Source organism: Vipera berus (assembly GCF_964194415.1).
Source record: "Vipera berus genome assembly, chromosome: 2".
Lineage (NCBI taxonomy): Eukaryota > Metazoa > Chordata > Lepidosauria > Squamata > Viperidae > Vipera > Vipera berus.
In genome coordinates this window covers 58,979,556-59,123,734 of record NC_138203.1, presented here as the reverse complement: position 1 = coordinate 59,123,734, position 144,179 = coordinate 58,979,556, and the positions used below count along the sequence as shown (strand labels likewise).

The 144,179-nt window shown below is 39.8% G+C and overlaps 1 protein-coding gene across 1 annotated transcript; it reads right to left on the bottom strand.

Annotated features, from left to right (window-relative positions):
• Window positions 1-67,747: 67,747 nt before the first annotated feature.
• Window positions 67,748-117,682, bottom strand: ROR2 (receptor tyrosine kinase like orphan receptor 2). The gene is made up of 9 exons (XM_081317848.1): window positions 117,553-117,682; window positions 109,917-109,994; window positions 96,963-97,250; window positions 94,984-95,014; window positions 84,937-85,064; window positions 78,189-78,503; window positions 76,869-77,114; window positions 71,921-72,123; window positions 67,748-71,575 (listed from the first exon to the last, which is right to left on the bottom strand). Exons 2-9 carry the CDS (start codon window positions 109,951-109,953, stop codon window positions 70,133-70,135), a joined length of 2,691 nt encoding a protein of 896 aa, XP_081173974.1. The 5' UTR covers window positions 109,954-109,994; window positions 117,553-117,682; the 3' UTR covers window positions 67,748-70,132.
• Between the last annotated feature and the right edge of the window lie 26,497 nt (window positions 117,683-144,179).

Genomic DNA, 144,179 nt, shown 5'->3' with positions numbered 1-144,179 from the left:
AGGAGAACGGAACATTATGTATGATTTCTGCCTTGTGTTACTTATACATTTTAAAAAATAAAGTAATAAAGGTGGGATAATAATCGAATAAATAAAATCAATCAATAAATTGGGCATCAAAGAAAGTTTCTATAAACAGATTGTTATAAACAGTTGCATAGTTGGGGACCCCAACTTTAACTATTGCTTTATAACACTTTTCCATCACTATTCTACTGAACCAGAACGTATCTTCCATATGAAAGAGCTAGAGGTAAGGTCAAGAATGTTTCTAAATAACTGAAGCTTTTACAAAGAATATTCCAAATATAAGGGAGATAACAGTGTTACATCAAACATTTACAAATTCCACAATGGAAGACGTATCCAAGGAACAGTTACTATTGCCACTTCAACAAATTATATTTTTATGAAAGTCATGGTTTAGTTATGAACCCACAAACCAACCATTCCTATTGGTGTCCTCCAACTTCAAAGTGAGACCAGAAAAAGAATGATGATCCTCTCTTACTCCATAAAATTATTGTTTTCACTTTGTGGTATTGTACAGTGGAATGCAACTATTTGGTTGCAAACTGCATGATGGAAAACCTCCCTTATCAGAAGGAGCCAGAAGCCTTCTCTTTTCAACATGAATCCTCAACAACTTTGCCACAGACTATGAGAGGCAGAAATAGAATCTTCTGGGATCTGTGCATACCCAGCTCCAAATTCTTTTGCTTCCTTCTCTTTTTCCTTCCATGGAAAAAAATATAAGTTAGCATACATGTCAGTTGGGAAGCCTCCCATATTTTTGGTGCAGTATGTTGGAGAGTAGCAAGAAATATGGCAGACTGGAGGCATTATTAGTGCCATAATCTTTTTATTGTATGGATCATTAACCCCATATCATATACACTCATAAACTGCATTTGTCTGCAATGAAAATAATCAAGGGATTAACCAAAATTATTAATTCTGGGAGTGTCATTGATGGGGTTGACACCCTTTCGCCAGCCCCATGCAATGTTACATGCAATGTGCATGTATGTCTTTAGCTAGCTAGCTAGCTACTTAGGGCTGCAAGCTGGGATAAAAATGATTATTTAGTTGTTGTTGTTGTCATCATTTGAAGAAATGTATTTATTTCATAAGCTTAGTAGTCTATCCCAGTCACTGACTATAGGAAGCACAGACCAATCCAATATAAACACAAATAATAAAAACATAAAACTTCAAGATGAAACCATGGAAGAGAAACTGTCTCGAAACGCTAAATATAGCAGCCACCATAATCAACCAATCACACTCCAAAACTCTGGCAGAAGAGGTTGTCCTTCACCTCTTTCCCAAAAAATAACTGGGAGTTGAGGTCAGAAAATGATTCACGAGCTGGGACAGCCATCAAAAGCCTAGTTTATGCATTCCCATCCCTCTCATCTCCTGGGGAGACGATCAGAAGCATCCCATCCCTCCAGATCATGTTTTTCAAACTTGGCAGCTTTAAGAAGTGTGCACTTCAACTCCCAGAATTCCTGAGCCAGCATGGGAGCTGAAATCCACACATCTTAAAATTGCCAAGTATGAAATGCACTGCTTCAGATGGTTACACGTTATAGACATATTAAGTCTCATGGAGATTCAGGGCGTCTCTTTTAAACTTTAAATGGCCAAAAAACAAACAATCATAGTGCTGTAAATGAACACTTTTGCTTCGGATTTTTTGCAGTGCAATTTGAGATCCATTAGCAGGTGTGGAGATGGAACTGAAGATGTCTGGATTCTGAGTTGCCCATCTTGAATTTGAACCACTACAGTACAGTACAGGTAATCTCTGCAAATATGGTTTAAAAGCAGGAGAGGACATTGGTCAGTTATTTTATCTGCTCACAAATGTTTGTTCTGGAGAAATAAACATGGCAAAATAATTGCACACCGAGCCACAACAGGTCTATTATTTACTGCAGTGGTGGAGAACATATGATCCTTTGGGTGATGATGAGTTGGACTCTAACAGGTCAGCTTTCCAGCAGAGAGGGAAGCTATGAGCCTCTTGGTCATGTTAATACAGTCCTTGAATCATCAAAGAAATAAACCAATCTAAACTATACTGCCTTGTTGGCCATGACTTGTCTTGTGTCTCAGTGATAGACCTGGAATTCTGTTGTATTTAAAGTGCTAGTGCAGAAAAAAAATAAGGGAGATGATCAGTGCTTTGTTTCCTCCCATACCAGTGGGAGGAAAGTAGTCCTATGCCAGTGGGATCCATTCATCACTCCTTAACAGGTGATGTGGTGGGTTTGGTCTAGTGAAGTGGATACTTGGAAAGTATGGATTAGATAGTTCTCAACTAGGACAAGTCACTGATTGTCAAGGAAGTGGTGCTGTGTGTCACTTGGCCAATTTTGTTGATGTGGACATAGTGCTCTGTTAAATGAGCACCAAAGTTGCCCTGACTGATAGGTCACAAGTGTGGGAGAGAAGAGGAGAGATTGCGAGAAGTGATACGGATCTCCTCTATGCTTGACCTGTCTGACTGGCTGTGTTTGACTGAATATGTAACTGAAAGTCTCTGCTTATTCTGTGGTTTCCTGTGAGTGGCAGGGAACAATGAGTAACCAAGGGATCCAGTTCTTATGTGCCAGTGGCACATAAGAGAAGTCCACAGAATATGTAAAATGGCAGGCAAGGATACAAAGTGACACTTTGTCTCCTCCCATACTGTTAAAAAAACTGTAAAAGGTGTAGCTGTGTGAACTCCCATTTTAGCAGAAGCAAGATAAAGCTTGTAATGTACTCATTTGGGACAGAACCAGCTGGCAACCACCTGGCAGAATCCCTCTTTCTTTCCAAGTTTAAATTGTTCTCTAGTCCTAAATCTGTGTGTATCAAAAGTTCGTGTAATGCATTACCAGTCAGTCCTCCAGTGCTACTCTCAGGCATTACAGCAACTGTTCAGGAGAAGCTGCACCTGTAGGAGCCAAAAGTGGCTAATAGGAGCTGGGAAAATCTCAATCTATGGCAATGTCATCAACTACATTGTTGAGGGTAGGTTTTAAAATTGTGTCCATGACAACAATTGCATCAGGCGAGAGGAAAAGCAATATTTTAAAAATGGAGCAAGTAACAATGAACTTGAGCTGCCTCTGCTATGAATTGGGGAGGGTATAAAAACCAAGCCTTAAGAAGATATCTTGAAAGACAGCAGGGCATCTTCATACTATAGTCAGAGGAATGTTAAGATGAAACTTATGTCAAGCTCAATCCTGGTCATAGCATCCATATAGTGCTCTTGGTAGGATGTACAGATGTTGTTTGTAAATTGCTTTCTCCATGATTTTTTTTCTTTTCAGGCTAGCTCCCTAAAACTTGCACATGATCCCTGTCCAAGTGTTAATCAGGCCAATCCTCTTTCGTTTTTAAGTTCAACCAAGGACAGTCAGATATTTCCACTTGCTGAAGCTTCTATGAATTTTAGTTTAGCAGGATCACAAAGGATGACGCCATTCTCCAACCCCTACATTTTTATCCAAACCTGAGAACAAAGCCTTCCATGTCCATTAATTAAATGTTTGCAAAGCATTGTCATTTTATTTTGCTCTCCAAAAACTAAATAGAATGGCAAAAACAAACATACAGGAGTCTGAGTAACTCAGGTATAACAGCTTTTGCTTTTTAGAAAGAAAGAATTCTGCATAATATTTTTAATAAACTAAATTTCCCAAGAGAAAATAAACAAAGGCAGAAATATGCTTTGGCTTTTCTTTACCGGGAACACAAAGGAAATGAGGATTTCACCCTTTTGACCTGTTTCAGCAAAAATATGCCCACCCCACGCAGCTATATTTTAATTTGCTCCTAGCCTGACCTCAGCAGAACAGCAAAATCATGAAAGCTGCACCCTTCAGTTTTCCATTCCTTCCCCGCTAGCTCTGATTTTGATTCAAAGGAGTCGGAGAATACATTAAAGTTCTTCAAATACTGTACAAGATGAAGCTATTTTTCAGTTTTTGATCTCCTTCCATCTTAGAGTGCTGCGAACACAACAGTCTATTTAACATTCCTGGCAGGGTTTCTCATGCTAAGCAAACACATATGTCATGCACTGCATTTCTAAAAGTAATGTGATGGAATTTGAATTCACTCGCTACTTATGTAGTATCAGCCTACTCTTAAGATTCAAGGCAAAAAGAAAAGAGAAAAGAAAAGGATTGTACATAGTCCATTACCTACAGTAATACTGGGAGCTTTCATTATCAACATTACTACAGTTATCAACTAATTACTACAGTTGTCCTTCTTTCCTCTCCAAACCATATTTTTCACCCCATTATAAGAAATAAGGAAATAAAATAATTGGGTTCTTGGTGTTCTTTCAGCATGATTCCATAATGCATAAAATTATCAAGTCTTGAGGAAATATTTTTACTATCATACAGTACTATAAGTAGCTACCCTATGTTGAACACACAGAAACTGAAGTACCTGAAAGTGCCATGCAAGAGGTCTATTTCTTTCTTCCCTATTTATCCCAAGGCTCCTCAGAGATCAACGAGTTCAAACCTCTGCTCGGTGAAGAATCTGGTTATCCAGCCTCTGTTTCAGATCTGCCAGTAAAGGAGGGTGGGCGGGGGGAATCACTTAGTGTCCCAAGCCATTTCACTGAATGACTGCTCTTGTAGATTCCTCCAAATACCTAATTTGAATCTATTTGACTGCAGATGTAGTCCACTAGTTCTGGGCTTGTTCTCTGGGACAATACCGTAAAGAGCAAGTCCATCCCTCCAATATTTAGATATCTAATCTCCCCACATGTTATCTTCTGAGGCAGAAGGTTTTCAGCACCTTTAACTCTTCTTCATAGGGCTTATTTCCACATCTTGGTAGACCTTCTCTGAACTTAATCCAATTTATTGATGCCCTTTTTAGGCAACAGTGCCCAGAACAGGTCACACTATTTCAAGCAGGGTTCAATTAAAACAGAGTTGAGAAGGACATTCTCTCCTGAGATCTGAACTCAGTGCTCCGGTTAATGCATTCCAAGGTAGTATTTGTCTTTTGAGTAGCTACATCACATACAATTCATGTTGGCTCCCTGTCATATATCTTAGTGTCAATCGATATATCCCCCATCCTATATTTGTGCTTTATGTTTTTTCTTATCTGATGAAGAACTTTACATTTGTCCTTGTTAAATTCCATCCTACTCATTTCAAGTCTTTCTAGTTCTTTCTGGATGCTTTCTTTCATCTAATGATTCAGCTAACCCACCTGCAGTTCTGTGTTCTCTATAAAACATACAGATGTCCCTTCAACTGCTTCCTCCAAATTATTGATAAAAGTGTTGAACTGAACCAAACCCTGTGTCATTCCACACTTTATTTCCCTCTATGCTGAAGTTGAGCCATTTTCATATCCTTTTTAGGTGCACTCGTTCAAGCTGCTGTAAGCCCATCTAACAGTATTACCATGTTGCTCATATTTTGTTAAGTATTGAAGGAGAACATCATGAGCCACTTGGTCAAAGGCTTTGTTGAAGTTCAGTTTTAGTATGCCTGTACTACTACCCTGGTCTGCCAAACTAGTAATTCTATCAAAGATGGATAGAAAATAAGTTTGGCATACCGTAATTTGTTTGGGACAAATTCTCATTCCTATTAATGTTAGCATACCTGTCCAAGTGCTCAGAAACATACTGCTAATCCGTTCCAACATCTTGCACGACAAGGCCGGTGTGTGGTGTAGTTGGTTCACATAGTGTGGTGGGATGGAGGGTTTGTTGTCACTGTGTGTTGGGGGGAGAGAGCACAGGGGGAGGCTCAGCTAATCTCGATGTACACATGTTGTACTTTGACAATAAAGGTTTTTTTTTTATTATTATTATTATTATTATTATTATTATTATTATTATTATTATTATTATTATTATTATTATTATTATTATTATTATTATTATTATTATTATTATTATTGCCAAGCTGTCAGGTCTGAGTTTCCAAAAGTCCAGTTTTCTATGTCCTGCATTCTAAAGTGATACAGAACATGTCCCAACTTTCTTCTGTGGGACCATTTCAGATAACTGAAGTATGCTATGGCTTCACACCCTTCTCTTTTCAAGAGTAAAGATTTCACCATTTCTTCCATTTCTGTCATTAAGATCCTGTTTTTAGTTCCCTTATTATCTTCATTGTCCTTCTTTACATCTGCTTCAGTTTCTCTGAAATCTTAAATGCCATACACAGTATTGAAGTATAGCCAACATGCAATTGAAAAAGTATTCTCACATTCTAAACATCATACTCTTGATGCAGCCTAACAGTTCTTTCCTCCTTTGGCTTTTTTGAAGTATACTACAATGCTGATTCATATTCAGCTTGCAATTAACTATTACCCCATCTTTTTTCACAGATGTCACTCCTAGACATATTTGTTTATCTGATTTGTTTCCTATTCTCCCTGTTACTTTTAATTATGTCATTATTAGTCCATTATGTTATCATTTGCTTTATTTGTGTGTGTGTGTGTGTATCTATCTATCTATCTATCTCTGTGTGTGTGTGTGTGTTTAAAGCTTTACAAAGAGTGTAAAAACTAACACAAACTAATAAAGAGTCAGAGCAGCAAGGAAAAAAGGAAGAAATAAAAAAAAGAAAAATGCAAAAAGAAAGCAAAACAATTACTAGAAAGTAGCTTCAATTTCCTCTGCAGGAAATATAAGCACAATTACAAAATTGTCCCTTAAACTATGATCACAAAAGAAAGTCTCTCTTTTGTATTATTCAGTCTTTTTAATAATCAAAACCAGAAATCATAAGTGCATTTTTTATGTTTTAATGTAAAGTATATAAGAGATTTCCAATCAGCCATAAATGAGGATATTGGGGGGAACATATGAATTTTGTTGCTAATCAAAGAAGTTAATTTAGGCAACTTTGCAAATTTCATCATCTTTATCAACCATTTCTCGATTGTTGGTAGTGTCAAACCTTTTTTCCAGTTGCTTGTCCATTAGTCCCATTAGTCCATTAGTCTCCAGTTTCAATTCTACTGTAACCTTTAAAATCTTCTGAATGAATGTATGTATCTGTATCCTGAAGCTGAAGCCACCAGCCTGAGGATGACAGATGAGATTTCGTCGAAACGTCGCCCTGATACCTCCAATTGCTAGGCCCCAAACATGGGACAAATCTTTATTTCCTGTTTCAGCCTAACCGAAGGCCATCGACAGGCAGTAGTGACAACAGTGACAGCTCATGTTTGTGTAATTTTTTTTTAAGATTGCTAACAAAGAATTAAAGGGAGACTGATATGCATTTCAAACTTATTTGTTTTCATCAGTCAGCCATACCCTTCTGAGATTTGAACCTGGGCTGATTGCACATTAGGCAGTTGTTTTTACCTCTAGGCCACAAGCTCTATCTCACTTTGTTAGCTGAGAAGCAAGGGAGATATGTGTTAAATGCTTGTTAACTATTTAGATTACCTTGCTAGGCCCCAAACATGGGACAAATCTTTATTTCCTGTTTCAGCCTATAGTCAATTATGACAGCTCATTATTTGTGCAAATTATTCAAATTGCTAATAAAGAATTTTGGGAGGCTGATATGGCCATTTTGAACTCTTTATGTTCTCATCAGTCAGTCATAATCTCGAATCTCAGATAAAGGGTATGACTGACTGATGAGAACATAAAGAGTTAGAAATGGCCATATCAGCCTCCCAAAATTCTTTATTAGCAATTTGAATAATTTGCATATATATATATATATATATCCTTCTGCCACTGAATAGATTATTTTTGTTACCAGATTTAATTAAACTTTTTTGTGCAGCCATATTACTTTCTTCTGTTGTTTTGTGTAACACTTTTTTCAATCACTGGATTGTTTTGTAATTGTTCCATCTACTTTTAAGAACTCTTAGCCACCTCCTTTTTCTATTAGCAACTCCTTTCATGCAATCCTTCTCTTCTTTGCTCTGAGTTATATTAAAATCAACTTTCTTGAAACCAAATATGCATTTGATTACATTCAGTTTCAGTTTCCTTTAAAATCAAGAATTCTATTATTATGCGGTCAACTTCCCCAAATGTACATGCTTCACTAAATCTTCCCTATTGGTTAGTAACAACTCAAGGATTCTTCTCCTTCTTCTCCAAGGGAAAAAAAATCAAGCAAGAGAGATGAAGAATTTCCTGGTTAATAGAGGTTGTTTGCAATAGAGGTTGGAGCAATTAAACCCCCGTCACTACGGTTCATGTTTCTTTTAAAGATCTGCAATTTATTTTTGGAAAGCATAATCCACATCTTTTTTCTTGGTTGGCTGGTAAACAACAGCCTAGCAGGCATCGACAATGGTATTCATTCCACCACTTATTTTAACCCTGATGCTTTCTATATCATTTGCCAAGTTCATTTATTTGAATTTCTAAGCAGGAGTGGATATATTTTTTAACATACTGTGCTACTTTTTCTCCCTTTCAATTTCTTCTGTTCCTTCTAAACAAAAGACATGCTTTAACTGCTATATTCAGTTATAGATGATTTTCTACCAGGTCTTTGTTATAAGTACTAAAGTGCATTTGCTTTTCTGTTTTAAGAGTTCAATCTCATCTTATTTATTGCACATACTCCGAACATGAAGTTACAGACAGCAAACTATATTCTTCCTGCTTTTATTGAGTGTTAAAATAGGTCCAACATAGCATTCCTCCATCTCCCTCTACAATTTGCATTTTTAATCTGTAATACTTTCTCAAATAAAGGACAGAAATGCAATGTAGCATTTTGGAAGGTTTAATAGTTGTACTGAATATTTTTTTAAAAGAAAGACCAATTTTTTGTGCACTATTAATTTCCTTAGAAAGTGCAAAAGTAAATGAAACAATATACTATAATGATTGTATTTCACCTCTCCTTTAAAGTTTGTTTACAGTAACTTTCCATTCACATCAGTGTATTCATTTGTTTCTCTTTTAAGTGAATAATTAAGGCTTAAGATTCAAAGATAGAGATCAGTGAGGCCACTGAGATAGCTTTTTTAAAAAAAAATATCTGCAGAAAGAACTCTAATAAAAATTATATCAAAGTATTACAGACTGAACTGTTTTAAAGATTAATACATTAGATTATTAGTTTAAGACAGGATTTGCTTAAAATAAATGTCTCCCATTTAGAAGCATTATACTGGGGGGGACAGAGATAAGACAGAGCAAATTACACTGGAATATCATCCCCTTTCTGTTATGTATATGAAAAAAGTGATGCCAAATTAACTTCTTTTGAAAGAGCTCGAGGCAATTCCATTGTCATAATGTATCTTAACCATAGGAAAGTACCCATAGCCCTCAACTTACAACTACAATTGGAACCAGGATTTCTATCACTAAGCAATGCAGTTGTTTTATGACTTGCACCAAATTTTACATTTTTTTTTGCCATAGTCATTAAGGAAATTACCAGGGTCATTAAGTGATTCACATGGCCATTAAGCAAATCCGGATTCTTCCTTTGACTTTGCTCCTCAGAAAGTCATAAATGCCAATCACGTGGCTTCAGAATGCTGCAGCCATCTTAAATACATCCTGGGTTGTCAAGCATGCTGAAATTTTGATCAAGTAATTAATCATAAGAGTGAAGACCAGTCATAAGTCATTTTTTTCTCATTCATAAGTCACTGCAGTGAGGGAAGGAGGATTTTTGCCCCCCCCTCCAGAAAGAGCAGCGACTAAATACCCAGGGGCATTTTAAACGTTGAAAAAGAAACTGAATCCCAATTGGAACTTTATTTCTCAAAGCATGTGAACTGAAAGATTTTTTTATTCCCTATTTTTCATTGTCTACTTCTGTTGGAAATCTGGATTCTTTCTTACGAAAAGAAAAAAGAAAAACTGAAAAGATTAAGACAGCTTTGCGACTCAAAGAGAAACTTTAAAAGGGGCCTGGCTGACTGCCCAGGGAAATAGATAAGATACATAACCAGAACTTTGGAACAACAGCTGTGAAAGGCTTTGTGTTCCCTACCTAGAAAAAAAATTCTCTCTTTTGGATTTTCTAAGTGTAAAGCCTTTAGCTTAAAATACCAATATGGAAGAAGACCAGAAACAAAATTTATTTATGGATGAAGATCAACAAACTCGCTATGTTGAAAACACTAATCCAATTTTTTACCACAACCAATGAAATACTAAGAGGCTATGTGAAGGAACAAGAAGACAGCCCCGATATAAAAGCCCAAACTTTGACCACAACAAAAGAATCATCTATACAAAATACAATAGAAAAAATGAAACATTCAAGTACGATGACAGAAGAATCTACTATTAAACAAATATTGATATTTGAAAATCCAGAAAAAACATTGACAACTTGGAAAAAAGAAAAGGTTTCTTATACAACTCAGAAGGAACTAGAGGATCTAGAAAAAGAACAATTGGATGAGAAGACAAACAATTCAGAACAACTACGTTGATATGGAAGAATAAAGAGACGACCGACTAGACCTACAAGTCCTCTCAAAAAAATGGTGATCGGATGGTTTTGCCAATATCAATTAATATACATGATATTACAAGGAGATTGGTTTGATGATCCAAAAATAAGGACATGGAAGATGATTTGACAAAGGAAAAAAGCCAGAATAAGACTCAAGAAGAATGGAGTTTCGACCATCTTATTGAAATCTGAAAGAGAATGTACTTAAATAGATAAGAGGTGTATGTTGAACACAAGACATTGTTATGAACTGAGATAAAGAAAAAAATTTGGTCATTAAAATTTAGCAGTATAAATATTAATAGCTAATTTGAATATTGATTTGCACATAAAGGTCATGTAAAGGTGAATAATGTAGACAAGCTAAAAACCTATTATTGAAAGTAATAAATAGGTCTATATGGAATGTTAAAAATGAAAATTATCAGTTTAAGCAAGAGATAGCAGATACAAAGAGGAAGTGAGGAAGTATTAAATATTGAAATAAAAAGAAATTTTGATTACTACATAAAAAAAACAACTGTATTATACAGTTAGCAAAAAGGAAGGATATCATATTGTGTCCTTAATTTGTTCGCATGGAGGGTGAGAAGTTAAGTAAATGGGATGTGTATTTAGAATATTTGATTTTTTGAGGGATGCTGATAGATGAATGGGGAGTATATTAAAAATCTTGGGAATGATAAATATCAAATGTTAAATCTAAATGTTGTTGTTGTTGTTGTTGTTAGCTGCGAAGTCGTGTCCGACCCATCGCGACCCTATGGACAATGTTCCTCCAGGCCTTCCTGTCCTCTACCATCTTCTGGAGTCCATTTAAGCTCACGCCTACAGCTTCAGTGACTCCATCCAGCCACCTCATTCTCTGTCGTCCCCTTCTTCTATTGCCCTCGATCTTTCCCAGCATTAGGCTCTTCTCCAGTGAGTCCTTCCTTCTCATTAGGTGGCCAAAGTATTTGAGTTTTAGCTTCAGGATCTGGCCTTCTAAAGAGCAGTCAGGGTTGATCTCCTCTAGGACTGACCGGTTTGATCGCCTTGCAGTCCAAGGGACTCGCAGGAGTCTTCTCCAGCACCATAGTTCAAAGGCCTCAATTCTTTGGCGCTCAGCCTTTCTTATGGTCCAACTTTCACTGCCATACATTGCAACTGGGAAGACCATAGCCTTGACTATACGCACTTTTGTTGACAGGGTGATGTCTCTGCTTTTTAGTGTGCTGTCTAGATTTGCCATGGCTTTCCTCCCCAGGAGCAAGCGTCTTTTAATTTCTTGGCTACAGTCCCCATCTGCAGTGATCTTGGAGCCCAGGAAAATAAAATCTGTCACTACCTCCATTTCTTCCCCATCTATTTGCCAGGAATTGAGAGGGCCAGATGCCATGATCTTGGTTTTCTTAATGTTAAGTTTCAACCCAAGTTTTGCACTCTCCTTCTTCACCCGCAACAAGAGGCTCTTTAGTTCTTCTTCACTTTCTGCCATTAGAGTGGTATCATCTGCGTATCTTAGGTTGTTGATATTTCTTCCGGCAATCTTAATTCCAACTTTTGATTCATCTAGCCCTGCCTTTCTCATGATGTGCTCTGCATATAAGTTAAATAGGCAGGGTGACAGTATACAGCCTTGCCGGACTCCTTTCCCAATTTTGAACCAATCAGTGGTTCCGTGTCCAGTTCTCACTGTTGCTTCTTGACCCGCATATAGATTTCTCAAGAGACAAATAAGATGGTCTGGTACTCCCATCTCTTTAAGAACTTGCCACAGTTTGTTATGATCCACACAATCAAAGGCTTTAGCATAGTCAATGAAGCAGAAGTAGATGTTTTTCTGGAACTCTCTAGCTTTCTCCATGATCCAGCGTATGTTGGCAATTTGATCTCTAGTTCCTCTGCCTCTTCGAAATCCTGCCTGTACTTCTGGTAGTTCTCGATCCACATACTGCTGAAGTCTAGCTTGTAGGATTTTAAGCATGACTTTACTAGCATGAGAAATGAGTGCAATGGTGCGATAGTTTGAACATTCTTTGGCACTGCCTTTCTTTGGAATTGGAATGTAAACTGATCTTTTCCAATCCTGTGGCCACTGTTGAGTTTTCCAAATTTGCTGGCAAATTGAGTGTAGCACTTTTACTGCACTGTCTTTTAAGATTTTGAATAGCTCAGCTGGAATACTGTCACCTCCACTAGCTTTGTTGTTGCTCAGCTTTTCTAAGGCCCACTTCACTTCACATTCTAGGATGTCTGGCTCGAGGTCAGTGACCAACTCATTGTGATTATCTGGGACATTAAGCTCATTCTTGTATAGTTCTTCTGTGTAATTTTGCCACCTCTTCTTAATCTCTTCTGCCTCTGTTAGGTCCCTGCCATTTTGGTCCTTTATCATGCCCATTTTTGCATTAAACGTTCCCTTCATCTCTCCAATTTTCTTGAAAAGATCTCTGGTCCTCCCTATTCTATTGTTTTCTTCTATTTCTTTGCACTGTTCATTTAAGAAGGCATTCTTATCTCTTCTAGCTATTCTCTGGAATTCTGCATTCAATTGGGCGTATCTATGTTTTTCTCCCTTGCCTTTTGCTTCCCTCCTTTCCTCAGCTATTTGCAAAGCTTCCTCAGACAGCCATTTTGCTTTCTTGCATTTCTTTTTCTTTGGGATGGTTTTGGTTGCTACCTGTTGTACAATGTCGCGAACCTCTGTCCATAGTTCTTCAGGCACTCTGTCTATCAGATCTAATTCCTTAAATCTATTTGTCACCTCTACTGTATATTCAACAGGGATATGATTTAATTCATACCTGACTGGCCTAGCTCTTTTCCCTACTTTCTTCAGTTTAAGCTTAAACTTTGCAAGGAGAAGCTCATGATCTGAGCCACAGTCAGCTCCTGGTCTTGTTTTTACTGACTGTATAGAGCTTCTCCATCTTTGGCTGCAGAGCAAATAGTCAATCTGATTTCTGTGTTGACCATCTGGTGATGTCCATGTGTAGAGCCGTCTCTTGGGTTGTTGGAAAAGAGTGTTTGCTATGACCATCGTATTCTCTTGACAAAATTCTATCAGCCTGTGCCCTGCTTCATTTTGTACTCCAAGGCCAAACTTGCCTGTTATTCCGGTTATCTTTTGGCTTCCTACTTTAGCATTCCAATCCCCCATGATGATAAGGACATCATTTTTTGGTGTTAGTTCTATAAGGTGCTGTAGGGCTTCATAGAACTGGTCAATTTCATCCTCTTCAGCACTGGTGGTTGAGGCATAGACTTGGACTACTGTGATATTGAATGGTTTGCCTTGGATTCGAACTGAGATCATTCTGTCATTTTGAGGATTGTATCCCAGTATTGCTTTTCCTACTCTTTTATTGACTATGAAGGCTACTCCATTTCTTCTGAGGGATTCTTGCCCGCAGTAGTATACCTGATGGTCATCTGAATTAAATTCACCCATTCCTGTCCATTTTAGTTCGCTGATACCTAAGATGTCGATGTTCAGTCTTGTCATCTCTTGTTTGACCACGTCCAGCTTTCCTTGATTCATGGATCTTACATTCCAGGTTCCTATGGAGAAAAAATCTTTACAGCATCGGACTTTCCTTTCACCACCAGACACATCCACAGCTGAGCGTACTTTCGGCTTTGGCCCAGTCGCTTCATTCTTTCTGGCGCTACTAGTACTAGCCCTCTGCTCTTCCCCAGTAGCATATTGGACGCCTTCCGACCTGAGGGGCTCATCTTCCAGCGTCATATCGTTTTGCCTTTTGGTACTGTCCATAGGGTTTTCATGGCAAAGATACTGGAGTGGGTTGCCATTTCCTTCTCCAGTGGATCACGTTTTGTCAGAACTCTCTGCTATGACCTGTCCGTCTTGGGTGGCCCTGCACGGCATAGCTCATAGCTTCATTGAATTACGCAAGCCCCTTCGCCATGACAAGGCAGTAATCCATGAAGGGGATCTAAATGTTAGTGGAAGTTAAAATTGAAAAATCTATTAAGGGTTGATTGTCTAAAAGATTGTATGTTAAAAAAATTAGAATATGTGTAAACTAAAAACTATGGATATATGTAAGAAAGTTATTTTCTATGTGATTGATAGGATAAAACTTGTCTTTAAATCTACAAATAGACAGTATATATGAAGGGAAAAAGAGAAGAAATGTTTATGGTAGCAATTTGAAATCTGTACTAATGATATCTGTATGTAATTGAATTACTACTACCCAGCCACCACGTTGCTTTTCAAATATGTGAATGTAATATAAGAAAATCAATAAAATTTGTAAAAATGTCACTTTTTAATGATTGTTAAACAAATGGTCATAATACAGGATTACCTGTATTCAGCAAAGTCTGAAATGATATTCTCATTAATAAAATGGTACTGTGGCAGAGACATTTGCTGTAGTGGTTAAGGCATCAGGCTAAAAGCCAGGAGACTGTGGATTCTAATTCAGCCTTAGCTGAAGCTGGCGACTTTGAGCCAGTCACTCTATTTAGCCCTAAGAAGGAGACAAAAGGAAACCATTTCTTAAAAATCTTGACAAGAAAACTGCAGGGACTAATCCAAGCAGTCACAATGCTGACTGAATGGCACAAAAACAAACAAAACCATGTATAGTAAATAACACAGCAATTTAAGTGAATTAACAACAGGCTGAATGACTGTATCAGGTGAGAAATAGTGTGTCCAGTTCTGGCATCATTATCCCCAAAACATCAGCAATCTGGAATAAATTCAGAGAAAGCTTATCAAGATGTTGAAAGAATAGAAGTCCTGAATACATTTAGCTCCAGAAGAGAACATGCTTCTTTTTTTGAGATAGCCATCTTCTGAAACAAATTAGCAAATACTGTGCTGGGCAGGAAGTTGGACTAGATGACCTCTGAGATAACTATCAACTCTATGACTCTGTGAATAAACATCACATACCCACATACCAGTTTTTCTGGTCAGACCCCACTTAATTATTTAAGTGTTATTACAGATATTATTGATGATGCCCCACAGATTAGAATTCATCCTCAAATTGTTTTATTATTGCTTGACAAACATCAATCATATTCAAAGCAAAGTGATTGACAGAAAATAAACTATTATCCTGTTTAATTTTTTCCCTAGGCCAGGGGTAGGCAACCTCGGCTCTTTTATGACTCATGGACTTCAACTCCCAGAATTCCTGGCTCAGGAATTCTGGGAGTTGAAGTCCATGAGTCATAAAAGAGCCGAGGTTGCCTACCCCTGCCCTAGGCCATAGAATACAACTATGTTTTGCTCTGTACTAATTCCATCTTTTTATTCCAGTTTCCAACCACAAGAAGTACAGCATATTTACCTTGCATATTTTGTTAATTTCAGATTGAACTTGACCATAAAATGTGTCCACCTCCTCTTCTCCTGCATCAGTGGTTTGAACATAAACTTGGATAAATAGTTGCCAGTGAAGTTAAAATGTGTTATTTAGTCACTGAACTGCATTTGCTATATCCTTCATGACCACAAAAGCAATGCCAGTCCTTTTTTTTGCATCCATAATAATATCAATCTGAATCTTTGATCTAAATATATGAAGAGTGGTTGTAAAATTGGATATGTCTAATCTAGTGAAAAGGACTAGGGGTGGCATGGTAGAAGTGTTTCAATATTTGGGGAGCTACCACAAAGAAGAGGGGGTCAACCTATTTTCCAAAGCACTGGAAAGCAAGACAAGAAACAACGAATGGAAACTAGCCAAGGAGAGAAGCAATCTAGAACTAAGGAGAAATTTCCTGACAGAACAATCAACCAGTGGAATGGCCTGCCTTCAGGGGTTGTGGGTGCTCCATCACCAGAGGCTTTTAAGAAGAGACTGGACATCCATTTGTCTGAAATGGTATAGGTAAGGGGTAGGCAACTTCAGCTCTTTTATGACTCATGGATTTCATCTCCCAGAATTCCTGAGTCAGCTATGCTATGCTGACTCAGGAATTCTGGGAGTTGAAGTCCATGAATCATAAAAGAGCTGAGGTTGCCTACTCCTCGTATAGGTTTTCCTGCTTGAGTGGGGGGTTGGACTAGAGGATCAAGTTCCCTTCAAACTCGATGATGATGATGGTGATGACGACGACAATGATGATGACACTGTATTGAGTTTTCCCATGTTTATGCTTCTTACATTTTATGTTTCCACTGTAATTCTGTCTTTGCAGCTGTAGATTGTCTTTTTCTCCATGGCAATACCAGCAACTAGATGCCCTAAGAGCTAAAGTCTAGCCACATCATAAGCACTATTAATATCTGAAAGAATCTCAACTCTTTTTCAGTAGTATGTGGAGTGCCATCCAACTCAAAGGTGGTCATCATTAAGCACTATATTATCAATCATTTTATTTTGTCTATCCATGTGATTTTTACTGGCAAAATACAGAAGTAGTTTGCCACTGCTTTCTCAATGATGCATTTGCTTTTGTCACTAAAGTGATGACTGGCCTCCAGAATCTTCCTATGTCACTGCTGCTCAATATAGGTTCTTGTTTGCTTCAGTTGCACAGCTGCGGTGACCTTTATACTCTGTGTGAGTTTGCTGGGAGAACATCATTGGCATTTTTAACTCATCCATTCCTCCACACACACACACCCCCGCCCAGATGATGCAGCCTAGCAGGACTTTGAGGAGGCAGGTCCAAATAATTTACTACTATGTAAAAAGAGTAACAAATTCTGAATTAGATAAATGGTTTTAAAGTGATAGAGGTAACCATAGCAGTTCAAGTTAGAGAAGTTCTATTGGAATCAATGGTATTTATTATTGAATAGATATACTCATATGCAGGAGGGCACTTATTAGATTGTTTTTACAAAAGTTGAGATCTATACATACATTTACTTTCACCATGAAATATTATGTCACTTGCACAGAGATTATAGAGGCACCATTATATGAAACTCCTAATTATGCAAATTCACCCCACCTCTTATTTAGCTCAATGTCACCTTTTGTAAGCAATTTCATTCTATGAATACCTGATTACTGAAATTCTTTGGATATCTTCCAGACCAAATGAAACACTGCCACACGCCCTCACAACTAACTAAAACTCTTGGCACAGTTTAAATCTGGGCAGCCAAAACAAACTACATACAGAACAAAATATTTCTGTCAGCTTTAAAGCATGGAAAATCAAACTCTTTCCACAAGCCTCTATGCTTGCTTTTAAATAGTTTGGCAAATGAATTGGAAAGATGTATAATGAATCTCTCAAATAGCAAAGCATCAAACAGATTCTTGCTTTAAAATCCATGTAAGAGGAAACATAAAACAGGGCACAGATGCAATTTATATGTTCTCTCTCTCTCTCTCTCTCTCTCTCTCTCTCTCTCTCTCTTTCGCACACTGTCATGCACACACACACACACACACAGAGAAGCAAATATATTTGCATCTATAAATAGGATAAGAACTTCATTTTAAGATCACCCAGTATAGTGTAGTATATTAAAACATAAAAGGATGTTATAAATTATTTTTATAACTGGATTTGTGCTATATATAGTAGTAAAACTATGTTATCTTTTTAATATGGGTACAATATTAAATTCTCTCCTTCCCCGCAATTTTGGAGGAAAAATATAATAAAAACAGAATTAAGGAGTTTTGTGTCAGAAAAGACAAATATGTGGCACGATCAGAAATCTTACGCCTCCAAACAGGGAGCATATGCTATTGGAAGGGGGGGGGGAAAACCAAAACATTTTTAAGCCCGTTGTGAATTTCATGAAGCATCTCACCCACTCACCAACTGATTGGAATACTCCCATTCTCAAACAAGTTCTACATTTATTTTAAAAAATCATTGGAGAGGGGTAAGAAAGTAGGTGAAAAATGAAATCCTTCGGTGGGTATGGCCATCTTCATGGAATGGTACTTCAGTAAAATCTTCCAGACCAGGAAACATTAGGCAACTTCTGGAATCAAATCAGGATGACCACAATGGTCTTGATCCCAGACTGAATCATGTGAAAATTCATGGCACTCTTCTTTTTATTTATTTGTTTAGTTATAAAATTTATTGGCCACCCATCTTACCACAGGGTAACTCTGGGCAACAAAAGGCGATCATATGCAACAGGGATGCTGCAACCATCACAAATACACACCAGTTGCCAAACATCTGAATTTTGATCACATGCCTGTGAGGATGCTGCAATGGTTGTATGTGTGAAAAATGCTCATAATCACCTTTTTCAGACCACAACTTCAAATGGTCCCTAGATGAACAATTGCAAATCAAGGACTACCCGTATACCTTAATCAATCAGTCTATCTTTGTTATAGTCACAGAGCAGCAAATAAAAGCATTAAAACAATAATAATGGTACAAAATAAAAATAAAAAATAGACAGAATAATATATAGCAATTGGTGGTGGATTAACAGTGAGAAGTTAAAGTTTGCCTAATTTTACATACCGCATAGCAGAATTGATCACATTCAGAGAAGCTACTTCATACTGATCTGATAACAGTAACTGCACATAAAAAGATCAATATTTCCTGGATATTTTGTTAGGTAAGGTGTTATAAATTGAGCCTGTGAGTCTTAATAGAAGATGTACTAAAGCAGGATGTGATCTATAGCTTCAATGGCCTCTTGTCCTGTACTTGTACCCATAACACTTTGATAACATTCTCACTCTACATATGTCAGTGAAGAATAAAAAGGGGGAAAAGTATTTGTTGGCATGAGTAAAAGGTTTTGGTATTTTTTTCTTTTTAAAATTCCCATTTACTATTCAGAGAAGAGGATAAGACCCCACCCAATATGATGGTTTTTATTCAGTTCATCTCAGGCCACACTATGCCTACTCGAAGATAATGACAAACTCAACTGAATTTTTTTATGTATTTAATATGGTGTTTTGATACTTTTATCCTGTAATTGTAGTGCCAGAATTTTGCAATTGGTCCAGAGAACTGGCAATTCCTTCTATTTTTCCCTCTCCTCCGCCCAAAATTATTTTTGTTTCAAAATTCACTTATAACCAGTGATGACATAACATTAATGTTGGAGGGGAAGATACTAAATATACAAGGAACAGTTTGTATGGGCACAAGCCAGCCCCTGAAGACCCTACCTTGTAATAACATACAAATTTAACTCTAATTAAAATATGGATTAATGAAATCTAAATTGTAAATGATAGCAAAGATCAGAACTTGAATTAGAGAACATGGAAAGTGAAATGACACTTTCTATAAAAACCTATTGCTCCACATCTAACATCAACCTGCACAACTTCTGACTGTATGAGCAAACGAAGCCCACCAGCCATTGTACTGACTAGGCCACCACAAGACACTTTGTCCTTGAGACAGCAAAGAAAATGGTTCATTTTACAAAAGTTGAATGGACTGGCAATTGAGCAAAAATGGGATCAGGGAAAAGTCCTCCACTGTCTCTGTCAGTGTTAGACTAGTTTATGTAAATGTGTCTTTTAGGAGAGAGGAAGTTTTGGAAATCCTGACCATCTGCCACCAAATATATCATTCTTCTGAATATTAGGGCTGGTTCTATACATCATGATCTGCCCAAAGCTTCTGTTTTCTTTGATCTCAAGGCAGATTTAAGTCCTGCTGTGATAGGTCATCATATATAGCTGAAAGGGAGGTTAGCAGGGCTGTAGCTTGTGGAACACATTATTATTAACAGAATAACAGAGTTGGAAGGTACCTTGGGGGTCTAGTCCAACCCCCTGCTCAAGCAGGAAACCATTTCAGACAAATGGCTGTCCAGTCTCTTCTTAAAAACTTCCAGGGTTGGAGCATTCACAGCTTTTGGAGACAAGTCGTTCCACTGATTAATTGTTCTCACAGTCAGGAAATTTCTGCTTAGTTCTGGGTTGGTTGTCTCCTTGATTAGTTTCTATCCATTGCTTCTTGTCCTGCTATCATGTCACCCCTAGCACTGCTATCACATCACCCCTGATAATAAACACATATTATTATTAGTGTATATTTATTTATTTTAAAAAATGCCTGTCCCAATCAAAAGACTCTCTGCAGGTTACAGTGGTAACAATAAATGGTCCATAGTACAATTACAACTGCATAAAAAGAAACAATAAGTAGTCTGCCCAAATTAAACTACAGATAAAACCCGATACCATCCAGTTTCAAAATCCTTGAGGACTGGAAGCCTGTCATTTCTACTACAGGTATATTGGTAAAAGTATTTTTTTGAAAGTTTGTACACCTTCAGTGGAAATGTCCCCAGACTTCAGTATGAACATTATTAGAATAAATTCAACATCAGTGAAAAACATGAGAACATTCTACTTCCAAAGTGGAAAAAAGAGTAAAAAATTGTAGCCCCATGATGTCATTTTTCCATCTTCCTATCATAGCCCTAAGGCTTCCCAGTTCCACATGAAATGTTTACTTCCAGAAGGAGCTTTTATCTTCAATTTGTGCCCGTCATTTATTCTAAACCAAATGAAAATGTGTTTTACTGCTGAACTTCTAAGAACTGCTTCATACACAACAATTTTCCTGCTTGGAATAAATGTTGTACAGGAAAATAACCACATGTGAATCTGCAGGAAAAAAATGTTCCCCTTAACATTTTATGTCTAGTCATTTTAGATGAAGGAAGTTGTTCTTTTCTTCTTTTTTCTTTGAAAGTTTTTAAAAAATGTGTTTGGAAAACATAATGCATCCCCATGCTTTGATTTGTTCAATAAAATTATTTCATGTTTGAAGACAATCCAGTTTCATCTTTTCCTGCCAATTTGTGACATGAGTACCTTCATGTAGCAAAAGCTTCATCTCAGGAGGTTATACAGATGTTTTTTATATGCTGAATTAGCTCTGTCCACTTCATACTTCCTTGCTTGGAATCAAAGAGTTTCTACTTTCTGCCTGCCTAAGATATTCAAATATGCAGCAGGAGATGGGGGGTGGGGAACAGAATTTCAATAAGTGAATTATTCAGTCAAACAATTTTGGCATGCATTCTGTTTGGGAACAATATGTTTCTGGAGGGAGGGTTTAAAAAGCTAACAAATTAGAGGTAAATGTTCCTATTAGGCTCAGATTTAGGATCTTGGCTTGTTCTGCTCTATTTTCAAGCTGTCTGTTGAATAGTGTGCTATGAGGAATAGCTTCCATTCGAATAAATAGCTTCCATTGAATAGGTCAGCTGGAAGACTGAGGCATACAGAAATCTGAGATTTATTTATTTATTTGATCATTTAATTCAGACATGTCAAACTTGTGATGTCACGTGACGTCGTGTGACGTATCAGCACTGTTTTGCCATTGCTGGCAATGGGGTGGGCACGGCTTCCATGTCATGCATCCGGCCCACAGGCCAGCAGTTTGACACCCCTGATTTAATTCATTTAAACAATGTATAAAGCTGTCCAGTTCAACCTGGTGACTCTAAGTGGAGAATAAGATATATATTTATCTATCTATCTATATATAGCGTGCCTGGCTGAAGAATTCTGGGAGTTGAAGTCCACAAGTCATAAAAGGGCCAAGTTTGAAGACCCCTGATATATAGTATACAGATTTAATAGAACAACAGAAGAACAGTATAACAGAATAACAGAGTTGGAAGGGATCTTGGAAGTCTTCTTAGTCCAACCCCCTGCTCTGGCAGGAAACTCTATATCATTTCAGACAAATAATGTCCATTCTCTTCTTAAAAACTTCCAATGTTAGAACATTCACACCTTCTGGAGCTAAGTCACTCCACTGATTAATTGTTCTCATGTTAGGACATTTTTCCCTAGTTCTGGGTTGCTTCTCTCCTTGATTAGTTTCCATCCATTGCTTCTTATTCTGCCTTCAGATACTTTGGAGAATAGGTTGATGCCCTCTTCTTTATGGTAACCCATTAGATATTGGAACACTGTTATCATGTCACTCCTATGCCTTTTCATTAAACTAGACATGAACAAAATAAAGTTGCAAACAAAAACATGCACACACCTCAAAAATTCCAGTTTCAATTTTAAAAAGTAGTTCATATTATATATAATTAAAATTATAATGCATAACGTGGTCCACACACACTATATGTCCATTTTCAAAATCCACTAGGATTAGAACCCTGCTATTTCTATTACAGGTATATGCCAAACCGAAAGTCTGTATGAAGATGAACACAATTTGCTGTAGAAATACAGAAAACCAGTAGCCTTACTTACATTCAACTTTATACATTAAGAAAGCCGAGTTTATGACTGAATCAAAGGGAAAGACCCCCCCTACATGAGAATTTTCCAAAACAAGTTTAAAAGTAACACATTTGATAAGCAGCCCATTCGATTAGGGTGGTGGTGGTAATGGAGTGGGCAGTTGAGAAAGGCTGTTTCTCAGAACAAATAATGAGTCACTATATTATAGAAAGAATTAGTCATCCTCCAATGAAGCTACAAGAAAAATCCTTTCATAAGCTCCAAAAGAAGGCATGTGGTGTAGTTCAAGGCCAGCATAAGACCGTTTCCTGCCTGAAAGAAAAAAAATTGTCTGCCCTGCCCTTCCCATGCATCAGAAATGAGCAAGGTAGTTTGAAGGGTGCAGCATGCAGAATGTATTCAGAATTTTAGTTCTTGTTTCCATCTCTTAGGACTTTCTCCATGAAGCTGGCATGTCATTCTATCTGACAGTAAAACTGGGCATCTGCAGAGGGAATGATTTTGTGCAAGGAATACTTTTCTGCAAGGGAAATTGCTCCAGTTAACTTCCTGTACATGAGAGCATTAAACCAACCAGAGAAGGGGAGAGATACCTTCAAATGTCAATTGGCAATCTAAACCTAAAGGGTGTGTGGGTATCTAGGACCTGGAGCTTCCTGAATCTCAAACTTTACTTAGAAAAAGCATCTGTACAAAACAATGAAACTAAAGTCACTTGTGTGTATGAGAATGAAAAACAAATTGTTTTGCTACTGATGCTGCGTGGCTTGTGATTCTGGCATAAGCTTCTTAGCAGAAAATGAATAGCAGGAACTAGGTACAGTTGTTAGGAAAAACAATCCTAACAACTGTGGTATGGAAACTAGAACAGAAAAAGACATGTGCCTTTGAAGTAAAGGGGAAGGAGTTACATATGTCTCCAGAACAGAGATCAGTAGAAACATGTAACAAGTGTATTAGCACAGGTTGGAGTGTGCAAATTACACAATCACAACAATTAGCCCCTTTTTGTATATTTCAGTCTCTGACAACCTTGCAACCCCTAAATATATTGGATTTCTACTTCCATAATTTCTACCTACCGTCAGTCAGTTTGGTATCTACATGCCTGATTTCCCATAAATGACAATGACAGTTGGCTTTTTCCCAAGGGGGAAAAAAACAGTGGTACTGTACCTGCCTTTGTTTTGTTTTAGCCTTCTGCGTTTGTGATCATGGTGCAAAACTCCATGAAGTCATCAGGGTTAAGTTTGACTAAAAGGACGTTTTACTTTTACGCAATTTCAGTCTGTGTGAGTTTATAAGAATGAGATCAGGGCTTTGATCACGTTTAACCAGCTGTGAAATAAACATGACATCCTGTACTGCAAGCTCAGTGATCAGAGTAAAGAAACAAGAAGAAAATAAACAGTGAGAACATATGTTACTTAATAACAATTACACATCCATCAGATCCCATGAGGAATCTTCTCCTATATTGCCTTAGTCTTGTGAATACTTCAGGTAGGAACTTTATAGTAGAGCATTTATATACCTAATTTATCTTTTATACCAGTGGTGAACAATAAACCCACTCCATAATTTAGCATTAATCTAAATAACACAGGTATACATCTTTGCACAATCATCCATGTGTTCATATGTGTTTGCTTTTTATTTACTCAGTTGGGGAACAGGACGGAAGAACTACAACCAATAATCCTAGTCAGAACTCTGGATTTGTCTCTTGCTTTGCAGTTAAAGATTATACATCTTCATACATTCACAGTGGCATCAATGCAATTATTTATTATAGTGGAAAGTTTTTAAGTGGGAGGAGAGAAATGACTAAAACAAAGCCATAATGACACATTTTTTAAAGGAGAGAACAGAAGGTCCCAAATGACTGAAGCCATAGAAGATATCAAATATGTCTAAAAAAGCCTCAGCACATAGTTCATCTCAAAAAAGGAAGCAAGGGTGGGTTTGGTTATTTTGGGGATGGAAGTCTTTCAGAAAAAGTCTAGAGTTGCAGTGAGACAATATGTCCAAGGCATTGGATTAAAACCCGACACTTCCAGATTCAGGTTGAATTTCAGCTTTGAAAGTTTACTGGTTGATTTGGGCCAATTCTCTCTCAGTCTGTCTGTCTCTCTGTCCCTCTCTCAATTCACAACTTATTTTTGTGGGGAGAAATTTATAGAGGGAATGCTATGTATATTTATTTATTTATTTAATTAGTTTTATATACCGCCCTATTCCCGAAGGACTCAGGGTGGTTTACAGGGCAAAGTTAAAAGACAAAATAAGAGTTAAAATAGAATTAAAATAAGATTAAATAACAATTAGTAGCCCAAAGTTTAAAAATTTAAAAATTAAAACCCCTCAGTCCAGGCCAGATAAATCAAATAACCAAGTTGTTAGGTCCCGGCGAAACGAAAGAAGGTCGGGGGCGGTCTGGAGTTCCACAGGCAGATCGTTCCACAGGGCAGGTGTGCCCACAGAGAACGCCCTTCCCCTGGGGATCATCCGGCACTCACTGACCGGCGGTACCCTAAGGAGGGCACAGTACGATGGGAAATTGATGCTGGCAGCAGGTGCTCCCTAAGATAATCTGGACCCATGCCATTTAGGGCTTTATAAGTCATCACCAGCACCTTGAATCTCACCCGGAGGGCAACCGGAAGCCAATGCAGTTCGCGGAAGAGAGGTGTTACATGGGAGTATCGGGAGACTCCCATCACAACTCGCGCGGCCGCATTCTGCACCAGCTGAAGCCTCTGAGGGCAGCCCCATGTAGAGAGCATTGCAGTAGTCTAACCGGGAGGTCACGAGCGCATGAGTGACTGTGCATAGGGCATCTCGGTCCAGATAGGGCCGCAACTGGTGCACCAAGCGGACCTTGGCAAAAGCCCCCCTGGTCACGGCTCCTATATGATCTTCCAAAGTGAACCGTGAGTCCAGGAGGATGCCCAACTTGCGAGCCTTATCAACGGGGGGGGGAGTAACACCTTACGCCCCATAGTTAAAGATGGACAAAACTGGTTCATCCGAGATGCCGGTATGCACAGCCACTCAGTCTTGGTGGGATTGAGTCGAAGCCTGTTTCTCCCCATCCAAACCCGGACCGCCTCTAGGCAATGGGACATCACGTCGAGGGCATCACTGGGTTGGTTTGGGGTGGAAAGAAAAAGCTGGGTATCATCAGCATACTGATGATACCTCACCCCGAAACCACAAATGAGCTCGCCCAGCGGCTTCATGTAGATGTTGAACAAGAGGGGAGAGAGAACCGACCCCTGAGGAACTCCACAAACGGGAGACCTCGGGGCGGACCTCTGCCCTCCCGTCAACACCGACTGCGAGTGGCCCAGGAGGTAGGAGAAGAACCACTGTAAAACAGTGCCCCCCACTCCCAACCCCCTGAGACACTGCAGTAGGATACCATGGTCGATGGTATCAAAAGCCGCTGAGAGATCTAACAGGTGATCTAATATCACCTTGAGCTCTTAGAGAAAAGGTGGGATATAAATCTAAGAAAAAAACAAATAGCCTGGAAATTTTTTAAAAATATCTCAGAGAAAGGCACTAGCAAATCACTTCCGTATTACTGACATAAAAGCAACACGGATGTATCTACCAAGCCACTGAATGTTGAGCTCAATTTAAATAAGATTGTTATTCTGTAAATGAGACTATACAGTTCCACCATTCTTCATCCCATAATTATACACACAAAAAGGGCAAATTGCTGCCCACAGCCTGCAACCTTTTTTATCATTAGATGTTTCATGTTGTTTCTGTTTCTTCAGCCATGGACTGTTTCCTCACTACGGTAGTGATTTATGGTATCTTCGTAGCAACACCCACTCAATGTTGAAGCAATATGAAGCCGGTCCTAATGCTCCTTGCATTTATCTGTACTTCATTTAAAATGTTCTACATGTCATGCAATTCACCTTTAGGCAGGGCACAGAATTAAACATTCATTTTACTACAATAAAATGCAATACTTAAAAATGTATGTAATTGCGTAATATGCAACAAGTATAATAGAAAACATAATCACAGCCAGTGCTTGGCAGCAGCAGCTCTTAAATGCCAAGCAGATAAGAATGTTTTAGCTTTCACTTCAACTGTAACAAGATCAGAGCAGGCTTTCTTTCAACAAGGAGGATATTTGTGTATTCCAGAAAATGGCATTACAATGAAAAAAAAATCTTCCTGGCTGGTGCCAAACGAATATTCACAGGAAGTGATACAATCAGAACAGTTTCTTTTAATGCTCATTGGGGTGACCAAATAAAAGCAGAAGATATTCTCTTAACTGAACACTTCAAATCCCTGATTCATTCCGGATTTATAAGTTAATATTAAAACCTTAACATCCCCCCACTAGTAAGACATTGGAAGCTAGCACAATCCTTCTAATAAATGCATTACGTGGCATTGGCTAAATTCACCATAAAGTATATTGCTGCACAATTTTGTACAAACAGCAGTCTCTGGAACACACACAAAATTAGTTTGCTTAGAACAGCCAAAATGTGAAGCTGTGTGAAATTAGGGACTTGGATTTACTGCTTAGGCTGCCCACCTCCATGCCTGAAATGCACCAATGGGCATTCTCCCGGTTCAATTTTCTTAAAATAACTTCATGGACACATCTTCCTCATAGGCATGCTACTAAAAAACCTAGTTGGGATTTAAAAAAAAAATACTGTAAGTGCAAAGTCAATATTTGACAAGCAGAATAGACTTGTTCTAGCAGAACGTTTCCATGACCTAGTGAGTCAAACTGCAGGAACAGGGCATGGAATATAGCACTGTGAAAGGCTGATTCATTCAAGGGAGAGCCTGTTTAGTTGCAGAAGGCCAAAACTCCCTGGCTCATGCCCAACTGCTGGCCTTTAGATGAATAGCTGGCTTCCTGGGCTATGCAAAAGCTCCAGGAGGCCTCCTTCCTGTAGCAGATGGTAATGGAGACAGACACAGAGAAAGAAAAGGCCACAATTGATATCAGCCCTCAATAAGCATCACTTGAACTGCATCCACCAGTTGCACAATGAGACAATAATTTTCAACAGGGATTCTTTCTTCTGTTGTCATAAGGTTATCTTACGCCTTAAATATTTCAAAACGGAAAGATGCAGTAAAATATTGGTGTTAGAAAATGAATTATTATTATAGTATTATAGTTGGCACAGGGACACGGTGGCTCAGTGGGTTAGGATGCTGAGCTTGTCGATCAGAAGGTCAGCAGTTTGGTGGGTCGAATCCCGAGTGCCGCGTAACAGAGTTGAGCGCCTGTTACTCGTCCCAGCTTCTGCCAACCTAGCAGTTCGAAAGCACGTAAAAATGCAAGTAGAAAAATAGGGACCACTACGGTGGGAAGGTAACAGCGTTCCGTGCGCCTTTGGCGTCTAGTCATGCCGGCCACATGACCACGGAGATGTCCTCAGACAAGTGCTGGCTCTTCGGCTTTGAAACGGAGATGAGCACCGGCCCCTAGAGTCGGAAACGACTAGCACGCATGTGCGGGGGAACCTTTACCTTTTTTATAGTTGGCACACAGTCAGTCAGATGTTTAGACTGAATTTGGCATTTTTATCCACCTATCAAGCCCTTCCCAAAGATTTAGGATGTTGTTGTTTGACAATCTTAAAGGCATCATTGCAAGGTATAAGCTGTTCGAAGTAAAGCTGCCTTCTGCAATTGACTGGTGATGGTTTTGTCAATGCCAATGGTGCTCAAGTGGTGCTCCATGTGTTTTGGAATTACACTCAGTGGACCTATTACTGTATTGGTACTATTTTTGCTTTCTTTTGCCACAGTTCTATTTCTATTCACAGGTCTTTATATTTTGTGATTTCCTCCAGTTCTTTCTATTCCACCGTCTTCCGGTACTGCAGTCATCCACTATCCAGACTTTTTTGTCTTTCTTATTGACTGTTAAATTTGAAGTGTCATGTGGCAATTGCCTATCTGAATTCTAAAGTCCCAGAACACTTTAGCTTCTTCATTTTCTATTACTTTGTGTGTTTTGTGGTCCCACCAGTCTTTGGTTACAGCCAGATGGTATTTCTTATAGACCTTCCAATGAAACATTGTTACTACTTTGTCATGCTGTTGTTCGTAATCGTTCTGTGTGATTTTCTTGCATCAGCTAACTAGGTGGTCTACTGTTCCTTCAGCTTCTTTGCAGAAATGTGATTTTCTGTCTATTGCTGTCTTCTTAATTCTGGATTTGTATACATTTGTTCTTAAGACTTGGTTTTATGCAACCAAAATTAGCCCCCCTGTCTCTTTCTTCCACTTTCTTACTCTTAGCCATTGCCAAGTCTTGTTCTTTTCTTCTTTTTTAAACATATTTTTAATGTACTGGCCATGTAATACTTTGCCTCCCTGTCTCTCTTTTTTATTCTTTATTTGGTCTTTCTTATAGGCCAGTTTGGTCTAGTTGGTATTCATTCACAGTGAGGAAAATCAACCAGTGGAACAGCTTACTCCCAGAAATCGTGGGTGACCCGTCACTGGAGATTTTTTAGAAGAGACTAGACAGTCACCTGTCTGAGATGGTGTAGGTTCTCCTGCTTGAGCAGGGGGTAGACTAGAAGACCTCCAGAGTCCCTTCCAGCTCTATTCTATTCTATTCTATTCTATTCTATTCTATTCTATTCTATTCTATTCTATTCTATTCTATTCTATTCTATTCTATTCTATTCTATTCTATTCTATTCTATTCTATTCTATTCTATTCTATTCTATTCTATTCTATTCACCCTCCATGGTGTACTTGCTTCAGTGTATCTTTTTCATTGTCTTTCAGATAGTTTTCCAATGTCCCTTTCTCTTCTTCAGCCATCTGATGTACTTGCAACATTCCATACCCAGCTATGCATGCTAAGAATAGTGTACTGTGGTAATAAAGCACAACATATGAATTGACCAAGTGGTGTGATTGAGTGACACTGCCTTCCTTATCCTGATGAGAATTTCAAAACAGGGAATGGCTAATGGCCACATTGGCTATATTGTAGTCTCAATATATGTAGAAGTCATCAGACTGGACAATGCTAGCACAGCAAGTTAAAAGTGAACATTGAAAATCAGTTTGGTAATGTGATTTGTTGGCCTAGAAACTGAGAGACCATAAGTTCTACTGTAGTGCTGGTATTGAATGATCACGAGTTCCAATCCTGTCTTAATCACCAGTTGGGTGACTGTGTGCAGTCCCTTTCAATTCAAAGAGAGAAAAGTTGGCAAACCACTTTTGAAAAACTTGCCAATAAAACTGCAGGGACTTGCCAGGAGCAAAGCTGACTTAAAGCCAGAGACCAGACAAAGGATGAACATTTTATATGTATTTGGTATAACAATTGCAGCTGCAATTTTTAAAAATGCTTCAATTATTTATAATCACAATCTTAAAGCCATTTTAATGGATAATTATTTTTATCAGGGTAGTGCACTGATATTAAATATACATGTAGACATTTTGCATCCTGATTATACACAGAAAAATGTGGACCTGTAAAATATGAAGGATAGAAAGCCCTTGCTCTAAGCCATATTGTAGCTTGTGAGAAGCCTCAATTCCACAATGTCAGTCTTGGACAAAAATAGTTACAGTTATATCTCACATATGTTTTTATCTAGTTTGCACAAGTCCCTTGTGGGGGAAAAATAACTTCAAACCAAAACAAAGATTAAACATTTAGATAAGGGATTTCAAAAATCTTCCTATGACTTGTAAAATTGATAGCCTTTAGTAAAAGCATTTAATTTTATGTGTTAAGACATTCAACATAACAAAAACAATCAAAACTTTAAGTGAGTTATGTGAACAAACAAAGCTGACGCTTTCCTGCGTGGCTTTTGGCTGTGTTAAATACAGAAAACATTGCCTAGAATTAAATTGCTTTTTTCATGTTCAGTATGACCGATGAGTGGTTTTCCATTAAACACTACCAGAAAATCATCTTTCACAGAAAACAGATGGAAATTCTGCAGAAGAAAGCATCATTCAAACCATAGAAACCCAATTTTTGAATCTCAAACCAAGTGGATGATTGCATTTCCTGGGAGAGAGAAAGAAAGAAAGAAAGAAAGAAAGAAAGAAAGAAAGAAAGAAAGAAAGAAAGAAAGAAAGAAAGAAAGAAAGAAAGAAAGAAAGAAAGAAAGAAGAGATTGTAAAGGAAAGTATATTTTGAATGCACACATTTTCTATACCCAGAGCAGTGTTTCTCACCCTGGGCAACTTTAAGATATATGGGATTCAATTCCAGGAATTCATGACTGGCTGGGGAATTTTGGGAAATGTAGTGCACACATTTTAAAGTTGCTAAGCTTTAGGAGCACCCTACTAGAGCAAAGCTTAAAGCCAATTTTAAAACCAACACAAGTCAGTCTTGAAATCACATTTGCTATCTCCACCAACTTCTGCTGATGTATACAGTTAATATTCCCCTGTAGAAGGGAGGAATCTTGTGTTGGGGGAATTGTACAACAGAGGCATGCATCTGTGGCTGAGGATCAGCCATGAGGGCCAGCATCTTCACTATTAATAGAATATTTATATTCATGAACACCAACTACCAGTCAGAAGACATGATGAAAGACACAACACATAGACAGACTTAACCATAGTTTTAACTATGTTTAAACTATGTTTTAACTTAGTTTAAACAACATGGGTTGTCCCCTAACACCACTGGATGACATCGCCAGGGCTCGCTGCCTTGGAAAAGTGAGGAAAATTCTCAGGGATGACTCACACCCTGGTCAGTACCTCTTTACTCTCCTACCATCGGGTAGGAGATACAGAAGTATAGCCAGCCATACCAACAGGCTGAAGAACAGCTTCTATCCATGGGCTGTCAGGCTCTTGAATGGGAAATAACTTTATGTATGATTGACTTGCGAGGCCGGTGTGTTGTGCAATTAGCTCACGTGGTGTAACAAGATGGTGGGTTTGTTGTCACTGTGAGTTGTGGTGGGGGGCACGAAGGGAGGCTCAGCCAATCTCAATGTATACATGGTTGTACTTTGACAATAAAGGTTCATTCATTCATTCATTCATCCTCAACCAAGCCAAGTCCAAAACAGTAGAGAATTCATGGAAGCCTGGCATTTAGACAAATCGGCCATCAACAGACATATAGATGTCAAAAACATCTACATGCCATTCAAAAAGCCAAAATGGACCAAAACACCTCCTTACCAGCAATCCATACCCAGAAGAGCAGAGATTAACATCAAGATTAACATTAGTCCAACAATACCCCAAAGAAGGAACTGCCAAACAAGCTAACAGTAAACATCAGCCCAATCAAGGAACCGCCAAGACCAGTCCCACCAGCACTGACAGGGCAAGCCACCAGAATATAAATTGAGAGCAAACCCCACTCCCTATTAGTACTGATGATGTTACCTAGTTTGGTAATGAAATGCCTGTAAGAAAAAACCAAGTTCAGAAGCGCCAAGGACCTCACATCTTCACTCTTCAAGGAATGAAACTGCTTGAGACAGAAATGCTCAGCTATACTCATTTGGTAGCTTCTTTTCTTATGAATTTCCAGGTTGTCTATCAACCATCAGCCGTCTGAATATTTAGCATAATTTCTTTGGGTTTCAAGTTATACCCACCAAAGTTGATGCAGATGTCAGAACCAACCAACCATCTGAAAATTATCTCTAGGGCCAAAGGCTGTGACTGAACAGGCAACCCTCAAGGTCTTTAGAAGAAGTAAGGTACTGAGGCTTGCTTTTGGTTGCCTTTTAAGAGAGAATGAAAAGAAAGCTTATACAGGCAGTCCTCAACTTACAACAGTTCATTTAGTGACTTTCAAAATTGCAACAGAACTGAGAAAAGTGACTTATAACCATTTTTTCACACTTATGACCATTTCAGTGTCCCCATGGTCACGTGATCAAAATTCAGATGCTTGGCAACTGACTCATATTTATGAGGTCACAGTGTTCCCGGGTCACATGATCACCCTTTGCGAACTTCTGACAAGAGAAGTCAATGGGGAAGCCAGATTCCCTTAACAACCATGTTACTAACTTATCACTTTGAGTGATTCACTTAACAACTGTGGCAAGAAAGGTCGTACAAGGGGGCAAAACTCACTTAACAAATGTCTCACTTAGCAACAGAAATTTTGGGTTCAGTTGTGGTCGTAAGTTGCAGACTACCTGTAGATGACTTTCTTCTGACAAAAAACTAAAGTCTTTATATCCTTTGCCTTCCTCTGGTTTTAGGGGGACGAGGGAGGTACTTTTATATTTTAATGCTTCTTGTTTTTAATAGTGCCCATATATCTCTGTAAGAACACTGATATTATTTTGAATAGTAGAGTGTTTATTATTATTAAGAGTATTACTATGCCTTCTTCTTCTTCTTCTTCTTCTTCTTCTTCTTCTTCTTCTTCTTCTTCTTCTTCTTCTTCTTCTTCTTCTTCTTCTTCTTCTTCTTCTTCTTCTTCTTCTTCTTCTTCTTCTTCTTCTTCTTCTTCTTCTTCTTCTTCTTCTTCTTCTTCTTCTTCTTCTTCTTCTTCTTCTTCTTCTTCTTCTTCTTCTATACAACATCCTGGTTTTTGCTCTTCTGGCAGCCTCAACCATTGCTATTTGTATTGTTAAGAATGATATTTCCATCAGCTTCTAAAAGCCAGGGCAGTTCCCATTCTGTTGTAAATAAACTTCTTGTACTTCCATTTGTTTGATGCACTCACACTTCATCAAGAAAATGGATACTCAGAAGAGAAATGAAATTATCAAAGTGTTGTTTTCTAATTGGGAGTGCTGAACTAAATGTTCCTCACTACAAACCATCCACAGAAGCCTCTCCATTATTTTCAGGAGAGGAAAATAGGTGAAATCTCTCTGTTTCTTTGCTCTTTAGAATCAAAGTCATTTAAAGAGTATCACACATCAGACATAAGCCTGAATCAGACAAAAAGCATCTTTAGAGAAATCTTAGGTGTGGGTGGCAAAACACTGACAGAACATTCTCTTTTATTTTCCAAAATAAGTGAGACGGTGGACACTGTACAATCTCAGGGTTGTCAAATGCAGGTCTGTTTTTGTCTCCCTTAGAAGACTTCACAACAATAAGGTGACACTGAGGGGTCTTCCTCATAATTGCATGAATGTGCATCTCTCCTGTCCTTGAGCAGACAGAAAAATGTGCTGACATAAAATGGGCTTCCGTGATGCCAAATTTTATTGGTTTCAGTGACAAGCTGCCTTTACAGTTTTAATATGGAACAATAGGGGAGGGGCAGTGGTGGGATTCAGCCAGTTCGCACCACTTCAGCAGAACCAGTAGCTATTTTTTTGTTGCCCAGGCCCAGAATGGATTTCTGGAAGTGGCATCTACACAGAGAACTGGTTGTTCACATATTTGAATCCCACCACTGGACAGGGGTTGACAAATTACCTTGGCCACATTTTTCCCCACATGGAATTTGGCCACGAAAAAATCAGTTAACATGATATGACCTTGGACACAGATTTAGCACTGTTCTAAAAAAGAATAAAGAGGCCATCGACATTAGTATTGAACAACCCTCTCTCAACACAGAGGGATACAATAGGGATACCTATCTCCTGTTTACAACACAGTCCTTTCAGCAGTTCTAAAAAGTTCCACCATTTGCACTATTCAGGTAATCCTGAGGTCACAGAGTGGCCTCAATGAGTCTCAGAAAGAGTGCTAATGAACAGATGACTTCAAGGAATATAAATCCTTCCATCCTCCACCATTCAGTCAGAACTGAAGTCCTTTGGGTAGATGAGTTAATGCTTTCCAGCTTTTCATCTATCCTGGTATTCTTTCTCTAGAATAGCGGTGTCCAATCTTGGCAACTTTAAGACGTGTGGACTTCAACTTCCAGAATTTCCCAACCAGATAGGTTGGACACTCCTGCACTAGAAGCTGTGTAGTTGCATAACACTGAACTTGGTTTATTAGATGAATTTTCCTCCACTGACAAATAAACAGCTAGTCCCTGTGCTTTCCTTCAGCATAAGCCCCCAACAAACATACCATTTTTGAGCCATTGTAATTTAGGGAATTAAATGCCTTTTTTTGGAGGGGTGTAAAGTGGATGTTCCTATGAAGCTCCAAGAAAGCCTAAAATCTGTGCTCTTTGAACAATACTTTGCATCAATGTGATGTCTGCTTGAATTTATTTTCCATGCAAAATATGATACCAGTGCACAAAATCAATTCCAGTCTTGAACTTAAGAATGTGAAAATGATTAAGCTGGCCAGATTTTTTATTAACTCTGCTCATTTGTCCCTCTGGGTTTCTGTCAACTGACTATCAACACTCATGACCTTCTAGCTGTTACTGTATAATAACTTCTAGTAGAACTGTGCAATACATTGGATTTAATATACATACATATACCCACAAACACACACACACTCACATGCACGTGCACAGAGAGAGAGAGCAGGGGGCTTTATTTTAATTAGCATTTCCTAGAGAAATACCTTATCTGATAAGTAATGGTTTGCTTCTGGTTGTGGACTTAACATTTCTAAATGAGATGTGTTTGAAATATTGTTGATTTACTTGTTGCAACTGTATTACTAGTCCAAACTGCAAGACAGTTAAGCAAATGAATATTAAAACAATTAAGTATATTGTAGAAATATACTGTATTTCTAGTACTTTCCCTTAATTTTTCTCTTCCCCTTCAATACATCCCTTTGAGATAAGTCCATTTTTTTTTCCTTTTGAAAACTATTTCTGGAGTAGTTTCAGTTTGCAGGTTATCATTTATTGTATGAATGGCAATGAGACAGAGACTAAAACTTAATTCATATGGGGTAAAAATGCAGCTGGATGAATTCATGCAGTTGATTTGCACCTGCATGAACTTACCCAATTTCTAAGTGCAGTGATTTGCTTTAGCATTTTGGAAAGGCGGATATAAAGAATATGGTAACTACTATGGCATCTCATTTAATCTGTCTTTTCACCTCATAGTTTACGATGGAAAATATTAAGCTTATAATATTATGATGTCTTCACATACCATAGATATTGTAACTTAATACAAAAACTCCAGTATCTTAAAAGCGTATGCAGATGCCAACATCCCCTCCAGTGCTTCCATAGGATGAGATCCAAAAAAAAAGTCAAGATGGCAACAATAATGGTGCCATTGAAGTTCTCTTTTCTTCATGTGTTGCCTAAATTAAATAATGATTTGCATTAGACAGACCTCCAAGCATTTGCAAGAGGAATCGATATCTACAAGATGGTGGGCATAACATCATGTTCTAAGCTCGACCTCTTTTGTATATGAGTTCTAAACTGATTAACTACAAAAGGGGTGATGCTTGGATCATAAGAACATGTCCATCATTTTGCAGATTTTGACATCCCCTACCAATGAGGACACCCCTAGGAAAAAGTTAAATTGAATCCAGACAAGATGGAGGCACTTTTGTAAAGAGGAAACTAAGGATTGTGTTCAGCCTGTTTTTAATAAGATTTTCTAGATCTAGAATGTTCCTTGATCTTAAGCTGTCATTAGATATGCAGGTAGCCACTAAGGTGAGGCATGCTTTTGCAAACTATGTCAGGCATGCCAGCTCTGACCGTCAGGAGGCAGGTGGATTTGGTGATGGCTGTCCAGATTTTGATTACACCATATCTTGACTACTGAAATATCTTCTACATGAAACTCCCCTTCACAAGAATTTGGATATTGTTAATGCACATCATGGCAACTAGCCTGCTGATAAGTGCAAGTCCTAGGGAATCATATGATGCCTATAATAAAAGAAGTGTAGTGATTGTCAGTTTCCTACTGGACTCACTTTAAAGCATTGACAGAATAGAGTAGCTTTTAAAGCCTTAAACAGCTTAGGACCTGCTATTTAAGGGACAACCTTTCTTGTTATGAACTATGGTATCTAATTGATAAGATCTGCTGTAGGAGAGAGTCTTCTACACTCTTTCTACAATGTAGGGAGAAGAACTTCTTCTGTGTAGTTTCCTTGCTGTAGAACATAGTCCCCTGGGAATTATGTTTGACCTCATTGTCTAGGGGGTTAGATACAACCCCTTTGCCAAACCCTTTACTGTTACTTGATGTTAGTATTAATTTTAGCATCAGTTTTACTTGGCTTTTAAATTTTTTAGGTTGTCTTGTGAAACATTTTCTTGGCCAGTTTAAGTATTGTCCAGATACTGAATAAATAATTGCACTAGCATTTTTGTTTCTAGTATGTGATTTAATAAAATATGTACAATAGTCACCCGCCTTTTTGTAATGAAATCTTGCTGTTCATAATCTTCTAAAAAGAGTGGCCAAAAGGGGCAATTCACTTGAAGTTCCAGCATGAGCATACGCCTTCTTATATACAGTTTAGCATTTTATCATACGGTACAGCAAAACATTTCCAGAAGCTGTTTTATAGTGAACCATGTCATTGGAGTCCATTGAGTCCAATATGCTTGACAGTGATTAGCAACAACTGTTCAGAGTTTCATAAAGGAATTTTTCCTGCTGCCAAAGTCCACACCTGGGATCTTTTCCATGCAATGCGTGCGCTTTAGCCCTAAGCAATTTCCCCACCTCCCCAGCCCTACCCACCCCTCCCCTTAGCAACTAGTGTTTTTATTAGGTTGATCATAGAAAATAAATGAGTATTTTATTCCATGACAATGTGTTTCTATTGCTTAACTGTTGGACTGCTTCTCTTTTAATAGGTATATGCAATTAGATCTAAAATATAATACGTTAGCCACTAGCCAGCTGTCCTGCTGCTACAAATATTATCTTTCCTATGATCTGTTGTCCTCATTTCAAACTGAATTTGAATCTGTGCAAGTTGGCACCAGAGACAAAAGAATTTGAAAGGTGTTCAAAGTGTCTTCATCATACGGATGGTTTAATTTATGAAAGTGGATTATTTGGGACCTAATATTTCCAAAAATACAAATCAGCGATATCTGATTAGTTTCTCTATTGTTATTATCCAATTCTAGTTTCAGTTATTTTTATAGTTAATTGAGTTCTTTAAATATTACAGACTTTAATACTTAAATGTTAAAGGAGCTTTCTATCACAATTTAAATTAATGGAATAATAATAATAATAATAATAATAATAATAATAATAATAATAATAATAATAATAATAATAATAATAATAATAATAATAATAATAATAATAATAAGAAGAAGAAGAAGAAGAAGAAGAAGAAGAAGAAGAAGAAGAAGAAGAAGAAGAAGAAGAAGAAGAAGAAGTTGGAAGGTACCTTGGAGGTCATCTAGTCCAGCCCCCTGCTCAGGCAGGAAACCCTATACCATTTCAGACAAATGGCTGTCCAGTCTCTTCTTAAAAACTTCCAGCGTTGGAGCATTCACAGCTTCTGGAGGCAGTTTGTTCCACTGATTAATTGTTCTGTCAGGAAATTTCTCCTTAGTTCTAGATTGCTTCTTTCTTTGGTTAGTTGCCATCTGTTGCTTCTTGTCCTGCTTTCAGGTGCTTTGGAGAATAGCTTGTCTCCCTCTTCTTTGTGGTAGCCCCTGAGATATTGGAACACTGCTATCATGTCCCCCCTCATCCTTCTCTTCATTAAACTAGACATACCCAATTCCAACAACTGTTCCTTATATGTTTAGCCTCCAGTCCCCTAATCATTTTTGTTGCTTTTCTCTGTACTCTTTCTAGAGTCTCAACATCTTTTTTATATCGTGGTGACCAAAACTGGATGCAGTATTCCAAGGCATTATAAAGTGGTATTAACACTTCACATGATCTTGATTCTATCCCTCTGTTAATGCAGCCTAGCACTGTGTTGGCTTTTTTGGCAGCTGCAGCAGACTGTTGGCTCATATTGAAGTGATTGTCCACTAGGACTTTGAGATCCCTCTCAAAGTTACTACTATTGAGCAAGGTACCACCTATACTCTACTTCTGCATTTGTTTTTTCTTGCCTAAATGTAGAACCTTACTTTTTTCACCATTGAATTTTATTTTGTTAGATAGCACCCAATTTTCAAGTCTGTCAAGATCCTTCTGTATCTTCAGCCTATCTTCTGGAGTGTTGGCTATTTCTGTCAGCTTGGTGTCATCTGCAGATTTGATAAGTTCCCCATCTATCCCCTCATCCAAATCATTGATGAAGATGTTGAAGAAGACTGGGCCCAGAAAAGAGCCCTGGGGCACCCCACTACACACTTCCTTCCGTGTAGATGCAGTTCCATTGATGACCACACACTAAGTATGGCCAGTCAGCCAGCTATGAATCCATCTGGTGGTGATGCTGTCTAACCCATATTTTTCTATCTTATCAAGTAGTAGGTTGTGTTCTACTTTATCAAATGCCTTACTGAAGTCCAAGTAAATTATATCCATAGCATTCCTCTGGTCCACTAATTTTGTCACTTGGTCAAAGAATGCAATAAGATTTGTTTGGCATAATCTGTTTTTGACAAACCCATGTTGGCTTTTGGTAATGATTTTGTTTGCCTCTAGATGTTTGCTGATTCGTTGCTTGATTATCTTTTCCAGAATTTTCCTAGGTATTGAGGTCAGGCTGAAAGGTCTGTAGTTTCCTGGATCCATTTTATTTATCTCATTTATTTATTTGTTTGGGTGATTTACAGTACATGGCTGCCCATTTCATAGCAGTAGCTTTAGGCACCATACAGCATTAAAATAACATTAACATGAGATTAAAACAATACACCAAATAATAAAAGCAGCATTGCCACCAGAGGTCTCTTAATTTCCTGGACCGAATATTTGGGAGAAGAAGTATTCTTCAGAGTCTTATAAAAGGCTAGCAAGGTTGGGGCTATCTCAATTTCCAGAGACATTTTATTCCATAAGGCAGGTAACACAAGTCCAGGGTCCAGAAGGTGGTGTTATGTATCCAGGTGAAGAGAACACATACACACTTACATAGCAGTCACCACCAGGGGGCGTTGAACTGTAACTGTTTTTGCAGGAACCCAGTTTTGGAGGGAAACAGAGGTTCAAACCGATTGGCTGGCTGCTCACCTGGCCAGGTATAAAAGGAGGGCAGGTAACCCCTATTCCCCAGTACAGTCACTTCCACCTAATAAAGATCTGCCATGCTGTACTCATCGTCTCGGCATCCTTTCTGCTCTCCAGAACCCACTACACAATAGGTGGCATTTTTTTAGGGAAACAGTGAAGAAAGATGCTCTCTTAGATCTGGGGGGCTGGAGGCAACAGTAGCAATGGGAAACAGGAGATCCCACAAATAGTCTAGATAGTTAGGGCTTTATTGGTGATAACCTGCATCGTAAATCAGACTGAGAAGCCTAGTGAGATCCAGTGTAGCTTGCAGAGCACCATTGCTATAGTATAAGAGAATCATGGGAAACACCTATTCTGAATCAACTTCAGCATCCTAATACCTGCAAAGGAAGACCTATGTACAGCATGTTACACTAATCCAAACAGAAGATAATTAAGGAATGAGCCACCATGAGCAAAGCTGAAAGGGAGGCTTAAAAATCAAAGCTGTTGTCATGGTTAAGACAAAGCCTGTTCTCCCCCATCCAACCCTTCCAGGACTTCCAGGCACTGGGAGAATACTTCACCAGCAGCATCTGGTTGACCCATAGTGGAGATATGCAACTGAGTTTCATCAATATGCTGATAATACTGCACTCCGTGTTGATGGATGTCCTCACCCAGAGACTTCATGTAAATGTTAAATAGGAGCTGGAAGAGAGTAGAGGTCCCAGGGTCAATCTCTTCTACTACCAATCCCAACTGGAACCTGTCCTAACAAAAGGGGGAGAAGAACTGTAATATACTGCCTCCCACTCCCGATCTCCTGAGTTGACCCAGAAGTATATCATGATTAACACTATTTAAGATCACTGAATGATCAAGGAGGGCTAGGATGGATGCACTAGCTACATCTTGAGTACACCAGAACTCAATATTAACATGACCAATGTCTTGTCAGTACTATGAGGAGGCTTGAATTCTGACTAAAAAAAGCTCCAGATAATCTATTTCTTCCAGGACCCCATGGAATTCTAAGCCAACTACCATTTCAACAACTTCCCCTAAAAATGGATGCTTGGAAACTGGACAAAAATTGTCCAGATCTATTGGTTCCAGCAATGGCGTCATAATGAAGGGCAAGGCAACTGCCTCTTTCCCTCTGGCAGAGAAGCATTTATCACACCTGCCACCTCAGGGAAGACTTTAACCAACCAGAAGGGGCAGGGATCTAAAACACAGGTAGCGTAATTCACAGATTGAAGGATTCTGTCCACTTCATGGGAGCTAACATGGCTAATTTAACTGTATTTAGTAACTAAACAATCACTTTGATCATTTCACTTCAAACACATTAAGAAGTTAAGCATATAAGATTAGATTAATTTGATTAGATTGGACATACTAAATTGGTGAGGTTTAAACTGTCTGGATGATTCACTATTGTAGCCACATAATTTGTCTATGAAAAGCTCTGTAAAGCTTGGGAGAAACTGGTAATAGTGGAAATAGCATTCTTACCTTAAACTTTGGTTTAATCAATGACTAGACAGTGGCACCATTCAAAGTAATTTTGTACCTCACTGGAGGGAGTAGTATCTTGTCTACGACACAAGATAGTGCCTTTTTGACTCTTGCATCCTGATATTCTAGAACAAATTGCAAATCTTTTAAAGTGGCACAAATTCATAGTGATGGGAGAGTTAATTACCCAACATCTGTTAGGAGACAAACTCTTTCAGGTATGATCTTTCCAAGAAATTCCTGACTTGTCTTCCTGACAATTTTCTCTTTACAAATGGCATAGGTTATAGAAGAATGGATTTAAGTTTGATGAAGGCACACTCTGAAAGCATGTCAGGAAAACAAAAACTTTTCTAAAAAGAAACATTTGATAATGGAACCAACTACTCATGCAAAGGGAAAACTCTCTTCATTGGTTATGCCAAAGCAAAGGCTAAACAGTCATTTGTGTGGGATGCCTGGATTTGGATTCCTGCATTAATGTCAGAAGTGACGGCCTGAATCTCACTTTCTACTCTATGAATTTTGGAATCTAGGCAGAATCTATGAGGTCAGGCTGTTTCAGTATTGAACAAAACCCCTGCTATTCATACAAGATGTAAGATCACTGTTCCCAGGGCTTTTTTTCCTCATAGAACGCTCAGAACGGCATTCCGGCACCTTTTTTTGCAAAAAAAAGCTCCCTCTATTGGCTTTCGAAAGCCTATTGCAGGGGGTAGGCAATCTTGGCTCTTTTTTATGACTCGTGGACTTCAACTCCCAGAATTCCTGAGCTAGCATGGCTCAGCTTGGAAACCTCTCTCTTTCCCCTCAGCGTGGCTGGCTCAGGATTTCTGGGAGTTGAAGTCCTTGAGTCATAAAAGAGCCAAGGTTGCCTACCCTGCACTAGAGGAGGATATTAAAATTATTTACAAGGTTACGTCTTTAGGAACTAAACTTTTAGAATCTAAAACAGCTAATTCAAAAAAGCCAACAGGAAAGAACCTCACATTTTTCATCTGCTTCTGTCTTTTGGAAGGTAAAATTAGATAACAAAATAATCTATTTCCTATGTTAACATCTCTGCAATGAAATCAATAAAGGTAACAGGAAAGAAATGAGAAACATTTGTCTCAATGTAATATGTCTAATTTAGCTGATGCTAGAAAAAAAATAGTATCTTTTGTACATACTCTATTACAACTAAACCACTTTAATTTAAACAATTCTTAAGAATGAAATATTCTTAATTTGGACTTTACTTTTACTGTTTGGACTGTTGTGTGTTTTGAAAAATAGATTATTTAGAATCTAGTTATGTTGCACTTCAGTCTTTAAATAATTAACCTAGTATATACATAACAATTATGATGTTTTCTGTGGTGAGCTTAACATCAATAACAACATTTATTAAAAAGGTTAAAATAATTTCTGGTGGTATTATCTGTACATTAAAATTTTGTTTAGTCACAATCTTTCACTTTTCACATTCTGGACAAGCAGTGGTCATGTATCTTAGCAAAAGATGTTACATATGTGCATAAGTGTAGTCAGTAGCATATGCCTTTTTTAAAATATCAAACATGCAAAGAAACAAAAATAAGTTCAAAATATCTGTATTACATCCAGAAATGCCAGCTTTGCAACCACTATTTCTCATTCATAACTATGGCACCCTAAGGATACTTGCATACATGCAAATGCTTCTCTGGGATCAGTAACGCAGCAGGGATTGCTTTTTCCTTCCAGTAACAGATTGCTGGGAAATACCAAACATGGCCTTAAGGACTCCAATGTTTGTTACAATTTTTTCTGGATGTGGTTGGAAAGAGGCCTAGAAATGCCAGCACAAATACATCACACTTGCTGAACGTGCACAGACAACTAATTACAATCTTCAATTATATGTGATATATCTAAAATGAGTTGGGCTGTCTCAACTGCAACTTGCAAACCGTTCCATTTTGTGGCAAAACAATCCAGGACAAGCTAATCAGCAGAGCTTAGAGAGGACTCATTAACACAATTTTTGGGAAGAAAAGAAACAGAAGGACAGTTTAACATCTTCCAGTTGATGTTATGTTATGTAACATCTTCTGGGAGTTGAAGTCCACGAGTCATAAAAGAGCCAAGGTTGCCTACGCCTGGCCTATTGGCTTGCTGCTGAGCGTGCCAAAAGAGCCGGCCGGCAAACGTTGCACAGGCAAATTGTCTGCAGCGAAGGCAGGAACTTTGCACACATCCCTGCTGCCCAACTACACCATCTCAACTAGGTAAGTAAGATATTATTTGCAAATAGGAAGGCAATAAACAATTTAGGCTGCATTTACATCAGGGCTTTTCAACCATTTCAGAAATTGTACCACTTTTAGGACATGACAATATTCAAGCACCACCAGTGCTTAACAAGGTGTCAAAAGCTTGATGAGTAAAAAAAAGGGGGGGTATTTTGGGTTTCATTGGTTAGATTCATTTATTGTTATAGAAATGGCTAGTTTATAATATTATAGAAAATCAAAAAGTTGAGGTTCAGTGTTAATGTTTCCTTCTACTCCTGTAACAGAGGAAGTCAGAAGTCAGTGCCTTTTATTTTCCCTTCTCCCCCTCACTTTTCCCTTTTTCTCTTACCCTTTGCTCGCAAAAGCCCCCCCACTCACTAACACTTTGCTCACAAAAGCCTCCAGTCACTCTCACTCACTCACTCCATCTCTTTCAAAGGCCTCATGCTCGCTCGCTCACTTACTGCCCCGTCGCTTCCAAATGCCATTTGCTCGTTCACACACTCACTTACTGCCCCATCAGTTCCAAACACTTCCAAACGCCACTTGCTCGCTCACTCACTGCATTTGGAAGCGACGGGGCAGTAAGTGAATGAGTGCCGGTGCTGGAGGCCATCAGCTGTTTGGCCCTGGAGACCATTGCCATGAAGAACACAGCTCTGGGTCGGGGTTCGGAGCAGCTCCAGGTGGGGGCTGAGCACAGGCCGTGGTGTGGCAACTGTGGGGAGGGGAATCCCCATGGCAGCTGTGGTGAGGGGAATCCCTGTGGCATGTGGCTCCGAGCTGCAGGGGCGGGGGTGCAAAGGACAGGCGGTGACGCCGTAGCAAGACACCGGCATCACACCCAGTGACAGCACCTCTGAGTTCCTGCACCTTTTTTTTTTTTTTAGAAAAAAAGCACTGACTGTTCCCATTAGTTTTCAAGCAGCAGCCATTTTATCTAAATGGAAAAACTGAAGATGAAATTCAAACCTTGCCTTTAAGTTTCATAATGGATGCCCACTACTTCTTGGTCATCTCAGTAGTCATCCTTTAAAAGATGGGTTTTAGAATGGTAAACTTTGCAATTATATTAATGATTTAATATTTAATATAAATTTAAACAACCCCTCCCCTCAAAATAACCTATTAAAAATGGGAGGGGAAAATATCCTCTTTTAGAAATGCAATTAAATAATTGAAATATATACTAAAAGGAAGTTCTCAAGGCTGTTATAATGACAGCATTGTAGAATGAATGCCTATTTGGTTAATAAAGCTTTTTTGAGGGTGGGGGGGGCAGAAACATACTTACAGTATCAGTAAACTTTGGAGAGGAGGGGGAATTACAAGATTACACAGCCCAGCCTTAACTGTGAATGTCAAAAAATAGAAACATCATTTTTCATATTTCTTAGACCCAGACTAATCTCCTGCTTGTGGCTATAAACATTCATAAGAATGCATCTAGGTGTTTTCATAGTAATTAATATATCTTAGATTGAAACTCATCACCTGTGAGAGCTGACATTTTACAAACGCTTGAGCAATCAGGATAACAAATGCATGAAGTCACATGCAAGGGAGACTGTGAAACACAATTCACACAATTGCAGTAGAGGAGAGAAAACAGGAGGTAAAAGTACAAATGAAAGTGAGAGAGAAAACAACTGTTTCAAACAGGTTGCCCCTCCCCCTCATATTAAAAAAAATAAATTTTCTTCAGTTTAGTGGGTACATTTTGATTCTCAGAGCTGTAAAGTCAGCATGAAGAGCCTTAGTTCACTGATGAAGCTGTACAGTATATATATATATTTGTTTCTGAATAAGGGACGTAAGAGACTCTAGGAGTATTTCAAAAAGAAGCCTTGACACTTGAGTGTGTCCAATCTTCCAAAATGTCTAATAGGAAATACCCAACAAATAACTATCCTGTCTTCCTAAACATTGCAAAACCACTTTTCTCCTACGACAAGCAAACAAAGGGTTATTTTGTTAAACTAAATATGCTTGAAATCATCATTCTGGAGAAAACAGTGTTAAATTTCCTTTGAATGACTACAACAAGCAAAGGAAAATTGCATATGCTAATGACAGGACTGATGGAGTGGGGAAGCCTGGAGTTTTGCTAAGCTCATTATCATTCATTTCATTCTCTGAATAATTAGAAATATATCTAGTACTACTACATTATATAATCTTTATAGTAGGGTGTTTTTTTTTGAAATTATCAAGTACAATCTTAATGCCAGCCTTTCCAATATACAGAGACAAAATGGCATTAAGGCATTTTTGTAGGCATTCCCAGGGAGTGAATGCAGGAGTGGTTGTCAAAAAAGCCAAGCCCTCACAACTAGATGATCAAACCACAATCTCTTTTTACACGTGTCACATGTAAACAAAGCAGGAAGTCAAATTTTGTGATGACAGATGCCCTTTTTACTTTTTTTTTTTTAATTTTTATACCGCCCTTCTCCCGAAGGACTCAGGGCGGTGAACAGGGCATATAAATAGACATACAAAAGTTAAAAAAAGATTAAATAATTGCCCAATTAAAACAATCAGAATATAAAACCCATTAAAGCCCTTACGTTCCCCCATCAGGCCAGGCCAGCTTGTTCGAATAAATGGGTCTTTAACCCGCGCCGGAAGGAGCGAAGATCCGGTGCCATCCGGAGCTCAACCGGCAGTTGGTTCCATAAAGCCGGGGCGCCCACAGAGAAGGCCCTCCCCCTGGGGGCCACCAGCCGGCATTCTCTGACCGGAGGCACCCTGAGGAGGCCCTCTCTGTGGGAACGCACAGGGCGGAGGGGAGTCGACGCCGGCAGCAGGTGGTCCCCGAGGTATTCCGGACCCATGCCATGTAAGGACTTAAAAACCATCACCAAGACCTTGAACCTCACCCGGAAGACAACTGGTAGCCAATGCAGCTCGCGGAGCAAAGGTGTAACATGGGAGTACCGGGAAACTCCCAAGACAACTCTCGCGGCCGCATTCTGTACCAGTTGGAGCCTCCGAGTGGTATTCAAGGGAAGCCCCATGTAAAGAGCATTGCAGTAGTCCAGATGAGAGGTCACGAGCGCATGAGTGACCGTACACAGGGCATCCCGGTCCAGATAGGGCCGCAACTGACGCACCAGGCGAACCTGAGCGAAAGCCCCCCTAGTCACGGCTACTATGTGATCTTCTAGAGTAAGCCGTGAATCTAGGAGGACTCCCAAGTTGCGAGCCCTATCCACGGGGGGTAAAAACTCACCCCCCATAGAAAGAGATGGAACATTTTGAATGTCCCGGGATGCCGGAATGTACAGCCACTCAGTCTTGTCAGGGTTGAGCTGAAGTCTGTTCCTCCCCATCCAGACCTGAACCGCCTCCAGGCAGCGGGACATCACAGCGAGGGCATCACTGGGGTGGTTTGGGGTCGAAATGAAAAGTTGGGTATCATCGGCGTATTGATGATACCCAACTCCAAAACCACGAATGATCTCACCCAGCGGTTTCATGTAGATGTTAAACAGGAGAGGCGAGAGGACCGATCCCTGAGGAACTCCACAATCGAGAGCCCTTGGGGTCGACCTCTGCCCCCCTGCCAACACCGACTGCGAGCGTCCCAGGAGATAGGAGGAGAACCACTGAAGAACTGTGCCTCCCACTCCCAGTCCCCTGAGACGCCGCAGCAGGATACCATGGTCGATGGTATCGAAAGCCGCCGAGAGGTCTAATAGGACTAGTACAGAGGAATGTCCTCTGTCCCGAGCCCTCCAGAGATCATTCACCAGAGCGACCAATGCCGTCTCCGTGCTGTACCCGGGCCTGAAGCCCGATTGGGACGGGTCTAGATAATCCGCTTCATCCAGAACCAGAGGGAGCTGATGCGCCACCACACTCTCAACAACCTTCGCAAGAAAGCGAAGGTTGGAGACCGGACGAAAGTTGTTTAACACAGCTGGGTCCAAGGCAGGCTTCTTGAGGAGAGGTCTCACCACCGCCTCCTTCAAGACGGTGGGGAAATTACCCTCACTCAAAGAAGCAGATATAACTGCCTGGAACCAGCCTCGTGTCCTCTCCCTAGCTGCATAAGCCAGCCAAGAAGGGCACGGGTCCAATAAACATGTGGTGGAGCTCAACCTCCCCATAATCCTGTCCACTTCCTCAGGGGTCACAGAATCAAACTCCTCCCAGATAACATTGACAAGACCGCCCGTGTCCTGATCGTCGGACTCTGCCCAGCTGGAGTCCAAACCGGTCCGAATCCGAGCGATTTTATCTGACAGATGTTGACCAAACTCCTCGGCACGACCCTGCAAGGGATCCTCCCTCACCTCCTGATTAAGGAGGGAGCGAGTCACCCTAAACAGGGCGGCCGGGCGATTATCTGCGGACGCGATGAGGGCAGAGAAGTAATTACACCTCGCCGCCCTCATCGCTGCGAGATAAGACCTAATATAGGTTCTTAGTCGCAACCGGTTGGATTCGGATCGGCTGGACCTCCAACAGCTCTCTAGGCCCCGTTTCCGACGCTTCATCTCCCGGAGCTCCGCGGAGAACCATGGAGCTCGTTGGGATCTGCACCGGGTCAGGGGCCGCAAGGGTACAACTCGGTCAAGTGCCTCAGTGGCTGCCCTTTCCCAGGCTTCCACTAAGGCATCCACCGAGTTGTGAGAAACGGAGGCAGGTGGGGACCCCAGCGCTGCCTGGAACCCATCAGGGTCCATTAAGCGCCTGGGGCGGTACCATCTGGTTGGTTCCGCATCCCCACGGCGGGGGGTGGCAAGACGGAAGACCAGCCGCAGGAGGTAATGATCGGTCCATGACAGGGGCATAATAAATGGAGAGCCCCCACCAAGATCATCAAACCACCGTCCAGATAAGAAAACCAGGTCAAGGGTGTGGCCTCCCTCATGAGTTGGTTCAGAGATTACCTGCGTCAGGTCCATGGCCGTCATGGAAGCCATAAACTCCCGAGCTAACTCAGATGACCCTCCCAGGGATGGTAGATTGAAGTCACCCAAAACTATAAGTTTGGGGAACTCAATCACCAACCCAGAGAGGACATCGAGTAGCTCAGGCAGGGCTGCCGCTGTGCGTCTAGGCGAAACGTACACCAGCAGCAAGCCCAACTGCGCCCCCGGACCAAACCTCAAAAAGAGAGACTCACACCCGACTATCTGAGGAACGGTGGTCTCCCACGGACATAAGGTCTCCCTAATAGCTACCGCCACTCCCCCGCCCCTACCTTGAGCCCGAGGCCGGTGTAGCACTCGGAAACCTGGTGGGCAGAGATCAACCAAAGGGACCCCACCCTCTGGACCCAACCAGGTCTCCGTGATGCAAGCCAGGTCCGCATGCTCACCCTCAACCAAATCCCGCACAAGGGGAGCTTTATTAATCACGGACCTGGCATTCAGATACACCAGCCGGAGCTCAGGAGGCTGCGCATCCTCGCTCCCAGAACCTCGGGGAAGAAACAGAGGGTCGGAGTGCCTCACCGCTTGTAAATAGCAGAGACGGCCCTCCCGGTGACGATATGGCCCTCTGTACATGCACCTGCTGCCATTCCCCAATGTCGTGGGAATCGGTAGTCCCACGACCTGCTCCCGAGCCCCGGATGTAACCACACCCCGCTCTCCCCCTACGCGACCAGGCCCCGGCCTGGCCTGAACCACGGTTGTATGACCACCCCCCATAGTCAAACAGCCACCACCCACTCCCACCCCTCTCCCTAACCCCATAAAAAATTTCACTAAAAAGTTAATCAGGGGCCTCCTATTAAATTTATATTGAGGGCCCCTGCCCTTGCCCGGCCATCTCTCAGGGTCCCAATAATTGGGCCCTTCATCGAGACTGGGGGTGGCAAAGAAGGCGGGATGCACCCAGGAGAGGGGGGCACCCCTGAGGGCGAACAAGTCCGTGCTGGAATATCGATACATGAAGTCCGAAAAAGTCCAGGGAAGGCAGTCCCGTAATTGAAAGATCCAATAGGAGGATTGAAGGGTAGGGAGTGAACATTTGGACCATCAACCAACTTACTCAAAGCCGAAGAGCCAGCGTTTGTCCGATAACGTCTCTGTGGTCATGTGGCCGGCATGACTAGACGCCAAAGGCACACGGAACACTGTTACCTTCCCACCGTAGTGGTCCCTATTTTTCTACTTGCATTTTTATGTTCTTTCGAACTGCTAGGTTGGCAGAAGCTGGGAAGAGTAACAGGCACTCACCCTGTTACGCGACACTCGGGATTAGACCCGCCAAACTGCCGACCTTCTGATCGACAAGCTCAGCGTCCTAACCAACTGAGCCACTGCATCCCTTATAAATTGAGACTACCTGTATTCAAATGTGGCATTTCTATTTTTCCAGTGATATAACTGACTGGCTTTTCTTCTTCCATGCCTTCTAGCGTTTGAGACAGTTTTTTTCCCTGTGGTTAAATTAAAGTGAGTTTAATTGCTTTGGTATAATTAATATTTTTGCTTTGCAGCTACTGGGAATCCTGAAGTTCCAGGATGACATTGTGATAACAGGAAACCCTGGTCCTGCATAAAAGCCAAGAGAGTCTGAAAATTGGATGGAAGTTGTTTTGGGGTAAAACCCTCTTGAGCAGAACATATAGTAGACCTCCCAAAGTTATATATGTCTTTGATCATCTATGACTGGTCAGAATGAGACAATGTTGTGAATGTGCATTTAATCATAAATAACTGCTGAATCAGACTTTCAATGGAAAAAGCCTAAAATACAAGCTGTAAAAATACTTCTTTAATGCTTTTTTTCCATTTTTGGTTTGCAACATTTTACAGCAAGCCTCCTTCAAAAAAAATGCTTTTCAATTATTCATCTTCTTATCATTTATTAATTATCCTCATAGTATTTCATAAACAAGCATGTGGTTTTCTTTCTCGGCTTTCCTTTAAGTACTCTTTGCAAGGATTATTTTACAAGTAGAAACTGAAGGGACACGAATAGATCAGCACTATGATGTGTATAAATGAAGGGCATGGAGCCACAGATCAACTTTAGAAAAACTCTAAGGGCTTACCTGTACAGTGCAATTAAACTAGTGAGCAGTAAACAGCTGAGCAGTTGCCATTTTTTTTTAAAAAATCCTTCTTGTTTATTAGCAATCATTTTAATTAATCCACGTGGTGGCTCAGTGGGTTAGGACGCTGAGCTTGTCAATCAGAAGGTCGGCAGTTTGGTGGGTCGAATCCCGAGTGCCGCGTAACAGAGTGAGCACCTGTTACTCGTCCCAGCTTCTGCCAACCTAGCAGTTCGAAAGCACGTAAAAATGCAAGTAGAAAAATAGGGACCACTACGGTGGGAAGGTAACAGGGTTCCATGCACCTTTGGGGTATAGTCATGCTGGCCACATGACCATGGAGACGTCCTCGGATAAGTGCTGGCTCTTCGGCTTTGAAACGGAGATGAGCACCAGCCCCTAGAGTCGGAAACGACTAGCACACATGTGCGGGGGAACCTTTACCTTTACCTTTATAATTAATCCATCCCCTTTGTTACCAGGAGTCTGTTTCTGTGGACAAACTCCCAGAATTCTCTGTGCTGGTCAGACTTTCTAGGGAATGTTGAGAGTGACCTTTCAATGGTCTTCTTTCAAAGGTCTTCCATACATCTGAAGACTTTTGAAAGATTTGGGACAGACTTACTATGCCATTGACCAGATACTTACTGGCAATCTGAGATGATTGGCACTTAATCTGTGATGTCAACTAGTGGAGATGGTAGTTTTCAATATCATTTTTATTATCATTATTTTACAAGTAGAATTTGACGGGACATGAATAGATCAACATTATGTTGCGTGTAAATGAAGCATCTTTACCTTTACTGGATACTACCAGCTTTTTCTAACTTGGTGCCCTCCAGATATGTTGGGGCTATAATTCCCAGAATTTTATCAAAAGAAATTCAAACGTCTATTATATTATTAAAATTACTACCAATAATATTTGCCTTCATCTGAAAGCAGGTTAGCATGTTTTGGTGCTGACTTGGTGCTCTCTGAGCTTTGTTTGTTTGTTTGTTTGTGGACATTTCATTACCTGACTAGGTAACATCTTCAGTGCTAGAATTGAGTAAGGTGTGCTCTCTGTTTATAGAAAGCAGCTTGCCCTGTCAATGTTGGTGGGGGTGTTGTGTTCTCCTTGGTAATTCCTTGATTAGACTGTTGTTTACTGCTTTTTTGTCTGAATTAGTAATTTCTTGATTAGGATATTGTTTACTGTTTGATTGTTTGTCTGCTGTTAAGCCTGGTATTGTTCCCTACTTATATGATTGCTGGCGAAGTGGTGTTATGGTCTTTTGTTTCCCTTTCAGTCTTTTTTTCTCTCTTTTGAATAGTGTGCAAATGTTGCTTGCCTCTATGTGCCTATTGATGGTTGACTTGTCTGAATGCTAAGCTTCCAGGAATTTTGTTGAAGTTTTGGATTTAGCACATCCAAAGAGAGATGACAACAGTTTCCTAGTTGAAATTATGACTGAGTTTCTCTATGCATCATGAGATTAAGGTGTTTTCACCATATCTTCTAACTGCTAGTTAATGTTCATGGATGTGCCCTGCTAGTCTTCTGCCTGTCCTAGTTAATGGCTGTTACAGTACTTACACTGTATGTTGTAGATGACTCCTGTTTTTTCTTCTTCTTGGGCTACTGGGTTGGTTTGTGTGCTCTGATGGCATGTCTGAAACATGTCTGATGCATGGCAGTGTTATCCTTTTCATAACTTGTGTTGCTTGTCCTGTAGAGGATTAAGTAGTTGGGCACTTTTTGATAAAGTTGCATGGGTATTCAATTTGATAGAAAGTGTTTTGGTGGCTAATAATTGCATTTCACAAATTGGAAGTGAGAGTGCTGCATTCTATGGGTGAGACCAAGATAGTTTTTGTATTCTTGTTTTAGGTTTACTTTTAGGGATTGCATTTTACTTTGGGTTCTTCTGTCTATGAAAGGGGTGTCAAACTGCTGGCCTGTGGGCCGGATGCATCATGGCAAAACTGCACCCATCCCATTGCCAGCAATGGAAAAAAGGTTGCGATACGTCGTGACATGTCATGTGATATTGCGAGTTTGACATCCATGGTCTATGAGAACCCTCCTGGCAATGGACAACAATTGTGATTGAAAGGGCCCCCTGGGGCTGGTTTAGTAATAGATATAATTTGTAATATATTGTTATTTCCGATAACCCTTGCTGGACTTTTACTGTTTAATAGGGAGGGATGAGATTCTAGAGATGGATTTATAGAAACTGAAGTATAAAATGAAGAGATGTTTGTTTATATTTTAACAGATAGTGTTTATTGTTAATGTTGAATATACTTACTGGGGATTTCTTCATTTTAATTTTTTAAAAATGTTTTATGTGTTTATTTTGCAATTGTATGAGTTTTACTTGTATAATATATTCTTTAGTAAAATTATTGGAAAGCAAATAGCTGAGAGCCCATAGAATAGTAGAAGTTACTTGAAACCTAAATAAGATTCTGTGCTTTTTGCCTTGATTTTCTCATAGATGTCCTGTATGTTCTGTTTCTTTTGTTTAAGACATGGTCATTGTTGTGTAGTGAGTTCGTTGCACAGGAATGAAGACGAGGCAAGTGAGTTCAGCAATGAACATGTTTATTTGCTTGCAGGATCTGAACAGGGAACTGGGCTGCAGCTGCAGCAATTTATAGCCTGGCCCCTAGGTGGCAGCCAATAGGTTTAAAGCAACCTATTGCCACCTAGGGGTAGCCAATAGCAGCACTGGAGACAGGGTGTCTGAGTTGCTGGAGCTGTTAGCTAGCTCCAGCTTACCATGTGGTGTCACAATCAAGCCCAATACATTATACCCCTCCCCTCTTAGAATGAACAGCATCATAGCAACAACAAAAGTGATTACAGCAATACAGTTTACAAGATTTAACAATAGGATCCAATTAACAGTACAATAACATACATAACAACATAGCTCCATTATTTTTTTGGTACAGTCTCATAGGCCAAAGTACATACAACATTATAGCTCTTTATTTTGTCACATAATCTGCTAAATAAGCAGGAGGTTTGCGTGCCCTTGTGGAACACCTGAGGGAACCATTCACTTTCTGGTCTACCAGCTTAACCGCCGGGCTGGGCAGACCAGTGTCCTTTAATGCAATTGAGTCAGAAGGATTTGATGCTCTCTGGCTGGCCTCTCCAGGTTGGCCCACCCCAGAGTCAGTTTGTTCAGCAGAGTTAGCACAGCGGTTGTGAAAGTCAGGTTGGCTTGTTCCATCAGGGGACCCATGTTGCACTTCTGGACTCCCCTCCTCTACGGCCAACTCCTCACAACTTGTGCTGTTAGAGCCTTCAGAGTCTATGCATGGGCGGGCTTGACTGCCAGTTTGGGGACCTTGGGATGGACTTATGATGCAGTCCTCACTTAGTGGCTGTTCTGGAAACCACTTTCTGAGTTGATCAATGTGGCGTCTGACAACTTGCCCTCCCTCCAGCCCCACTTCGTAAGAGAGGGCCAGACACTTTAGTAATTTTTCCAGGAACCCACAGATTCCCATGCCCATAGTTTCTGGCCCACACCTCATCGCCCACTTGCAGCCCCCTCAGGGGTTTTGGTCGAGAGGCTTCTGCTGCCACTCTATCTGGATGCAACCTGTCCAGTTTCGTGATCAGGCGCCTCCCCCAACATAGTTCTGCCAGGCTTTTCCCAGTAGCTGTGCAGGGCGTGGAATGCTGGCAAAGTAAAAAATCTGCCAATCTGTGATGCCAGTCCCCAGTCACTATGCACTTTAGTGACTCCTTTGTGGTCCTTACCATGCGTTCAGCTTGACCATTACTGGACGGATGAAACGGGGCCGACATTGCATGTCTGATGAGATTTGCTCTCAAGAAAGCCTGAAATTCAGCTGCAGTAAACTGGGCCCCATTGTCTGATACTAAGACATCAGGCAACCCATGCGTGCCAAAGAGTTTTCTAAGCACCTGGATGGTCCTAGCAGTAGTCATGTTTGCAACTGGAATTACCTCAAGCCATTTGGAGTGACTGTCTACCACTATAAGAAAGAGCTGTCCCTGAAAGTGTCCAGCAAAGTCTATGTGAATTCTAGACCAGGGAGTGTGTGTTTCCTCCCACCTATGAAATGGAGTGTGTGGCATTTCAGGCCTTGATTGCTGGCATGTATAACATCCATGCACTTGTGCCTCGATGGCCTTGTCTAATCCAGGCCACCATAAGTAGCTTCTAGCTAAAGCTTTCATATGGACAATACCTGGATAGCCTTCATGTACTGACTGTAAAACTCTATCTCTCAGTGAAGTGGGAATTTTTTTTTTATCCCATTTATATCCCGCCCTTCTCCGAAGACTCAGGGCGGCTTACAATCTAAGAAGCACAAATCAATGTGCTTAGCAATAGCCTTCATTCTATGTAAATGCCTGCTTATTAGGGCTTTTGCCTCCCCCCAGCAGCATTTTTACAAAGTTAGCTTATTGCCCCCAACAATCTGGGTCCTCATTTTACGTACCTCGGAAGAATGGAAGGATGAGTCAACCTTGAGCCTGGTGGGACTCGAACCTGCACTAATTGCAGGCAGCTGGTGTTACTTAAGGAGGCATTATGACCCTGTTCCCCCATAGGATACAACCCTTGTGAGCTGATAGCTCATGTCTTCTTGCGAAATAACTCTGAAATTCAGAATCTGGGCTTTTATCTAACCACCCTGTATGTACCCATGAAAGCACTCTTAGTGTTTTATCAGCTGCTGTTTCTGCAGCTATGTCCCCTGTGTGGAGGGGAAACTCTGGCAAGTCCTGAATGGATAGGATTCTGGCTGCAGGGGCCGGATCTGGTTCGATTAGTGGCAGTGGGAATCTGCTCAGGCCATCAGCATGGCCCATTTCTTTGCCAGGTTTGTGAACCAGCTTAAATTAGTGCAGGTTCGCATCCCACCAGGCTCAAGGTTGACTCAGCCTTCCATCCTTCCGAGGTAGGTAAAATGAGGACCCAGATTGTTGGGGGCAATTAAGCTGACTTTGTAATAATGCCGCTTGGGGGGTGTATGAAAGCCCTAATAAGCAGGCATATACATAGAATGAAGGCTACTGCTAAGCTTGTAAGCCGCCCTGAGTCTTCGGAGAAGGGCGGGATATAAATGGAATTAAAAATAAATAAATAAATGTGTAAGCTGATAGGAAAATAGATCACCTCAACATTCTTGGGGAAAGTATGCAGGGTGTTTGTTTGTCTGTGGTAAAAAGTCCCAGTAGTGGTTTGTGGTCTGTGAAGACCGTGAAGTCCCTGCCATATAGGTAGTCATGGAATTTTTTAACTCCCACTACAATGGCTAAGGCCTCTTTGTCTATTTGAGCGTAATTACACTCAGCAAAGGACAGTGTCCTTGAATAAAATGTAATAGGGACTTGTGTTCCATTTTTCTCTAAATGACTCAAGACTGCCCCCACCCCGTATAGAGACGCATCACAAGCTAAACAGACTGGTTTAGACTCCCTGAAATGAGTGACAGTAGAGTTGACTGACAGAAGTGCCTTCAGGTTTTGAAAACTTTCCTCGTGAACGCTGGTCCACTTCCATGAAGCTTTTTTATCTAAGAGCCTGTGAAGGGGCTCTGCTATTGCGGCCTTGTTAGGAAGGAATGTGTGGTAGAAGTTGAGGAGGCCCAAGAATGCTTGCAGCTCTCCTTTTGATTTAGGGCTAGGTGCCATTTGAATGGCCTTCACTTTGGACTCAGCTGGGTGGATGCCGTTAGCATCAATGAGAAATCCCAAAAATTCGGTTGAAGAAATCCCAGTACTGCATTTGCACTTTTTCAGTTTGAGGCCTGCTTCAGGCAGCCTCTGTAGGATGGCTCTGAGCCTGCTAGCTAACACCTCTGTGGATTCTCCAGCAATAAGCACATCATCAAAATAAGGGCAAACACCCAGATTTCCTTTAAGCAAGCATTCCATGATTCCCTGAAAAATGCCTGGGGCCACACTAACCCCAAATTGCAATCGCTTCACTTTGAAAGCCCCCCTGTGAGTCATGATCGTCTGAGCTGCAGCCATGGCCTCATCAACTGGCAGTTGCTGATAGACTTGTGCCAAATCTAACTTCGCAAAAATGGTGCCCCCTTGCAAAGATGCCAAGATGTGGCTCACCACAGGGACAGGGTATGAGTGTTGCTTAAGGGCCTTATTAATTGTGCATTTGTAGTCTGCACATATTCTAATTTCCCCGTTGGCCTTAAGTGGTGTTACAATAGGAGTTTCCCCACCATCTACTTGTTGCAAAATGCCCTGTTCAACAACTTTGTCTATTTCCGTGTCAATTTTATGTTTCAGGGCAAAGGGAACCCTGCGAGGCTTAATCCTAATGGGGACCACATTGGGGTCTAACTTGAACATTATAGGAGGGCCTGTGTAAGTTCCTAGGGCTGAATCAAATACGTCTGTGAAGTCCTTGCAAACTGACGCTAAACTCGCAACTTATGTCCGGTTGATACCGGTTACTTGGATGCCTAATGCATCAAACCAATCGAGCCCAATTAGGCTCATCCTCTGGTCCCCTACTACTACGACATCCAGGTACCAAAAAAAAAAATCCTTTAAATTTAACTGCCAAGGTAGCTTCACCCTTGACTGTGACTTTAGCGTTTTGAAAATCTATTAAAATTATGTCAGAGGGCCTTAGCTTGGCCCATTTTCTACTGCGACTGCACACAAAATTAAATGTGTCTAGAGAAATAATGGAAATGGCTGAGCCTGTGTCCAGCTCCATTTTACAGGGGACACCTTACAGCTCCACCTGAAGTTTAAATTTGGGTCTGAGGGGATGTCAGGCCCTGGTACGGCAGACACTTCTGCGGCTTGCACAAAACCCCACGCTGAACGGCCCTGGGGCCCTGGTACCTCTCCTGGTCAGATCTTCCGACTGGTGCTTCGATGGCCAGTCCCTCTGGCAAGCTCTGCATGCTGCTGCGATGTGGTCGGTTTTGCCGCAGGCCCGGCGCGTGGCTGACTGGAACCTGCAGTCAGCACATTGGTGGCGGCTGCCACAACCTGGACATCTAGGTAAGAGATCTGCCTTGTAAGTAGACTCTTGTTTGTTATGGCTGTGGGATTGTCGGTCGGGCTGCTTCTGCAATTTATCGACTTCGATTTCTTCTTCTTCAGAGTCTCTGGTGAGCTTTGCATCCTCGTGGTGGATAGCTTCTTCGCGATGTGTTGTTTTGGTGGGCCAGATCATTCGGACAGCTCCCCCAGAGGCTTCATCGTCCATGACTTTATCCTGGGCCTCAGCAAACGACAGGTTTGCTCTAGTAAAAAGTTTTTGCTGCAGCTCTTGATTGCATAGGCCGCAGATGAGCCGGTCTCAAAGTCACTCTTCGACATACAAAAATCGACACAGGCATGTGGCCTGCCTCAAGGCCGCGATGTACTCTGACGTGGCCTCACCCGGCTGCTGTATTCGTTGTTCGAAGGCGTAACGCCAAGCAATCACCGACATCTTCGGTTGGAAGTGTTCTCAGAGCTTCTTCTTCAGATCAGCATAGGAGACTGACTCCAGCGGTGTTGGCACAAACAGGTTTTCAGCCAGATCGAATGTTGCTGGGCCGCACACCCAGAGCAGTGTGGTGGCCTTCAGTCCATCCTTTGCAACCTGGTTGGCCCGAAGGTAGTTTTCGACCTGGGACAGGTACGAGGGCCATCCTTCTGGTCACTTGATGTCAAACTCTCGTAGTCTTCCGACCTTGGGCATTCTTCTGGTCTTCGCGGCTGGTTCCTGCGTCTTCTGATCCTGCTCCTCCTTTGCCCAGAGACTGATCCACTGAGCATGTGGTCGCTAGCGTGTCTGGCTAGCCGACTGTAGGCGGGGGGGAAAATGCTTTTCCCGCCAGGCGTGCGCTGCCTCTCCCCTAGTGACTTTCAGCTCCTTTGGAGAAGCAGGATCCCACCTTCATCGCCAGTGTTGTGTAGTGAGTTTGTTGCACAGGAATGAAGATGAGGCGAGTGAGTTCAGCAATGAACATGTTTATTTGCTTGCAGGATCTGAACAGGGAACTGGGCTGCAGCTGCAGCAATTTATAGCTTGCCCCTAGGCGGCAGCCAATAGGTTTAAAGCAACCTATTGCCGCCTAGAGGCAGCCAATAGCAGCACTGGAGACGGGGTGTCTGAGTTGCTGGGAGCCGTTAGCTAACTCCAGCTCACCATGTGGTGTCACAATCAAGCCCAATACATTACAGTCATCACCATCTTTAGTACTCACTGTATCTGAAACAATTCATCTCTGTGTTTTCTTTCAGACATTAACAAGGAAGCTTAATTGAACAGGAAGCACCGTGTTAGATACAGCAAGGGGGCCAGTGAAAGTGGACTGGAGTTCAGGTTTGTTTTTTTGTTTTTTTTAAATGTTCCTTTCTTTTAAAAATAACCATCTGCCAATTTGCATAAAAATCTTGTCGTGCTTAATACCTCAATGACTTCAGCAGGAATTGATTATTAAATTTGGCATTTCATCTGGATGAAGAGTTCTTCAACATTTTGTGTTTTCCAATTGAGCAGCAAATGGCCAGTGTAGCAATAAGTCCCTCATGGCGTAACAGATGCCTTTGTAATTTAATTCATATGCATCCCATGAATATTCATGTACATTACTTGAAAAAATCATTCAACAAAGCAAACAATCCTATAGCCCCAAGTGAACAGACAGGAGGGTAATGTGTTTCCTTGCCAAATGTTTTATCTGTTATTAATGTACAACAACAAATGCCATTCCTCAGCCAGGAACATTATTTTGTAATTGCTTTGCCATTGCTTTGCTTACAAGGAAGGCCTACTTGCCCTTTGGAATCAGAAGGCAGAAAATCACATGGTGCAAGCTGGCTGCAATTATTGAGTGTCTACCCCATCTTGTGGGAAAGCACACCAATTGCAAGTATCAAAACAAGAGTTTCAAAAGAAAAGATCCCTGGATTGACCAAGATTTGAGTGAAGGGTGAGTATAATCAGTTCTGAACAAATATCAGCATTTGTTTTGTGCTTACAAACATATGGTTTATAAATGTATGCCATTTAAATCTACGCCATTTACAGAGTTCATTCACATATTTACATTTTGGTCATCTAATTAAATAAGTGCATAGGAATCTGCTTTAGTCAAAGTTAAAGTTGACCTGTTTTTCTTAGGATTGATAAAGCTATGGTTACCCAAATGACTGACATAAAAGTTCCACAGTCTCAAACTGTTTAATCAGTGGTGAAGAATGATAGCAGTTGTGTTCAACACTATTTGAATGTCAGGAATCTATGGGCAGTTAATGGCTTCCAGAGACCTAGAACTAGGAATACATACACATAAACTTTATACGCATAGTGTTCTATATTGAAAATAGTTCAAGATTAAATAGCAAGTATTTGTGTTCAAAATGAGAAATTCCCATCTTTCTCGATATGTTTGAACATAAGACAATCCCATTTCAGTCTTGAAAAAAATGTTTTGAGTTTGAAACCATCCTGGAGGCTGTTGGGAGTTATTTTGAATTTGAAACAATTCTTTCAAATTTCACATGGAATGTGAAATATTTTGTACACTTCTAACCTGTATCTTTTATAATTAAGACTGTGTCATGCTGCTTTTTTTTAAAGTATTAGTAGAATGGGATGACTTAATGATGCTCCTAATAAGCATGGACATGTGCTTCAGGTCAGTGTATCTAAAACCTCTTTGACAGCAAAATAATCACCCAGAACACTTTTAGAGTTGAGGTCCAAAAAATTTGACAACAACTTACAGTCATATAATTTTTCTACTTGAGTAAGAGGACTACTAAATATGAGTTCGTGAAATAACAATTTTTCATGACAGGTGGCAATCTGTTTTTTGGGGAAAAAAACCCCAAACAATTAAAATAGCTACTTGCATGCAAACTTCTCACTCTCCGTATTTTTGTGCATTCCTTTCAGCTTTTATAAAGCCAACCTTTAGTCTTTCAGCTTTTCATAACAGAACTCTTTGCAAATGAAAAATCAGTCTTGCCCTAATTAATGTTGTATAAACAGAGGCATAGAATCAAGATCATGAGAACTACTATTACCGCTTTATAAAGCCCTAATAAGACCACACATAGACCACACTCCAGCCAATTTTGGTCACCATACCACAAACAGATGTTGAGAGTTTGGAAAAAATTCAAAGAAGAGCAACTAAGATGATCAGGGGCCTGGAGACCAAAACATACGTAGAATGGCTATGGGATTTGGGTCTGGCTAGTCTAAGGAAAAGAAGAAATAGGGGAGACATGATAGCAATGTTCCAGCATCTGAGAGGCTGCCACAAGGGGGCCAGGTTGTTCACCAAAGCACCAGATGGAAGGAAGGAAGAGAAACAACGGCTGGAAACTGACCAAGGAGAGAAGCAACCTGGAACTAAGAGGAAATTTTCTGACAGTGAGGCAGTGGCGTAGCGTGGGGGGTGCAGGGGGGGCCGGCCGCACCGGGCGCAACATCTGGGGGGGCGCGCTCGCACTGAGCTGCTCAGGGAGCCCCAAGGGCTGCACAGAGTCGGCTTGGCTCCGCTCTCGAGCTGATCTTTCTTGCAAAGCGAAACGAGTCCGGCAGGTGAGATGGGCGGCCACATAAACTGAATAAAATAAATAGAAGCGCCCAACTCTCCGCCCAGGCTCAGGCCAACCGCAAGCGCCCCGCAGGCGCCCTGGCAGGCTTGGCCGAGCGAAGACGGACCCGCCGGCCGGCTGGCCTAGCTTCGTGCGCATGCGTGGCTTTATTTAGCGGCGCTCACGTGCGAGCTTGAATGCAGCGGCTCTTGCAGGTCGGAGCCCCGCCCAGCCGCCCTCGAGAGGGACCCGGAAGCATCCCGCATGCGCGCGACTCTTCTTGGAAAGTCTACGCCGCTGCGGGGCGCGTCTTTTCGGCGGTGCCATGACGTCACCGGGTTAGGGGGCGCAAATTGCCCCGGGTGCTGACAACCCACGCTACGCCACTGCAGTGAGGACAATCAACCAGTGGAACAGCTTACCCCCAGAAATCGTGGGTGCTCCATCACTGGAGATTTTTTAAGAAGGCAGACAGATCCACTTGTCTGAGACAATATAGGTTCTCCTGCTCGAGCAGCGGGCTGGACTATAAGTCCTTCAAGGTCCCTTCCAGCTCTATTCTATTCTATTCTATTCTATTCTATTCTATTCTATTCTATTCTATTCTATTCTATTCTATTCTATTCTATTCTATTCTATGCGGTATTTTGCAGTTTGCTATAAAGACATGTGTGCGTATGTGTGTGTGTGTGCGTGTGTATATATGTTATTCAATGTATACCTTAAACAATACCCAGTTCTGTGAAAAAGTATTCCCTTTCCATTTTTTGAAACTTTGTCACTCGTTGATATTACAGTTAATTTTGAGTTTACTGGTAAGAGACTTTACGTAAACAAATGACACCAGTATTTGGCCTTTGACTCATTTATTTCATAAAGAAAGTTATCCAACATGCCAAGAGCCAATGTGAAAAATTACTCCCATGTTCAATCAGTTCAGTTATATAGAGCCAATATTAATAATTGGTTAAATATTTTTATTATTAAATTCATCTGCTGTTCATCTCACAGTTTGTAGTGACTCTGAGCCTTGATAATCAGGTAAGATTGAGTCAGCTCCATCCATATAAATCTCACAAACTTTAGTTTCCTACATCACAATGAAGTTCTCCCAGCAAAGCAGGGTTTCTCAATCTCAGAAACATTTAAGAAGTATGGATTCATCTCCCAGAATTCCCCAGCCAGTCATGGGGAATTGACTAGCCAGGGGAATTCTGGGAATCGAAGTCCATTCCTCTTAAAGTTGCTGAGGTTGAAAACCACTATGTTAGAGGAACACTGTGCCACATGTGGAAAAAAAAAATCTGAGTACTTCCATTAAAAAGCAATCAATGCCTGTCTCTTCAAGAAAAGTTTGATCTATGATGCAATATAATTCCTGCCAGTTGTCATCTTTTTCTCTTTCAGTGCTTCTTCCCTTCCTACAGGGCATGTTAAAGAAACTCCCATTACTCATCATGGGGAATTCAATTCCATTTATTAAGACATTTTATATATTGACTATTTTGACAGTTTATTCCCAGCTCATTAGTTAAATAACCCAGTGCATTCTACCACACAGTATCAGGCTGTCATCTTAAATCTATATTTAATTTGAAATATAATCCAACCATACTAACTGCCTTGGACCTACTGAGAATTAAACAATTTTAAATGAACATAATGGTAAAATGTATTTATTCAACAATCAAATATATGTGGTGGCTGAAACGGTGAGAGCAAAAATTAATGTGTCACATGCAATCTCAAGTGTTTCGCTTCAGTAGAAATATGATTTCAAAAGTAATTAAATTGAGGAAACATTGCTCTTTTCTTTGTTTCTTCTCCATCACATTAGAAGGATGCATACTCTTGGAATTGTTAAGTATAAGGTGATTAGTTTAATCTCTTTATTTCTAGAGCCTTTTATGGCTCTAGCCCAGGTAGGTGACAGCCCTTAGCTGAAATCAGCTGATCTAAAAAACAAAGCAGGCCCTGTTAGTATTGGGTGATAGCCTGTCTGGAAAGTAGAACATAGAACATAGAATAATATACTTGAAAGGGTTCTTGGAGGTCTTCTAGTCCAGAGGTCCCCAACCTTTGGGGCACCAGGGACCGATTCCATGGAGAGAGGTTTTTCTGCGGACTGAAAAAACTGCTGCCTGTATCTCGTGGATGGGGCTTTGCTTGTTTGTGTGGCCTGGTTGCCAGCATGCCATGACCCAGTACTGATCCACAGACCCCCTGCTCAAGTAGGAGACCCTATACCATTCCAGTCTATTCTTGAAAACCTCTAGTGATAGAGTACCCACAACTTCCAGAGGTAGAGTGTTCTCAGTCAAAAAGTTCCTTTAATTCTAGGTTGGATGTCTCAATGATCTTCCATCCATTACTTTTTGTCCTGACCTCTGATACTTTAGGAAATAGGTTGACCCCCTCATTTCTGTGACAATTACAGTTCACTAACAACATTGAGAATGGTTCTCAGAATGCACCTCTGGAATTTAAGGACCATACAAGGCCTAGGGCCTCAGATTCTGCAGCTGTCTTACTGGTAGAAAGCTTTAGACTAGTCTTGTCCAGCCTAGCGTAGCCTAGCCTAGATAAAACTAGACCAGAGTAGACTAGACTAGACTAAAATCCTGTTAAAAGACAATGGCAAAAGACCTATGTATAAAGGCAGTAAACTGCAGTTTGATCCATGATCAATCAACTAGAGTCAAGCTGGATTTGAAAATAACTGTAAATTTGAATGAATCAATTATATCAATTTATGTAACTTAGTTTCTGAACAAGATATCTTGCTCAGAAAATCTTGAGCTGCATTTTTAGTTTTGTGAGTCTCGCACGTTCCACTATTAGTTTTTTAATTAAATTAATTAAATTAAATTAAATTAAATTAAATTAAATTAAATTAGTTTTCCCCATGAAGATCATACAGATTCTGAGTATAAATAATGGAAATGCTAACTATAGGAAACCAGGTGGGCTGATGCAGAAAACAACTATCAAATAAAAACCAATCCACAAAAAACACACCTGTTGGTCAAACATGCACATTGCATTGTAAGTATTAAGTTCAACTAGTTCTTTAGTAATAAAAGATGTACTATTTTATATGTTTACATGTTATATTATCCTGAAGAGATAAGTCCCAGTCACTTTCAATAAACTAGGCTATGTTAGGGCTTTTACTTTTAAACATTTCAAAATTCTCTTGTGGACATTTTATCTATCCTAATGCCACTTTTAACACGTTTAAGAACAGCTAGCGCATATTTCATCCAAAAATATAATGATAGAAGTTAAACATATGTCCGCTGTATCCCAATAGCTTGCAAGGAGCAGATTGCAGGGGCACTGTGGAGAAAGATGGAGAGGAATACAAAGAATACAAGTGTTCCAATGGATAAATGTTCCAATAAAATTAGTCATAATGATTTCCTTTATGGGAGCACACTATATTCATTAAGATGCTTCATAAGATTTTTTTCATGCAACTATGACATTTTATGCCATAAATATTTGACTTGTTGACCATGACATTGTGATTCCCCCTCCCACCCCCTACCCCCAATTAGCTGTTTGGCTTGAATTGGAATCTCATTCCAGCAATATATAGTCATTTATGCTCTTTGAATGGGCATTGTTCATCAAAAATAAACACCGAGAAAAGTCTGATACAGATAGTCCTCAACTTACAACATTTCATTTAGTGCCTGTCGGAAGTTACAATGGCACTAAAAAAAAGTGACCTAAGACCGTTTTCTTAGTCTCTTTACAGAGGGGAATATGGAAAATATTTTTAAAAATATATTATTGTAAATAATAGAAACAATTATAAGAACACTTCCACAAGCAAGTGCCTGCCTCCCACATGATTAATATGTGAAAAAAGATAACCTGTAGACTTCTGTTATTCTCTCCCTAGACATTCCATGCTAGGAATGCTAGCATAACTTCATATGAAATAAATCTGGAATTGGGTGATTTGATATTTTGATACATATCTAATTCCCTAAATTAGAGATATCAGGACTTCCTTTCATTGGAGATAATGCAAGCTAGGAGTATCAGGTTTAAGGTTGTGTTTTTTTTTAAAGTAGTATGGCGAGTTGAAATTAAGGACTAAAGTGGTTTCTAAAAGTAGCCGTGTTATATAAATTGGAGAATATAATGCTTATTTGGGCATAGATCCAGCTGTAAAAAGTATATTCAGGTCTATTTTACAGAAGAGATATGAAAATACGATAGGTAAAGCTACTCATGGACAGAGTTTCAGCCAAATGTCAGTAAATGCATTTCAGGAACGAAGTTCCCCTATCATTCCAGCCTACAATAAAACAAATGAACAATGAAATTCACCTATATTATTTTTTCCACTACAGAATGTCATAAGCAGCTGCAGACTCATGAATGCAGACTGAAGCTGAATTTAATAGTCTTTATAATGCTGTGTATAAGAATGTAAAGTTGAAGAGCTTGCAGGCAACAGCTGGAGAATTTGAAAGCTCATAAACATGGAATATGGATAAATGAAATAGCTGCTATGCATGGCTAATGATAGCACAAGCTCTTGAACCAACATAATGAAGTTGTACCCAGTCAACTCTTTGGGGGGAAAATGAACTGACTTACCGTATATACTTGAGTATAAGCCGAATTTTTCAGCCCACTTTTTGGGCTGAAAAATTCCACTTCGGCTTATACTCCAGTCAACAAAAAAACTTACCGAGGACTTGTGCGCGGCCGAGGCTTTGGTGCTTCCGGGATCGCGCGCACCTCTCCCAAGCCACCGCCGTCCGGAGACCTGCCGAAGTTTGGGGAGGTTTGGGGAGGTGCGCGCGCAAACCTCCCCAAACGTCGGCAGGTCTCCGGACCTCCGCGCCCTGCCTGCCTGCTTCTTTCCGCTGCGGAAAGAAGCAGCCTGCCTGCTTCTTTCCGCTGCGGAAAGAAGCAGGCAGGCAGGGCGCGGAGGTCCGGAGACCTGCCGACGTTTGGGGAGGTGCGCGCGCACCTCCCCAAACCTCCCCAAACTTCGGCAGGTCTCCGGACGGCGACGGCTTGGGAGAGGTGCGCGCGATCCTGGAAGCACCGAAGCCTCGGCCGCGCGCAAGTCCTCGGTAAGCTCCAGGCGGTCACTTGCTTCGCGTCTCCTGAGGGAAGGGGGGGCGACTGGAGCGGGCGTGTTTCCTCGCCTGCTGGGCGCCGCGATTTGCCCGGGGAACGCGCGGGCCCCGAATGGCAGCGTGGAGCGAGGAAGCGGACAGCCAGGGCTTCCCCGAGAGCCGCGGCCACACAGGGTATTCCTGTGTATTCAGGCTTGCAAAATGGCGGATCGAGCCTCTGCTGGCGGCAGAGGCTTGCAGAGCGCGGATCCAGCCTCCGCCGGCGGCGGAGGCTTGCAGAACGGCGGATCGGCTTATACTCGAGTCAATAACTTTTTCCAGTTTTTGGGGGTGAAATTGGGGGTCTCGGCTTATACTCGAGTCGGCTTATACTCAAGTATATACGGTAAATGAGTAATGTTATTCACTTAAATACATGCCTAAATAAAAAGGATGCTATTTGGGGAAACCCAGTTGTACAATTATGAGGCAGAAACCACTTGGCTAGTATAGATCAAATATGAATTCCCACAAGATGTATAAATTGGCTAGAGAATAAATTTTCACATTTTTACTAAAGCTTTGACATTGCTATATATAATGAAAAATCATTTTTATTGAATTGCTGTGGCCATTATGAGAAAAGGATATATAGCCTTTCGTATGTACAGGTAGGTAGTTCTTGACTTATGGCCACAAGTGGGTCTGAAATTTCAATTTTACGTAGGTATGATTGTAAAGCAATTATCATGTGACCAGATCTGATTTTATGACTAGTTTTACCATGGTCATTAAGCAAATCACCATGGTTAAGTGAATCCAGCTTCCCTAATTGACTTTGCTTGTTGGAATCAAGCTGGAAAGGCCAGCAAATCATGATCACATGACCGCAAGATGTTGCAGCAGTCATAAAGTGCAAGCTGGTTGACAAGCGTCCAAACTGCAATCATGCGACCTTGGAAGTGGTGCGATGGTCGAGGACAGTGACATAAGTCACTTTTCCTAAGGCCGTTGTAAGGCTGAACTGTTAAATGAGTGGCTATAAGCTGCAAGCTAACTTTACTTTTCCTGCTGTCTGGTTATGGAGAATAGGAAGTTATTATTTTTCCTTCCTTCCCTGCAAAGAATACAATGACAAGAAAAAAACTTTACCTGGGATACACAGACTGGTGGGAGATACAGGAATTGTGGGTAGGAAAAGCAGGATTGTGAAGGAAAGTTTAGAGGCACCTCATGGGAATTGGAGGGCCCAAGCTACACAATTCATACAGGTGGACACGTACATCCCCATTAACGCCTTCAGAAACAGCAGGAAAACAAAGAGTTCTTCAATAAATTTCCTTTTCCTGCTTTAGATATGTAGGTGTAGTCAGTTCAACAATAAACCGTTAACAACAAGGATTAATGGAATGCTTTAAAAGCTGTGATAATGCATAATGCTGTTTTTATCTTTCTGTATCCTACTGCCAGCCTGCTAGAATATATTTTCTGATTCTGGCAAATTTTCCCATGGAGACAAAAAATAAAATATATTTATGGCAAAATGAACAATATTTTAAACATGAATACTATTCCCATTCATTTAGAAAATGAACACTATTTATTCAACAGACATTCAGTCAAGAGTAAAAAAAATATACAAATGACCTATGATGATAATGCAGTATAGAAGCAAGCACCAGATCGTAATTTTCTGTTAAAAAACAAAAATCAAGATTACTTTGAGACAATACATTTCAGCAGCAGGAAGCAAAGATTTATTCATACCATCTTCTTTTCCACTGATTATCTTCTTCCCTTTCATTGTTGTGGATTGATAGTAATATTATGATATGGAATTTTGTAGATATAGAAATTGAGACCAGACAATAAATCTACACAGTATGTAAAAAATATGAGGGCGCACTCTCAGCGTTTTTACATTATATAAAGGTAAAGGTTCCCCCGCACATACGTGCTAGTCATTTCCGACTCTAGGGGCCGGTGCTCATCTCCATTTCAAACCCGAAGAGCCAGCACTTGTCCTAGGACGTCTCTGTGGTCATGTGGCCAGCATGACTAGACGCCAAAGGTGCATGGAACGCTGTTACTTTCCCACTGTAGTGGTCCCTATTTTTCTACTTGCATTTTTATGTGCTTTCAAACTGCTAGGTTGGCAGAAGCTGGGACAAGTAACAGGCACTCACTCTGTTATGCGGCACTCGGGATTCGACCCGCCAAACTGCCGACCATCTGATCGACAAGCTCAGCATCCTAACCCACTGAGCCACCACATCCCCTTTTACATTATAGGATTATTTATATGGACGGGTGAAGAAACAGTGATTTCATTTGTCCTTGGTTTCAAATTCCTTTACGCAAGTTTTTTTTTTAAAAAAAGAACTGAATTCCTAAGTTCACCTGATTTTATAATATCAAGTATCAACACAATTTAAAAAGTAAATTTCAATTTATTTAAATGATTTATTAATAGTCTCCAACTCACACTTATATTAAAAAGCAAGAGAGATTTTCATTGTTTAACTGCCAGTGCCTAGGCCAGTTCAAGAGAAACTATAAACCAGTAAAACGACTTCTGTTGCTACTATCAGCTTGAGATTACTATGATACACCTCAAGGGAATCCAAATGTTCTTAGGAAAAATACAGTTTAACAAGTAAAATGTAACAAAAGAAAACATGAGTTTCCATTTTTACTTTTTTCTCTTTTTTCAACACATTAATATTAATCACCACTGATGAGTTTCTTGGTTAGATCATGTACTGAACGTTCAGCCTAATAATACATTAATTTATATTTGGCTACAATATAATATGATTGGGGGAGTACTCATGTTACAGAAATTTCTGTGAAATGTATGGACCAATTTTATCAGCATACCAAAGTGTACGAAATTCCAATCCCAATAAAATACATAAATCATAATTATATAAGCATTTAAAATACCCAAATATTGCAATTAGCAAAAAACCATAAATGAAACATAAATGAAAACATAAATTACATTTCAAAATCTGTACATGATTCATCTCATAATAAGGCATTAATCACAAAAAAATACGTTCTGTACAAAGTCACTTATTTCGGTTAAGAATCTACAATCACTATTTTTTAAAAAATGAAAAATGTATGTGCATATCTCTAGTACCTAAAATAAAATAAAATTGACATTTATTGACTGATCACTCTGATCTCTAGCACCGTCTTAAAGGAAAATTAAGTGAAAGCTGTGGTGACCAGGGAGATCAACAAAATGTGGTAATTTATTCCTTACTAAATTTTACTTTGAGCAGGCAAAAAGGGTTGGCTTAAGTTAGAACATTTTATTTTCATTTGTTTATTTAAAACATTCATATAGCCTAATAGCTTCAAAACTGGGAAGTCTCAACTCCCAACATAACTTATACCTGTCATTTTGGGGGTGGGGGGTAGCAAAATATATTTCCTGCTAAATCAGGTCAAACTTCCATTTAATTATAAAAATAATTATCAGATTTCTTTATGAAAGGATTGGTCACTGAGCAAAGTTTCTGTCATTCAGCCTTTACCTGTACCTTATCTATTTATGAATAATTCCATTGAAAAGTTTATTGCATCGGTAAGATAAATATTTTAAAATGTTTAAAATGTTTTAAAAGGCACGTTTTGGCCATCTTTTCACATGCAGAACAATTCCATGTCACCGATATTGTTTGGTTACCAATTTAACCAGAATTCATTAAAAATACAATCACAGTTCAAGATATACATGATGTGCAATGCATTTGTACTATATGTTGCACAGCAACAGTATATTATAAAAGCAGCCTCCCTGCAAGAGCTGTAATCAACCCTATATTTTAGTAACTATTCTACATCATGTTTGCAAATTTTTCTGGACAAATAATCCATTAAAACGGTGTATTCAATACTGCTGCATTTATGTAGATTTTGGGTTAGTAGTTGTAGATAGGAGTCTGAAGTAAAAAACTGATTGTATAAATCAGAAGAACCACAGTCTTCAGCAAAGTAAACAGAGGTCGTTGCTGTGATAAGGCAACATTTTTAGGGTTCTGATTGAAATTCAGTCTCATCCATCTGAAGAGTGTCATTATCACCCAATAATTCTGTTTCGGGCACAGAGCCCTCTTCTTCCTCCTCTTCCTGGACCAGATTCTGAGCAATGTCTTCTGACACATTATGTACCTCTTCTACTCCTTCAGTTAGAAGAGCAGCCCGGTCAGCCATGGAAGCATTGGAGGGTGCAGTTGTTACATATCCTGTACTAGTGGAACCACTCCCACTATGATGAGAGGCTGGTTTTGGCATCATCTGAGGAGCTATTTGTGGAGGGCCCATCTGCATTGGGATTTGGACAGGATAAAAATTTGGCAAATATGCTCCATAGGCTGGCATTGGTTGGTAACCATTGACAGGAATGTAAAGTTGAGGAGGTGGCACCATTGGTCTTATTTGTCCTTTCATTGGTATGAACTGTGGCTGAGAGAAAGCTTGAGTTTTCTGCTTCGGCCCAACATACCTGGCATTGCTGACATTACTAACAGGACTTGTACTGAGGGAACTGGTTTGTGTAGTGTTGCTTGCACCAGAGGTTTGTGCAGAACTGTTGTAATTTGATAGGTTTCCCCATGTTCTCAATCTGTTGTGGATATCTTTGAATCTTGGCCTTCTATTGGGAAATTCATTCCAACATTCTAACATCAGTGAGTACATCCATGCAGGACAGTCATCTGGACATGGCAAAACCTGCCTATTTCTAATCATCTCAATGACATCTTGGTTGGAATAGCCACAGTAAGGCTGCAAGCCATAGCTGAAGATCTCCCACAGCACTACTCCATAAGACCAGATGTCTGAATCAACGGAAAATTTGCCATACATGATTGCTTCAGGGGACATCCATCGAATAGGAAGAGGATTATTTCCCATTAGTTTATAATAATCAGCAGAATAAACTTCCCTGAAAAGGCCTAAGTCAGATATTTTCACACTGAGTTTATCAAACACGAGCACATTTCTGGTGGCCAAATCTTTGTGGACCACATGGTGGCTTGAGAGATATTCCATTCCTGATGCTATCTGAGTTACAACGTGAAAAAAATCAGCTGGCTCCAATGTTGATTTCACTGTCTTATCATCATCGGTGCTACCAACATCAGAGTGAGGAGATCTCATAACAAGGAACTCATGAAGGTCACTATGAGCACAGTAGCTAAAAATCATACTGGCGGGCTGTTCTTTGGTCACTATTCCCAGTAAACAAACTATATTGGGATGCTGTAATCTTGATCTCATCATTGCTTCATGCTTAAATTCTTCTCGGAGAGTTAAATCTGCTTTATCCTTGAGTGTTTTGATGGCAACTGTTTGTGTTTGCTCCCCTGGAGCGGTACCAAACAGGTGACCTTTATAAACTTTTCCAAACTTCTCTTCACCTAGTTCCTCCATGAATCTCACACTAGAAAGGCTGATTTCTTTTAGTTTGTTCTGAAAGTAAAAAGAGTAACAGGATAAGATGGTCTACCATATTAGAAACCCTTAGCAGCAAATCTAAGTTAAAAGTAAAGGCTTTGTCCACATTTATATTAACCCGCTTAAGTGCACAAAATCTGTTTCAAGGATTTTTACTACCTTGGCATCTTTCTGCATCTGTTCTCAGATCAAACACTTGAGAAATGAATAAATGCTGGGGAACCTACTGGGAGGTTTGATATGGGTCAAGAAATGTTAAATTAAAATGGTATTGCTAGAAGACTGTAGAATAATTAATATTAAATGTTATCTTTATGATGTAAAATAAGCTGTCTGCATGCATAAATTTGGGTAAGGTACCTGTTTGTGCTGATTAATGAGAGGCATTTCCATGTCTTGGCTGGGAGAGGCCATCAGCTGACGACGCTGTGGAGTGGTGGCAGATGCTTTCTGCTTGTTCCTGCACATGCAGACCAAGAGGAAAAGGCAGGCAATAACTAGAGGGATGGCTATGCTCGGAACCAGGATGTAGAGGATTCCCATTTTGCTGCTGTCACGTGGGCCTGTGAGATGAAAAAGCATTGCATGTTTTCATTTCATGTTTTTCAGATGGAGTTCAAAAGCAAGACAAATAATGTTATATATTCCAAGGCTAGACAATGAATACAGCCCACAGCAATATGTACAGGTAATCCGTGACTTACAGCCATTTGTTTAGTAACTGTCTGAAGTTACAATGGCACTGAAAAAATGACTTACGAGTTTTTTTCACACTTACAACCACTGCAGCATGGTCACATGATCAAAATTCAGATGCTTGGCAACTGGCACGTGTCTATGACGGTTGCAGTACCCCTAGGGTCATGTGGTCAGATTTACCCTGTTACTAGCTTAACAACTGCAGTGATTCACTTAACAACTGTGGCAAGAAAGGTCATAAAATGGGGCAAAATTCACTTATGTCTTGTTGAACAACAGAAATTTTAGGCTCGGTTGTGGTCGTTAATTGAGAGCTGTCTGTAATACGAACTTATACACATCTTTGTAATGTAATCCACAATGGACACAAAGAGCTTGTCTCAAATGAAATGCAGGGGATTAAGCGATTAGTATGAATTTCAACACTATCTATATGGACTTGCTACCAAAGCATATCATTAAGTCACAGACCTTTCTCGGGATCAAGTGGTTTATTGTAAGATTATGAGGCACACATCGTATTTTGCTCACAGACTGCACAATGGAAAAGCATCCAAAACTGATCCTCTGTGAAAGTATTAAAGGTTCCCCGCACATGCGTGCTAGTCGTTTCCAACTCTAGGGGCTGGTGCTCATCTCCGTTTCAAAGCTGAAGAGCCAGCGCTTGTCCGAGGATGTCTCCGTGGTCATGTGGCTGGCATGACTAGATGCCAAAGGCGCATGGAATGCTGTTACCTTCCCACCAGAGTGGTCCCTATTTTTCTACTTCCATTTTTACGTGCTTTCAAACTGCTAGGTTGGCAGAAGCTGGGACGAGTAACAGGCGCTCACTCTGTTACACGGCACTTGGGATTCGACCCGCCAAACTGCCGACCATCTGATTGACAAGCTCAGCATCCTAACCCAATGAGCCACTGCGTCCCTATGTGAAAGTATTAGATCCAATCAAACCTTTACTGCAGTCATAAACCAGCGTACGGAGGGGACGAGCGTAAAAAGTATGGGATACAATCAGTGGTGGGATTCAGCCGCTTCGCACCAGTTCAGTAGAACTGGTAGCTAATTTTTTGTTGCCCAGACCCAGAACAGACTTCTGGAAGTGGCATCCACACAGAAAACTGGTTGTTATTTGAATCCCACCACTGGATACAATCTTTAAAAATCAAAAGGGATACAATAAAAACAGTAACCTAAAAAAGATAGCTCTCTCTCTCTCTCTCTCTCTCTCTGACACACACACAAACACACAAACACACACACACACACACACACACACACACACACACACACAAAGATCTAGTTTTTAGATTAGACTTGTCGGTCAACCTGTTGGACTAAATAGAATGTTGGAAAGACAGAAGGAATCAGAAGTGAAGCTTCCTTATGAGCCAAACTGTCTTTCCCACTAGGTAATAGTAAGACAGCGTTCAACCACCTCTCCCAGTCTTTCCTCCATGTAAAATGAAGGAAAACTTGTTCTCTTCTTCTGCTCTCCAATGAGAAATGATTCCACTCGTCTTTTCATTTCTGCACTGAAAAGAAAATAACTGCTTCCTTTCATCATCCTCCTATAAAACAGAAGGCACTTGAAGAAAACAGCAACAAACTGCGATCTGCTCTCCATCATCTTGTTGTGCAGAATGAGAACAGGTTTACGTCAAAACCAAACCTTAAAAAAACTTTTTATTGGCAAGAACAGTTTGACAGTGAAGCTCAATTGCCTTGAGAACTGGACAGATTCCCTCTAGTGAATAGCTTGGACTTCCTGCACTGAGTAGGGATTTGGATTTGATGATCTAAATGGCCTTTTAAAACTCTGACATTTGTCTTTTATTTTCTCTGCACAGTGTCTTTTCCCAAGCATGAGGGCAGAGAATAATTTCTAACTGTCTTCTACTGCATGATACCAGAGTATGGAAGAGGAAGCAGAAAGTGAAGAAGAAAGGGCAGAGAGAAGAATGGGTGGAGGCAGAAAGTGAATGGAAAGCAGGTGAAGATTTGGGGGAGATTTTGGTTATATTCACAGAAAATTAAATAGATTTTGGGCTAGAGCAAACCCAGCACTCAAATAAATGTACAACCTTATTTGACCCACATCCACTTTAATATTATATCCTGTTCTTTTAGGACAGAACAAAAAATCCACAAAGGTGAGTATAAAAAGAAAAACGGAATTAAAGGAAAGTTCAAAACAATAAATTGATTTCACAATGAATGTTAACAAGGCATTGTTCAAAGCCAGGACCTCATTCCCATTTTTATTATTATTATGATTCTCAAATATCCGATAGGCTAATTCAGCATCAAAATAAACCAATGGCAGCTAAGGGGACTTTCCTATTATTTCACATATTTGTGTAATAAAATATGAAAAAATACCACTAAATGCATTGTTTTGCACATCACACAAAGAATCTTTTTAAAGTCACAGTTTAAAGAATCAGTCCTGACCGCATTTGGAAATAACATTAAATCATAATTTAATCTCTCCCTAATCCTATCCACAGACACCCATTTGGGGCCCAGTGAAAAATTAAAAAGCAGCAAATATTCAGTGTAAGAGGTTATTTCAATATAACTGTCTGTAACCTCATATTCCACCATTTCCGTCTATTTTCAGTTTAGGGCCAGCAATTCATTTTAATAAAAACTAGAAGAAATTTAAAAACATAAAATCCTATAGTGCTCTTATGCTGAAGGGCAACAACTAAAGGTATACTCATCCAAACCATATATAACTAAAAATGCAAAAAAATGGATTGTCCTAAGTCCTGTATTTCCGAGATGAACAACTGTAAATTGAACTTAATCATATTTCCACTCAACATCTTAAAGACATCATAGCCCTGTTTAGTCCCCATGATATTTTTTTCTTTAACTTTTGTCTCTGAATTAGAATACACTACATGGATTAAACATCTTTATTCACTGGACAGAAATGCAGCCAAACGTAAGTGTATGTCAACACTGCAACGATCTTGGCTGAAGCCATTTTTTCTTCGTTTTTGGTTGCCACAATACTGGGAGGGGGGATGAGTGGTTTTAAGGTTAGACTAAACAATACTTTGTTCCGTGGGAACCAAGGTCATTGCTGCCTGACTTTTGGTGGGCTGAGCCTACTGTTAGAAAGCCCACCAAATTATTCTTATGGGGAATGGGGATAATTACATAGTGCTGGGGTGGGAAGTGCAACTTTGTAACATTGTAACGCTTGGGAGGGAACTCCAGACTTGGTTTCTCTTTTGACTGTGCCAATACTTTGTAGCCAATAAACAAGTTCTTTACAGAAACTTCTTGCCTTGGAGTTCTCCTTTTACTGGTCTCCTCTATCAGAACCATGACATGGCACAGATGAACAATGGCTACATCACTCCAAAAGAATTACCTGTTTCCCCAAAACTAAGACTGGGTCTTACATTTATTTTTGGTCCAAAAGACCCATTAGGGCTTATTTTCAGGTGATTTTTCCATGTACGGGAGGCGGTGAGTGCACGGAAGCCTAAGGTATCTGGCAGCAGTCGCAGCCCGCTGGCTCTTGGCTGCGAAGAGCAGGTGAGTGGGAGGGGCTTCAGCAGATGTCTGGCTGGTGGACGGAGGCACCCACAATGGCTTACAGGACTTTCCAGGGTAGATGCTCAGAAAGAGGCAGCAGTACCAGTGGAACACGCCCTTCAGGTGAGGAGGAAAGCGGCATGGACAGGCAGGGGCAGCTGAAATGTCTACCTTGGGAAGCCCGGTAACCTGTTACAGCCGCCTCTCTCCGCCTGCCAGACGTCACTGAAGCCACAAAGAAAGGGGAGGCATGTGCTGCCCAGTCCTTTGGCTGCCCCTGCCTGTCCATGTTGATCTTCTCCTGTCCTGCATTGCACTGGCACTGGTACTGCCTCCTGAGCATCTGCTCTGGGAAGCCCTGTAAGTTGCTCCGGCCGCGGGCAAACAGATGGTTTGATGGAGTGGGTGGGCGGCCACGCAGATTCCTGCTGGACAGGGCTGGTGCTGGTAGTGCTACCGCCATGAGGTGACACAAGGGGTAGGGTGTGGGTGACCTAGCTGTGGGGGCCCTGAGATGCGTGGGTGCAGGGCGCATGAGGCAGCTCCACTGTCCACCACCTGCCTCGTCTTACCTCATGGCGATGCCGCGCACCTTCCTATTCCATTGCAGCTGCAAGCAACCAGTCGGTAGGATGGAGTGGGCAAGCTCTTAACTAGGGCTTATTTTGGGGGTAGGGCTTATATTAGGTGCACACATAAAAATCATGCTAGGGCTTATTTTCTGGGTGGATTTTATTTTCGGGGAAAGACAGAATTAGACAAAATCGCTGCCCCACATGGCAAATTTGCCTGATTTTCCCAAGTCTTCAATCTCTATCTCCCTTAAATAAAAATAGCAACTGGTGTTGTCAGATCAACTGGTTGCAGTCCTTAGATCTCTTAGCATCAGTGTCAATGAATACATACATTATACATTTGATAACAAACTAATTTTTGGATTAATTTCATTTATAAAAATAGCAACAAAAAGCATTTTTTTGCACATCACACAAAGTAAGAATAAGTCATGCTTGAATAACTTTATTCTAGAAGTGGTAAAAAAAATAGTAATACATACTACATGCAGGTACTTCACACAGTTCCATGCGTACGTTTTTGTTCTGAGTAAAACACCAAGGTCCTTCCATCTGGCTTCCAGGATTGCGGCAATAAGCATGCCCACCTCCAAGCTCAGGAAACTCTGTACTTGTTAAGTCATGGAAATGAGGATGCTGGGAATCCCAATACTGACAATTGTGGCCTGACTTTGTGACACTGACAGTTCCTCTATAATCAGCACCAGAGCCATTGTAACACTGGTGATCTGCAAAACAGTGGATTTAACAAGAGACTTATGAAGAATAAGAAATGTTCCCATTCTTTCTCTCTGCATAGATTTGTTCCTTTGCTACATACAGTGTGTAGCTCTACAATAAAGCTTCTGCTCTACAGTATTCCTTTTTGATTTGGGATAAGATCAGCTGCTTTTTCCAAAAGTAGAAAATAAAGAAAACAATCAAGCCTGCAGAAACAAGCTAAAGTAACCTAGCCAGGAAGTATGCGTTTCCGATAAGCTTTATGCCTAAGGAAGAGTCCAGAAATTAACCAGAACACCCATGTCAACATTACTCTGTCTCAACTGCTTGACCTGCTCCAAGTATTCCACTATCTTCCTCCCGCCTGCCCCATTTAGCTTCTTCCATTTCTTCCCTCCCTCCTGCTTTTTCCCCCTCTCAGATCTTTCTCTTGCAAATGAATTACTACCAAGCACCATTTTCATTTGTATATTATATCTAGTCTAGTTGCAAAAGGTTATCGCCTCTTTCTCCACCAAATTTATTTCACTGCAGTCTTAACATCTCGAGTGCTTAGCAACAGTGAGAGATTATACCACACTGTGTTCTATTCTGAATCAAGCACAACATAAAGCAAGTTAGCTTGAAGAAGGGCATTCCTTGCTTTCAGGGAGGTCTGGCAACTGGTCAGCTGCTTGAGGCAGCCTCTGCATTTTTCTGGCAACATTCCTTTACACCGTATAGACGAGAAGCTGGGGAAAAGTTTTCACCTGGGCCATTCCTTTTTCTCATCACTGCATTCTCCCTCCAAGTTAATTCCAAGCAGTCAAAAGGCAAAACATTGAAAGATGTTAAGTTCTGGAAGCAGGCAAATACATACATTCAGAAATGGCACTCAGAGGAAAAATCCACACTAATTTTCCATTAAGCCAGGGGTGGGGAACTATGGCCCTTTTATGACTTGCGGATTTCAACTCCTAGAATTCCTGAGCCAGGAATTCTGGGAGTTGAAGTCCATAAGTCACAAAGGGGCCATAGTTCCCCACCTCTGCATTAAACAAATGGAAGAGAAAAGCAGAAAGGAAATGTAACAATAAACTTACATCTGTTGAGTCGTTCTACAGGAATTCCAATTTTTATACAGTTGGCAGCCTCCAAAGAATCAGGCAAGGGCAAGTCCTCACATTTAGGTGGCTGGAGCTGCATCAGAATGAGGGGATTGGATCTAGCAATGTTGTACTCCTGCCGACAAAGATCATTCTCTAGAACTTCGCACTCATCACGACACAGCTCTCTAGGCTTAGGTATCCGGGAACGCTCATCACACAGTGGAAACACAAAGTGACAAAATGATGGGATGGCAAATTGGGAACACTGATCAGATAAATGGGTGGATGTGCCGATCATGGTAAATGCAGCTGGAAAGGCAAGACAGAAAAGCCAATAATTAAGGCCCAGTTCCTATAATAAATGAACATCAATACAGTACTACTGTTTTTCATGTATTTGGAATGACTTCAAGCCAAACTACTGAGAGCATTAATAAAAACTTAGTTGGAACAGACAGCAGATACTGTACACTGTACAAACCTTTATATATTTTGACACATAAGGTTAACAAGATTATGCAGTAGGAAAATGGTATATTGTACTAACCATGATCAGAAGGTTGGCAGTTTGGCGGGTCGAATCCCGAGTGCCGCGTAGCAGAGTGAGCGCCTGTTACTCGTCCCAGCTTCTGCCAACCTAGCAGTTCGAAAGCACATAAAAGCAAGTAGAAAACTAGGGACCACTATGGTGGGAAGGTAACAGCGTTCCGTGCGCCTTTGGCGTCTAGTCATGCCGGCCACATGACCACGGAGACGTCCTCGGACAAGCGCTGGCTCTTCGTCTTTGAAACGGAGATGAGCACCGGCCCCTAGAGTCGGAAACGACTAGCATGCATGTGCGGGGGAACCTTTACCTTTACCTTTACCTTTACCTTTACTAACCGTGAAGGTCAATTTTATAGCATCCAGCCCACTCAGGCAGCATCAAGATGGGGAAACATTTCAGGGCTTTATATATAACTAGGACAAACTTTACCTAGTTTTCTCACATATTTTTAATTTGCTAAGACTTTTGTCTTTGTTTTTGTGGCGTCATTCAAGAACTGAGGGAGGGGCTAACCCCTCCCAGAATTCTAAGGCTTGCCTCCAGAGTGAAGGGGAGGAGGCAATTTACCATCAGATTTCTTGTCTGTTACATAAATTTGACTTCCCAGGAAATCTACTATATTGACTTTTTCATTCCAGAAACTTGGCAACTTACCAGGGCCCACTCACTGATAGTTCATAAATCACCTATTGGAAGTTCTGTTATACAACTTTTCGCTGATTTGAATTACAAAAGGAGAGACTTATAATATTCTACTGATAGCAAATAAAGAGGGTCAAACCTGCCTCAAAATCCCACATGTGTATACATGTCTAATCCAAAGCATATAAATGAACTGTGCTCATTGAGTTATAAAATAAAAGCACAATGTGTTTGTTAAAAGCATGCATTTCTATAGTCTCACTTCATATGTTCTGTATCTGAGTTCTTGCAAGTTCTAGGGCTTAGCCATTCTTAGCTCTAGCTAAAATTAAATTGTTTTATTTTCATTACTACACTGTAAAGGTAAAGGTAAAGGTTCCCCTGCACACGCCTGCTAGTCATTTCCAACTCTAGGGGCCGGTGCTCATCTACATTTCAAAGCCAAAGAGCCAGTGCTTGTCCAAGGACATCTTCGTGGTCATGTGGCCGGCATGACTAGATGCCAAAGGCGCATGGAACGCTGTTACCTTCCCATCATAGTGGTCCCTATTTTTCTACTTGTATTTTTATGTGCTTTCGAACTGCTAGGTTGGCAGAAGCTGGGACGAGTAACAGGCGCTCACTCTGTTACACGGCACTCAGGATTCGACCCGCCAAACTGCCGACCTTCTGATCGACAAGCTCAGCGTCCTAACCCACTGAGCCACCACGTCCCATTTACTACACTGAATAAGTATTAAAAATGCATTTTCTACTCTAAAACACAAGTCAGTAAATCCTCAAACACTGGGTGGACACCACATTTTGCTAAGAAGGGATGGGTATTATTAAGCTCAATTATACTGTTAACATTAATTCGTATTTTAAAGCGAGAGTCTTGAATATTGACGTGGTTTGCCTCTTCCTCTGCCTCAGCAACAACTGCATACCAAATACTGGTATTTATTACTTGAGTTTTCTTGAATGCATACGGTGGTGCTTAAACATATGTGAACCCTTTTGAATTTTCAATATTTCTGCATAAATACCACGTCTCCATAAAAGTCCTAAAACTTTTGGGCAGGTTTCAAACAAACTAATAGTTGAATTTAAAAAGCTCCTGAATTTTTTCCTTAGGTAAAATAAAGGGAATTGTTGTTAGTACTTAGGTTGCATTAGTTAGCATTCTGTGTTATGGATTTTTTAATTGCAAGAGTTATCATTGTACTGTAGTGAATTTTTTAAAAATGAAAAGAACTAGGTGGTTGCGATGACTTTTATAATCTGAACTGAAGAGTATAATGGGCTACACATTACATGACACATTATTGAGCAAAACAGACTTTAAATATGCATATATTCTTAAGCAGAAAGCCAACAAAGGTGAAAACAATGGACTCCTGTCTCTCTCTCACACACACACAAACACACATTGTCAGACAATTTGATTCCTGGGAAACAGTGCATCAACTTTGATTTATTTTTTTTCAGGTGTAAGGAAATTGACAAACAATTTTGTGACAGTAAGTGCTGGGACTTACTGCCTTCATTCAGTCTCAAATAATCATTGATCATATGTAGGAATTAATGTGTAACAAATGTGCATAGCTAGTAGCAATTTCATCCTTCAGTCATGATGTTGCTACTTACACTTTTGATGTAAGCCTATGTAACTTCATGAAAGAATGTGAAGTAGGATTTGGATATTTTCTCTAAATCCTAAAATGAGTTAAACCAGAAAGATGTATATTGTATATTTATTCAGGATCCCTGAAAGTTAGCCAGACAATACTTTGACCAGGGTGGAGTTTGACAGTGGAACATAGAAATCCAGGGGGAAAAAAATCTGAATGAGGACCAGTTCCATGGCTTAATCTCCTAAACACTGACTTTAAATTCCCTGCAGTTCTTCCTGATGATGTAGGAGCCCTCAGAAGCTGAACTGAGTCCAATGTGAGTCCTCAGAGAAATATTATACAAATGAATTCTACAGGTTTGGATGATATAAAGATACCAAGTCTCATCACCAGTTACAAAGCTTTGAACTACATAGGAATAAAGGAAGCTTCAGCCTTAAGTAAGCAAAGTAGGCAAGTAGAAAGAAACCCATGTACAATTTGAACTATATTCGTCTTTCCAAAAACTATTAGGATTGCTTCAAACCACTGAAAGGTTTTAACACCATAATATCTTTTAGCTAATTTTCCTATTTGGACAGTAGATGTCACTAATTTCCATTCTCAGAGTTATATATCTCACTGGGCTACCCAAGATAGAAATTAGTGGACAAGATGCATTCATTTATGATTTTTCCCCCCCTTCATACAAAAATGTTTTTGAGAAATTTCCCTGATTCCACATGTGGTAGATTTTATATACCAAAGAGGTATAGAATCTATCATCCACCGAGGTTTCTGTACTCATGTAACTATACCTTTTTATTGCAAAGATTGCTCACTCGTTATCAGTGGAACCTGTATTGGCAATGATTTAAGAGCCATATTTGTTTCTTTATCACAGGTATAAAGCTTCCTTAGATTATAGTAGACCTTTCCTGTAGGCAGTTTTGTTGATTTACCATTCCATTTTTTCCTGAAAATTTATCCCAGAGGTAGAGAAGCTGACACCGAGAGTTGCATAAGAATGGAAATTTAGTGAAAATAATCCCTCTGTTAGTTAACATAACTTCACTTTGATGAAAAGTACCAAAATATAGCTACAATGACTGTAATTACAAACCATCTCCTAAATCAGGGTGGCAGGTGGGGGAGGACAATAAGTATAAATCTAAGTGTATCCCCTGTAAGATAATCCTTATAAGTAAGCATTAAACATACATACATACATACTGTACATACATACAAACATACTTTAAATTAGAAATCCCCAACCTTTTGAGCACCAGAGAATGGTTCCATGGAGAGAGGTTTTTCCACTGATGCAGATGTTGCCTGCATCCCACGAATGGGGCTTTGCTTGTTTGTGCAGACTGGTTGCTGGCATGCCATGGCCTGGTACTGGTCCACGGACCGGGGGTTGGGGACCCCTTCTTTAAACCACATAGTAACATTATGCAAAAATAAAGGTTTAGAATATCCTGGTCTTCTGGGCTGAAAGGAATAAGGACCTCTCTCACAGAATTACTGCAACTTTCAGGTAGAGATAAAATCTATTTTTCCCCTCTTTTTATTTTCTTCTTTGGGGCCTGTAATACAGTACTCTTCCATCTATTACTAGAAAAGGAAGCTCACAATATAACTATAAGTTAATTATAATTTAAAAATGTAAAAAGCAAACTTTTATCCTGGTAGAAATAATTAAGTTGTGGCATCGTAAAAACTAACAAAATTATCAGCACATGTTTATGGATCACAGTGTAGTATTTCTGATACTTGGAGCTCTGGCATTCACTGACTTTTATGAACATCTGCAGTTACTTACAAAGCCTCAAGATTTATCACAAAATAGCAGCCTTTGGGTAACTACCCACAACTCTATTTATACTTTTACTTTGGGGGGCGGATTTCATTACTTAATACTTAGATAACAAAAAGGTGCACATAAAGGCCACATATTAGTTTAGTTTAGTTTATTAGACTTATATACCGCCCTTCTCCCGTAGGACTCAGGGTGGTTCACAAGGATTTTTAAAAGAAAACAATACAACAATTACAAAAATTAAAAACAATTAAAATGATTACATTAACCTTGAATATAAAAATCCCAATTAAAATCCAATTAAAACCCCAATTAATACTCTCAGTCCAGGCCAGAAAGCTCAAAGAGCCAGGTCTTCAGGTCCCGGCAGAATGAGCGGAGGTCAGGGGCAGTCCTAAGCTCTACAGGTAGCTGGTTCCAAAGGGCGGGTGCACCCACAGAGAAGGCCCTCCCCCTGGGTATTGTCCGCTGGCAATCTTTTACCGGCGGTACCCTGAAAAGACCCTCCCTGTGGGAGCGCACAGGATGAAGGGAGCTTGATGCCGGCAGCAGGTGCTCCCTCAGATATCCCGGACCCAAGCCATATCCCGGACCCAGCACCTTGAATCTCACCCGTAGAGCAACCGGAAGCCAATGCAGCTCACGGAGCAGAGGCGTTACGTGGGAGTATCGGGAGTGACAACAATATACAGAATAAATGTATAGAGAACTGCTGGCAGGAAATGTGCATTATACAACATCACGCTCATTTATTCTGTTCAACATAATCCTCTTTCCAAGAATATAGATGTTAATACATTCATATAAAAAGGATTTTGGTATAATATGAACACCACAACACCTGAAATGTAAACCACATATTGCACGTTGCGAATTCATGCTACAAGCTCTAAACAGGAAATGATTATATTCCATTAAGTGGTCAACAAGAGATAGCATCTAACTAGCGTGTTTCCACGAAAATAAGACCTAATTGAAAAATAAGCCCTACCATGATTTTTCACTATGCTCATCATATAAGCCCCCCCCCCAATAAGCCCCATTTAAGATTGTCAGCCACACGGACACATTTATTACCGTATTTCCCCGAAAATAAGACCTAACTGGAAAGTAAGCCCTAATGCGTCTTTTGGAGCAAAAATTAATATAAGACCCAGTCTTATATTTGGGGAAATATGGTAAGCAAATATCAAGCATCAAATTCCTTTGCTTAAAATTCACAACTCTGAACATAGCAATCAGACTATGAACAAAAAAAGAGAGTTAATTTGTTAATTTGCATAAATTAACATTTATGCATTTGTTAATATTAAGGGTGTCATTTGCACTCCTTATGCATGAGAGTAGCAACTAACAAGATAAGAAAAAGCTCTTCTCTATGAAATTTTAAATCATAACATCATAGGGTTCATATAGGCCAAACATGTCAAACACAAGGCCCAGGGGCCGGATGAGGCCCGCGAAGTGGTTTCATGTGGCCCACAAAACCATCCTGGAAACAGTGAGGGAACGGCCCCCACTGCCTTGGTCCTGGCCCAGAGACCCTCCTCCTGACAGACCCTCAGATCTGTCCCACTCCTGCCCAGGTCCCCATAGGCACCCTTGATGTGAATGATGTAGAGCTGGCCACGCCCACCCTGGCCATACCCACCCGGCCCCCTGAGGGCAACCGCAATGCTGATGCGGCCCTCAATGAAATTGAGTTTGACACCCCTGATATAGGCAATAGATCATTCCTAGATCTTCTAGTGCTTGGAAACACATTTTTCTTTCTCTTTTTCTCAGACACGGTAAAAGACAAAGTAGATGCATTGTCCATTTCTTCAATCTTTTTGAAGAATGTCCTATGATAACTCATGCAACCGTTATTAAATTAAACACAATTTATTTTATAAAAAAGGGTTTTTTTTTACTTTTTTTAATGAAAGTACAACCCTAACCCTCAAAAACCTTTCCAATAAATATCAAATTGGTGCCTACTAGAAAGAAACCCTGCATAATAGGAAAGCAACATTGCCTCAATTTCCTCCAAAAGTTGCCTGGCTTGATTTCCATTTATGATGGTGTTAAAATTGGATTTAGGTTGCTGCATGAAATACAATATTCTCTGACATGAAACAATGTAGGCTGACTTACCAGTAATTCGGTTTTCAATTTCCCCTTGCATTTGAAGGGAGTCCACATAAATAGTCCTGTTTCCAATGATTCGCGCACAGGCAATTCCCCTGTAAGGCTGGCAAAACCCATCTTCATGGTAATCTTCCCTGCAAGAGACAAATTGGAAGCTTATAACTATGTCTACAGATGTTTCTATGTCCCTACTGACTTTAAAGTATGTTTTTTAAAGGAAATCGGTGGTAAAACTGACATTATTAATTCTCTCTGACATCAATTTTCATTTCAGTTTAACTTGACATTGTTTTGGAAATAAAATAGGCACCAAGGAACATTTTAATTGAAGGGGTGGATGGGAAAGACATCTGCAAAGTGAAAATAAGCATTATCCTGTAAATGCTAAGCTAATGCAATGTGACAGATTATTTTATTTAAAAGATAGTAGTATGTGTCACGTTACACCCATAATACACTGCTGGTATCAAATGTCAAGCTAGGCAATTAGGCAAGCAGTTGTTTCTCTTCTCCTACTTTGTCCTGCATTTCCTCAATTCTTACAATGGACAGCAAAACAGATCTTGTCAAGATGTAATTAAAATAGGGCATAATTCTGAACTAGGGATTAGGTAAATGGAATGAAATCAGTGCTTAACTTCCTTCTCCTCCACTCTCTTTAAGTTGCACTAATGCCAAATTCTTTTTCCGTTACAGAACCTAAGTCATAGGTTGAGTTCCTTCCTATCTTGGGTGAACTCTGTCCAATTTTCCAAAATGAATTTAACACAGCCAACTTAAATCGAGTTGCTCCAGAACAGCACTGATTAAAAACCATTTTTCTCAATGTCTTGTACAGCCAAATATTAAGAACTGGAAAGACAAGTGACCCTCATACCTAGGGAGTTAATATTTCATCTAGGGCAGGGGTGTCAAACGCAATTTCATTGAGGGCCGCATCAGCATTGCGGTTGCCCTCAAGGGGCCGGGTGTGTATGGCCTGGGTGGGCGTGGCCTACTGGGTGGGCATGGCTAGAGTGCGTATGGCCTACTGGGTGGGCGTGGCCAGCTCTACATCATTCGCATCAAGGGTGCCTATGGGGGCCTGGGCAGGAGTGGGACAGATCTGAGGGTCTCTGGCAGAAGGAGGGTCTCTGGGCCAGGGCCAAGGCAGCGGGGGCCGTTCCCTCACTGTTTCCAGGATGGCTTTGCGGGCCACATGAAACCACTTCGCGGGCCGGATCCGCCCCCCGGGCCTTGTGTTTGACATGTCTGATCTAGGGTATCCATTAAGTTACCTTCTCACTGAGGTGGTACCTATCTAATTGCATTTACAGACTTTCAAATGGCTAGGCTGGCAGGAGCTGGGGTGAATAACAAGAGCTCACTTTGTCACACGGTATTAGCATTCCGTGCGCCTTCGGCATAGTCATGCTCACCACACGACCACATAGGTGTCGTGGGACATTGCTGGCTCTTCAGCTGAGAACTGGTAATGAGCACCAACCCCTAGAACTGATAAGACTGGCAGGGTAAACTTTTACTTTTTTACCTTTATCCATTAAAATTGGATGGTATTTTTGCCTTTGGTCTCACCACTGCTACACTCCAAGGCATTTGAAGTCAAAAGTAGCCTGTGAAAGATTTATGGGGGGGTGGATGGGAGCTAGATCTGGATGCTATTTTGTTCCAAGAAAGAATCCCATCTGGTCTCCCTGTTAATAGTAAATGTTGTACTAATAACAATTTTGGACATTGTACCTGATTGTACCATGCTAGGTGATAGCAGTTGAGGACCTACCTTTTTCAAACTGTTAGGATAAAACAATTTGTCTAAAAGATTTTAAAAAGTTAATAGTCTAATAAGCTGAATGAGTCAGTTGCTTCTTGCTGTCAGGATATTCCTGCCTGAACTCAGCTGAAGTTACCCAGACACTCAACAAGGCATTGTTAGATAAGAATCTTTATTGCACATTAGAATGGAGATGCTTTAAGCAGTTGATGGCTCATTGTCAACATATCTCCCCCTATTAATGCCCCTCTGCAGTTTAAAGCCATAGAAACAGATGCTTCTTTTTCTCACATGCTCCAGACCCTAACAGCTTGCTTTGAGTTTCTCATACTTAGTGCTAGGTGGCAGTTGTTGATAAGATAATTGAAATTCCTGCTCAGAGAACCTCTAATGCAAAATGTAACTGCAACACCCCATGTTCTAGTAAAATGTTCTATAAAAGTGGGTTTAAATTGATTACAGCTTCTTCAAAAAACAGTTTGTTAAAATGATTTCTGTTTAAATTTAAGTATCAAATTTGTTCTTGTCACCAAGAAATTACTAGGCAATTCTATGTATTCAGATGTCTTGTATGTTGATAACAGTAATATATTTTTAAGATGTGCAAGTTACTAAGAAACCTTTTGTGGGAATAAAGATTTTCCTTATCCTAATTATTATTACCCTCTTTGGTTATTAGCAGTGGGCTAATGCCTCCTTAAGTAACACCAGCTGCCTGCAATTAGTGCAGGTTCGAGTCCCACCAGGCTCAAGGTTGACTCAGCCTTCCATCCTTCCGAGGTAGGTAAAATGAGGACCCAGATTGTTGGGGGCAATTAAGCTGACTTTGTAATAATGCCGCTTGGGGTGTGTGTGAAAGCCCTAATAAGCAGGCATATACATAGAATGAAGGCTACTGCTAAGCTTGTAAGCCGCCCTGAGTCTTCGGAGAAGGGCGGAATATAAATGGAATTTTAAAAAAAACCACATCTTCCCCCCCCCCCCGAGCATAATTCTCACAGAGTCCTGTTTAGCAAGGTGGGGTTTTTTTAAGAGAAATGAACTGGAGTTACATGAACAATTACCGTACATGCAGCACCTGAACAATTTTCTATTTAGAAATCCATGTACATCAGAATAGATTTTCTGATTTTCTAACAGCTTTCCTATGCTTGTGCAATGCAGAAATTTGCATCTGCTTGTTTACATACCATTATCAGTGTAGAAAACAACTATTACACTTACCCTAAAATGATATAGATTATAACTTACCTTATTCAATTTTATTACTGGGCATGTTTTCTAAGTATGTGACACCTTTGGCATCAAGTTGTTTTTTAGCTCATAAGCAAGCTGTGTTTTCAACAATAAAATTTACAAGACATATTGGAGGATGCTGGGACTGAAGTATAAATTTATATTCTGAGATAATTCTACTCTGATAATTATAGATAAATATATTTTATAAAGCCTCTTGATGCGGGTAAAGAAGGAAAGTGCAAAAGTTGGCTTGAAACTCAACATTAAGAAAATGAAGATCATGGCATCCGGTCCTCTCAATTCCTGGCAAATAGATGGAGAAGAAATGGAGGTAGTGACTGATTTTATTTTCCTGGGCTACAAAATCACCACAAATGCGGACTGCAGCCAAGAAATTAAAAGATGCTTGCTTCTGGGGAGGAAAGCCATGGCAAATCTAGGCAGCACACTAAAAAGCAGAGACATCACCCTGCCAACAAAAGTGCGTATAGTCAAGGCCATGGTTTTCCCAGTTGCAATGTATGGCTGTGAAAGCTGGACCATAAGAAAGGCTGAGTGTCAAAGAATTGAAGCCTTTGAACTCTGGTGCTGGAGAAGACTCCTGCGAGTCCCTTGGACTGCAAGGCGATCAAACCGGTCAGTCCTAGAGGAGATCAACCCTGACTGTTCTTTAGAAGGCCAGATCCTGAAGTTGAAACTCAAATACTTTGGCCACCTAATGAGAAGGAAGGACTCACTGGAGAAGAGCCTAATGCTGGGAAAGGTTGAGGGCAAGAGAAGAAGGGGACGACAGAGAATGAGGTGGCTGGATGGAGTCACTGAAGCAGTAGGCGTGAGCCTAAATGGACTCCAGAAGATGGTAGAGGACAGGAAGGCCTGGAGGAACATTGTCCATGGGGTCGCGATGGGTCAGACACGACTTTGCAACTAACAACAACAAATATTTTATAAGGGTGTGCAGAAATGCATGTTACCAGTATGTTTCTGGTTTGAATCTTTGAATCATAATAGAGCTGGAAGGGACCTTGGAGGTCATCCAGTTCAGCCCCCTGCTCATGCAGGAGTCCCTATATCATTTCAGACATGACTGGTGATTCCCTTTAAACCCTTCATGGCTTGGGGGTCAGATTATTTAGGGCAGAGGTCCCCAACCTTTTGGGCACCAGGGACCGGTTCTGTGGAGAGAGGTTTTTCTGCAGACTGGAAGGGGCACAGTTTTGTGTGCTGCCTGCATCCTGCAGATGAGGTTCTGCTTGTTTGTGCAGACCGGTTGCTGGCATGTCACAGCCCGGTACTGGTCCACAGTTGGGGACCCCTGACTTAGGGGAGAATCTCTCCCAGGTGATAGCTAACCATCTTGTTAGATCTGACAGGAGAGGCATGATCCCAGGACAAAGCTCCATCTAATGGGAACCAGGAGAATGGCCTTTCCCCCTTTTCTGTATTGTGTTGGCCCTCTGGAATATCATCCTCCTGAGATTAGGCTTGCCTTGATCCTGCTGGCCTTTTCGAAGGCATTAAAAATCTGGCTTCGCCATCTAGCTGGGGCCCTGGCAGTGGAGGGAGGAGCAATTTTATGGCTAATTTGAATGTGGGATACTGAATGCCCTTGGCAGTTATTCTTTGTTTTATCCCGCTTTTATTTTGTTTAATTGCTAGCTGCCACGGGTCATGTATGTGAAATGGGCAGCCAAATAAAACAAAGCAAAGCAAAGCGATACATGCATACATGTACACAGATAATCCATGACTTACAACCACTGTTGAGCCCAAAAGTTCTGTTGCTAAGCAAGATAGTTGTTAAGTGGGTTTCGCTCCATTTTACAACCTTTCTTGCTGCAGTTACTAAATGAATCACGCAGTTGTTAAGTTAGTAATGTGGTTATGAAATAAAGTTGGCTTCCCCATTAACGTTGTTTGTCAAAAGATCACAAAAGTGATCACATCACCCCTAGGACAACGTAATTGTCACAAATACATGCCAAGTGCGAAGCATCTGGATTTTGATCATGCAACTATGCAACAGTTGTAAGTGTGAAAAGTCATGTTATTTTTTTCAGTGCCGTTGTAACTTTCAATAGTCACTAAATGAATGGTTCTTAACTCGAGGACTACCTGTACATGTTCACGTACACACACACACACACACACACAAACATCCATACACCACTATATGCAAATAAAGCTGTTTTTGTTCTTAATCTCTGGTCAGTCTTTCCAGAGTCAATAGGCTTGCAAACTTTCTATTGAGAAACATTATTAGCTTAGCTCTTCCTAGTCTCCTTCACTTCTACATTGTCTGTAAAAAAAATGCTTCCTGCTGTTACTACTTGCTCCCCATCATAAACAAGCCTTTTCTTTTTCTTTCTTTCTTTCTTTCTTTCTTTCTTTCTTTCTTTCTTTCTTTCTTTCTTTCTTTCTTTCTTTCTTTCTTTCTTTCTTCTTTCTTTCTTTCTTTCTTTCTTTCTTTCTTTCTTTCTTTCCTTTCTTTCTTTCTTTCTTTCTTTCTTTCTTTCTTTTTTTGGGGGAGGGATAGATTTAAGCAGCAGTAAACTTACAGAAAGCTATACATTCTCTCTCTGAACCTCTCCAATCTCACTTTACAAGTGTACCTGCAGAACAGAATTTGTAAGATGAATTAATTTCAGAAAGAACAAGCAGGGCAAACAGCCTTATGTGCAGGCAAGGCAATACACAACTAACCCTTGATTTAGTCCTGTGTGGATCAGCTTCTGTGAGCCTAAATAACGCCTTAGGCTCATGTTCTCTTCCAACAGGGGTAGAAGGCTTAATCAGGATTTAGTTTCAATTTTTATTATTCCAGGCTCATTGTTAGGAATGAATCATTATGATAGTTGAAGGCTAAAAAAATACAAATCGTTGTTCATATAACTAATTTGTTGAACAAACAAAAGTGTCTTAAGGCGGGGTCCCCAACACCCAGGCCATGAGACCAATACTGGTCCGTGGCCTGTTAGGAACTGGGCGTCACAGCCGGAGATGAGCAGTGGGAAAGCGAGTGAAACCAAAACCATCCCCCCTCCCCCTGGTCCATGGAAAAATTGTCTTCCAGAAACCGGTCCCTGGTGCCAAAGAGGTTAGGGACTGCTGTCTTAAAACATAAAATTATTACCAATAGTTAAGATGTAAGTAAGAATACTTATGAAGGACAGAAACCGTAGGCAATGCTTGTATAATTTCTGTATAATTGAATAAAAATTGGACAAAGATAGGGTGCAATAGAAGTTGATTGACTGAACCATCACCACATCATGGCAGGGGTCCGGAGTACCTTAGGGAACACCTGCTGCCGGCTTCAACTTCCCTTCGCCCTGTGCGTTCCCACAGAGAGGGCCTCCTCAGGGTGCCACCGATCAGAGAATGTCGATTGGTGGCCCCCAGGGGGAGATCCTTCTCTGTGGGCGCCCCGGAGCTATGGAATCAGTTACCGGTTGAGCTCCGGATGGCGTCCGATCTTCGCTCCTTTCGCCGCGATCTAAAAACATTCTTATTCGAACAAGCTGGCCTGGCCTGATGGGGGATTGGTGGGGTTTTTTTATTGTGGTATTATTGGGGTTTTAATATTGTATTAATTGTTTTTAGTGGGCATATATTTAATCCTTTTTTAATTTTTGTAATTTTGTATTTTTATTCTTGCCCTGTTCACCGCCCTGAGTCCTTCGGGAGAAGGGCGGTATATAAATATTATTAAATTAAATTAAATTAAATTAAATCATAGTTTACATTAGTGAACAAGTATCTAAATGTATTCCCTGATTTCAATTAATCAGTTGTGAGCATTTTTCTCATTTTTCTTGCACAGATTGTGGATCAAAGTACTACTGCAAGGAACTGCCCTACAACAGTATTTTTTCAATTTTGGCAACTTTTAAGATGTATGGATTTTGGTACAGCTAGTTGGGGAATTCTGGGAGTTGAGGTCCAAACATTTTAAAATTGCCAAGGCTGAGAAAGACTGATCTATAATAGGATTGTGAAACAGACAAGGACCTCTTCAATTTTTCAGAAACTTTCTCTTTTGTGTCTCAGTGGTGCTTGTCCAAGAGGCAACTAGACTTTCTTGTTTTTCTTTGAAGACGTTTCACTTCTCATCCAAGAAGCTTCTTCAGCTCTGACTGGATGGCGGAGAATGGGTATTTCTGTTTTGTGATACATTATTAACTGCCTATTTAAAAACAGCAAGTCTTTGAAAACCTAATTTTTCAATCTTGAGCAATCTTTCAATAGCTATTCTCAGATTATATTTCAATGAAAATTTGCACGGACGAAGCATAGAAGTGCTTGAAAGCTCTATGTTGTAATGAAACTCCAATTTTGATCCCTGCTGATTTAACAATTTTGTGGACTGTGACAATATTTTATAATAAACACTTTGTTCCCGTGAAAGTCATTAACTCAGTTGGGCCATCTGAAAAACTGCCTGCTGGAGTCTGCACACTACAGTTGGATACAACACACACTACAATATTTCTTCACATACTTTTACCCACACTGTGGCACACATATAGTACTATGAATCTGCACTGCCATAACTTGAAGAATATCCAAACAATGCACATGTTACTCATCTCCTCTGGCATGGTATTCAGTTTTGGGCTAACTCTTTATTCTTCCTACTCTACCTCCCATCTCTGGAATGTTGCTTTTGCTACAGTACAAGAAAATGCCTTAATTTTTTTTTCAGAGTAGTAAGACTGTTAATTAGAACCATTAGGTTTTGGAACCAGCAACGTAATGCAATATATTTTAGATCTTCTATGAAGAATCCATAGCATGTGCACTACTTTTTGTACTTTTCCTGTTGTTAGGAAATAGCAAATTGTTAAAAACAAAAACAAAAAAACCCAAGAAGCTGCTTTTAGCTTAACAGACATGATAAAATTATTCCATTATGGGGGGGGGGGGGGAGTTGCTTCTGATCACTGAATTTGCTGAAGACATACAACCAGTCTATTGTGGAAATTCATGAGGAGAAGAGCATGAATGATGGGAAATACAGTTGTTGATTTTGATTTCTTACAAAAATAATTACATTATTAATCAACTTTGCATTTATTTTGGCTTCATAATGTAATTGATATTATATAACAGGGCATTTGGGACAGGCTGTGCAAAAATTTTGGATCATAAAGAATAGCACAACTTGGACAGAAAGCCTTTGTAGCAGTTGAAATAATTAACTGCTATTCTTACTACTATCGCACATATATTTTCACACAGTTTCTTATGTGCTGAGTATAGTTAGCTGAGATAATCTTAAACTATTTTTCCAAGGCATGATAATAGCATCTGTGGAAAGGCAATTTTTCTTGTACCTGCTTGCTTTCTGCTTGGCCACCAGGATTATTTGAGATACTAGGCTAATTTCTCAACTGAATGCTCATTTCTACAAGTAATTGCTCTTGCTGGAGTAATATAATCTCATTTATGAATTGGAAAAAATGGAGTTTCCAGTTTAGCCTCTCTTGTTCCCCGACAACACTGAACTCCTTAAAGTCTCTTTGCTGATCTTTTATTTTTGGGAAGATTTAATAAACTGGAAATACATACTTCCTCTTTGACATGCATTCAAGAATATTTATAACAATTCTGTTATAAAATGTCTTTCACACATCAAGGTATATCTCCACTGCTCCTGCCTGGCAGGTCAAAACATTCCCAAAATTATTTGGAGCAATTTGTGTAGCTGAAATACTTTGATTATTAGCATAATATTACTCATAATTGAGCATCTTGGTTTCTGAAATTGGAAAGGGAATCTGGAATTCCTTCATTCAAGGGACTTACAAGGGAAGTTTCTCTCCCACCCTATTCAATACATGGTTTTCTTTGTCCCTAGCACATATTTTTCCAATCTGCATAATCTTCTCATGTGCAGAAGTGTGAACTTCAATTCTTAAAATTCCTCAGCCAATATGGCCATTGTTGATCATTCTGGGAATTGAAATCCATCTTCTGGGAGGATTCTCAGTTTGAGGAAGTCTCCTATGGCCTTCCTCCTTAGTATGTATGCAAAAAGAGAGTAAGAAAGCTTAAATGTGACACATGTTTTATCCTTATCTGGCAGCAGGGCCATTTCATGAGCTGAGTTCCATTCGTAACATTTTTGTTACTAGCTCTTCTCTGGAAAAAAAGCTTTTGTTACAGTTAAGATTCATCACAATTTGTTTTTTATGAACTTGACAAACTGCTTAATCTTAACTATGATGAATTAATGAAACTGTCTTGTTAGGATTAGTTGTAATTTAGGGTTGGAACTCAACTGCAGTAAATCAGTGAAATCTAAACTACTTAATAGCTCTGCTGAAAAAGCACACAGGTGTTCAAGTCCTATTCCCGCTATGATATTATAAAGCAAGATATGATATCTGAATGCAGTGACCTGCACTCTTAGAGGACTATGTATGAATGCCTGTGAGTGCCTCCAGACAATTGTTGGTCTCATTCCACTATTTCAATATTCAACATATCCTAAAACTATTTTGTCAATAGCATGTTTACATCACCAAATATCACTTCTTCATTTTCCAAACATGCATAGTTTTGCTTCTAAGTAAGACTATAAATAAATTATATAAATAGCATAAATGTACAGTACATTCATATTCATTTCCAGCCAGTATAAAATTCAGATACAATTATAACCAACACATCATAAAACTTAGAGAAACAACAAAATTAAGACCTTGGAATGTAATTTATTTATGTTACAACAATCATTCCAGTTCTTGACTTTCAGAGTTATTGTACACTAAATCTGGTGAAAATTAAAACTACAGTGAATGAAGGTCATTCTTTGGTAAATCTGGTTTGGATGATGACCACACAAAATGCTATCCCCATGGTATATTGAACTGCTCTTCCAAAATAGCCTCTCTTCATATGGGAATAAGAAAATATTACTACTTCTAACATTCAACGTTTTTTTACCAAAATCTTTCAGTTACAATGAACAAACTTACAAATTCACAAATAAATGGGCTGAATAATAAATAAATAAATAAATCTTAAGCAATACTTACTGAAAATTATGATTTGGACTGTGTGTTGGACCTGTGAATGAATAAATGAATGAATAAACAAACAAACAAACATACTACTACTACTACTAACTACCTGAACATAACTATGAAGGCTTTGACAAAAGTATGGAATTAGTTTGCTACTGTCATATTTGATAATTTTTTTCAACTTTCCAATTTATACTAACCAGTAAGACTTTTTATTTTATTTATTTCAATAAGAAAATTCAGTTTGAATGTGATCTTGTTTTGTAATATAAGATCTATATAATGAATGCAGAGAATTTTGGATAAAATTACACAATTTATAAGGGCACCTCTCATAAAAATGTTTGGACAGCTATTCCATCATCTCCCAATCGGCACGGTCCAATATCTATCAAACTACTAGCAAAATGTTTTTTAAACTGTGAAAATTATTCCTAGACTCGTAGAACTAGAAACAACATATATCAGTTAAATAAAAATCTCTAGCAAAACAGAGTCCTCTTTCCCCAATCTCTATGCATGCACATCGAATCTTTGAAGAATTCTCTGAAGCATAGAAAACAGTAAAGGGACAACCCATTTAAAAGACACAGAAGGGAACTAATTAATGACAGACTTCCTGCATGTTGCTTTGTCCAGAAAGAGGCACAATCCCTTCGACAAGGAAACCTATCTATGAACTTTCCCAGAAGAGACAAATTGCTATAATCCATCTCTATTCTGTGGGATAGCAGCTAATCAGCAGTTATCTGATTGACAAACTCAAAATGAGGTATTTCTGATTATTTTAGATGTAAAGAATTGAACCCAGCACTTTTTGGATGCAGAGATTAAGTCCATCACTAAGTGCAACAAAACAGCATTGTGGCTGCATATGGTCCATAGACTACAAAATTACTGTATGTCCAAGAGTGAATTACTTAGTTTTTTTCAAGGTATGCAACTTTTACATCACAGGATCAAAAGTTGTAAGTTCTAGATAGGAACTGGTACTTATTGGTCTGAGCACAAAAACAATGATTTCAAACAATTCTATGAAAAATGAAGTAACAAAAGACAATTTATTTGTCTGTATCTTAGACTAAAATCATTTTTCACATTTCTGCAGTTCTGTACACTTTACACATTTGCTAACCATTCCATCTGTATATACTTTCCTTTATTACATCTACATGGGGCTGCCCTTGAGGACCACTCGGAGGCTTCAACTGGTGCAGAATGCGGCCGCGCGAGTTGTAATGGGGGTCTCCCGATACTCCCATGTAACACCTCTACTCCGCGAGCTGCATTGGCTTCCGGTTGCCCTCCGGGTGAAATTCAAGGTGCTGGTCATTACCTATAAAGCCCTACATGGCTTGGGTCCAGGGTATTTGAGGGAACACCTGCTGCCAGCATCAAGTGCCCTTCGTCCAGTGCGCTCCCACAGGGTCTGCTCAGGGTCCCACCGGTAAGAGATTGCCGGCGGGTAACGCCCAGGGATAGGGCCTTCTCAGTGGGGGCGCCTGCCCTCTGGAACCAGCTGCCAGTGGAGCTGAGGACTGCCCCCGACCTCCGTTCATTCCGCCGGGGCCTGAAGACCTGGCTCTTTGAGCTCTCTGGCCCAGGCTGAGGATTAATTTATTTTAACTGGGGTTTTATTTGCACAGGGTTAAGTTTAATCTTTTTTAAATCTTTTTTATACTTTTGTATTGTGGTTTTTAATTCCCTGTAAACCGCCCTGAGTCCTCAGGGAAAGGGCGGTATATAAATGTAATAAAATAAAATAAAATAAATAAATTAGTAATTTATGGTTATCAAATTCAGCACAGACATAATGAGAAGAAAGCCCCAGGCAAGGACTTTATTAATTTTTTTTTCATGTCACAAGTTATAAAGTGTAAGGAAATAAGAAAAAAAAACAATATTTTTTCATTTTGTGATTGTGAAAACTAAAAGTCTATAAAGCAACAAAGCTCGTTATAAAACCCACATTTTGAAATAAAACTACTCACCTAGCCTTACAAAAAGAACTCCTGTTGCTGTTATTGTCTTCAACCCATTTGTGGCTACACACTGATAATAACCAGTATCGGTTGTGTCAAGATCTTGAATTCGTAATCGTGAGCCATAGTCTGTTTTTCTTATAATGATTCTCCTTGGCTCTTGAACCACTGGTGCATCATTTTTTAACCACCTAACGTTGGGTGATGGATTTCCTGCTACTTTGCAATGCAGAATTGCTGTCTGGCCCTGGACAATGGTAATATTGTTTACCGGTTCCAAAAAGGTCAAAAAATAACCTAAAAGAAATTAAACAGAAAGCAGAAGCGTTAAAAATTGAGCTGAGATAAGCAGATAACTATTTATGTGACTACACTTAGTCTACTTTACCATTAGCCAAGCATAAATTCTACCATCTACAGTTACAAATTGAACACAGTAAGGATTATTTTAGCATCTTTTTCAGCTGGAAAAAAAGATGCAAAAATATTATGTCTGTTCAGGAAATGAATTAAAAAGAAATATTAGCTCATTGTGGATATTGATAAAACTATACTGAAATAAAACATGAGCCTGTGATTCAATATTCCTGTCCCCACAAGGGCAAAGTCTTTCTATGTAGGAGAAAAATTCATCCTCCAGCACAGCTGATAGCAAAGTATCAAATCACAATAATATAAAAACCCTATGAAATGTATAACTTGCAAGATGATTAAGGCAGAATGATCCTTTAAAATAAAATGAGGTATAACCCAGTTGTACTCTTTGTGAGAATTTATTATGTTCAGTTATAATTTTACGTCAATAATCCTTTGTCTGAAAATCCAACAAAATCTGAAAGGAAAATCCCATTATTTTTCAGTTTTCTATTTGCTGTTTCCGAGAAGAAAATTGACTTATCAGAATAAAATGTATAAGACCTTGACAGCAAAAGTTAACATTTAGTCAATGTTTTAATGTACAGGTGAAACTTGAAAAATTAGAATATCGTGCAAAAGTTCATTTATTTCAGTAATGCAACTTAAAAAGGGAAACTAATATGAGATACTCATTACATGCAAAGTAAGATAGTTCAAGCCGTGATTTGTCATAATTGTGATGATTATGGCGTACAGCTCATGAAAACCCCAAATCCACAATCTCAGAAAATTAGAATATTGTGAAAAGGTGCAATATTCTAGGCTCAAAGTGTCCCACTCTAATCAGCTAATTAAGCCATAACACCTGCAAAGGGTTCCTGAGCCTTTAAATGGTCTCTCAGTCTGGTTCAGTAGGAATCACAATCATGGGGAAGACTGCTGACCTGACAGTTGTGCAGAAAACCATCATTGACACCCTCCATAAGGAGAGAAAGCCTCAAAAGGTAATTGCAAAGAAGTTGGATGTTCCCAAAGTGCTGTATCAAAGCACATTAATAGAAAGTTATGTGGAAGGGAAAAGTGTGGAAGAAAAAGGTGCACAAGCAGCAGGGATGACCACAGCCTGGAGAGGATTGTCAGGAAAAGGCCATTCAAAAGTGTTGGGGACTTTCACAAGGAGTGGACTGAGGCTGGAGTCAGTGTATCAAGAGCCACCACAGACAGAAGGATCCTGGACATGGGCTTCAAATGTCGTATTCGTCTTGTCAAGCCGCTCCTGAACAACAAACAACGTCAGAAACGTCTTACCTGGGCTAAAGAAAAACAGACCTGGTCTGTTGCTCAGTGATCCAAAGTCCTCTTTTCTGATGAGAGCAACTTTTGCATCTCATTTGGAAACCAAGGACCCAGAGTCTGGAGGAAGAATGGAGAGGCACACACTGCAAGATGCTTGAAGTCCAGTGTGAAGTTTCCACAGTCTGTGTTGATTTGGGGAGCCATGTCATCTGCTGGTGTTGATCCACTGTGCTTCATTAAGTCCAGGGTCAACGCAGCCGTCTACCAGGAGATTTTGGAGCACTTCATGCTTCCTTCCGCAGACGAGCTTTATGGGGATGCTGACTTCATTTTCCAGCAGGACTTGGCACCTGCCCACACTGCCAAAAGCACCAAAACCTGGTTCAATGACCATGGGATTTCTGTGCTTGATTAGCCAGCAAACTCGCCTGACCTGAACCCCATAGAGAATCTATGGGGCATTGCCAAGAGAACGATGAGAGACATGAGACCGAACAATGCAGAAGAGCTGAAGGCCGCTATTGAAGCATCCTGGTCTTCCATAGCACCTCAGCAGTGCCACAGGCTGATAGCTTTCATGCCACGCCGCATTGAGGCAGTAATTGCTGCAAAAGGGGCCCAAACCAAGTACTGAGTACATATGCATGCTTATACTTTTCAGAGGTCCAATATTGTTCTATGTACACTCCTTGTTTTATTGATTGCATGTAATACTCTAATTTTCTGAGATTGTGGATTTGGGGTTTTCATGAGCTGTACGCCATAATCATCACAATTATGACAAATCATGGCTTGAACTATCTTGCTTTGCATGTAATGAGTCTATCTCATATATTAGTTTCCCCTTTTAAGTTGCATTACTGAAATAAATGAACTTTTGCACGATATTCTAATTTTTCAAGTTTTACCTGTATGTAACAATGCCCTTGACATTTTTATAACATCTCCCTCCAGACAGAGGTAGATTTGAGGATTATTGATATAATTTTCTTAGAAAGTTTGGTTTATACTCTACTTTGTAATTAATATCCAGCTCTGATTTAAGTCATTATAAGAATGATGAGAATGTTATGAAAAACTACAAAACCTCTGACCTGCTGGATCATCATTTGAGAAATATTTCCTTACTGAAACAGAGAAACAGAATTATCAAGGGTGGACAAAAAATCAGTGGGAGTAGGAGCAACATCTATCATCCTTCTGGCTTCCCCACTGAGTTTACTTGTGGGAAGCTGGCAGGGAGCATTAGAAAATTTCCTTCCTTCCTTCCTTCCTTCCTTCCTTCCTTCCTTCCTTCCTTCCTTCCTTCCTTCCTTCCTTCCTCCCTCCCTCCCTTCCTGTCTCCCTGTTCCTTCCACTAAATCAAATATTTTCCATTGAACTTTATCATTGTGGAGTATAACACAAATATAAATTATAAATAAATATATTTTCTTTATTCACACCATTCTGTTACATGTTAAAAGTATCGGCTGATGAGAATCAATGCATACAAACCTGATTCTAGCCAAAAAGATGAGAAGTGGAACAATCTGATTATGTATGTTCATGAAATTAATTAAAAAGAGTTTTTAAATATTGCTACATATATAGTAAATACACACTACAAAGAGCAAAACTAAACACACATTGTATGAAAAAAAATTAGCCCCAGGAAGGAAATTATTCTGATTCTGCTCTGGCCTTTCTGTAGCAGTTGTTTATCCATGCTGAATTAGATTAATTACAATCATCAAATTAATATCACATTTAACTCATCCCAAAGAAACTGATGTTCCAGGGGCTCTCTTGATGTTTATTCACTTTTGAAAAACCAAAGAGACAAAACATTAATATATAACATACCAAGAAATATTTTAAAATGTTGCATGTTTAAATGAATAATTAGAGTAATAATTGATGCTAAGTAATAGTTGATGTGTATTACATGTATAACTACAGTGATACTTTTGAGATAAACTTAGGGTAAGTTAAGAGTTTCCTGGGACAGTCTGTTTGGCGTAGTGGCTAAGGCCCCAGGCTAGAAATTGGGAGACTGTAAGTTTTAGGCATGAAGCCTGGTGAGTGATCTTGGGCCAGTCACTTTCTCTCAGCCCTTGGAAAAAGGCAAGAGCAAAGCACTTCTGAAAATTTTAGTCTCTCTTCCAAATATTAACTAAACCCAGTACTGTTTAGCTTTCTTCAGGATTAGTTAAGATCACTACAATTAGTTTCAATTATGTTTTTACAAAATGTATGTAAACCAAAATAGCATAATAGGTATACTAATACATACTAAAAGCTTCAGATCTAAATGCAAGTTTGTATTGACAAACAATTGGATTAGATAATAATAATAATAATAATAATAATAATAATAATAATAATAATAATAATAATAATAATAATAATAATAATAATAATAATAATAATAATTTTATTTATATACCGCCCTTCTCCCGGAGGGCTCAGGGCGGTGAACAGGGCAAGCATAAAAATACAGAGATACAAAATTTAAAAAGGGATTAAATATATGCCCAACTAAAAACAGTAAATACAAATATTAAAATAACAATAAAAAACCCATCCCCCATCAGGCCAGGCCGGCTTGTTCAAATAAGAATGTCTTTAGATCGCGACAGAAGGAGCGAAGGTCGGGCACCATCTGGAGCTCAACCGGTAACCGATTCCATAGCTCCGGGGCGCCCACAGAGAAGGACCTCCCCCTGGGGGCCACCAAGATGAGATTTGCAGTGTATCATATTATCTAAAAAGCAACTCCTTAAATAGTGGAGGGACAGATTTAGTTAAATTTTGCCAAAATTTTGGATTATCTCAGGCATGATGCTAACAAATCAAGACTGGCCTTGCTATTACAGAATTTCTTATTTTGTACCATTATAATACAAAATATATGACAATTTCTGTAAAAAAGTAATTCAGAATATGAAATAACAGACAAGATAATTTTATTATTTAAATATATACAGAAAAATAATACACTGATGTTACATTTAATATTTGAATTGAAATAACACAAAATATTATTAAACATAAGATTTAAGATTTAAGATTTATTGAGATTTTTATACCGCCCTTCTCCCAAAGGGACTCAGGGCGGTTCACAGGGCATAAATATAAACAACAGTACAAACATTAAAAGATAATTAAATTAATGCCCAAGTTAAAACCAGAATAATAAAACAAACCTATAAAAAACCCAAGTACCCCCATCAGGCCAGACCCGCTAGTTCGAATAAATGGGTCTTCAACCCGCGACGGAAGGATCGGAGGTCTGATGCCATCCGGAGCTCAACCGGCAGTTGGTTCCATAACGCCGGAGCACCCACAGAGAAGGCCCTCCCCCTGGGGGCCACCAGTCGACATTCCTTGACAGGAGGCACCCTGAGGAGGCCCTCTCTGTGGGCGCGCACAGGGCGGAGGGGAGTCGACGCCGGCAGCAGGTGGTCCTCGAGGTATCGCGGACCCATGCCATGTAGGGACTTAAAGATCATAACCAAAACCTTGAACCTTACCCGGAAGACAACTGGTAACCAATGCAGCTCACGGAGCAAAGGTGTAACATGGGAGTACCGGGAAACTCCCAAGACAACTCTCGCGGCCGCATTCTGTACCAGTTGGAGCCTCCGAGTAGTCTTCAAGGGAAGTCCCATGTAGAGAGCGTTACAGTAGTCTAGGCGAGAGGTCACGAGCGCATGAGTGACCGTACGCAAGGCCTCCCGATCCAGATAGGGCCGCAACTGGCCCACCAGGCGAACCTGGGCAAAAGCCCCCCTAGTCACGGCCACTATGTGATCCTCCAAAGTGAGTCGTGAATCTAGGAGGACTCCCAAGTTGCGAGCCCTATCCACAGGGGGTAAAAGCTCACCCCCCATAGAAAGAGGTGGAACATCCCAGGTGTCTCGGGAAGCCGGAATGTACAGCCACTCAGTCTTGTCAGGGTTGAGTTGAAGTCTGTTCCTCCCCATCCAGACCCGAACCGCCTCCAGGCAACGGGACATCACAGCGAGGGCATCACTGGGGTGGTTTGGGGTCGAAATAAAAAGTTGGGTATCATCAGCATATTGATGATACCCAACTCCAAAACCACGAATGATCTCACCCAGCGGTTTCATATAGATGTTGAACAGGAGAGGCGAGAGGACCGACCCCTGAGGAACTCCACAAGCGAGAGTCCTAGGGGTCGACCTCTGCCCCCCTGCCAACACCGACTGCGAGCGTCCCAGGAGATAGGAGGAGAACCACTGAAAAACCGTGCCTCCCACTCCCAATCCCCTGAGACGCTGCAGCAGGATACCATGGTCGATGGTATCGAAAGCCGCCGAGAGGTCTAATAGGACTAGGACAGAGGAATACCCCCTATCCCGAGCCCTCCAGAGATCATTCACCAGAGCGACCAATGCCGTCTCCGTGCTGTGCCCGGGCCTGAAACCCGATTGGTAAGGGTCCAGATAATCCGCTTCATCCAGGACCAGAGGGAGCTGATGCGCCACCACACTCTCAACAACCTTCGCAAGAAAGCGAAGGTTGGAGACTGGACGAAAGTTGTTCAATACAGCTGGGTCCAAGGCAGGCTTCTTGAGGAGAGGTCTCACCACCGCCTCCTTCAAGATGGTGGGGAAACAACCCTCACTCAAAGAAGCAGATATAACCGCCTGGAGCCAGCCTCGTGTCCTCTCCCTAGCTGCATAAACCAGCCAAGAAGGGCACGGGTCCAATAAACATGTGGTGGAACTCAGCTTCCCCATAATCCTGTCCACTTCATCAGGGGTCACAGAATCAAACTCCTCCCAGATAACATTGACAAGACCGCCCGTGTCCTGATCGTCAGACTCTGCCCAGCTGGAGTCCAAACCGGTCCGAATCCGAGCGATTTTATCCGACAGATGTTGACCAAACTCCTCGGCACGACCCTGCAAGGGATCCTCCCTCACCTCCTGATTAAGAAGGGAGCGAGTCACCCTAAACAAGGCGGCCGGGCAATTATCTGCGGACGCGATGAGGGTGGAGAAGTAATTACACCTCGCCTCCCTCATCGCAGCGAGATAAGACCTAATGTAGGTTCTTAACCGCAATCGGTCGGGTTCAGATCGGCTGGACCTCCAGCAGCTCTCTAGGCCCCGTTTCCGACGCTTCATCTCCCGGAGCTCCGCGGAGAACCATGGAGCTCGCTGGGATCTGCGCCGGGTCAGGGGCCGCAAGGGTACAACCCGGTCGAGTGCCTCAGTGGCTGCCCTTTCCCAGGCTTCCACTAAGGCATCCGCCGAGCTGTGAGCAATGGAGGCAGGTGGAGACCCCAGCGCCGCTTGGAATCTCTCAGGATCCATTAGGCGTCTGGGGCGGTACCATCTAGTTGGCTCCGTACCTCCACGGCGGGGGGTGGCAAAATGGAAGACCAGCCGCAGGAGGTGATGATCGGTCCATGACAGGGGCATAATAAATGGAAAGCCCCCACCAAGATCATCCAACCACCGTCCAGATAAGAAAATCAGGTCAAGGGTGTGGCCTCCCTCATGAGTTGGCTCAGAAATTACCTGCGTCAGGTCCATGGCCGTCATGGAAGCCATGAACTCCCGAGCAAGCTCAGATGAACCTCCCAGGGATGGTAGGTTGACGTCTCCCAAAACTATAAGTTTGGGGAACTCAACCACCAACCCTGAGAGGACATCGAGCAGCTCGGGCAGGGCTGCCGCTACGCGACTAGGCGAAATGTACACGAGCAGCAAGCCCAACTGCGCCCCAGAGCCAAATCTCATGAAGAGAGACTCACACCCGACTATCTGAGGAACGGTGGTCTCCCGCGGACATAAGGTCTCCCTAACGATCACCGCCACACCCCCACCCCTACCCTGAGCTCGAGGCTGGTGTAGCACCCGGAAGCCTGGTGGGCAAAGATCAACCAAAGGGACCCCACCCTCTGGGCCCAACCAAGTCTCCGTGATGCAAGCCAGGTCCGCATGCTCACCCTCAACTAAATCCCTAATAAGGGGAGCCTTGTTGACCACGGACCTGGCATTCAAGTACACCAGCCGGAGCTCAGGAGGCTGCACATCATCGCTCCCGGAACCTCGGGAAAGAGGCAGAGGGTCGGAGCGCCCCACCGCTTGCAAATAGCGGAGACGGCGCTCCCGGTAACGATATGGCCCCCTGTCTATCCGCCTGCTGCCATTCCCCGTCGTGGGAATTGGTAATCCCACGACCCGCTCATGAGCCCCGGAGACAACGACCCCTCGTTCTCCCCCCGCGCGGTCAGACCCAAGTCTGGCCTGAACTATGGTTGATTGGCCGCCCCCCAAAGCCAGACAACCCCTATCTCCCACCCCCCTCCCCAACCCCGTAAAAAATTTTGATAAAAACAAAATCAGGGGCCTCTTATTACATTTATGTTGACGGCCCCTACCCCTGCCCAGCCATCTCTCAGAGACCCAAAACTCGGGCCCTTCATCGAGGTTAGAATTTAAAGAGGCGGGTCGCACCCAGGCGAGGGGGGCACCCCTGAGGGCGAGTAAGTCCGTGCTGGTATATTGTCGCATGTTAGTCCAGCAAGTCCAGAATAGGTAGTCCTGGAGATGATCAAGTCCATAGGAGGGTCGAAGGCCGGAAAAGAAAATATCTGGATCCACACCCAGCTGCACTGCCACTTAGCTGGGTGCCCCAGTAAACAGGTCCCCCCCGCCCTCTCACGGCAAGTTGCAACTCTGTACCTGGGGATGGTCAAAGATATACTCTGGGTAGGCATGCCCCCTAGAGCTCCCACCTCTATGGGGCTGCAGATGTAAAAGTCAGCCACTCTCCCACCATGGCTGATACCCAGGACCGACCAAATCCAAAGGGGAGAGGGGGAGGCAGACAAAGTTATATATTCAGGCAAAAGAGTAGACGGGCCAAAATGGGCGAAATGGTCTAAAAGCGTCACCGCCGTTAGAACGGTCCAAAGGTGGTATAAAGACCGCCTGTTGCTCCATTGAAGCGGTCCAAAGACGCCGTTGCCAACACAAGCGGTCCGAGGCAGCACAGGAAACATCATCGCCGCTAGGATAACTCTCAGTCGCCCTCTTATATGTCTCTGGAAAATTAAATTTTGGTCAGAAGTGACCATCAAGTTTAGTTATGATATATCAGTTCTCAGTTTGACTATGAACTTTTTCATTGGCTGAAATCCAAAGAGCTATTCTACAAGCATTTCAAAGTCCAAAGATATTAGATTCATTATTTCTTTAAGGACAGACAATCTCATTCTCCATTTCCATACCTAAATGTATTTTGAAATCCCTTCTTATATAGCATGAAAAAGGGATGCCTTTTGTTGGAGTATGCCGAACTAGTTAGGCAATTTTTGGAAAAGGGTTAACTTTAATTCAATACTTCAATTGGCTTCATAAACCTTTTGACCAAAAACATTACTTTTCTTTATTAGTATAATCCACATCTATTATTCTTTAATATACATGTATATATAATCAATAATTAATTTCTCTGTATCAAACTTAGTCTTTTTTTCTTTCTCTTCAGCAGAATCATGATTATATGTCAGTCTACTGCATATGCCTGAATTAGTGGGGTGCAGGCAATATTAATTTATTTTATTTTTTTTATTTTAATCCCATTTATATCCCGCCCTTTTCCGAAGACTCAGGGCGGCTTACAATTTAAGCACAAACCAATGTGCTTAGCAATAGCCTTCATTCCATGTATATGCCTGCTTATTAGGGCTTTCGGGGGGCCCCCAAGCGGCATTATTACAAAGTCAGCTTATTGCCCCCAACAATCTGGGTCCTCATTTTACCTACCTCGGAAGGATGGAAGGCTGAGTCAACCTTGAGCCTGGTGGGACTCGAACCTGCATTAATTGCAGGCAGCTGGTGTTACTTAAGGAGGCATTAGCCCACTGCTCCACCAAGGCTGTCTCTAGATGAGTGATCCTAGCTTGCACAAATGAGCAGAATACAAATGGGCTTGGGTTACACTTGTGGCATAGTGATCAAGCTGCCAAAACTAAGCCAGTATGACTAGATTGGAAACTTTCTAAATGAATGATGTTTGATGTAAAAAATTTTGGTTATTTTCCTTTCCTGATTTTTATTTAATGCTTTTCTTATTCTACTATTTACATATTATTGCTTGCCTTGAAAGGAAGTAATATGGCAAATACAATGTGTATGCATGCTGAACAGGCCCATGGCAGTTGTTATGCCAACAGGTGACTTTATATCCAGCACTATCCCAACAGTGGATGAAACAAAAGAACTGTCATATGTTTTGAGTTGTATAAAGTCACCTTTATACCTGCAGGTGAAAAAGAAGACAAGGCAGAATCTACAGAAGTAACTATCTATCACATACTGACATGTGATTTAAAAGATGAATTCTATAATGCAGGTTTTCCGATTCTGGTGCTTTCAAAATGAGTCAGGGCTTCGATTTCCAAAATTCCATCCAGAATACTACTAATTACAATTCTGACATAGTTGGGGGGGGGGGGGGAAACCAGGTTGAATGGTGAAGTACTTGTTGAAATTCCAGACATTCTCATATTGTTTTGACACTACTTATATTAACTCCTGAAGAAAAGGGTGTGTCCCAAATACACAATGCCCATTAATTTTAAGCAAGTCTAAACAACTTGTAGCTTTCCATGCCAAATACAATATGCCACCCAACTATGATGGACTCTGAGAGAACTTGCTCATAACTTTTGTTGAATTGCAAAAAAAATATGACCATAATAGCATTGCACAAATGATTGCCATCTGCATGCTTTGCAACCAGCTTCTAACAGGCACAGTCAATGGTGAAGTCGGCAGTAAAATTGCAAGTCATGTTATATCTCACTTAAAACAACCGTGGGTGATTCATTTAACAACCAAAGTGTGAATGATAAGCCCAGTACAGACATACGATGCTTTGCCTAACAACTGTGCCACTTAGCAATGGAGTTGCTGACCCCAATTGTGATCATTAAGCAAGAACTAACTACACATTTTAGTCCTTCAATTCATAATTACAGTACCACTTTCACTTCTCTGCATGTTTGGTCAATTCCATTAGGCAAGATCAGACCACATTCACTTAGCTCTATTACATCATTTCCCTTTCTATCTGGGTAGGTATGCTGGTGTATATATTCACACTCAGACACAATGATTCCTCCACGACAAAACTTAATTTCACAGTCTGCTGCGTTTAATTTCAGTTTTTCCCCTCTTTTTTTGTTGTTGTTCCTGTTACAAATTTGACATATTGTTCTTGTATTTATTGTTTGTTTACCTATTTAAAGAGGTACCCAAGAGAAAGCAGACTATAACACTCACGAAGGAGTATAAATTGCAGCAGGTGCCCAAATGTGAATCTAATCTAACTCTCAGATTCAACACATGGAATGCATTGAATTAACCGTTGTGCATTGGAAGCAAACAAGTTGGACAACAAAAGATAACGTATTCCAAAACAAGAGATCTTTACCAGAATTTCTAAATAAATATTGAGCTACATGAATAACAAGAGATCTTTACTAGAATTTCTAAATAAATATTGAGCTGTATGAATAATAACCTCAAATTATGTGCTTCAATATTTTAGATACATTACACATTACTCTAAAGTGTTCAGATTCTTGGCAGGTTGATTTTAAACTGGGTCAGTGCATATTATGTTATTATAAAAGAGCAAGTTGGCTGGCATATAGCCAAGCATAATTTCCACAGAACAACATTCCAAATTGTAGTATGTGCTCAAAATAGCTTATAAAGAGAAGGGCTGAGTTCAGTTCTGAGATGCTAGAACAATGCTAATACATGTCAGAGATAGTGTAGGAACAAAAAGTTCAAACATTTCAAATTCCAGATAATAGAAAATGAGTATGCAGATACTACTGTAGATGTTCTCGTATAATTCATAGCTCTGTTTTGAAGTTATTTTATTCCTTCATATAAAATAACCCAAACACTAGAACATTTAAGTATGACTCACTGCCAAAAACATAAATATTCCCAGGGATTTCAATAGTAGCTGATCTGTAAAAAGATTATCAACTTATAAAATATTTCTTAATTAGTGACATGGAAAATTCCAGTGCCATATTTACACTGGAATATCTGATCTGAGTGACTGAACAGAGTAAGAGATACTTTTCTTGAAAGACACAACATAATGTAATTGAAGTTGCTATTGTTCTAGAACAGTCATGATAAATTATTAGTCAATTGCCACTAACTGCCAGGAAGAGCAGCAAACTCTGATGGCTTTTTATTAAGAAAAGTGCTACTTCATGTTTATGAGGTCTCTTTATAAAATACTAGATTGGATGAAACAAACTAAGTTAGAAACATCTTTAAAACTAAAAGGCATGCTTTATAACAATGTTCAACCAAGTTATAGCTAATGTTCTTCAGAGCCAACATTATCCTAATCAATGAGTTATCCTGGATGCCAAAAATGTTTTCCCCCAATTTCCAGGATTTGCTTCTTTTCTTGCTGGCAATGCCAACAACCCACCTGCTCATCCCAAAACACATAGCCCTTGAAGTCACCTGACATGCCGGGGGTGGGGGGTGGGGGGATATTGTTTTACTTTCTACAACAGAGATAACTGCTTCTCCCTTTGCACAAAAAATGGGAAAGGCAAAGAATACATAAGGAAAATTATTGCTTTAATTCTTCCCAGAGGAAGATATGCATTTTAATTAACTATATTTTGGAAAATAAAACCACAGAGAAACAAACCTCATTTAGGATTTGGTGTAGGATTGAGTTTGGGTATTCATATTCAATGACCAAAATAATAAATATCTTGAAAGATGTTTCTTTCAATGGAAAGACAATAGCTTTATTTGATATGCTGTTCTTTTATGAACACGCAGCAATTTTCAGTTATAGTGGTACCTCGATACTCATTGTTAATTGGTTCTGGGAGGTATGATGAGTACCAAACAAATTTTTCCGATAAAGAATAATATAGTGAGTTACACAAGGAAGCCAACATCGACAAATTCTAGCTTGTGTGTTAATTACCAAACAAACAATGAGTACCAGGGCAAAGTTTTCACATCAAAATGTGGTACCAAATTCGATGACTCTCAAAGCAGTTGAGTACCAAGGTACCACTGTATGATAAACTGGTTATGGCATCAAGTTTGCACTGACTCTTAGCAGTCACATAAATAGATCTTCTCAAGGTATATTATTTTTATAGTAAACAGATCATATAAATATATAAATAAATAATAGTAATAGTAGCTCATAAAAATAAAACATTCAGATCTTATACTTAGACAAAGTTATAGTCATAAAAAATGTAATTATTTCTAATACCTTTGTGTGTTGGAACGGGTCTGACATGTCCATCCATTTGGCCTAAAGTATCATCAGAATCTGGGATCTGTACTTCACCTGTATAAGACAATGGAAATAATATAAGGCATTTAACATGAAACTGAATTCAGATAGCAAATAGGGTTTTCTAAAAAAAATTGAATTCTGTGCTAATTATTACGAATTCACTTATCACATTTATTTCAAAATCCAATAATCTGCAGAATCTAATTATTATAAATTCAGTTATCATATTTATTTCAAAATCAAATAATCTATAATATTTGGGCATCATTTTATCGAAAAAATGTACACTATTTTATGATGTTTGGACAGTACATTTAACAAATGTAACAATGTTAACAAAAAGCTTTTGTGGAAAAAAATTGTTTTTAGAGGAATATTTTTATATTTTTATAAATACAATTTTTAGACCAATTATTTAAACATCAAAAAACACTGAAACTAAAGTGCTGAAGTGGAAAATGCTGAGTCTGGTAAATTTTCTAGCCCACATATATGATGTTCAGATCATATATGGTAATCACATGATTGCAGGTAATTGGTAACTAATTGCAATTGTGAATAGGTTGCCAAGCACCCAGGTTGCAATCATGTAATCACAGAAAAGAAAAGAGGTGACATTTATGACGGAATGAAGTACTTTATAAACTATCAAACTTTGACTCTATGTTATAACTTTGAATATTCATTAAATGACCAGTCATAAGTTGAGTAGTACCTCACATTTAACATTTCATATTGCTGCCACAGCATGATTGCCATTTGAAACAAATTATTGGCACAACCAACAATATTCTTAGTTTTTGTCAGTATTTCCATCAAAACATTGGTTTAATTCAGAGCTAAGCCAATCAAACTAATTTAATCAAGCCCCAATCCATTCTCCCTCTAACAAGCATTCCACAAATCTTAGTGATAAGAATATCACTAAATTATGTAATTTTAGTTTATAGAAACAGCCAATTCTATCATGTTTTTCCTTCTTGTGAATTTCTTCTTTTAATATGTCATCAAGATCTCAAAAAATGTTATCTTAAGCTCTAAAAGCATATTATTGATGAAACCAAATCAGTGTGTGAAGAAAATATGTACATATTAATTGGAGGTTTGATAGTACTTTTAGCCTTATCTTTAAAAGTGAAAAGATTGAATTTCCATTCCTAAGTGAGCACTAAATTATCCAAGAGCTCAGTGCAGTGTAGATTGAGAACATGTAAGAAACTGGCCAAATTCATTTGTCTGGGATGCAAGATGTATTTAAGGTATGATATGGAACTAAAGAAGTTTAACACCCCAAAGCTTTAAATCATCCGGCTAGATCAAAATACTTAAATGTAACTTTCAGTTAGTAAATTAAAATAAATAGGGTCATAAATGGCTTTGCTGATAGAGGAAAAAATACAATCTCTAGCTGGTATTTTAGCTTGCCATCTACAATTTCTTGATTTAGTTGGCAAAAAAAATCCTAAAGACAAATAAACCATAGAGGAATACACAAAAGAGCCGAACTTTTTTGTGTGAGTCTTCTCCCCACCTCATCCCACATTTCAAACTCTCTCAAATCAAAACAGAGACAAAAACTTCTAGATCTTTATTTTAAAATTGTTTAATAATATCTTTGTCCAATTCTTGAGTTCAGTATATTTACTTCTGGTAAAAAGTATCTGTATGCATGCAGTATGTGACTTATCAGTATATAATTGTAAGCCATAAATATAAACATAAAACTATATATAAATATTCATAACAATATTTATGAATAAACAATGTTAAATTTGAAATATCTCTGCATTGTGTAAATTATAGATCCAATAGAATTATTTTTTTCAAAGTTGTTCCATGTAAATTCACTTTTGATTCAATTAATCAGTCAGTAGTTTTTATCACAAATCAAGGCTTCTCTATGCAAAATCAACAATGTTGCTGTTGTTGTTGTTAGTTGCAAAGTTGTATCCAACCCATCGCGACCCCATGGACGTTCCTCCAGGCCTTCCTGTCCTCTACCATCTTCTGGAGTCCATTTAGGCTCACGCCTACTGCTTCAGTGACTCCATCCAGCCACCTCATTATCTGTTGTTCTCTTCTTCTATTGCCCTCAACCTTTCCCAGCATTAGGCTCTTATCCAGTGAGTCCTTCCTTTTCATTAGGTGGCCAAAGTATTTGAGTTTCAACTTCAGGATCTGGCCTTCTAAAGAGCAGTCAGGGTTGATCTCCTCTAGGACTGACCAGTTTGATCGCCTTGCAGTCCAAGGGACTCGCAGCAATCTTCTCCAGCAAATCAACAATAAGTAGTCATATTTGAGAAAGAAGCATGGTGTTGTGTATGTAAATAGTTGCAAACAAGGGTATTTGCAGATTGCACTATAGCTGGGTTTAGAGCGGGAGATTCAGGTGCATTCATTGGCTGCAATAAGCAAGAAGCGGGAAAACAAACGCCGCTGATTGGTTACAGTTCAAACAGTTCCACTATAAAAGGTTGCAACATTTGACAGTTGCCAGTTGACTTATGTGTATTCAATAAACTCGTTCATTGCAAAACCCACTCTGAGTCCTCGTCTATCAGAACCAAACACATTTCCTTTTATATAAGCAGTGCAACATGTAAAAATTCTTAAAAGTGCTTTAAATATGATTGATGTCGTTATTCTATTTCCTTATATTCTGAGTGACCAGAATATTTCATAAGGTTTTATAAGAGTTTTTCTGTCTTTCGTTGTTTTCATTAGGATTCCTGCAACCTGGATTCCTGTAACCCTATTCCAACTATAATTTTAATCTATCATTTCATTTACAGCACCTATTTAAATAGGTAGGGACGCGGTGGCTCAGTGGGTTAGGACGCTGAGCTTGTCAATCAGAAGGTTGGCAGTTTGGCGGGTCGAATCCCGAGTGCGGCGTAACAAGAGTGAGCACCTGTCACTCGTCCCAGCTTCTGCCAACCTAGCAGTTCGAAAGCACGTAAAAATGCAAGTAGAAAAATAGGACCACTCTGGTGGGAAGGTAACAGCGTTCCGTGCGCCTTTGGCGTCTAGTCATGCCGGCCACATGACCACGAAGACGTCCTCGGACAAGCGCTGGCTCTTCGACTTTGAAATGGAGATGAGCACCGGCCTTTAGAATTGGAAATGACTAGCACGCATGTGCAGGGAAACCTTTACCTTTACCTTATTTTAATAGGTACTTAATAGAAAACACAAGAAAAAAACATGTACAACACCAACTATTACATACAGAGGCCAATGATTCTTTTGCTAAGAATCTACATAACAAGAAATAATAATTGGCAACATAACCATGGAATTGTGCACTTTCCTTAGTAGTTAAAATGCTGCTTGCAAAAGGTTTTTACTCATAAAAGCAACAACTAGATCTCTAAACAATTCAAATAGTCATATTACTCTATAAAAAGAAGGAAAGAATATCCCTTTACTAAAAGCACAATAGACTTTCATGACTGGATGCCTTCCAGTTGTGTCCATTTTTATTTCCAGAGCTCCCCTAAAAGCATACCCTTACAAAGAATATGGAAGCTGGAGGACACCAAGGCTGGGAAAAGCTAGATTATAGACTTGGCAAAATTAATCAGAATCAAGGAACAAGAAGGGCATGGAAAATTAAGTGTTATTGTCCAGCTGTCAATTTTGATATAATATTTATAAAATTCAAACATGTACACCCCAAAATATTAAAATTCATCTCAAATTAAGAATTAAAATATGTAATTATTTGTTATCAGAACATACTACTTTAGGACATTGCAAAAACATGCCTTAATGAAGCATTATTCTCAACAATGCAATGATTTACTCATTACTCTTTTCATACAAGCAAATTAGAGCACCACCAGGTGCGAAAACTTCTTAGTATGGGTGATATAAAAGCTACCTTACTAGTAACTGAGATTTTAGCCTTAAACTGTCTAGCATACTTGTTAGAATATTGCCAAACACTTAAATACTATATAAATTGACTTGAATGCTAGTCTGCAGGAACCGAACTGAAAAAATTGAACACAGCATTCAACTGCACAAATGCTGTTATGGAATTTGGTATCCAGAAGTCAATAAATCTCTTTGAGAATTGGTACAAGAAAAGATTCCTCAAACCAAAAGGATCGATAGGTTAAGCCATCAAAGTATCCCAAACACAATTGACTGATAATTTCTGTTTCAGACCTTTATCTGAAAGATAGCACTGTGGGATAAGACCATTCTCTCCCTTCATTGGCTGATTTATACAATGGCCATAAAGTCTATACATAGACAGGTATGCAAAGTGAACTCTTGACCTAGGGAACTGAAAAGGGTGTATAGCCAAATTCTACAGGGCTGTAACACTTTAGCACTACACTCTTCATTGCTGCAGTTAGTTTAAACAAAACATACATTACTTGTTTAAATGGATCTTTTCACAAGTGAAGAAGTGGTTATGCATGCCAACATGCTTCTCTCTACTTTGTTGTGTAGAAACAAGAATTGAATATATCATCCAAAAGCACATTGAATGTAATGGAGATAGAGTAAAGAAATGTTTAGAAACAAAAAAGAAAAAGAAATGATGGCAAGAATAAAAATGCTGAATTAATGCAAGCTGAATAAATGTCAGTGATCAATAAAACAACAGTATATAGTTTGGTCATTCAAAGGAAATGGATGTAGACAGGATTACAAAACAAATATTGAAGGAAGGAGGAACAAATCAAGAGCAAGACCAAGAATTATACTGTTGCGTGGGGGTAAATAACATTATCAAAAAGAAAAAGGTGAGAAATTTAAACAACTAAAGGCAATATAAGAAATAGCATGTAGATGTGGAAGAAGCAAAGATGATTTACAAGAATAGAAAGGTTTGGGAGATTCAGTGGATGGTGTGGACTAATTTTAGCTATATTTATCTACTCTGATGTCTTTGATTCATTTTTCTTATTAATTTGCATTCCTTCTGTCCTTTACATCAGCAGCCCCCAAACTTTCTGGCATCAGGGACCAGTTTCAGAAGAAAAATTGTCTTACACGGATGAGGGCAGGAGACACTGATGGTTTCACATGCAGCTTAGATCCTTCTCATGAGCAGATGAAGCTTCACTCACCCACTCCATGTGCGGCCTGGTTCCTAACAGGCCACCGACTGGTACTGGTGCCCAGCCCAGAGGTTGGGGACCCCTGCTTTACATAATGTTAATCTTGAAAGTAACAGTGTTATGGATAACAGACCGGTTGGGGAAGAACTGATTTAGATCTGGGAAGCAAAGTAACTTATGCAGGAACTTTGAATTTGCAAATTGGAAATTTGTAGCAAATGAACCAGTCATTCATATTTCAGGGTTTTGAGGGCATAACTGGCTATTATGGCTACCAAAAAGTAGCCCTGACTGCCTGTTGAGAGAAGAGAACATGACATACAAAGATTTTAAAGTCAACTGTAAATTGCACAATTCCAGGCTATGTGGAAGTCTTCAGAAGGAAGGTTTGGTATGCTATCTTTAAACTGCTGGTTTATTGGATTTAATAAATAGTAAAGGAATATCTAGGGCCACCCTGTAACTAATAGGATGTTACATCTCCTAAAGATGCAAGAGGAGTTTTAGATATATTCCATGAGACTCAATATGCACAGAACTGAGTGTCATGATGGAAATTGCAACACAAATCAAGCCACAACTGCAGCTATTACACCCTGCTATTTAAAATGCCAAACCAATGAACTTCTCCGGAAGGTTGGCACAGCTTTTCCCATCCTTCTGAGCATGTGTGTGCCTCCACAGAAGATACTGCTCCAGACTGCTAGTAAACTGAAGGTTCAAGAAATGAGAACTGAAGTGGTTTGCAGAGCCCAAATATTCTGACCTCTTCTGATCAGGTCTTCATGAAATAAAATTGGGCTGTTCCTACAGTTTTGATCCCCTCTGGAAAGGTGTTTCAACTGATTTTGAGAAAGATGTTCAACAACTTCAACAACAACTAGATTTCTCCAAAACAAGTCTTAACTGGAAAACAGCAGGTGGCTGAATTATTTCTTACTGTTCTGCAGATTAGAAAAAAAAATTTCTTTTTAATTATTTATATAATAATTTAATTAATTTAATTATTTATTAATGCTTAATAAATAATGGGAAAAGGGCATTTTATTATTTTTCCACAGAACACATCTCAGTACTTTAAACAGAAACGATAATCTGGTTAACAGTATAATATTCTGAGTCATTTCCAGGGCAAGATTCTTGCAGTTTTAAGCCCTTATTTATTTTGTGAGTATTAAATATACTGTCTAGATAACAATTACACACATCTATTTGTAGACTCCACATCTGTTGCTAATCTTTTGTTTAGGAAAAAGATAAGTTTAAAAATGGAAGCTAATGGATGAGGATCAGCATTAAACTACACAGTGAAACATACACTTTCTTGCCTACAGATGGTAATTGTCAATAAAACATTATACCAAATAAAAATATTTCCTGAAAATAAGAAGACATTCCAAAAACTATTTCACAGCTGGAACTGCAAATATCACTGTCTAAATACACTCAAGAACAGTACTAAACACACCTGCAGCTCAAACTGCACCCAGCAACACAATCATTATCCACAACATGACTGTGTGATTATTTCACTGCTTCTGGCTGTGAAAGCAATACAACAGGAACACACATAAATCCAGTCTCTCTCTCAAAAAAAAAAATCCAAAAAAATCCCAACCCTGAAAATAATCTTACTTATGGGTCTGGCACTGCATAAATCAGGCAAGCAAATATTTTTTTAAAGGATTGCTGTCTCTTTTTAACAGAATAGAAATTAATAAAATTTAAGTGATGTTACTATTGTCATGTGAAATGTTCAGTTATTAAAAAAAAAGTTTTAGAAGAAGCAAACAAAAAACTATTCCGTGACCTATTCAACTTTTTAAAATGTTTCTAAATGCCTTCAAATGAACAACACGCCAAAATATGTATTCATAAAGAACAGTTTCTATAAGATGGCATTAATTAGCAATGCTTAACCAAGCATATATATGGCAAGGTAATATTACTGAGATCACAAAGCCTATAACTTTTAATAAATTGCAGCTGATTTCTATGATAATAGGACTCAGCAAAATAAATAAAAGCAATCTTTTTAAAATGTTAATTAACTGAAAGCAGAGAATAATATTTTCTATCAATACAGTTGACTAGAACTAAAAAACAGGGAAAGCTGAATTGTAAAAACACTGTTGAACTATATCTGTTTCTATAGTGCTGATAAAAATATTTCATCATTAAAATTGCAGATTTTATCAAATAAAATACAAAATTGGTTTTAGCTTGCAGATCCAGTTACAGTGTTTTCTTTCCCTAAATAAGGGAAAGACATGACAATATTCAAAGCAATGTTAAAATGGAAAAAGTAGAATGGGGGATTAAATAATCATATAGAAATTAATTAAAATTTCTTATACAAGTAGCAAGAGCCTTTTTTTGGTATTTTAAGATCAATATAGAAAAGGGGAAAAACACACACTTAAATTATCTCCCACAAATTATAAAACTATTACTATCTTCTATAATTTGCTCCATGAAATGAAAATTTCAGCTCACAGAATTCTCAGCAACTCTATGTGGTACAGTCATACCTCAGCACCTGACTGCTTCAAAACTTGCTGAATTCAGTATTCGTTGCATTTTGAATCAAGAATCTTGTCCTGGCACTCGTCTTTCTCCTGGTAGTCAGCGCGCAAGGAAGAACTTGATGGTATTTGCTGCCTCATGATCTGCTATTTCTTCTGCCAAAATAGCAGGTCACATGGTAAGTCGTGTAGTTTGCTTAGTACTTTTAGTATTTGTTGCATCTTCCAGAATGAATTATCAATGAGTACACTGTAATTCTGAGGCTGATATCCCCATGTCTGGAAGACCCCACTTTAAGAAAGGCTGATCTATGGAGGACAGCTGAACGTTCAAATTCAGGTACAATATTATGATCTGCATAAAGATGATTGATTATAAGAGAAGCCAAAGAAAGTCCGCAGTACTGAAGACATCCATGTATGGAAGCAGAGAAAGCACTTACTTTTGCCTTGAGTTATTTTATCATTTTTTTAAAAAAAAAACTCAATAGATAACAACCTGGCTCAGATTCAAAAGCTAGGTAGGAATGGCATTTACAAATTGTGCAGGAATTACCAAGGCAGTAGGTTAGACTGGGAAGTTGAAACAGTATTCCAGAACAAAGCAATGGCAAGCCACTACTGTAGTGCTGCCAAGAAAACTAGATGGAGATGTCCTTGAAGTCAGAGAACAGAGGTAATGATTAAAGCAGCACCTTCACTGTAACATAAGCTCTACCTCTTTTGTACACATGTAGTGACAGTGTATATAACCTTAGAAAGGGGCAGAGCTTGCCTTATGTCATCAAGATGCTACTTTTGATTTGTTAACAAAAGCTTCAGTATGATACCTTTAGGTGGGCTACAGCCCGGTAATAAAGCATATATGCTGTATGCAGACACTCCCACATTAAATCCCAGCATTTATAAGCGTCCTAGAGAAAACTCTGGAAATTGTGGGTTCTCCATATGTAGACATTTTTAAGAGGAGCCTGGAAAACAATCTTTTGTGGACACTTTTACTGGTTTCCTGCAAACTGCAGAGAACTAAATTAGATGTTCTTAGTGGTATCTTTCAACTATACAATTCTATGATTCTAGCATGAAATTCTAGAGAACGTTCCTAGAGAACTGAGTGGTGGCTCAGTGGGTTAGGATGCTGAGCTTGTTGATCAGATGGTTGGCAGTTTGGCGGGTCAAATCCCAAGTGCCGCGTAGCAGAGTGAGCGCCTGTTACTCATCCCAGCTTCTGCCAACCTAGCAGTTCGAAAGCATGTAAAAATGCAAGTAGAAAAATAGGGACCATTACGGTGGGAAGGTAACAGAGTTCCATGCGCCTTTGGCATCTAGTCATGCCGGCCACGACCATGGAGACGTCCTCGGACAAGCGCTGGCTCTTTGGCTTTGAAATGGAGATGAGCACCGGCCCCTAGAGTCGGAAATGACTAGCATGCATGTGCAGGGGAACCTTTACCTTTACCTTTAGAGAACATAGGGAAATTGTATAGTAAGATAGGTTGCACTCCTGTTCTAATCAGGTCTGCAGTCTGGGGATCTTCTTGGATCTTCATCTGCTCCTAGTAGAACAGCAGATGAAGGACACAAATGAGAAAGTTTTTGCACAATTCCATCTAGTGTGCCAAACGCAGACACTCCTGCACTTGGATGCTCTAATGGTTCCTCATTAGTACAAAGATCAGTTGGAAGTCCATTTCTTCAGTCGTACTGTAATATGGAACGGACATTGTACAAATGGATGTAACTGGAGGACTACACTTTGTACTTGGGGAAATACTGTACATTGTTTAAGAGTTGATTTGAATGAGCAACATAGAAACCCAAGAAAAAAGGAAGAATCCATCCAGATTTTTGTGGCTGATAGGCTTCAATTTATAGCAGCCAAGAACAAGGGTTTTTTTTAGCACTCTCATAATGTAATAATTATATTAAGTAAAAAGCCTAATGCTATATTGAAATCAGAGACTGCATTTAATGTCTAGTTTTCTCTTTGGTTATTTCTCTAATACACTTCAAAAAGTTTTCTTCTTCATTGTCATAATGTATTCCAGTAAAGAATTTAGACTGATTTGTTGGTAGGATTGTAAACAAATGATACGGCACAGTTAAGACAACAAAGAATGAACATTTCTAGGGAAACCCAAAAGTTTACAGAAATCTACTTCCGCATTTTTATACCCATTTTTTTAAAAAAGGCAAAAAGTATTATTAAAAAGTTAATACTAAAAAGAAATATGATGGACTGAGGTTTGGCACCGAATCCTCTATTACTCAAATAGTTGGCTGTAATTCTGTAATTCGGTACTCCTGTTAGACTCCAAGAACCACTCACTTGAAGTGAAATGGACTACCGGTAATTTAGAACACTAAGAATTCAGAACTCTAAGAGCTTCTCACTTGAAGGGAAATGGATTAATTCCAATATAAGGCAAAGACATCCGCATATTAATAGAACTCGCCTAATCTGTAACTTAAAAATACATGCACACATTCTCTTGACCAGATCAGCAGTTCCCAACTTTACAGTATATTGGTACAGATAGTCCTCAAGTTACAACTATTCATTCAGTGACTATTCCAAGTTATGGTACTGCTAAATGAAGGAATTTACAAGTTGTGCCTGAAGTTGAAGCCAGCAGTGAAGACTGCAAGTCACTGCATCTGTTAAAAGGCTTTGTCCTTTTAATCAGACACACAGTTAAGTCTTGTATCTTTACTAAAATGGTATATTAAGAAAATGGTATATATATAATTGGTATATATATAATTTCATGAACCTAACGAAATGAGGGTTTAGTCCAAAAATATTGATATCACAATATGTTACCCTTTACTGGTAAGTAGTAATATTAAGTTATCTATAAAGTCCCTTATTCATGAATGTTGCCTTTCAATGAATAAAAATGGATATGTTAAAAACAATTAGTTTATTATTAGATGCATCCTTATTCAAAAATTGGACACAGCAAAAGCAGCATTAGCAAAAGCCTGACTTTTTGGCAAAGTGACAACATATACATTCACTCAATGTTAGCTTCCACAGTTCATGTCACTCACACCTCTGTCTACAAGGACCTACAAATAACAGCTGTTGAAATTTTTGCATAACCTAAACTTTCAACTCTAGAGAACTCTTACCTGTCTAGATTTATTTATGTTCTTCGTAATGGAGCGGTTCATTATTTATACTAGTTTTTTAAACAGTAATATGCCTGTTTTAAGGTTTGTGCATTTGCATAGATGAGATTAAACCTCAACAGCTGCAATGACAGAAAAAAACCCTCTGAAACTTTGAATATAAAAACATTTTCAAATAAACTATACACAAGATGTTCTTTTGAATCTGTGGTAGTGCCAATGGACAGCAAAAACCATGAGACTGCATTAGTATTATATGCAAGCCACCAAAGAGCCATCACTGACAAGCTACATTTTTAGGCTTTCAAGATTTAAATCAAATTAACCATTGTGCTTTGTGTTGGCAGAGATGACTATTACAGTAGTACTAAAGTATATTTCTTTCTCATTTGGATTTACTCCATCTCCTCTTACAACCAATGAATTATATAATTCCACAATAGGAAAAATAAGTCTAGAGCTAACATTGTAAGCTATTACATTTACCTTAATGTAAAAGAAATCTCTTAAATTGACCCAGGGGTTTAAACAACCCGTAGGGCAAAATTTTATGAACTTGGCCTTAGTCTGCCTAATATAGATGCCATCAAATTCATAATTATACTCAGTAGGGTTTACCACCCAGCATGGAGGTATTTATGACTTTAGTGAGATGGGAATTTAATGGGAATGTTCTTAACTTTTAAACAGAAGTAATGACTAGAAAAAAAATATTTGTCAAGGCAGAACAAAGATAATAATGGTAATAATAATAATAATACAATTGGGTAAGAAAAAGAGAGATGACAAATGATTCATCTTCAGCCCAATAAGATATTATAGCATCTTTCATAGGACTCAGTTTGCTAAGAAAATCACACTACTATACAACTGATGTTTACCTTATTTTCCTTTAAACAAATATTCACCAACTTTAAGCCATATTTAAGTTTGGATCATAATTCTAAGATTCCCAAAAAACATAGCAGGGCTTTGGAATGGTTAAAGATGTATTTCAGTTTATCTAGAGGGCTTTTCAACCTTATCACAGATTGTACCACTTTTAGGACATGACAATATTTGAGTACCACCAGTGCTTAGCAAGGTGTCAAAAACTTGATGACTAAAAAAAAACTGATTAGATTTATTTGCTGTTATAGAAATGGCTACTTTATAATATTATGGAAAAGTAAAAAGTTGAGGTTCCTTCTACTGCAACAGAGGAAGTCTGTTCTTTTTCTCTTCTCCCCCTCACTTCTCACCCCCCCCTTTCCTCCCCACTGTGTCCTATTTTTTTTTATCCCATTTATATCCCGCCCTTCTCCGAAGACTCAGGGCGGCTTACAATCTAAGAAGCACAAATCAATGTGCTTAGCAATAGCCTTCATTCTATGTATATGCCTACTTATTAGGGCTTTCCCCCCCCCCCAGCGGCATTTTTACAAAGTCAGCTTATTATTCTATAATCCAATAAAATATTACAAAATCTAGGAAAAAAGGAAAAAAGTACCAATTTCTTTGGTCGGTGCTCCTTTGGTGAATCACTTTCCCTTTGCACTGACAAATGTATGATGAATTTATCCATGTTTATTAATATGCATCACTACCAGCTAGCTCAGGGGTCTTCAAACTTGACACTTTTAAGATGTGGACTTCAACTCCCAGAATTCCTCAGCCATCATGGCTGGATGAGGACGTCTGGGAGTTAAAGTCCACAGGTCTCAAAGTTGCTAAGTTTGTAGACCCCTGAGCTAGCTGGTCGGCCCTTCCTAGCTCTCCTTCCACAGTGTAGTAAGAATGCACCACACACACCCCGCCCAATCCCTTCCCTGTACCCTTAAAGACACAGGAATCAAGTGCAAAGCAAGAAAGGCTCACAAAATAAACACATAAACTCTGTTTTGTTTTTCTTTAAGCTGCCTCAGGCGTGCCACGTATCACAATGTTGCAATCCCACACTAAAAGGCTCCTGCAATTGTGAAAAGCTTGAGCTTTAAAATTAAACCTGTTTACCTTCAAAGAAAACTTTCTAAAAACCAGACAGACTCAAGATGAAGGGTAAAACTAATTACATTTGTTTAAAGGGATTAAACCTACGGAAGTCAACACTTTGGACTTATTGCTAGCCTAAAATAGACTACAATATTCCAATAACCAAAGCACACAAAGGAGCCTCTGAATTACAAAATGCTGTAAAAACTGTCCAAAAATCCTTATGGTAACCCAATCAAGCTGACAGCTGATCCAGAACTAAATAAACCCACCTCCTTTCCAACATGCCAACTTTTCATTTCATCAGCGCTGTTTGCATTCTCCTGGCTGAAGAAAACGAATCAGGGAACCTTTTCTTCCAACAACAGCTGCTGCTTCTCTGTCCATTTCCTCCCTGCTTGCTGACCTCTCCTTCTCCTTCCCTGTTGTCTTTTTTTTTTACTCTTTCCTGTCCAAACCACCTCTTTTTATAGCCTTTCCTCCACCCCATGGCTTTTTCTTCAGTTCACCTCCAGCTCTGCGCTGCTTCCTGAAGTTCCAATCAGCTGGAGCCAATCAGCCAAGCCCAGACAGTCCTGCAGCTGCAGTTGCCTCTCACAGGCTTGGCTCGCTTCGGTTCATTCTCCTCCCCTGCTATGCTTGGCTAGCAGTTGCGTACCACCTGCCACGTGGCAAAGTATCACAGGTGTACGACTACCACCGGTTGAAAAGCCCTGATCTAGAGAGCAGCTCCAAACATAAATATACTGACATATTACAATGTAATGGATACTGAACTTTCTTTGAACAAAAATGGTAAATAGCAGTTTAGTAGTAACTTTATTACTACTACTACTACTGCAACGATGAGGATGACGATGATATGGTTATAATATCAAACACAGTAGCTGTAAAGTCCACTGCGGGGAAAAAATCTGAATCTAAAACAATAATCATTTCAAAACATTTTTGTACAGGACTAGTGTAGTATACACAGTATGTGAAAGTAAATTAGAACTTCATATGATGGCGAAACCTTTTAGAGACCGAGTGCCCAAACTGCAACCCAAAACACACGTATGTATCGTCGGGTGCCGGGTGGTCGTGGCCCATTGGGTGGGTGTGGCCAATTGGGTTGGCATGGCCCATTGGGTGGGCATGGCTGTGGTGGTAATGGCAGACTGGGTGGGACTAAAAAGTTCAATCAATTCCAACTTTGCGAGATCTTTTTTTTTCCACGAGAAATTGAAATTGATTGAACTTTTTTTTTGCACACGGTGGTGGAGCCCTAAAGCAAAAAGGTTTTATAAAACCCAAGTGAAGGCTTAGGACTGGGGCGACGGTGTGCATGCCCACAGAGAGGGCTCTGCGTGCCACCTGTGGCATGCGTGCCATAGGTTTGCCAATATAGTCATAGACTATATGTGAAAATAAATTACAATCTCATAAATAAATCAGTATTAAACCTTTTACATTCAATTTCTTAGGCCATAGGTATAATACCTATGCCCAAACTGCAACCCAAAACACACGTATGTATCGTCGGGTGCCGGGTGGTCGTGGCCCATTGGGTGGGTGTGGCCAATTGGGTTGGCATGGCCCATTGGGTGGGCATGGCTGTGGTGGTAATGGCAGACTGGGTGGGACTAAAAAGTTCAATCAATTCCAACTTTGCGAGATCTTTTTTTTTCCACGAGAAATTGAAATTGATTGAACTTTTTTTTTTGCACACGGTGGTGGAGCCCTAAAGCAAAAAGGTTTTATAAAACCCAAGTGAAGGCTTAGGACTGGGGCTACGGTGTGCATGCCCACAGAGAGGGCTCTGCGTGCCACCTGTGGCATGCGTGCCATAGGTTTGCCAATATAGTCATAGACTATATGTGAAAATAAATTACAATCTCATAAAAAAATCAGTATTAAACCTTTTACATTCAATTTCTTAGGCCATAGGTATTATCTTCCTAGCAATACTTTATACAGCATTCCTTAGTTCATTAATATGAGCTGTCATTTCAAAAAAGTAAACTGAAGCCATTTGAAACAGAACATGAAGCCACAAAGTAGTATTTGAGAAAGAACATTAAACATTTAAAGTAAAAATGTATACATTTCCAATGTAGAACGAAGCACTAAATCAACTAAAGCTTGCTTCTGACAGACCAGTGATGAATTATGGGATTTTCACTAATCCTCAGATAAACAAACTGAACACTGTTGCTGAAGCAGAACTTGCCTGCTTCAGTTATACAACAGCACAAATTTTGTTCCTTTCTCAAGAAGTGTGATATTGTCTCAATTATTAGGCAAGCTGAAGCATCCAAGTTTTCTAGCTGTCCTTTGTATGTAGTATTTAAAAAATGCAGTAAAAGGAATGAATGCCTAAAGGATTAGTTAGGCTTTAGGGGCACAACATTCATGGCTGACTGAAATATGTTGATAAAGACAGAACATTTGTGGTATAGTTTCATAATCCAGAGTCCAAATCCAAAGGAATAAATAAAATTATATTAATTGAATAAGTGTGTTCCAACATAAAATCATTCAATTATTTAGAATAATTAATTCAAAACTTTCTTTCTTCCTTTCTTTCTGCCCTTCTTTCCTTCTTTCTCTCTTTCTCTTTCCCTCCCTCCCTCCCTTTTTAAGATTTATATAACTGTTCATCTAGTAACCAACTCTGGGTGGCTCCCAATCAGTTTTTTCCCCCCACTCATCATATATTGCCTGTTCTTGAATGTTAGCACTTATCTTTCTGCTTGCCTTAGAACTTCTGAGCAAGAAAGTGACTATTATAGTCTAGATTCAGGAAGAAGCTGCCTAATCTGAATCTGTGGAACAGTCAGCAGGCCTCTTCTCAGTTCCTGGTGGTGCTAGTAGCATAAGTGAAAAAAGAGTTTACATGCAATGTCCACAATGGGGAATTGCAGACAAAATTGAGCCCAAAATTTATGTTGCTAAGTGAGACATTTGTTAAGTGAGTTTTACAACCCTTCTTGCCGCAGTTAAGCGAATCAATGCAGTTGTTGAGATAGTAACATGGTTGTAAATTTATGACACTGCAACCGTCATAAATATGAACCTGTTGCCAAGCATCTAAATTTTGATCACATGACCATGGGGATGTTGAAATGGTTGTAAGTGCAAAAATCAGTTATAAGTCACTTTTTGCAGTGCTGTTGTTTGAATGGTCACTAAACAAATGGTTGTACCTGTAGAGGCTACCTGTAAATGTGGAAATGACTTCCTCATTTACATCAGCATGCCACTCAGAAAGGAGAGAGCAACACTGAATGTGTTAGGAATGAACATTCAAAGATAACCCCTGGAGAGGATTCTTACATTCACACAATGTCTGTAATGAAGCCAAGTCCAGAGACAATATGGCAGACATTCATTTAATAACTCCGCAAATAAGAATTCATTAGATATATGGAGGAAATTGAAAATGTGCATAGAACACATACAATGCAGCTTGTAAATTTGAATGGACTACTCCAGAAAATCATGATATAGCTGAACTGAGCCTCAGACCTACTGAATGTTTCAAGTTTCAGCTGAGGCAAATTCGCAAGGAGGAGGCACTTGCTGGACAAGTAGGTGTGCACCTAACCCTTTTCCTTCCTTTTCTCATATAGCCCAATCTTCTTGCATCTTCATTCTCCTTTCTGTAGATGCATACCAACACCACTGCCCTTTTTCCTTGGGTTAAGACCAGACACACCTTTTAGTTTGCACACCACCAACGTAGACTGTGTGTTCATAAACTAAAAATGTTTTGCATACCTCTAGAATTAACTTTTCCATATATGTTTGGAAAGAAATTTATTCTGAGACTGTTGGCATTTCACAATATAAATAATGCTTTTTGTGATGAAGAACTGCTGTGATCACAATAACCAATCTTCTAATCCAAAAAATATATTCACTTCTGCTTGTCCTAAAGTGACAATAGTTTCTGTACACTGAGTAAAATGAAACAGTTCCAGTGTAGAATGTTGTAGATTCCAAAAATCAATCCAGGGTATCTCTAAAACAGGCTGAGAAAAACTCTTGCCTAAAAATCTGGAGAATTACTGTCACTCAGTATCATCATCATCATCATCATCCTAGCCAAAGTCTATCCACTGCAGGATGAATGCCTCTTCCGCATGTTTCTAACCAATATGGTCTTGAGCTTTCTTTTGCCGAATGGGCCCTCAATACTTGCTGATGTCGTAGAACTATCTTGTTTTAGGTCTCTTTTGTGGATGTTTTTTATCTAGTGGAATCCATTCTGACTATCTTAGTCCAACTGCTATTGGTTCCTCTTGCTATGTGACCAGCCCATTTCCATTTCAATTCTTTTACTGTTTTGATGTTATTGTACACCAATCAATATATGGTAAGCAATATTGAGTTACATGGACTAGCACTATAACTCAATATAAGCAACTTCCTTTCCTTTCTTTTTATATCCTAAAAATTCAGAAGACAACAGTTTAAAACACACTTTTTAAAACCCAATTGTATTAATTTCCTTTTAAAATGCTTAAAAATAGAGAGGGGGATAATTTGCATCCTTCAAATGTTCCTATTTGAGCAGCCTTTTTCTTGCAAAGCAAAAGTCAACAGTCTTCATGAGCCTTTTTAACAAAATGTCATGCATCTCTGTAAAATGACGAAGTGTCAAGCAACAAGAGCGGTAGGGCCCATGGAGAGGGCAAGGGAGAGATAGAATACAAAAGTAGCACTACGGCATAATGTTGCAGGCCCAATTCTTTATAACATGTGCATTACAACACCATATGCATCTACAAAATGGGCAGAGCACGTAGTCATGTTTTCATTATTTTTAAAAAAAACAACAAGCTCACTGGAAACTGCTGTAGAGAAGACATTAAAGAAGGCTGCCATATTGAGTTTGTACGAAGCCAAGATACAAGAGTCCATGTTTTCACAATAGGTCTATAAACTAAACTGAGTTTATTTTGTAAATGCAGCCACTTAGATTCACTTCGTTTTGATTCCAATATGGGAATGCATCATATGGAAGTGTTCTCGATCAACACACGTAACTGTTTTCACCCAGATCCCCCCCCAACATTAATCTCAGAATTGGGCCCCTGGAGCAATGAAGAATATTATTACCCTACTAAATTTCTTTTAACTCATTATTTTGGCCAAGATGGGACAGAAGTCTTGACTATGGAAACAATCCTTTTTGAGAGATAGTAATGTATAAACCAGATGCAAGAGAAACCAACTTCCAGTTGAAAGAACCCCCCTCCCTGAATCCATTATATATTACCTTGGATATCAGCATGAGGATGTAACTAAAAATACAACAGTTGTAGATCAATAAATATATTGTTAAAACTGCATAAAATAAAGATGGCACTGCAAAATGGTGGTGTTTTTTTTTTACAAATAATGGTTATCAAAGCATAGCCTTTAACATCTAAACCACCATCAATAAACATAGCCTTTGTTTAAGAATTTTGATTATATAGGGGTGACATCATAACTATGCTCTCTTCAAACTTTTTGAAGGACCAGAAGTTAAGTGCCAAGTTACAATTTCAAAAAGAAAATCGGACATATATACTGCATCAGATTATAAGATTGGTTGCTTTAGAAATCCTATTTTTCTTTCTATAATTATTCCCAGGTGTTCTCAATTGGGTATAGGACTCTCATCTGATTAGAAATGGTCTTTGCAGATCATCTGCTTTATGAGATTTAATACGGCATGGTGCATCACCTTCTAGCCTTTTCAGATCTGAGTCTTTCTTGGTATAAACTTGAAGTGGACAGTGATATTTAGAATAAGCAACAGCATACATGGAGAATTTGAAATAAAGAATTTCACTGCTTTCCAAATTACTTCTATTTGTTCAGAATTCTCTGATTGTAAGCACCCTTATCCACAAAACTGTAACATCGCTTGAGGTTGGGAATGTGGCAGCTATAATATAACACGTTCAGAAATGCCAACAGGGGATTCTAATGGACTTGCAATATCTTATACTTACAATCCCTTTTTAAAATCCTGCCTTTATTATTTTTATAAATAACTCAAGGCAGCAAATATATCTACGTAATACCTCTTCCTCCGCCACCTATTTTCTCCCCACCACCCTGTGAAATGTGTTGGGGGGGGAGAGAGAGAGAGAGAGAGAGAGAGAGAGAGGGGGGGGGAGGGAGGGAGGGAGGGAGGGAGGGAGGGAGAATAACTGGCCCAAATCACCCAGCTGGCTTTCACATCTAAGGTGAGACTAAAACTCAGTTTTCTGATTTGTAATAATTTTATAAATACTAATGTAGTTTAGTGTAATGGTAGCAAACTGACCCACATTTGCAGAAGTACTTATTTGTACATGTATAAATGTAAGCTTGCCTCAACTTTGGCTTCTAAGTAAAAACAATTCTTAACACCATTGGGTTGAGGAAAGGTATGGTTTACTAAAAGCCAAGTGAAATATAGTAGTGGAAAGCCAAAGCTGAAATTTGTGTGCCAAAACCCCAAGTGAAAACTTTTCCCCACTTAGGCACTTCCCATTGCTGGTCCCCCATTGTCCAATCAATTTCAAAGAAGATGTTTTGAAAAAAACGGCCACTCTGATTGTAGGCTGGTTTGCAGCTGCATTCTTCTCATAGTAGAGCAACTTTAGAAGGCCTTCTTGGGTAAGGCACTTTCACTTTCTCAGCTTTCATTTTTCTCCCCCCCCCCTCCTCCCCAGCACTCTGTCTCCCTTCCCCCAGGGTTCATGGCAGACTGGTACCGAACAATTGCAGAGCACAGGCGTGAGATGGCAGTTCTGACGCTAAATCTTTTCAAGACTTTTTAATTTAAAATTTTATTTTGTTATTGCTCTTTATTATTTTGTTATTGTTCTATTGTTGTTATTGTTTTATTGCTATTGTTCTATTATTTTTTGTTATACTTCTGTGTATATCTACTACTCTTTTCAACCATATAGGAAATTGCAGATAAAAAGCACGCTAAATTCCACAGAGATAGAGTGACTTCTATTCACAGGGAGGAATAGAAAATATAATACAAGAGGTGAAATCTGTAATTATGTTTGCCTTTAATATAATTAATCTTTACGACAGAATTTATAAAATGGAAATTTTTTAGGATTACAGTATATATGATCAACAATTAAAAAGCACTTTTTCATTGCAGATGTTAATTCATATAATAAAATTGTAATAAAGCTTTGCTGTTAATTATAATGCAATAAATTGAAATGTAAAAAGAGAAGACATACAAGGGGGGTTTATACCATTGTTTTATTTTGATTTGACGAGCCATAGGTGCTGTGAAATGCCTTGGGAAATAATTGCAAAGTCAAGGCACCCATTCTGTGACATTATTACCTACCCTGATATAAAGGAAAAGCAACTTACGTTCAATTAAAGACTGTTCTGTCTAAAAGCAAGTCCAGCTGTCGGTTGAATGCTAGCAAGCATAGCCCTACAAAACAGTGACCGTTTAAATGGGTGCAATGAGGGAAATATTTTTAACTACCAGGTGTCTTAATCACCAAAGGCAATGTGGTATCACTAGGCCATGAGTCATAAAAGAGCCGAGGTTGCCTACCCCTGCACTAGGCCAAGACTTGGGAGCAAAACGCAAGTTCCTACATAGCAGAAACATGAGGAGAACCTCCAAATATAATAAATGAGCAAAGTAAATCATAACTGCCATTAAAAGGAGACAGGGAAAGAGAGCCTAAAATTACCTAGCTGGCAATGTAGAAAATTAGCATCTAAAATATCCTTGGTCTGGAAGACAGGATACACTGCAGCATCCTAGACTATAATTACATTAATTACATCTAAGATTCATTCAACTTGTTATCCAGCCAAAAAGAAGAGCTAGGCACGTATCTCCCATATACTTATTCCAAAGCATTTGGATATAAGATATTATTATTTTTTTAAAAATATGATGATATGAATACCCATCTAAATTTGACAATGTATTAATGGAAAACTGTTGCCAATTTGAATGAAGCAGAACTTTAAAACCCTCACTGAAGTGTCAAGGGACTTAATCTGCTCCTGATCTTATTGAACATCACGTTCCTTGGTGATGTTTGGATAACATTTTTGAAAAAAACCACTAAGCTTTTAATTACTTCTGACCTTTAGTTGAGATACTGTCCCCTCCTCACCATGGAACAGCTAACCTGGTGCCATTATTGCAAACTCACCCCACTATGGCAGTTTAACAGGAGGCAGCTCACATTGCAGACATTCTTCTTCTCTATTATAAAATAAAGGAGTTCCTGATTTTGAGAAGGTGAAAGAAAAAACCAGCAAAATTCACAATTAAGATATTAAGCCACAACAACTGTCTCTTGTAAATGCGGATTAAATTTTTAAAAAGCATCACTGCAGAAAGTTTATTGAAAGTACAACTTTTGATTATAGACACACACATATTAAAATTTGTATCTCAAATTTTTATTTTCCTACAATATTTTGGGTATTAATATTTCCATCATCTGAAACTTCCAAATTACTGAAACATTTATATCAGCTTTCCATTAATTGTTTGATTTGATTTTTTAGATTTAATTGCTGTCTATATTCTTGGAGCTTGGGAAGGCATATATAATACTTTCTCCTGTTTTTTCCGTACAACTTCAGTCCTGTGAGGTAAATTGGATTGAGAGAGCGTGACTGGCCAATAAGTCCTTGCTAGGTCCTTAGGCTATGTAAACACCAAATTGAAGAGTATCATCTTAAAGTTAATTACATGTAAGACATTTGCTCATTGGTGTCCTCTTTATTCTATTATGCTCTCCCCACAGAGGTTTGTGAAGCACCTTTCATCACAACTTTTAGCTGCTTGCTGAAAAAATGGTTCCAGGAAATTATAGGCTAATCAGCTTGACATCAATATAGGGAAAATCTTGGAAAAGTTCAAACAAATGTTAGATTTGTCAGCTCCTAGAAACGAACAAGGCAATTACTAGAAACCAGCATGGGTTTGTTAAAAACACATCATGCCAGATAAATCTTATTTGCCTTTTTTTTTTGATAAAGCTGAATATATTAGTGGATCAGGAAAATGCTGTGGACATAGTATACTTGGACTTCAGTAAGGCACTTAACAAAGTAGACTGTAGACTACTTCCTGATAAGATAGAAAAATCAGTACTGAATTATGTATCAGTCCATTTTAAAGGAAAAGAAGAACTTTATGGCAGAAAAATAGAATATCCTGGAACTAGATCACTCCAAAGCGGAATATTTTGCATCAAGAATTATTTACTGGTACATTCTTTTCTAGATTTTAAATTAAATTGTTTACACTACCTTGATTTTGTACCTGGAATGGCATTTGTTTTAAGGAAAGATCAATTCAACTGAGCTTTTTTATAACTTATCTTACTTTATCAAATAAGTTTATCCATCAAATAAGTTTATCATACCCATGTATGAATGAAACAATATAAATTTTGTAATTTAACTGTAAAATATTTGTTAGAAAACTGCTATTATGCTATTTAATTGTTGGTACTAACTTGGTGGACTTAGTTGAATTCCATATTTTAGGTTGAACAAGGCAAATAGAGTGACCATTTTAAGTCTGCTTTTGGTTTTCACAGTCACTAAATCTTGGTCAGAAGAAACTTTGATGGTGAAGTATAGACAATGTTCTCATTTTCTCGCTAAGCAAGTTCTTTTTGAATTCAAACAGCTAGGCTGGCTTAATTTAGTAAGATCTGCTTTATGACAAAGACCATTGAATTACTTTTTTACATCAGGGTCAAACAACTTGCAATTCCATCCTGATTTTTCCAATCTTCAGAACCACCAATTTTTAACTGTCAGGATTTTTTTGTATTTTTTTTTCATAGCAAAATAAGCAGGTAACATTTCCTTCCTTTCATATAGAACGTTATGTGTTTGGTAGGATTAATACAATTTCACCATCTCAGTTCTGTATCTTATTTGATACTATATAATGTCTCCATAAGCCAGAGAGAGACAGAGAGAGAGAGCTCACCTTTTCAATTCTAAATACCGTATATACTTGAGTATAAGCCGACTCGAGTATAAGCCGAGACCCCCAATTTCACCCCCAAAAACTGGAAAAAGTTGTTGACTCGAGTATAAGCCGATCCGCCGTTCTGCAAGCCTCTGCCGCCAGCAGAGGCTCGATCCGCCATTTTGCAAGCCTGAATACACAGGAATACCCTGTGTGGCCGCGGCTCTCGGGGAAGCCCTGGCTGTCAGCTTCCTCGCTCCACGCTGCCATTCGGGGCCCGCATGTTCCCCGGGCAAATCGCGGCGCCCAGCAGGCGAGGAAACACGCCCGCTCCAGTCGCCCCCCCTTCCCTCAGGGGACGCGAAGCAAGTGACCGCCCGGAGCTTACCGAGGACTTGCTTCGGTGCTTCCAGGATCGCGCGCACCTCTCCCAAGCCGCCGCCGTCCGGAGACCTGCCGAAGTTTGGTGAGGTTTGGGGAGGTGCGCGCGCACCTCCCCAAACCTCCCCAAACGTCGGCAGGTATCCGTTCCTCCGCGCCCTGCCTGCCTGCTTCTTTCCGCTGTGGAAAGAAGCAGGCAGGCAGGGCACGGAGGAACGGAGACCCGGCGACGTTTGGGGAGGTTTGGGGAGGCGCCCAAACCTCCCCAAACGTCGGCATGTGTCCGTTCCTCCGCGCCCTGCCTGCCTGCTTCTTTCCGCTGTGGAAAGAAGCAGGCAGGCAGGGCGCAGAGGAACGGAGACCCGGCGATGTTTGGTGAGGTTTGGGGAGGTGCGCGCGCACCTCCCCAAACCTCCCCAAACGTCGGCAGGTGTCCGTTCCTCCGCGCCCTGCCTGCCTGCTTCTTTCCGCTGTGGAAAGAAGCAGGCAGGCAGGGCGCGGAGGAACGGAGACCCGGCGACATTTGGGGAGGTTTGGGGAGGCGCCCAAACCTCCCCAAACGTCGGCAGGTGTCCGTTCCTCCGCGCCCTGCCTGCCTGCTTCTTTCCGCTGTGGAAAGAAGCAGGCAGGCAGGGCGCAGAGGAACGGAGACCCGGCGATGTTTGGGGAGGTTTGGGGAGGCGCCCAAACCTCCCCAAACATCGGCAGGTCTCCGTTCCTCCGCGCCCTGCCTGCCTGCTTCTTTCCGCTGTGGAAAGAAGCAGGCAGGCAGGGCATGGAGGAACGGAGACCCGGCGACGTTTGGGGAGGTTTGGGGAGGCGCCCAAACCTCCCCAAACGTCGGCAGGTGTCCGTTCCTCCGCGCCCTGCCTGCCTGCTTCTTTCCGCTGTGGAAAGAAGCAGGCAGGCAGGGCGTGGAGGAACGGAGACCCGGCGACGTTTGGGGAGGTTTGGGGAGGCGCCCAAACCTCCCCAAACGTAAGCAGGTGTCCGTTCCTCCGCGCCCTGCCTGCCTGCTTCTTTCCGCTGTGGAAAGAAGCAGGCAGGCAGGGCGCGGAGGTCCGGAGACCTGTCGACGTTTGGGGAGGTTTGGGGAGGTGCGCGCGCACCTCCCCAAACCTCCCCAAACTTCGGCAGGTCTCCGGACGGCGGTGGCTTGGGAGAGGTGCGCGCGATCCCGGAAGCACCAAAGCCTCGGCCGCGCACAAGTCCTCGGTAAGTTTTTTTTGTTGACTGGAGTATAAGCCGAAGTGGAATTTTTCAGCCCAAAAAGTGGGCTGAAAAATTCGGCTTATACTCAAGTATATACGGTATGTTATCTGTGCCTTTTTTCCTGTTAACCTAATAAAACAACACTGTTCTTTTCTTTGATCCATGCTAAAGTGTCCCTTCTCTGCCGAAGTTTTATCCCTTCCATTTAACAAAGATTCCATTTGTTCTGACTTCTCTAGCTATTTTCTCATCTTCTATCTTCTCCAACACACCTCCCCCTATACAACCAAATTAACTTATTTCATGTATCCACTTGTCTCATGAGCCTACTCCAACTTTTGAATGTCATTTAACATGCCTTTATCCACCCTTTCACTTTTTTATCATCCACCATTTCCTCTAACCTGAAACAAAAACATAACCTGTTTTCTCTGTTCCGAAAAGAAGTTGGATCCTGCTTCACCAATTTCTTCCAGTTTTGTTAGTTCTTCTGCAGCGTTCCGAGATCTGCTACTTACTTTAGTTGCCTAAACTTGAAAGCCAACTATTTTTGCCTTATTTCAATATAACTCTCGCCTCTTGCATGTCATTACAACTGTAATTACAAAAATTACTGATTCATTACAAACATAAGGAGTATTCCCTATTCTTTAAAAAAAAACATTTTGCTACACAGAAACACGCAGCCAATTTATTTTCTATTTAATGCTCTTTATATCTTAAGTCTTCATTTCTGCTTTCAGAACCTGATTCTTTTTCTTACACTTCTGCCAGCACATAGAAATGTACAAAACCCATAGTATAAAATATCCATGTGAATTATGAATATTAATAAAATTAAAATAAAATCAATAAAAATAAAACCCCAAAGCAAAACATTTAACATTTATTAATTCAAATTTTTAAACTGCCTAACAGCTGAATAGCATATGCAATAAATAAAATAAAATACATTAAAAAAGACATCATACATCTTAAACATAATGTAACCAGGTGATCAACAAAACCGTAAACAGCATACATTAAAACTGCAGTTAAAATACAATTTAAAAGTCAGAACCAATAAAGAATATTTGGTGCGTAAATTATGCTAATATACATGCCTTTCTGAGGAGAATATTCCATTAATGGGCTATCACTACAGAAAAGATTCTTCTCTTACAGAAACCTAGCTTCACCCCACCTCGGTGTGTGGGAAGAGGGAATCTGGAGAAGGACTTGAAAGGTCAAAACCAGCATTTTGAATTAGAGCACAAATGGACCGGCAAATAATATAAATGGGAAACTACTAACATAACGGGAATAACATTAAAGACAACTACAATAGGGATTCCACATGGACCATAACTCCAGGTTAGGGAGCAGAGCCGGTCATAAGGGACTTCTACAGGGACTTAAGGGACATTTGGAGAATGGAACCATATGTATCAGTAAGTATTTCAATATTAATAAGTATTTCAGTAAGGCATTTGACAAAGTAGACTACAACCTAACTGCTAAGCTTGTAAGCCGCCCTGAGTCTTCGGAGAAGGGCGGGATATAAATGAATTTTTTTTTAAAAAAACCTACTTCTTAGTAAGCTACAGAAAATGTGGGATAGACAGTATCACCACCAGACCTATTTTTAACTGGCTGACAAATAACACTCAATGTACAGTCCTCAATGGAACTACACCTACATAGAAGGAATTACACAAATAACATAAATTGACACAAATATCAAATTACATAACTTGTGGTTACAGTTTTGGAATCAACAGATTATAACTATTAAAAAACTGCTGATATTGGATTATATTGGAATAATAACCCTTCCCGTGACATGGTTGTGGGGTTTGTGCACTCTGAAGAAGAGAGCTAGGACAGAGGTTCAACTATATTGGACAGGTCTCATCAGAAGAGCCATACAAAGAGTGCCTCTCCCAAAAACAATATGGTGAGATATAATTTACAGAAACACATACAAACATCAGCAAGGACTATGCTAGATGTTTCTCAAACATCAATTGCAGAAGGCCACGCTGCTTAGATCTGCACGTATACTTCACCAATACTAGGTAAAGGTAAAGGTTCCCCCGCACATGCATGCTAGTCGTTTCCGACTCTAGGGGCCGGTGCTCATCTCCATTTCAAAGCCAAAGAGCCAGCGCTTGTCCGAGAACGTCTCCGTGGTCATGTGGCCAGCATGACTAGATGCCAAAGGCACACAGAATGCTGTTACCTTCCCACCGTAGTGGTCCCTATTTTTCTACTTGCATTTTTACATGCTTTCGAACTGCTAGGTTGGCAGAAGCTGATACGAGTAACAGGCACTCACTCTGTTACGCGACAAGCTCAGTGTCCTAACCCACTGAGCCACCGTGTCCCTTTTCACCAATACTACTGGCAAGGAAATACTGAGAAAGGTAAGATGAAGTAGACTGTGAATAATTCAGTTTCCATTTCATGACACCCCCCCCAAATCAGCCATTATATAACTTTTTAATATATGACACCAGGAAATATTCCCCAAATGTGCATGCACTCTCTCACTCTCTCTGGGTGTATTTAGTTCATACATACAGAGAAAAAGAAATAGTAGTAACATATGTACATACATACATATGTACATACACACAGACATGCACATGTAATTCAAGAAAAGACTTATTTTAACAGAACATGTGGATGATCTTAGGGGATGAGGGAAAATATGATAATTTGGAAACAAACAGACAAGAGAAGGGGGATTTCCCCAAGGGTTTAACAGTCAGAGAAAGAAACTTAGAAACACCTGCCCTAATTGATCAGATGCTCAAGAGTGGCTGCAACAAGTTCATATTTCGAGACTTGCAACATTCTGTTAATGTAGCCTTATAATAAAGTAGATTTAGTTTATCTACTTGTTTTTCCTGTCTGCCTGACCTGGAAAGGTTGAGAGTTATATATATAGAAAGAGATCACACTGAATGTATTTATTGTATCTATCCACTTTCCAAGGATTTTCAGCGGAATAGAACAATCCTCTAGATGCCAATTTCTTCATGCAATAAAGTTGAAAGATTATTAAACCCCAAAATAGCACTAGGGCTGGATCATTTGATGGCTTCTGCAGCTGTTTTCAGTTTGTCATGCTTGAAATACAAAATTTTCTAAGGTTTTTTAGGAAGAGGAGCAAATGCTTGACTCCAGAAAAGACAATTATTTTGCAATGCCATTGGCATCATGAACATTAAAGACTATCAAAAGAAGATACATGATCTCTTAGCTCCAATAACAAAGGAAAAAATTGCCATTGCACAACAAAAGTGCCATGGAAAACCTTATCTATCTTATCAAGACTTCATCACTCTTACTCAATGGACAGAGAAATCTACACAGGACGAAAGCTCTGCCACCCCAGCTATATGGGCTTCCCAAGATAGATAAGAACAGGTTCCATTATGTCCAATTGTTAGCACCATCAACTCCCTCACATAACATGTTGTGAAATACCTGGCAACTCTCCTGCAATCATATATTGGACAAACATATACACATATCAGAGATCCATTTCACTGAGAAGTTGAAAACATTCAGTCTTTAGTCTGGTCCAAATGACAGACAGATCAGTTTTGATGTGTTATCCCTCTTTACTAATTAGTGTGCTACTTCCAATGGAATAATGTACTGTATGAATGGCAAATTTCCTCATGGAAAAAAATGAAAGAACATGCACTTGGACATGACATCCCTAAAACCATCACCATGGTTTTGGTAGTTAGATTACACTTTTGTCATCTGGAGATCACCTTGCATCTGAAGATGTCAGCCACACTTAGCAAAGAAACATCAGGAAATCTTTTGTCTACATTGCAGTCACTAAACCCAACATTGCCCAACCTCCAAACTATTTTTTGCCTTTATGAAAAGAAAGCATATGTAATCTTTGTGAGCACAATAATGTTCAAAGATGAAATGTTAGCAATTACTATAGACACCATTGGTTATTCAGCAATTCATTGGTGTCCAGTAGCCTATTTCTTTAACTGTGGAATGGAATTATTTCCTCCAATGACATGCCTAGCAAAAGTGAGGAAATTTCTCTTGCAACGGAACAGCTGGATCCCACTCCTCATTAGCCTTTTGCAGGGGAGGACATAGTATGGAGGAGAAATTACATTTGAAGTAGTTTTTCTTCTTTATTTCCTCCCCCACTGTCTTTCTTTTCTACTCTTTCCCTGTCTGGCCTTTTTTTATATTCCTTTGTTTTCTTTTCCTACACTTAGTCTGGCTGTTATTGTTGTCTTTTTCCCATGGATATCAGAAAAAAACGGAAGAAAGATACCCCAATACTTTATGATTAACCATAGAACTGCAGTGGTGGTTCTAATTTAAGCAATAGCAACATAAGTGCTTACAGAGACAAAAAAAGTTAAGAGACCTGTGGGGTATTTTTTTCTTTTCATTGCCTCAACTTCGGGGGGAAAAGAAATAGTGGACATCTGATAATTCTATGCTTATGTACAAAATGTCTGGATAAGAGTCTCAATTGTTACGTAACTTATATGACTAAGGTCAAATTCCTGTTGAATTTCTCCAGTCTTCTTAGATCATTATAGCAGACCCAGAATGGAATAAAGAGATTACCCAGCACCAAATGGGTTGGGAGTGAAGGTTATAGAAAAGTAGTCAGTTTCTTCATTCTGGCCTCTGTGAGTCATGTATGAATGAGTAATTAATTACCACAAGGAGGGTTTGGTGCTTATAAGTTGACCAAAAAAGGTATTGTTCTTTCAAAGGATATCACTTTCTGAGAGTTTGTCTATTTATTTGTATCCCGTCTTTATTGTTTTTACAAATAATTTAAGGCGGCAAACATATCCAACACATTTTCTCCTTCTATTTTCCTCACAACAACAAACGTGTGAGGTGAGTTGGGCCTAAATAGAGGGACTGGCCCAAAGTCACCCAGTGGGCTTTTATGGCTAAAGTGGAACCTGAATTCATGGTCTCCTGCTTTCTAGCCTGGTGCCTTATAACTACTAGACCAAACTGGCTCTCACTTATTGAGTTTAGGTCCAGATAATAATATCAGATGAAAGAGGGTGGCTAATCCCATTAGGTTGTAAAATTCTGGTATGAGTCATGTGTCTTAAGTCAGAAAAACATGATGAATCACAGCTTTTTCAATGTCTACAAGAAAAAATGTTGAGTCTCTTCCCTCTCATTTCCCTGTGCATGCTCACATCCTCCTAGCGATTTTCACTAGGAAAAACAAAAGCGGAAGGGAAGGTGGTGAACATATACCTGACATAAAGCATCTAGTTTCATCTCTAAATACTGGGAAAAAACAAAGCTCACAGCCCTTAATTATTCCCTGAAAGTAAGACCTACACTGAAAATAAGCCCTAGCTTGATTTTTTGGGGGGTGGGCCTAATATAAGCCCTACCCCCAAAATAAGCACTAGTTTTGGGGTGAGGCACACACCTAAAAATCAAGCTAGGGTGGGGAGTGGAGCTGCCCCACATGTCCCGCACCTACTTACCTTGCAGCCAGGCCTCTCCTCGCCAGCCCACTTCTTCTGCGGTGTCCCCAGGCCTGCATTTCGCAGTCACAGGCCTTTCCGGATGGCCACTGCAGCCAAGAACCAAGCTATGGATTCAATCCATAACTCGGTTCTCAGCTTCAGTAGCCTTCCAGAAAGGCCTCTGACTGCAAAATGCAGCCCGAAGCTCCATTCTCAGCTGCAGAATGAAGCTGCTCCTTTGGCCGCAGAAGAAGTGGGCCAGCTGGGTGGGGCTGTCGGTGCCAGAAGTGAGTGGAAAAGACACCACCACCCCGAAAATAAGACCTGGTGCCTCTCTTGGAAGCAAAGAAAAAAAAAGAAAAAAAGAAATAAGACCAGGTCTTATTTTCAAGGAAACACAGTATGTGTTATCTAATAATGTTTTTTCTAAAAACTTTCAAGGGAGCTTTAGTTATAGACATAAACATGTTTCTCATAATTGTTTTTTACACATTATATTTTCATACTATAATGCTTCATAGGAAAATTCATTTTCAGTGAATGTAATTACTCCAGACTTTAATTGTGAATATGCACTCACACCCTTTCTGAAGAAAGTACAGAAAGAAGCTATAAAACAAAGAAATTAACATACAACATTTGCCTAGCTTACATGATTCATTTCTATAATTTAGAGCAATTATCTTCACCTTGGTGTCTTCTAAATATGGTGTTGCTCTCACTATATGAGGAAAAAGGTATTTTTTTGGAATTCCTAAGCACAGCTCAAGATAGATCTCCTATTTCTCTGGATTTCAGCAGTTTTAATTATTTTGTCAATTCCTGCAAATTAAGTAGATGTTTTATATTTAAGGTCATGTGCTTATATTCTACTTATTTCATTTTTTTTGTATATTTCATATTCCCCATTTTGATTTATTTCTCTGCCAATACAACAAGGTAAAACTTGCACTTTCCATTCATGTTCTACCTGGACAGGACAGAAAGGTATGCATTCAAGAAAAAGATAACTTATCTGTATTTTTCAACCAGCCTATATGTTTAAAAATCATCATGCACAAGGGACTTAATATGTCAAAAGATCTTTTTTACAAAGTAAGAAAATTAGCTAAAAATGTAACATAATAATTCATAATTAGGCACAGCACCTTTTTACAACTGAAGCATTCATAAAAATAAACGGACTATTCCTACTCCTAAGAAAATAGAGAGGGGAAGAATATAGTTATGCTACTTACAGTAAAACTTTAATTCACTATAACTGAAAAGAAGGCTCCTTTGTGCATTCAGAGGGGAAAAGTAGATTAATTTCTGTTCTAGCAAAAGGGAAAACCTAATAATCCAAACCTGGGCAGAGAGTCAAAAATGACATTAAAGTAAAGATACAGAAAAAAAATACATAGTTTGAGGTCCTGGTGACGTCCATATTTCTTATAAGCGTGTAGGCGTGCATGCCCTAAAAGCCTTTAATAATCCAAATGTGGAACAATAGCATTTTTTAAGAAAAAATCTAATAATGTAATAAAATATAAAACATTTTAAAGAAAAAAAAGGAAAACCCTGCAGCCGATTTCTGGCGCCACTGGTTTCAAAGAGAACCACAAGCACATTATATTTACAGCAAACTTTTGAATCAGGCTACATGAGCCAGCAGCTGATGCAGGCAACTATCTCTTTATCCCTACCCACTTACAATCTCACCCCATAGGCGTTATGTGAATTTAAGAATAAAGATGCCTGGTTCTGTTTATATTAATTTGGACAATATAAGCCTTTCTCTTTTCAAAGTTCCTTAAACTGCACATAAAGCTTCTCTTAAAAGCATACATAGCAAATTACGGTACAATGTGTAAGTTGGGAGGGACCTTATAGATCAAAGTTTCTTAATCTTTTTTCTCTCAGGATCATTTCCCACTTTTAAAAATTATAGCTTTTGTTGCATAGGCCATATTTATAAGATGTTATTAAAAATTAAAATGGATGGCATTAGCTGCCACTACAACTTCTCACAACTGTTTTAAAGGATTTCAATAATATATTACTTTTCATCATAAACTTTCAAATAATTTTAATTTCAGGGCACCCTCAGAGGTGCTCAGACTACATTTTGAGAAACACTGTTATAGGTCATATCTAATTCAACCACGTGCTTTATGCAGGAATCCATCACATCATGAATGATTCTAAAGCCTGAAAAGCTACCAATCCATTTTTAGTGGCTAGTCACTAAATAACAAAAGATGTAATTGTCTCAAAGCCTTGCTTAAACCTGACTAGACTGGCATAATAAGCTAAAAAAAGAAAAAGAAAAGAAAAGAAAATGAAAGAATTTGTCAATATATTCTGCCTAGGTAACAGTAATGGCAATTTCTTCCCTTTGTTTAATTAATCTTCATTGCCAAAAGTATATCTAGAATCTAGACAGAGGTCAGGGGTGAGTTTAGATGATATTTCATTTCCAATGTCAAAGAATATCAGCTCAGGTTTCATTTATAGAAATCGCATAACACCTAAATATCCATTGCCCACAAACCAACCTATTTGGCTACTTCTCAAGCTTTGAAATAAATAAAACTGCTCTTCAAAACTAATTTAAATTGTATATATTCAGGCAATTTGATTCCTAGTACTATTTACCTCTTTGGCTAGCTGAAAGACCAGTATCATACTTATATAATCACTCACCACAATCAGCACACAGATACATCAGCAGCCAGTAATTTAAAAAAGGAGGGTAGAAGAGGACAGATATCTTTTGGTTCCCCGTAGTCTGCCGTTAAAAAACCACAAACTGGTTTGAAGTCAGCAGAAAAGTGGTTTAGCAGTGATTGCATGTTTCCTAGCAACATTCCAGCGCACAATTAAGAGAGACAAAATGCCATCAAGGGTACTTGGCACCTTTGATTTATACACATTTGACAAAAATGCTAAAGAATTATGCACCTTGTCAATCATACCCTATGGTGCAGGGGTGTCAAACTCAATTTCATTGAGGGCCGCATCAGCATTGTGGTTGCCCTCAAAGGGCCGGGTGGGTATAGCCAGGATGGGCATGGCCTACTGGGTGGGTGTGGCTAGAGTGCATATGACCTACTGGGTGGGCCTGGCCAGCTCTACATCGTATGCATCAAGGGTGCCTATGGGGGCCTGGGCAGGAGTGGGACAGATCTGAGGGTCTCTGGCAGAAGGAGGGTCTCTGGGCTAGGGCCAAGGCAGTGGGGGCCGTTCCCTCACTGTTTCCAGGATGGCTTCGCGGGCCACATGAAACCACTTTGCAGGCCGGATCCGGCCCCCGGGCCTTGTGTTTGACATGTCTGCTATAGTGGTTTTGTTTAACCAAAAGGCCTGGGAAATGTTCCCCAAAGAAAAATTAATCTACATTTGAAACTAATGGATACTGAAAGCTAGTAATTACTGCTCTGTTGCCTGCATTCTGATCTGCCTGCATGCTGAGTGCCACTCAATAATCATATTTTACTTTCTGTCTTTGCTGTTCTAAGTAAGTGACAGACCAAAAAGCCAAAACACAATTGTAAAACTGAACAATTTCTATTTGTTTAAGTCAGTGATGTAGGTGCACAATGTTTTCAACCATTTTCCCAGGGCATCACTTAGAACAGGGCCCCCCAACCCCCACACCATGGCCTGTTCAGAACCAAGCCGTGGAAGAGGCGAGTGAACATGCACACAGTTCCACTTATGTGCACAGCGGGCAGGTGAGCATGCACAGAGCTCCATTTACCCAGCACTCACAAAAATGGAGCTGCATGCAGCCCTGCTCTCACCTACTGTTTGTGCAAAATCCTCCCCTCTTCCCCCTCCCCCAGTCCACAAAGCCGGAAAGGTTGGAGACCACTCAGAAAAATGCTCACAAAATATTTTGTGACATTCATCTAATAACACACAAAGGAAGCTGTACTATAAGAGGGCTGTCATGGGAGAAATGTCTCTTATATAAAAGCAGTATGATGTAAAGCTAACATAGAAAATACTGTATGTTAGCAGTAGGATTTAGGAAAAAGTAATTGTCACTAAGAAATTATATTATTCTAACTGAAATAACAAGAACATTTTGTTGCTCATATGTTTATTAATGCTGTTGAAATAATATAGTCAAAGTATGGTTTCTTCAGAATTTATGGTAATTACATGTATTTTATTTATTGCATGTATTATATCATTCCATGTAAGATAAAAAGAAATAAAATGTTTATGCGCCATGCCAACGTTATTAAAAGAATCACAGAATAAGTTAATAAAACTTTAATATTATTTTTGATAAGCAGAGCCAAATTACAACAACTGCATTTATACTGGTACTTTGGTACTCATCATTAATTGGTTCCAGGAGGTGCGATGAGTACCAAAAACTATGAGTACCAAACACATTTTTCCCATAAGGAATAATATAGTGAGTCACAAGGCAGCTAACAACAACAAATTCTAGCTTGTGCATTGAGTACCAAACAAATGATGAG

Bases quoted from the DNA above. Each gene is read 5' to 3' on its own strand.
- ROR2 (XM_081317848.1), bottom strand. From the start codon at position 109,953: ATGGATGGACATGTCAGACCCGTTCCAACACACAAAG. The intron at 95,015-96,962 runs GTGAGTAGTTTT...ATTCATTCACAG, and splicing joins AGTTCTTTTTGTAAGGCTAG to GTCCAACACACAGTCCAAAT. The intron at 77,115-78,188 runs GTAAGTTTATTG...ACTGTTTTGCAG, and splicing joins TGTAGAACGACTCAACAGAT to ATCACCAGTGTTACAATGGC.